Source organism: Xyrauchen texanus, chromosome 26 (assembly GCF_025860055.1).
Source record: "Xyrauchen texanus isolate HMW12.3.18 chromosome 26, RBS_HiC_50CHRs, whole genome shotgun sequence".
NCBI lineage: Eukaryota > Metazoa > Chordata > Actinopteri > Cypriniformes > Catostomidae > Xyrauchen > Xyrauchen texanus.
In genome coordinates, this window is record NC_068301.1 from 35,439,715 (window position 1) to 35,583,893 (window position 144,179).

At 38.7% G+C, this 144,179-nt stretch overlaps 3 protein-coding genes across 4 annotated transcripts; 2 read left to right on the plus strand and 1 right to left on the minus strand.

Moving 5' to 3' along the window:
- The first annotated feature begins 30,801 nt into the window (after nucleotides 1-30,801).
- On the plus strand, nucleotides 30,802-38,107 carry LOC127619966 (keratinocyte differentiation factor 1-like). 2 transcript variants are annotated; one of them, XM_052093010.1, is made up of 4 exons: nucleotides 30,802-31,032; nucleotides 31,960-33,004; nucleotides 34,724-34,792; nucleotides 37,131-38,107. In XM_052093010.1, the coding sequence occupies exons 2-4, from the start codon at nucleotides 32,143-32,145 to the stop codon at nucleotides 37,205-37,207; spliced, it is 1,008 nt and encodes a 335-aa protein (XP_051948970.1). In that variant the 5' UTR covers nucleotides 30,802-31,032; nucleotides 31,960-32,142; the 3' UTR covers nucleotides 37,208-38,107. The 2 variants fall into 2 exon arrangements, with proteins under 2 accessions (XP_051948970.1, XP_051948971.1); XM_052093011.1 differs by lacking the exon at nucleotides 30,802-31,032 and adding an exon at nucleotides 31,048-31,228.
- A 17,184-nt stretch (nucleotides 38,108-55,291) lies between these two features.
- Nucleotides 55,292-103,695, plus strand: LOC127619965 (nuclear migration protein nudC-like). The gene is made up of 9 exons (XM_052093009.1): nucleotides 55,292-55,469; nucleotides 55,964-56,041; nucleotides 57,797-58,009; nucleotides 58,872-58,952; nucleotides 59,061-59,174; nucleotides 65,911-66,105; nucleotides 66,188-66,271; nucleotides 66,431-66,549; nucleotides 103,359-103,695. The coding sequence occupies exons 1-9, from the start codon at nucleotides 55,395-55,397 to the stop codon at nucleotides 103,408-103,410; spliced, it is 1,011 nt and encodes a 336-aa protein (XP_051948969.1). The 5' UTR covers nucleotides 55,292-55,394; the 3' UTR covers nucleotides 103,411-103,695.
- A 28,565-nt stretch (nucleotides 103,696-132,260) lies between these two features.
- LOC127619959 (T-box transcription factor T-A) lies at nucleotides 132,261-134,567 on the minus strand. Its single transcript, XM_052093003.1, has 8 exons — nucleotides 134,383-134,567; nucleotides 133,794-134,058; nucleotides 133,528-133,662; nucleotides 133,380-133,441; nucleotides 133,228-133,289; nucleotides 132,976-133,149; nucleotides 132,624-132,747; nucleotides 132,261-132,525 (listed from the first exon to the last, which is right to left on the minus strand). The coding sequence occupies exons 1-8, from the start codon at nucleotides 134,565-134,567 to the stop codon at nucleotides 132,261-132,263; spliced, it is 1,272 nt and encodes a 423-aa protein (XP_051948963.1).
- Between the last annotated feature and the right edge of the window lie 9,612 nt (nucleotides 134,568-144,179).

A 144,179-nucleotide genomic window follows, 5' to 3' on the forward strand; every position in this document is an offset into this window, starting at 1 on the left:
GGGCTACATCATAAAGTTGAATATAATGATTCATTGAAAATCATTTGTGGTTCAGAGAAAGCTCTGTGTGAAGTTAATCCATTTAAACAATATTTGAAAAGGGGATTTTTTTTTTTAAGTTGACCTTCTAACTTAAAAGAATATTCCAGATTCAACACAAGTTAAGCTTTATGGACAGCATTTGTGGAATAGTGTTGATTAGCCCAAAAAATTATATTTCGAAAAAAGTACAAATTTGGGTTGCAGTCTTTTACAATCGAAGTAAATGGGGACAAGTTTCAAAAGTATAGCCACAAGACATAAACAATATGCGTGTAAACATGATTTAAGCATGATAAAATCACCTTTTCTGTGTAAAGTTATAGCCAATTTTACAACTTTGCCTTGATGATGTAACTCTGTAAACCCTATAACCCTAAAAAGTTGTTTTAAAGGAATAGCTCATCCAAAATTAAAATCCTCTCATGATTTACTCCATCTTTTAACCCATCCCAGATCTGTATGACTTTCCTTCTTAACCAGAACCGAAGTGAAGATTTTTATAAGCACATTTAAGCTCTTTTTGTTCATACAATGACTGGCTGTTTGACAGTCCAAAAGGCAGATTTATGCAGCATAAAAGTAATCCACATGACACCAGTCGATCAATAAATTCATAAGCAAACCGATAGGTTTGTGTAAAAAAATAAATCCACAATTAAAACTTTATTAACCTGTTGACACACCCCCTTTTTGAGCAAACCATGAAAATGACATAACTGAACTAAAATGGTTGTATTTACTGGACCCTTTGGAGTATGGACAACATTGTAGTATCTTTTGAAAGAAGACACTTTATTTCCCAAGAATAATCCCAGAATTAATATATGTTGTTATTTATTAAAGTTAGAGAAGCTGAAGTTTATAGTAATGGAAATATTTTGGGCTGAAAATGAAATACAATGTTCTCAAAGCCACAAGTCTAAAGAAGTTATGTTTCAAATTGGAAGATGATCTAACAAAGATTGAGGTTCCTGCAGCTTTTTTTCTCTGTAAAATCGCTGCCGGTGTAAAGAGTAAAATTAAGGCTCCGCCTTTCAAGACGAAAACAAAATCCGACTGCACTGCTCGGCTATTATGAATAAAACTACGCCGCATTTAAAAAAAATTACTTTGGAGACAGGCTCATTTTGTTTATGAGACTCTAATTATATATATATATATATATAATACATAATAATGAATAATGAATGCTGCTCCGATTGCATAGTTTGTTGAAGAACGACGAGGAAGGGTAATTCTTTCAGGCGAGATCTCATGTAAACAATGGAGACTATATCAACATTTCTCAGATTTATCACTTTTATGGACAAAAAGTGTTATTGGATGTTTTTCATTGAACGCTTGTCATGGACAATTGACCCAAGTGTGGCGATCGCGATTTCATAACAAAGGTATGAAGTCCTGTTTTGATATTGCAGGTTGTAATTTGTACTCCTGGCACAAATAACTAAATTGCTGTTTCTGGAGCATTGCTATCATGAAACAGAGATCGGATATCAATGCTGAACCCTTCGACCTTTGAAAAGATGTATAATTTGTTAACATTAATTACATTTATAGACGGTAAATTATATTGTAAATTTAAGCAGAGTGACATCACTCCCAAGTGCGGTGAAATTGCGTATGAACAGGTTAACTTAGAAAAAAACACTTCCTGCCAGCAGGCAACGCATCAGTGACGTAAGTGCAATGGCGCGTTCATGCGAGAAGTCGGAAGCGTGTGCTTTGTTTACAACAGAGGAATGAACGCCACGCTAGATTTAATTAATTTCAAACAGCAATACAGCGGTGAGAAGAAGCAATGATTTAAAGTTAAAAGCGGTTTAATTATCGATTTGCTTCAGAAGACATTCATTGATCAACTGGAGTCTTGTGCATTACTTTTATGCTGCCTAAATATGCCTTTTTAACCATCAAACAGCCAGCAGCCTGATGGCACCCATTCACTTTCATTGTATAGACAGAAATGTGCTTATAAAAATCTTCACTTCATTTCTGCTGAAGAAGGAAAGTCATACACATCTGGGATGGCTTAAAGGTGAGTAAATCCAGAGAGAATTATAATTTTTGGGTGTAATCTGTAACGATTTTTGCTTTTTATAAAGAAATGTAGGGACAACATATTTACATTTACATTTATGCATTTGGCAGACGCTTTTATCCAAAGCGACTTACAGAGCCCTTATTACAGGGGCTTATCACATGGACAATCCCCATGGAGCAACCTGGTGTGAAGTGCCTTGCTCAAGGACACAATGGTGGTGGCTGTGCAGCTTGAACCAGCATCCTTCTGATTACCAGATTACCAGTTATGTACAAGCTAAAATTATTTTTGTGGTAATCAGTATTATGCAATTATGGGTTGTTGAGCTCCAAAAATGACATTTATGCAACAAACTCTGTTGATTGAGCTTAACTTGTAAAAGTAAATATTGCTTTAACTCAAAAATCAGTACTCATGTCGTTCCAAACCTCTATGCATTTCTTTTTTCAGTGGAACACAAAAGTAAAAAAGTAAAATAGTAGTCCATACCATGTATACACTATATTCCAAGTCTTTGCATGAGGAACAGACTGAAATGTATTAGTTATTCACTGATAATCTTTCAATCTCCATCGTATCTCATAAATGTCATTCACACTTCTGCACATTCAACATGAACCTTTATGACACACATGAAAACCAATGGCGTTTGGCATAATTGATGTCATTTTTGGAGCTCCATATCTCCATTAACTTTCATTGTATGGAAGGATCAGCACCAACATTCTACCTATATTCTTTTGTGCTCCACATAATACAGAAACTCATAAAGGTTTGGAACGACATGAGGGTGAAATTAACTCTGAATAGTTGGTTTAAAAATAAGGGTAGTATTGATGGTCATCTTAAAAATAGAAGGTAAGGGATGTGTAACTGAAAGCTTTATAAAGCACCTCTCTTTTTCAACAGCTCCCTGTGCAGTAGAGCATGGTGGGCTTGTTCAAAACAAAGAACAAATGTACCCAATTAGTAGTGAATTTATAGTCGTCCGAAGGGCTCAGACCCACAAAAAAGATATTTACCTGGCATCATCTAGCCAGACACTGCTGTGCCAAAGAACAACACTGAAGATTAATGTAATCATCTTCCGGACTCATGGCCAGCCTGCCGGAATAATGAAATATCACACAGGTCTAAATGTCATCATATTTGCCTCAGACTTTCAAGCAAACTGGCTCTTTAACAAGAACAAAGACTGAACAAAGTTCATATGACCGCTGTGCTGTTCATGAGGACCACTTGTTTTACTTTAATAGTTTTATTCCGTCTTGATGGCCCTGTAGTGTGGTTTCGCTATTAAACAAAAAAACGCTCTAGGGAAGGAGAAATGAGAAATGCGGCTCTTTTGCAATTAGTCATTTATTTGCAGACTGACTTTTAATGTTTTTTGGTGTACAAACATCCTGGCTCCATTAAGGGCCTCTTAATGGATAATATATGGGCTCAAAAATTCAACTCAACTCTATGAGGGACTGAATATATTCAAGTCAAACCCACTACAGTTATCAACATGACAGCAACATGACAAATCACAGTGATTTAGTGACTGCTGAAATGTCTGGTGAGACATTTTTCTTTCTAAAGTTTTTGAGTTTTTGATTCTTGCACTCTTCTTGTCACATAATAAAGATGTATGCACCCTGTTTCATCACATTAAAATCCTTCATTAGTAAAGCAATAATTCTCATCTAGAACAAGTCTATTTACCCTTTATTAAAATTCTACTTAAAGACTTCAGCACTGCAGATTGTTAAAGCATCATAAGCTTTTCCCCACAAATGACAATAAAGCATATCTATCATACTGTGAACTCCTGAGCTCGACTTTTTATCAAGCTATACAAAAAAAAAAAAAGTCAACAATACTAGCCTAAAAATAATTGAGTTTCAATAAGGTCTGTATGTCATTGTAATGTGTGGTCATAACTCACTTTTATTCATAATGCATTCGGCCACTTTTCTTGTTGAACGAGATTGACGATATGAACGAACGAGATGCAGCTCCTCCTCCCGGTCAGCAGATCATCGTTCATGATTACCAGAGGTGGAAAGTAACGAATTACAATTACTCTCGTTACGGTACTTTAGACTTAGAGTACATTTTTCATATTTTTAAAGTTGATAAAAAATTTAGTATTGCAACAGCATCATGAGCACAGCATAAACTGCCGCCAGTGTCCTCTGTTCTCTAGCTTCTCCAAGACTTTCTGCCCTGTCACTAACAAGAACTGTAATACTGTGATGTTCTGCATATTTCATTTTAATGAAGCCACTGATAGGTGGTTAAGGTAGGCAGTGTTTTAACTGTGCCAAACAGTAATACAATGTAGTTTGACATATATGTGGGATATCTTGTTTACTTACAACCATATGTCTGAAACAAACTTTTTAAATACTTAGAAAGATACAATGCCAGTAGTGTCGGAAATGAATGGGGTGTTAAATTCCGTAACGTTCGCCCCTCTTGTTCAAATAAACTGTCATAGGGCATAACACTCTCGCTCACTGTGCTGTAATTCCCTGCCCTGTTCTGCTGTCTGAAATGGCCAAAAGTGTTCAAGGGATGGATTTTATATAAAGAAGAAATCACAAAATATAATGTAACCAAATGCTACAATTACTTAACAATAATATCTCAACGTGTTAAATAACCACAATGTTAATTAAGACTTTATTATTACAAATGTAATACAATAATATATATACAGAACAACCACTTTTTGTCACATTTATGGATTTTGTTCTTGTTTTCATGTCTTTTTGTCAAGTCAAGTCAAGTTTATGTTTAGTCTAGTTTTTGTCCAAGTATAGTCAAGTTCATGTTCATGGTTCATGTTTATAATTAGGGTTTTTGTATTCCACGTTTGTAAAATAAACTGCACTTGGGTTCATCTTCACACCGTCGTCTCTTCGTCTGCCTGTTGCCAACATCGTAACACTTTTAGTGTTTGAATTTTAGTGTTAAATGTTTATTTTTATTTTTGCCTTATTTTATTCAGTTGGCATGTAGAAGTTGATTCAAGTTTGCTTGATCTCATTCCATATCTGCATAATTGCTGTAATATAATAGAGGATACATTTCCTCCTCTATGATATTGCATATTATTAGTTTTGAACAGTAAGTTAACTTAATTGCCAAAATACTTGGACAAACATGAATGAGAATAAACCTGATATAGGAATGTGTTTCAGTCACAATACACATTATGTAGTTTAGAGATGATTTAGAGACATTTAAAATGTTCAAAAGGCTATTTCTATTTAAATAAATTTTGTATTCTTAATTTTATGTTTTTCCAAGAATCCTCTTGCAGCAATGCAGGTATTTGGTATTTAGAAGCTGCTAGTTTAGTACCTGTGAGAAGTCTGTTTTAGTGGCAGAGCTAGGGGGATGGGCAGGGGTGGCTGTGGCCACCATGGACCCTGTTTTGTGATTTCCACATGATAGCGCAACCATTTTCAATTGTTCTAATAATAAGAAATATTTCTTGAGTGCCAAATTAGCACTTTAGAATGCTTTTGTAAGGAATAGGTGACACAGTATATGTTTGCAATCACAGGTAAAGGACATTTTTATAAATATAACTTAAAACAATTATGTCAAACCATAATAATATTGGCAATTAATAGTATTAATTAGTTAGTATATTTTATTGAATTAATGCATCCTTGGTGAAAGGAAGCATAAGTTTCTTTCAAGAACTTGTATTCTAAATATACTATATATAATATCATTTTTAAAAAGAAACTTGTAACGTACTTATTTGAGTAGTTTTTCGGCAAACTATTTACTCTTAGTTGAGGCATAATATATTTCAGTACTACTATTTGTAATCAAGTGAATTATTTCTTCAGTAGCAGAACTTTTACTTAAGTAAAAAAAATCTGTACTCTTTCCACCACTGATGATGACTGATTCATTCATGTCGGTTGTGATTTAATTTACCAGTATATTCAGTTCGTTCTCGAATCACCTCTCATCTCGTTCAGACTCAAATGACCGACTAGTTCAGTGAAGGGGCATATTCTTTCAGTGGGTCAAAACAATGACATGCTCTTTCACAGAGTGCACTTGAATGCTATTGGCTCATTCTTAAATCAGCTCATTGGCTTCGAAAGGAGAGACATCAGTAAATAAATGGTAAATGGTCTGCACTTATATAGCGCCTTTTTTAACCTTAACGGTATTCAAAGCACTTTACACTGTGTCTCATTCACCCATTCACACACACACATTCACACACCAATGATGGCAGAGCTACATGCAATGTGCTAGCCTGCCATTGGGAGCAACTTCAGTGTCTTGCCCAAGGGCACTTCGGCATGTAGAGTCATGTGGGTCGGGAATCGAACCACCAACCCTGCGATTAGTGGCCGACCCGCTCTACCACCTGAGCCACAGCCGTCCCCATTTGAGTCAGTGTATGGAGGTGAACGAGAATGATTTGTCCATTTAAAAGATTCGTTCAAAAAGACAGATTTTTTCACGAACGAAACATCACTAAAAAGGTTTGCTGTAGGTTCACCACTACCGGTGATGACCTGCAAACTTCTGGCTAACCACTTGCTCAGTTACATGTAAAAATATTGAGTGCCAAATTTGCTGCAAATTTGTGGCAAGTTTGAGGACGTTTTTTTGTAGGGTTAAAACACTTGCAACCATCTAGAACATTTTAGCAACTGCATAGCAATGCGCTATAAAACACTCAGAACACTTTAACTGCATAGAAACTAGGGCTGGGCGATATATCGAATATTCACTATATAATCGTGATGATTTGGCTGACGATATAAAATTAAGCAATTTTGTGAATATCGCGATGATTTTAATGTGCTTTTTATTTGGCCATCAGTTGACTAATTTGATTATCCTTCTGGGCAGCCCAATAAAACAAAATAACACAAAAATGGCAATATGGTCATATGGGGTTATAAAATTGCAATGGGCTGTGATAAAAGACAGATAAATACGGTCAGTGTGCGCTTCAGAAGGGGTGACGGGCAGTTCTATGCATGCGTGGGACTCGTGCGGGTTTTTAGCGCTTTTGGAGCAGATCACATGCATTGTGAAAGAAATAAAGTACTGAATGTTCAAGCATTCATGCAATGCCAAACTTTAGTAATTGCTACAAATTATTATACAAATCTACAAAGGCGGCACAGTATAACAGAAAAGGAGCGGACAACAGCATTTCACCAGATGGGGTGCATTATAAACTAGTACACGCTGCACTTTTGGTGTCAAAATAAAAGCTCCAGGGGAATGAAATAGGAAAGAAATATAATGTTTTTAAATTAAACAAATCTAATCCTCAAAATAGTAATGATAATTCAGTATTATAATAATGAACTTGACTGGGTCCCACGGTAATAATTTAGTATCATGCAACATTCAACTGGATTTTCAAAAAATAATTGGAGTAGTTTTTCTTCACCTTGGTAATTTACAAATAAATTATAATTGTACCTAAAATATAAATCTAAACGTGTATATGTCACCTGTTATGCTCGACCCACCTCGAGCAAGATTCAAACTAACAATCCCCAGCATGGGAGTCAGACGCACTAGCAACACCCAGAAAACCTTAGCAACAGCATAGCAATGCATTAAAAACACCTAGAACACCTTAGCAACAGCATGGCAATGCACTAAAGACACCCAGAACACCTTAAAAACAGCATAGCAATCCACCAAAAAAAAAACAGAACACCTTAACAACAGCATAGCAATGCATTAAAAACACCCAGAACACCTTAGCAACTGCCCAGCAATGTGTTAAAAATACTCAACACCAGGGGGGCCTGGGTACCTCAGTGAGTAAAGACGCTGACTACCACCCCTGGAGTCGCAAGTTTGAATCCAGGGCATGCTGAGTGACTCCAGCCTCCTGGCTGGAGAGAGGGTAGAGTCACATGGGGTAAAATCGTTGTGGTCGCTATAATGTGATTCTCGCTCTCGGTGGGGCATGTGGTGAGTTGTGCATGGATGCTGTGGAGAATAGCGTGAAGCCTCCACATGCGCTATGTTTCTGCGGTAATGCGCTCAACAAGCCACATGATAAGATGTGTTGACGGTTGAGATTTGTCCTCCGCCACCCGGATTGAGGCGAGTCACTACGCAACCATGAGGACTTGGAACACATTGGGAATTGGGCATTCCAAACTGAGGAGAAAAGGGGAGAAAAATAAAATAAAATAAAAATAAAAATACTCAACACCTTAGCAAACACATAGCAGGACCTTATCAACTGCAGAGCAAGGTGCTAAAAAACACATACAACACCTTTGCAACCAGTTAGCAAAACCTTAGCGATTGCATAGCAATGTACTAAAATGCACTATATCCCCCTCCCCTGCCACCCCGGAATCTACCCCGTGCTTAGAACACATTTACAAACCTATAGCAACACTCTGGAAACCATCAATAACATCCTAACAACAGAGCAATGTGCTAAAAACACTTTGAACATATTGGCAACCAGATAGCAACATCCTAGCAATTGCATAGGAACATGCTAAAAACCATTCGGAACACCTTAACAAGCTATAGAAATCAAAGACAAGTTGAATAGAACTCTTTTTTTTATGCCTTTTGCTTCAAACAAGCATACAGACATGGATAAAATCATCAAGTTCTAGAACACTATAATCAGCTCACAGTATTTATTCAGGTATACATTATGTTTTTGGTTCTGTCCAGTATTCAACCAGTCCAATGACAATAGGCAGCTATAAAAGTCCTGTTCCCAGTGGACATGTCCCATTGTCCAACTGTTGGCTTGAGCTCGGGTAAACGATTGCATTTTAAAAGATTGAATAGAATAAGGGCAGGTACAGCTGGAATAGCCATTAATACATTTTTCTCCTCATTTATCACATTCAATTAGGGGTAAAAATAAACACATTCATTTACTCACCTGTATGAACCTACTTACACAAACACACACTCCCATCATACACAATGATGGATGTGTTGCTAAATGCTACATGCTAAATGAGCTTAACCTCATAAGGCATATCCATGAAGGCTATAATCATGTAAACTACACACATAAAGCTGAAGACATTATTTCAGCTTTTCACATTGTGTAATATGCAAAACCAAAAAACAGCGTGTTTAATAAAAGTCAATAAATCACTATTATTGCTTGCTAGCATAAAAAGGAACCATGCAGGATTTGAGAAACAGTATGAGTTTTCATAGTGAATCTCACATGTCCGGGTAATATTTCATCCCAAACATCAATATATATATAAGCCTATATACAGTATATATATATATATATATATATATATATATATATATATATATATATATATATATATATATATATATATATATATGGAATCTATTTTGTGGAAATTATGTGGCTTCTATAAGTTTGTAGTGCATGTCTATTAGTTTTGAAGCCATCTATAAACCTTTATTAGATTAATATTTACAGTCTGCAGAGACCAAAAATATTTAAAATGGAAATGTCCCTGCTTTTAATAACACTGGTATCCAAAGCAGCAAGTCATGGTTCATGGCATTTTATTTATTTATTTATTTTATTTTATTTCATGGAGGAGGCTCTGCGAGTTAGCAGCTCGCCTTTCACTGTTGGTGTAGAGGAAGAGTGCTTTAAATCTCCTCCCACAGTGGTCACCCCCCAGCCTTCCATGGCTCGTCCCCCCACGGCAGCCACAGCCAACGAGCCAACGAGCGACCGCCACGGCCAACGAGCACACGCCCGCCACGGCCAGCTTTGCCAGCCTCATCCGTCCAGCTCGTTCCAGCTTTGACAACTTTGACCATCCAGAGGAGGAAAAGAAGGGCTTCTGTTCCTCAGTTTCTGGTTCTCCCGTGGCTCCGCCCACTCTTCCTACCCCTAGAAGCTCCTCCACCGCGGCGCCACCCGCTTCCTCAGAGACTGCTCCTCCAGCGGCTCCATCCACCTTAATAGTGACTCCTCCTACAGTGGCTCCATCGCCTGACCCAGTCCCTGTCCGGTGGCCGCCTCCCAGGCCTCCTGACCCAGTCCCCACCTTGAGGTCATCCCCTTGGTCTCCTGCTCTGGTCTCCTGGCCGCCCGCCTGATCTGCATCTGGAATCCGCTCCTTAGAGCCCCCCGTCACATATTTCCTGTTGTCTTTTGTTTTTGTGCTTTTATGTTAATTCTTGTTTAGTTCCTGTTAGGTTTTTGTAGTTTCATTTTATGATTGGTTTTCCCCTGATTGTTTCCACAGGTGTTCCTTGTTCCCTTGTATATTTAAGCCCTTGTTTCCCCCGATTAGTTTGTCAGTTCTCACATTTGTCATGTTCTGTGCCTGGTTTCCTGCATTTTATTATATTCTGAGTTACCTTGTTTATCTTTGTTTAATTAAAGCTGCACTTGGATCCTCATTCTTTGCCTGCCTTGTCACAAAGCCTAATACTGTACACATTCTTATTTTTTTTTTATTTGAAGTAGCTAAAGCTTAATTTACTTTTTTTATTGATGTAGCTAAAGCCTATATTTTATTTGTTTGCCATAGCTAAAGCCTAATATACTTGTTTATTTTAAAAATGTGACCTTAACAGGTTTAATGAAATTCTCATTTGTATAATGCATTATGCTGAAAAACAGTGGTGGATTTTATACTGAAGTCAATAAATCACAATTAGACAAACAAAGGATCCATGATGGCTTTGAGAAACTCTCTACAACACAAAGTCTGACTTTTTCATGGCCTCTTACACAAAGACACATGTGGGTTCCAAATTAAAAACAAATGCATGAGAAACCCAATGACCCTCAGATCCAACAACTGGACAATGTTTCTGACATCCCAAACAACCAAAGATGCTTTGATCTGTGAATATATCCAAACTGCGTTCCCTTTATGCAGTACAGTCAGAAATTATATCATCCCTAAGGGTTTACCCCTGCCCTTTGCCCAGCTGTGGGTGCTGTTATGTGGGTTTGTTTCTTGTGCTGCCTCCCTGTCTGTTGGTGTATCTGACCATTAGGGCTTGGAACAACTTCTCGTTGCTTGGTTCTAGTTACGGTCTCTTTGATAATAATGGCATTGGTTGGGTTTTGACAAAGTTCATGGGTAAGAATGAATAATAGCTGATGATAAATGCTTTCATCACCATGTCAAGACATAAAATATGTATTTTTGTCTACATTATCATAGCATGGCATTTTTTGACAACTGTGTTTACCGTATGTAAGTGCTTTTATCAATACTTTGAGACAACCACAGTACAAAATACTGACCATTAGCACTGATCTCTACAGCTCTAACTCAAGTGAGTGACTCTGAGAAGGGAATTATGGATAAAGATGAATCAGTGAAGGCCTCATCTGAGCAGTGTGCACCAATGAATTACATTCCTGCAAATGTTATTTGTTGTTCGTTTTAACAGGCTCTGCTCACGTCGCACCAATTATCCGCTGAGGACTACTCAAAGCTGAAGTTGGCTGTCCTGCAACGGGTCGGCCGTACACCAGAACAACATCGCCAGCGGTTCTGCTCCCTCACCCTTAGCAAAGCCGGCTGCCCGTTCACGTTTTCCCAGCAACCGCAACGTGTAGGATGTCATCAATCTGATGGTGCTGGAGCAGTTGACTGTTTATCTGCTCCGAAGAACCACGGAATGGGTCCAGTGCCATCGCGTGGATGATTCTGTCCAGCTGGCCGAAGCCCAAATGGTGGTCTTATCCGGAAGCCGGTGAGCCAGATTCCACATCTCTCTCTCATTTTTTCCTCCCTCTCGCCCTGTACCAGCTCCCTGAAAACGGGGTTTTCCACCCAAACCGGTGCCCCGCCTCCTTGGGCTACACTACCTTCCGGTCCAACCTACCCTTCTCTGTCGCCACTCCAGGATGATGTCTCAACCACTACGAGTACAGTCGGGAAGCCTGGGTACTGGCTGGTCTGGTCTGTTGGTCTGTTGGAGTTGCTCTATCGAGTAGGGACGTACCGTGTACCAGTAAGAATTAAGGAGCTGTAAGGGGGTTAAGATGGGCAAGGAGGAGGCGAGAACCGGCTTGTCAATATAAATAATAATTGAATGAAAACTTAAACCAAAACACACTAACATAAACACACACACATGACGGACATGCCCATAATTCTCTCTCTCTCGAACCGTCCACACTCTCCAGCGGACGACAGCCGCTCCTCTCCGGGCGAACCGGAGTCAAACCTCCGACCCCCAGTGGATAGAACGCCCCTCCGCTTTTCTGGAGGCGAGTGGGGACTGGATTCCCTGACCGCCTGGAGCAGTAGGGCCGCTGCCAGGGGCGGAGGAGTGTCCCCACGTGCCGCCAGAAACCGGCGGACGTTCCCCACGTCCGGGCGGTCGGGCTACTCCGTCACCCGGCAGATGGCAGCGTCGCTCCCCTGGGTGGACAGCAGTGTCGAGGACTCTGCAACGGGTATCCCTCCTCCTTCCCGGTTTCGGCACCAATGTAAGGGGGTTAAGATGGGCAAGGAGGAGGCGAGAACTGGCTTGTCAATATAAGTAATAATTTTGGTTATTACTTATATTGACTTATATTACTTATATTGCTTTTGGTGCAAAACACAGGGTGATGGTGAGGTGTGTGCATGGTGATGATCATGAGTATCCGGTAGTGACAGCCATTATTCAATTCCAGGGGAAAAAGCATAGAGTGGAGGCCATGGTTAATTCCCGCCTCATCCATCCACTGATTTTGGGGACTAATTGGCCGGGTTTAAAAGATTATTAAAATCTATATGTGTGGATGGGTCCTGTAAACCAAAATCTACGTGAGTGATGTAAGTTGATAAGACCGCAGTGATAACAGCCTGCCCACGGCCCAAGATCAAAAAGGAGGTGACAGTTTATGGGCTGGCCGGCTATTACCAAAGGTTTGTGCCTAGTTTCTCTGATGTCACCAGCCCCTTGACTGATCTCACTGAAAAGGGGGCACCAGATCAGGTCCAGTGGATGGACGCATGCCAACAGGCTTTCACAAGAGTGAAATCTACACACAATGGTGGGCCGCATTTACATGCTCCTAACTTCTCTCTCCCCTTCATTTTGCAGACAGATGCAGGTGCTTTTACAGGAGATGGAGGGGGGGGTGGCCCGTAGTTGTAAGCTCTCTTTGAGGGAGACTGTGGCAGCGGGGGCGTGGTCAAGCGCCCGTCCGGGAGAGAAAAGTGGTAAGGGCGCTTACACCTGAGCTAAATTATATCTAACACCTGTGTCTAATTGCAGTAAGCATGAGGAGAGCGGCATAAATAGCAGCAGCCACAGAGTCTCGGGAGAGAGAGTGCCCACATCCAAACCAGCATCTAATGAGAAAGTCTGCTGTATATGTTAGAAAGTGTATTTATTAAAAAGGTCTTACCTTGAAATCAAGAAGTCATCCTTTGAGAAATCGTTACACTGGTGCCGAAACCCGAGAATATAAAAAAACATTTTGGGGAGAATTCGTCTAAATATGGAGAAGGGTCGCCCCGTAGAGTCCTACCAGCTGGCGGAGGTCCTCCAGTCCCACGCTACACTACATCAGAGCCACCAACAATCCCTGCTTGAGCTCCGGCAGGACCAGGATCGTCGATTCTTTGAGATCAGCCAGGAAGGCCGCTTCAGCCGCAGCCGCGACCCCGGACACTCGCGCCACACTGCCCCCGCCGCGTTACAGAAGATGGGGCCGGCAGATGATCCAGAGGCATTCCTCAATCTTTTTGAGCACACAGCGGAAATTTGGGGTTGGCCGCATGACCAGTGGGCAGCCCACCTAGTCCCTCTCTTATCCGGGGAAGCTCAACTCGCGGCTAAACAACTGCCAGCAACAAACCTCCTGGCCTATACGGACTTGAAGAAAGCCATCTTGCAAAGGGTTGGTCGGAGCCCAGAAGAAAACCGGCAGCTCTTCCGGGGTATGAAGTTGGAAAAGTCCGACCGCCCGTTTGCATTTGCCCAACGGCTCCGGGACGCCTGTCGGAGGTGGCTGTTTGCGGGGGGAGGGAATTGTCGACCAGGTGGTACTGGAGCAGTTTGTTCAACGCTTGCCCAGGAGAACGGAGGAGTGGGTCCAGTGCCACCGCCTGGCGTCGCTGGAGGCAGCTGTCCAGCTTGCGGAGGACCACATGGCGGCGATACCGAGGGCGGAAGAGCCCTCCCTCTCTCTCTCTCTCCCCTCCCCCTGTGTTTTCCCCTGTTCTCTCCCTTATGCCCTCTCGCTCTGCTGTCTCCCCAGGGCCCGTTCCTGCCCCGCGCAGGCGTGGAGTGTTCCAGAGACCAACTTCCCGGCTGTGGGAGAACACTCCTACCCCTTCCCCATCCTTCAGCCGCTCTCCTCCTCAGGTGGGGGCACCCGCCAACACAGGTACGGGCGTTGCGCCTGGGCCGGCCTGCTGGAGGTGCGGAGACCCTAAGGTGCGGGTCTCCGATGTCCCCGCAGGCTGCCCCCGATCGGGCTGGAGCGTACCGGGGGGTACTTACCAAGCATTGTTGGATACAGGCTGTAATCAGACCACCATCCACCAACGCTTGGTTCAACCCGGGGCTTTGGGCTCAGCTAAACTGGTGAGGGTGAGGTGTGTGCATGGGGATGTTCACAAGTATCCCATGGTGACTTTGGCGATCAAATTCCAGGGAGGAAAACATAGTGTGGAGGCAGCGGTTAGTTCCCGCCTCACCCATCCGCTAATCTTGTGTACTGATTGGCAGAATTTTAGAAATGTATTAGAGGGAATCTGCGCGGATGGGTCCTGCATGAAAATAAAGAGATGTGTGATGTGCGAGGCTTTTTCAGGGGAGGCGGAGCCGGGGCCATCCTCAGCTGCTCTGAATTGGAATGACGAGGGAAGGGGCGAGGTTGTCGCCCCTCCTCTCAGGGAATTCCCGGAGGGGGACTTCCCCTTGGAGCAGTCGCGGGATGAAACCCTTAAGCACACTTTTGACCAAGTGAGAGTAATCGATGGTCAACAACTCCGGCCAGGCATCGCCATTTCATATCCATATTTTGCGGTTATCAAAGATCGGTTATACAGAGTGACGCAGGACGCTCAAACAAAGGAGGAAGTGACACAATTGTTGATTTCACGGAGCCCCCGGGAAATGATCTTCCAGGCGGCTCACTATTATCCTATGGCCGGTCACCTAGGGGAAAGGAAGACACTTCTCCGTCTAATAGCCCGTTTCTATTGGCTGGGCACTGGCGGCGACGTCCGCAGGTGGTGTGCGGCGTGCCGCGAATGTCAGCTGGTAAACCCACCGGCCACCCCAAAAGCGCCATTGTGCCCCCTTCCATTGATTGAGGTCCCCTTCGAGAGAATTGGAATGGACCTCGTTGGGCCATTAGAACAGACATCATGCGGACATCACTTTGTGTTAGTCCTGGTGGATTACGCAACGCGATATCCGGAAGCAGTGCCTCTGAGCAACATCTCAGCACGTAGTGTTGCAGGTGCACTCTTCAAGATAATCTCCGAAAGAAATCCTCACCGACCAAGGCACTACTTTTATGTCACGAACACTTCGCGAACTTTACGAACTGTTGGGCATTAAGTCGATTCGCACTAGCATGTACCATCCACAGACAGATGGACTAGTGGAACGATTTAATAAAACGCTCAAAAATCTGATTCGTAAATTTGTGCACGAAGACGCTAGGAATTGGGATAAGTGGCTGGACCCCCTGTTGTTTGCAGTACGAGAGGTTCCGCAAGCCTCCACGGGGTTCTCCCCATTTGAGCTGCTGTATGGGTGACGCCCACGCGAGGTCCTTGATGTCATCCGTGAAGCTTGGGAGGAGGGGCCTTCGAATAGCAAAAACGAAATTCAGTACGTTCTTGATCTTCGAGCAAAACTCCACACACTGGGGCAATTAACACAGGAGAATTTGCTCCAGGCTCAAGAACGCCAACGCCGGCTGTATGACAGGGGTGCTCAGCTACGGGAATTTGCACCGGGAGATAAGGTGCTTGTATTACTCCCAACATCGAGCTCTAAATTGCTCGCCAAGTGGCAAGGACCCTTTGAGGTCACACGACGAGTAGGGGATCTCGATTATGAGGTTAAAAGTACCGATAGAGGGGGCGCACGTCAAATATATCACCTCAACCTCCTGAAATTGTGGAGAGAAGAGGCGGCCTCTGTGACGTTAGCAATGGTAGTTCCGGAGAGGGCAGATCTCGGACCGGAGGTAAACAAATCCCTCAATCCTAACACCCCGGTTGCTTGTGGAGACCACCTCTCACCGCACCAACTCACAGAGGTTTCCGAATTACAAAAGGAATTTGTAGATTTCTCCTCTACCAGGCCGTACGAACATCATACAACACCACATCGAGACCGAGCCGGGAGTGGTGGTACGTTGCCGCCCCTATCGCTTGCCCGAACATAAAAAGAAAATAATTTGGGAAGAATTGGATGTGATGCTTGAGATGGGAGTAATAGAAGAATCCCACAGCGATTGGTCCAGCCCGGTCGTTCTTGTTCCCAAGAGCGACAGGTTTGTGCGATTCTGTGTGGATTATAGAAAAGTCAACGCGGTGTCTAAATTTGACGCGTACCCAATGCCCCGTGTTGATGAACTGCTCAATCGGTTAGGTACTGCTCGGTTTTATTCGACCTTGGATCTAACGAAGGGTTATTGGCAGATTCCCTTGACACCAATATCCCGTGAAAAAACGGCCTTCACCACGCCGTTTGGATTACACCAATTCGTGGCGCTTCCTTTCGGTTTGTTCGGGGCCCCAGCCACGTTTCAGCACCTCATGGATAGGATCCTCAGACCACACACCGCTTACACCGCTACCTATCTAAACGATATCATCATTTATAGCAATGATTGGCAGTGGCACATTCAACATCTGAGGGCCGTCCTGAAATCGTTGCGGCGGGCGGGGCTCACGGCAAACCCTAAGAAGTGCGCTATTATGCGTGTGGAGGTACGGTATCTGGGGTTCCACTTGGGTCATGCCCAGGTGCGTCCCCAAATTGATAAGACCGCGGCGATTGCGACTTGCCCTAGACCCAAGACCAAAAAAGGGGGTGAGGCAGTTCCTGGGGCTGGCTGGCTATTATAGAAGGTTTGTGCCTAATTATTCAGATGTCACCAGCCAGCTGACTGACCTCGCTAAAAAGGGGGCTCCAGATCCGGTCCAATGATCGGAGCAGTGCCAACAGGCGGTTTATACAGATTAAAGCTGCACTTTGTGGGGGGCCGCTTCTGCATGCACCTGACTTCTCTCTCCCTTTTGTTTTGCAGACAGACGCTTCAGACAGAGGGCTGGGGGCCGTACTCTCGCAGTTGGTGGAGGGGGAGGAGCGCCCGGTGCTGTACATCAGCCGGAAGCTCTCCTTGAGGGAGACCAAGTACAGCACCCTAGAGAAGGAGTGTCTGGCCATCAAGTGGGCGGTCCTCATGCTCCGATACTACCTGCTGGGGCGGGCCTTCACCCTCTGCTCGGATCACGCCCCACTCCAGTTGCTTCCCCGCATGAAGGATATTAACACCCGGATCACCCATTGGTATCTGGCCCTCCAGCCTTTTAAGTTCAAGGTGGTCCACAGACCGGGGGTGCAGATGGCTGCCGCTGACTTTCTCTCCAGAAATGGGGGGGGAGTGGTAGGCAGGCCAGATGACGCCCCGGCCTGAGTTGGGCAGTGGGGGTATGTGGCAGCAGGGGCGTGGTCAATCACCCGTCCGGGAGAGAAAAGCGGTAAGGGCGCTTACACCTGAGCTAATTTATGTCTAACACCTGTGTCTAATTGCAGTAAGCATGAGGAGAGGGGCATAAATAGCAGCAGCCACAGAGCCTCGGGAGAGAGAGTGCCCACATCCAAACCAGCATCTAATGAGAAAATCTGCTGTATATGTTAGAAAGTGTATTTATTAAAAAGGTCTTACCTTGAAATCAAGAAGCTGTTCTACGTGTCATCCTTTGAGAAATCGTTACAGAGACTTAGTACAGCACGATCGAGAAAGAGTGTCTGGCCATCAAATGGGCCATCCTAGCCCTCCGCTATTACCAGCTGGAGAGGGCCTTCATCCTCTGCTCAGACCACACCCTGCTTCAGTAGCTCCACCACATGAAGGATACCAATGCATGATCTATCATTGGTACCTGGCACTTCAGCCATTCAAGGTGATCCACATGCCGGGGCTGCAGATGGTTGGGCTGATTTCCTCTCCAGGAATGGGGGGATGGGGTATGTGGAGATGTGAACCTGGTTGTTTGTCTGTCAGTGGCAAACACCTGTGTCTCATTTCAGTGATGGTGGAGATGGGCTTTAATAGGACGGCGGAACTCCAGACTGAGAGAGGTAGTCCACGTTGCACACACACCCAGAATGGAGCTAAATATTTTTTTCACATTTTTCATGTTTACGTTTTTGCATCTCTTGAGTTTATGTTAACTGTTATCATTGAAGCTGATGTGTGTACACTGAAGTTCTTGCTTAAAAGCAAAAACCCTGAGAATAACAAGAACACTTACATGGACTGTGATGCCAGCTCCTACTTTCTTCTTTCCTCCAACCCTCAGAACCTCTATAGTTTCCCTAAGCTTTACATTTCAACTGTGTATTTGCAAATAATTTTACTTTACCACAACTGGCTATTGGGATATTCAGCATGAAATAATTATAGGGCGGGACTTTATATTATTGATAGATGTCAGATTTTATGGCTTCAATAAAATTATGACTTGGAATATAGTGCTCAAGTCATATAGACTACTTTTATGGTGAACCTTTCCTTTAATTCATGCAGAATCAGCCCATGTAAGCGCCAACATGATCACACGGAAAATCGGCACGATGACTCCTAAAGTTCATTTTGTGCGAGCAGCCGCAGATTCTGGTCTCATGGTAACCAGAAAGTAATTTCATTCACATAAACAATGGTGAGCATGGTTCATTTTCACTCTAAAATTACATTTTTACAGGTTAGGTGTTAGGGGTAGAGTCAACTAAAAAATACTAAAAACTCACTTTGGAACAGGTATTAGGGAGGCCAGCAGAGGGTGCTAACCCTGTGGTCTTTGTGGGTCCTAATACCCCAGTATATTGACGGGATAATAATCCCATCCCTGATTTGGCTACCTCACTCTACTCTCCTCTAGTGTGGTGAACGTACTGGCATACTATGGCTGCCATCGCATCATCCAGGTGGATGCTACACACTGGTGGTGGTTGAGGAGATTCCAGCTATACTATATTCTACCTATACTAGCACTTTGAGTGCCTAGAAAAGCGCTATTTAAATGTAAGGAATTTTTATTATTATTATTATTACTTTTGGCGCCACCCTTTGGATATTCCCATGGAAAATGGAGCTCACATCTGACCCTACTTTCAACACTTCATCAACACTTCCAGCTTCAGCCACTGGGGGCAGTGGTTCGAATTTCAGTACTGTGTTACCATATTCAGAGTGAGATCAGTCTGTAAGTGCAGAGTGTCAATATAACAAATCTAGTTTCATTAAGCCTCATTTTACAATCTTGACTGCCAAAAAACCCAAGTTATTACCTGCTGAATTATTAGTTTCATTGTACAGCAAGAGTTAGTCAAAGTGAAAACAAGGATGAGAGAAATGTTGACCACTGTTATAAGATTTTTTTGACTGAAGAGTTTGGTGAGTGGAGGGCATGTCTTTCTTCAGCTAATCTGACCTTTTGTTTCCCTCTGAGCATTAAATCCATAATGACTCAAGTTATTGTTATTACGTACATTATTCACAAGACCAGATGCATGAGCAGGAGGGGTTCTAAATGTCAAGCCAAGAATGTCCGCGCATGATTGGCTGGGATGTGGAGAGCGTTCTAGAGGTCAAAGGGCAGATACCTCCAAAGGGAAGACGCCATCTGGCTCACTGCTGACTCACAGTCTCTCGTTTTGATCTAAGCGCTCCTTCCTGTCAGTGAGATGAAAAACAGGTTGATGTAGATCAATATGTAGCTGCATCACAGCAGTGCACCAACACACACGTCTATTTAAATTTATTTCCATACTGGATATCTTTTTCATTAGAATTAATGCACGTAATATGCCGTTTAGTTCCTAACACTAAGATTTTAATTCTCATTTCATGAGTGTCAAACACTTGTCCCAACAGGCATGACTTGATAAATCAAGAAATTATAAAAGCAATTTCTTCCATGTTTTTGTCCTTACAGTTTTCATCCACATTAAAATCCTATTGGTCCAAAACTCACCTCCCCATTATATTTAACACAAATATGTTCTTATTGGATGTGATTGTGTTGCATCACGCAGCATTTTTGCTTTCAGTGTCGACAGACATTTTATTTCATTGCAAACATAAGTAAAAATCCCATTCATTTTTTCTTGAAAACTTTGAAACCTTTAAAAACAGCACTACCATGAGCTCAGATGTTGTTAATCAATGGTATATGCTTCTCTTGAAGCAGTCTGGTGCTTTATTTCAACTTAATTTTTAAACATTTCACAATTAATTGCAGAATTCCTGGTGAAGGAATCACTACCCATAATCCTAAAAGGATTAGAAAATTGCTGAAAAAGAGCTCTGCAGTGACCGTATATTCTATACTAAATATCAATTCTATACTTCAAATTACCAACTTTAAATCAATAGTTTTAAATATTTCCATAGTTTTGAATTTGATTATGTTATTCACAATGCTTCATGGGAGTGTTAGTAATCAAAGATGTTAAATATAAAGTCTTGTCCTTGTACCTTTTGACTTTTTGTTAGATTTGTTTTTTATTTTTGCTTTAAATCAAAGTTTGTAAGGATGTGATTTACCTTATTTGGTTTGGTTCATGATTTAAAACTCCTTTATGAAAGATTTTATGAAAATGAATGGGAAAAATACTTTCGGAACCAAGTTGGCTGAAAAAGTGGGCTGACACTGTTGCGCTCTCTTTGCCCCTGTATTTTTTGTTTATTTATTTATTTTGTTTTTTCAGAAGATTTAGTCAGACTTTTGGTTTGAGGAATAAATAGTGGTACCAGTCTTACCCAATTGGAAGATCTCAAAATCAAACCACTGACTGTTAGAATATTCTTATTAAATTTGGAATATGGTCCTATTCCAATTATGAATTTATTACATTAAAACATTAACCCAATTACAATAGCCAGATTAAGCCTGGCAGCTGCCATATGCCTGTTTTATTTGGAATTTTGTGTCATGTAAAATGTAACAGAATATTAAAGGTGGACTCAGTTTTTCCTCATTAAAAAAGTTGAACTCCTAAAGACATGAATTTGTAATTTTGCAATATACGTAGGAAATCATGAGCACTCACATAAAAATGAAGACTCCAGTCATATAGTCAACTTATAAAAGCTGTTTTATTCTACATAGGGAGGATCCACACATTTGGGCTGCCATGTTAGAATCACATGACCAGCCGAATACTACTCGCTAAATCTCAGTAATCGTCCTGTTATTTGACACTTTCACTTATTGATTAAAATAATCATGACTGACTGTTAATACTACATTTCTATAATGGATTCTAAAACTGAAAACTCTTGATTTTAAATAATGCTGCATCCACACCACTAGGTGTCAGTGTAAGTCCAAGATGACACAAAGTCAAAAGTTAATGAGTGTACATTAAATGTATATATTTGCATGTTCAAGCTAAAGTAATTCTCGGTGCTACAAGCAACAAGATGTGTTTAAAAATGCAGTGTATGAAATGACAAGTAGTTGCAAAGCAACCTTTGGAAAATAATGTAACCAAAATTAGGACTTAGGAGACTGCAAGTATACATGGTTAATAAAGCTTCACCAGAACTGTCTCTGATTAGGTCCTCTCTCTTGTGTTTAGTAGTATTGGAATTTTAGCTGCCTTATTGGAAAGAATGGTGTTTGGTAATGTAATTATGTATCTTTGAATTTTTATCTTTCATTTCAAGAGTGTTTTGTTTGAGATGCAAATAATGTAGTATAAATGAATATAGTAGTGATCTTGCAGGAGGTAAGATTAATCGATGGGAAAATATAAAATGCTGCCCATGTTTTATAATGAGTTTGCTTGAGTGTCCATGATGAATAGATTCACACTTCACCTCACAATGGGACATTTTCTACTTTATGCTCCTTCTTCAGAATCAGCGGAGCAGATTCTGCTGACTGTGGACTTTGCCATGTGTGGCTGAATATTACTGATGTGTATTCTTAAACATTCCCTCAAAAATGCAGACAAAAACAAAGGATGCAGAATTCCACAAGGCTGATGAAGTGTGTTGCGTGTTTCTCTGATTAATGAAGCTCGTAGCGATTGAAAGAGCCTTCATTACTTTGTGTCATGCTGAGACAGTCTTCTAACTACAGTATATTTTTGTCACTATAATGATTTTGCTAATGCTAATAAAAAATACAAAATGTTTTGTTTCTCTGTTAGACTTTCTCTGTCTCTCTCTTTTTTATTCCATTTTTTGGATTACTTTTATGCTGATTTTATTAGCTTTTTGTATCTTAAATTTTTTAGTCACCATTCACTTGCATTGAACAGTGAATGTGGACCTACAGAGCTGAGATATTCTTCTAAAAATCTTAATTTGTGTTCAACAGAAGAAAGAAAGTCATACACATCAGGGATAAGTAAATGATGAGAGAATTTTCATTTTTGGGTGAACTATCCCTTTAAGGCCAGTCAATATACTTGGTGGCCATCTTGGTACATCCAAGCTCCTATCTTCTGCTTGAATGGGAAAAGACAGAAATCTCTACAACTATGTCAAGGTTAAATATTTCAAATCAGAAAATAGTATAATGCATTTTGCATTTTTTCTCAAATAATAAAACAAAACGGAATGTACCACAAATTAATAGCCACCAAGTTACCTTCATACACTTTAATGTTAACCTGACTCTAATGCAAAAGATCACATATCACTATCCATAATGACAATATATGGGATCCTGCTCATACTGTATATATGAAATTACTCAATTCCAACATTCTGACCTCACCCCTGGATGGAGGAACAAATGAAGGATAGGATGAAATTACATGCCAAGGAAAAGTAGGGTGGTGTGACAGATCTTCTCAGTTTTTGGAGTAGCTGGCATAAGGAGACTGACTGCTGACTGCTGGAGAATGACACTAATGATCCCTATCTATCAAGTGCACACTGGTGGGGATTCCAAATTGAGGAGAGTGTGTAAGCATGTGAGGATGAGGGAAGGCTACAGTATATATTCGACTGAATTAATGGCTTTCATACCTGCTTAAGGTATATGTCTCTGAGCTTGATGCTGTTAGAAGCCTCTTCTTAGAAGGCACTGTCTTAAAAATATATTTTAAAATGGAGCCTGACCCTTTCTGCACAAATATAGAGTCTGTTTCAAAACATAGCAAGCTGCTTCCTGCCTACATACGCAGATGTCTTCTATGGTTGCATCCTAACTGACATGAAACCTCATAAGTGAGTGATTTGGAATTTTAGGAGGTAGCATAATGCTAACTTTTGGAACAGCCTTTGCGATTGGAAATTGCATAAGAGTGACTTCATCTTATTTTGTTGATATTCAATATGAGATAAGGTTGTGCAATGAGATGTTGTGCAATACGTGGGTCTTAATAGCATTAAGAGAAAGGATACATTGAACTAAGAGACCATTTTTATGTTTATGTTTGGAATGGAACGCTGTCTTTATACTAACTGAATACTGTGCATGCAGTATACACTACACTGCCTACTATTTAAAAAAGTATGTAAAATAGAAAGCATTATGTTGCAACAAACGTTTCAAACAGTAGTATGGCACTTGACCTCATTACATGTGAGCGATTTGTAAATAAACATGGTTATTTTCAATGTTTTATGCAATTTAGTGTAAAAAATGTAAACATTAGCCATTCAAATCAAATAAGAGGTCGAGAAAGAGATGTTAAAATTAAAGAATGGTAGTAGTTCTGGTTCATTCATCAGACTGGAAATGGAAGGTCAAGTTGAGCATATTGCATCGTAGGATACCATGTCCAGTTCAGTATGCTCTGTTGTATGTTGAACATTTTGACAAATGTAGTATTGGGTCATCTAAGTACTCATAAAATGTGCATACAATGCACAGTATACTTACTATATGCTGGAGAAATAGTAGGAGTAGAATGGAAGTATGGTATTCCAAAACAATGATTGTTAACAGCTGCAGTTAACAGATTTTCTGCTCACTGATTGGCTAAAGGTAACAAGTGCAGTTTATAAGAGGTTCTTGTTGCAGTTTAAGTTGGAAATGATCAAGTGAGTGGAGTAACTGCATTTGCTGAATTAGTTTCTGGGGTCTTTGTGGGTGCATCATCTAAAATGTGTTCTGCACTTTGTTTTAGGTTTGTGTTATGGTGAATTTGAATTTACATTTTTGGTTGTATATGGTATGAAAGTCCAATATGGCTGTACCAAGTATTTTACTTGCCAAATTGTTTATTTTCAGAATTTTATTTGTCGTGTCTCCTGCTTATGTAGTCTGCATGTGGAATTATGAGGGTAAGTCTGAATCACTGCTGATCTTTAAGCAAAAATATTCTAAATAATTGCGGTTTGTGTACAACAGTAAATGCAACTTGACAGATACATTTTTTTTGGTCCATTTCCAACAGGGAACATGCCAACCACCAATGTACAAAGAGTTTCCACGCATGCTTTCCAAGAGATTGGTCCTGTGGCTAAACAAGTGAAGAACTGGAATTACCCTGATCACAGCTTTGTTCATGTACCCAACAGTCAAGGCACCCAAGGACATTATGATAGTTTTGGTAAAGAGAGACCGTTTGAGGGATCAAAAGTAAAATTGGATTCAAAAGGCTGTCAGACTTCTGCTGAAAGTGCTGACACTTATAAGCCCTCTGCATCTGTTCCAAACTTGTCAGGTTTTGGTCAACCCTCTCCCCTTTATGAGTCTCGCATTGGTATCTTCAACAATGCCCAGCCGGCTAGCAAACTGGCTTATACTTCATTTAGGAGTGGGTCTACCTTGATGAGAAACCCAGAAATACCTGTCTCTAATCCTTCAAAGTCCTTTAGAGATGAATCTAGGTACAAGGTGCCTAAATCATCCACTGCGGGATTTAATGAGATCTTTGTAGAACAAGCTCCTGAAAATGCATATAGGCATATAGAGTTTAAGTCTCAAGTTTCCAGAGACCCGCTTACTAGAGGTCCATCTTTTGTCTCAAGTCTCTTTTCACATCACCATGGTTCTTCCCAAGGTGCTGGGAATGTTCAGATAGCCAGTAGCACTAATAGCCCTTTTCGGAGGGATAAACTTCTGCATTCAAGTAACAATTTAAGAAAACCTCATGGTGGACTCCAATTCCAAGAGGCCAAGCCTTCAGTTGTCAATTCAGGGCCAATCTTTGCGGTACATGGTGGTGTACGTGCTCCAGGTCATGTGGACTACAGTAAGCATCTAAATTCCGTAAATAATCTTGGATTTTCACATCATGTTGACCCCTATGGGTCCCCTCAAGTAAGTCAGACCTCTAGAGATGCCCTGACTGCTGGCAGTCAACCTAGTATGTCAAGGTATAAACTTCACTACTCCATGAGGGGAAGTCGATACAGTTCCAACCATGAGCCAAAGAAACCTTCTGTTAATGACTGTAGAGACAATGATGGTAAATTGTCAATGGCCCCTGTAGGTGCTCAAGGTAGCAAGTTTCCCGCTCACAAAGAATCTTATGATTCTGTTCGACATCCCAGAAAATTCCAGCAAACCAACAGTGTTCATGTCCCATCCCAAAGTAGGTCTCCCATCTATTCTACTGGGAGTGGAAGCCAACCCAATCAAATTGTGGAGCCTCTGCACCCCTCTCGAAGTGGGGTTCAACATAATGTGGCAAAATCATCAATTGCCAGTTCCTCAGCAATCCTAATGATGCAAGCACCTACAAATGTTTATAGTAGAACAGGGTCTAATAAAGCCCATGTTCCCTCAAAACCCCACACTAGCTTTCCAGAGCGTAGGGCAAGTTTTGCCTCTGGTCAGATTACTCAATACCAGCCTGTTCTTGCCAGACAGAATTCAAGAACTGTCCAGGAATCCATTAGTACTTATCCCAGCTCTTCCCAGAGAGGTGAATGGATATTCTCTTCTGTGAAGGGAGCTCCATACAAACCAGGTGAATCAAGTTTCAGGGCCACTAAACCCTCCATTGCTGGCTCTAATGAGATCAATACAGTCCGTGTAAGGCTTCATAAACAGTCCACAGGCAGTTTTGGTAATATTCAGAACCAATGGGCTTCTGGTGAACATGTTGGTGCTTCCCGAAGCTACCAGGGTCAGAGGCCTGCTCAAAATGTACAGGCATCTGTTAGTACATCAGTTATTCAGCATCAAGGTTCCAAAGGAGCCCAAATCCAATCTGCTCGAACTAGAGGAAATGAAGATGCCATTAGGGTCGAAATAAGCACAATTCCAAATCAGTTCGGCAGCAGCAACAGGCAAGGTTTGCTCCAAAATGCATCCCCTTTAGATCCAATTGCATGTTCGAAACATCATCTCTCAGTGAGAAAATAACCATTGTTGTTTCTGCCATAGCCCTACAAAACCAGGCTCAGTTTCAGAGAGTAGATTCTTCTGGTCCTAGATGTGATACGACCCAAAATGGCCCCTTAGGTCTCCGTCAACATATCCCAGCCACATTCCAGGTAGTGAACCCCTCTTTCTTGAAGCAGTACCCAATGTCTGCAATGGAGAATACAATTGCTTTATTTGAGCCTATTCTCAGTCTACACTGAGAATCTCTTTTATTGCATTTATCAAGATATGCCCTACTGTTAAGCCCAGGTTGTGGAGTGTGACGGTACTTCCACCATTTAAAGAATCCCAGCAGTTTCCCCTCCAAACGGTGGGCAATCCTTGCTTCCCAAATGTAATTCAGCATGTTAATTGCTGTGTTTAGAATGGAACACAAGCATAATGTTTACTGCAAAGTGTATACAGCCAATATTAAACAATAGGAGCAAAATAGTGAAATGTTATTCAGAAACCAGCAAACCATTTTAAACAGTTGTATGCCACATCTTTTACATGATCTCATTACAGTGGCATCCACTAGGTATTTTGCATATTTAATCTAGTTTTGTGTGAAAATGTCATGGTAATGTTTGTAAATGAATCACCGGTGTTATTAATTCATTTGTCTTGCTGGAAATGGAGTTAAGTGTGTTGCATTGTGAAAAAGTATTCCACATGGTGTGCTCTGTAGCATATTGGCAAATTTTGTCAGAATATATTCTGCATGCTGCAGAAAAAGTAGTATGGTGGTATGAAATTCTGATAGCCTACAACTTAAAATAGTGTACCTACATGACTCTGCAAGAATTTAAAAGTAAACTATTAAAAGTGGTATGCCAGACATGATTAGGTTTGCATTGGGGAGGTGGTTCTAATTCAGCTCTGGTCTCTGTAAGGACTATGGGAGGCTCTGACTGATCCAGTGTGTTGCTGCTCAGTGAATGTTGAAACTGAGGACACAACCTGTCCTGGTGATTTTTGTTTCAAGATCCACCATCTCCTCTCTGAAAGACTGTACATTTACTACTAATAAAAACATTTCTTAAAGACCACGGTTATCGACTTTTTCTTGAATGATCAGCTCCTATTGTTTTAAAATTCCCTAAAGAAAATGTTCCTGCCAACTCTTATGACTGCATGTAGTCCGCAACAAACATGGTATGCTACTGTCACAGGACCTCATTAAGTGCATGTTTCAGGTAGTGACCAGTTAGCTTGTCAAGTTTTTTGGATGTCCAATTTTATGAGAACAATTTCAGCATTTCTCTATGACAGAATATATGAAATGTGATTCTGTATTTAAAATACAAAATGGAAGTAACCGTATTCCACTACAGATATCATTTAAATAGTTGGTAATCAGAATAGTTACATTTAATAAAAGTATTTTGCTTACTGAAGAGATTACTTTGCATTTTGTTGTCCTTTTTTATATTTAGTCCATTCAGTTGGAAAACATTGATCTGTATAATTGATTGTATCGGATGAATGTTTTAACAGCAGTGAAACACTTTTTTACATTCATGTGAGCAGTCCGAGGGAGATTTTAGACCGCTAAGAGTGAAATGTGGATATGACATCATTGAGGAAAACTATGTGATTGTGGGGAGTTTTGATGTGGAGCAGCAGAAAGAGTTAACCTTGTGAAAATCTAGCCAATTATGAACCTTTAGCTTTATGCTGAGCTAAAGTGCTATTTCTAGCCCTTTAATATGAACATGATTTTTTTTTTCCCTGTAAAAAACAAAAAATGGTTAAAACAAGATCCTGAAATATTTAGGATTTTTTCAGAAAAATTATTTTGAATTTAAGTGTATTTTGTCTTCTGTTACTGGCAAATGTTTAACTTTTTATGAACTTGTTTATAGTCAAAACAATTGAAAATTCTGCCAGTGCTGAAGTAATCCAAAGTATTCAGATTACATTAGTGATCTCAAGAAATCTAACGGAATACGTTAAAAATGACATTTTACAGCATGTTTTCTGTAATCTGTAGTGGAATAAATTTTAAAAGTAACTTCCAACCCTGTCTGCAACAAACATGGTATGCTACTGTAACAGGACCCCATTAAGTGCATGTTTCAGGTAGTGACCAGTTATCTTGTCATTTTTTTTTTTAATGTCCAGTTTTGTGAGAACAATTATGGCAGTCTGATAGAGTTGAAGAGATAATAAAAATAATTTATACATTGCATTATGGGATGCAGTATTCCATGCAGTGTGCTCTGTGTACTGCAGATTTTACCAAATGTAATTAGGAAATGTGCACATTCTGCATAGCTACTACTATCCTACTGTACACTATTAGCTGTTCTGACCATAACCAACGTGACTTTTGAAATACCACAGCACATACACTTTAGAATGAAAGCTTACTGCATACTGTGCAGTATACTGCTTACTATATATATATATATAGTGTTGTCAAATATAATGGTACTTTGGTACTAAAATTGTTATTGCAGTACCGTAATATGGAGTGTGTGCTCTGTTACTCTTTTTAAAGTGACATGCACAATCAAATTAAATGTCCTAGTGTAATTATTAAACCGAGAAATGATGCGTAATTTAAATGAATGTGTGAAGCAGACTGATCATACACTGGGCACTCCACAGACATTGAGAATAATTTGTGTTGTATGATGTGATCAGAGCACTAAAGCCCGTGGCACATGTGGACTATATATTCATACAGTTAAATCACAGCATTTGCACTTTAATGATCACAACATGCCATGTATCCACCTGTTTATCCATCAGAAGAAGTGAAGCTTCAATCAAAACCACACGTCAAAATAAAAGCTCACATCAACATTTTAAAACAGGTGCCTGAATAAAAGCCAGATGCCTGAAATGTAACAAATTGCGACAGAAATATACAACAACTGTATAGTTAAATGTAATATGCACAGTAGTAATATTATTGTTAATAATAATATATATTGATTTTGAAAAGTAATTGTTCTATATTTTTACTTGTTAAAAGTTTTTAAGAATTTATTTGATTAGACACAATTCTGATGATGAAATTAATGAAATTTTAAAACATGGAATTCTGGGGGGAAAAAGGATTTGGGAACAAAATCAAATAGATTTCAGTAGGGCCCCACTTAACAGTCTCAGTATGTAAGAAGGTTGTGAGGCCGAAACGTCAGTGTTCTCCTGTACTGTGAGATATGAATAAAATATAAGAAATTGAGAAAAAGGAGTGCGGATCATCTTGCTTTTGAGACTTTTACATATTTTTGTGGATCTACACACACTGCAATGATAGAGCACACTGATTCAATTTCTTTGATTGTAGAGTCCTACTTAAAAATTCTTAAGTAATGCATAATTAATTGAGAAACACTTGGTAACATGCATTTCTTTTAATTTATATTTACATTGAAATTTAACTATAAATAGGCTAAAGGAGTGTGTTCAATAGCACATTACCGTATTAACATATTTTTTGCTGTTGTATCAAAATTGGTATCGAGAACCGTGACATTTCACACAACTAAAAGTATGTTTCGCATTTTTTATATAAATTTGTGTCAAAATGTCTTAACTTTCGGTGGTCTGATCAAATAGTCGAAGTCAAAAGAGAACTTCAGTGTCAGTGTTGATATTCATAGTCATTCACCACACTGGAAAAGCAAGGTCAAATTGAGAGCATTGCATTGTGGGATATAGTATTCAGTGCAGTGTGCTCCGGCCCATTGTACAATCAGTTGTACAATGTGTGACTCAGTTTGTTTCTAGGAGGTAGCAGATGCCCCCGCCATAATCCTTACCATATGCAGCCTGCAAGAAAAAACAGAAGCATTTTTCCCCATTGCGCGTGCTCCGCTGCATAAATGCACATTTTGGCAAACGCACATAAAAATCACCTACTGCGTACAGTACACATACAGAAGTAGTATGCTATTCCGTAAATAGCCATGCTCAAGGAAAAAAGGGGGAGTGGAAGAGGAGGGGGATAGGCCTACATTTTGAAGAACTGAGGAACACTGGCGCCATCTGTTGGTTAAAACAACTCAAAGGCTGCGTGCACTGACCAAACATTATATTCAAACCTCCACAGATATTTTTCAGTCTGATTTATTATTCAATCAGATTTCCACCAAAAACTGTACCCTTGTTTTCAAAGGTATCTGGTTGAAGATCAATAAGGTAACTGATTAGAATTTGTAAATGACGTCATCGTCGTCCATGTCCTGAGGCTACCTGTTGAATCAGGTACATTTACCTGTGTTCATTGGAGTAGGCAGGCACGACGAGAATGAAGTGCAAACCGCCGTCGAGTTACTTTTCCTTGACATTTTGCTCTTTTTAATATAAAATTAAACCTACTAATCGACAGCTACCCAAGTATTTAATAAATAAAGGTGAAATGCAGGTCAAATAACCTTGGTGAGCGCACCGGACTTCCGGGAGAACCGTAAAAACCGTCAGACTGCGACATTTCCTCCATATGTTGTGAGTAAAGTCCAACAATAACAACTATTGTTCATTTTCATTGATCTTATACAGGAAAAGGTTTAGGTTTTGTTAAAGTGTTGTCTAGTGGTAAACTCGTTCAGTTTTCCCTAAAAGCCTCATTTGTGACTGGATTTGTAAAGGAAAATGGAAACCGCATCATGTTTTTGTTTTGTTTTTTGCTTTTTTTGAATGTGTAAGTAATTTTTTTTAAATGTTTTATGGATATTATAGTGCATACATGACATTTTACTCTGCATATATTTGCAGGCTTATCTAACAAGTCCAACACGAGTTTATGCTTATCGTTTTGTTGAAAAAGGTTAATAAATATTATAGATATTTGCATCTCTAAGAGCTTGTAATGCAAATGTTTGCTTAACAATCGAAAATCGACAGATGATAATTCAGTTTTTTAAAAGCAAAAGTTTTAAATTCGCTTGTACTTCTTTTTTCAAACTGTAAATGTATTAATAATAAAAAATATATTTGTTGTAAAGATTGCATGTATGCACAATATCTCTTAAAAAAATCTGCTGTTTTGCAATACCCTTTAATCAAAGTTATTATTATTATTTTTGGAGTTAAGGTATTTAAATACTGTTGTTTATATGACATCATACATATCAATACTGAATATAGAAGCAAATCTTCTTAAAATAGCTAGGTGTGTCAGTATCATCTGCTTTTACAAAAGCAGTAAAGGTTGTCAAGCTTAAGTTTTACTTTCACTTTTTTCACATCTTATTAACACAACAGCCATCAAAACAAACACAAGCTCTGAAACTGGTTGGTTTGCACCTCTTGGGGAAGTTTTGGCATTAGTAATGTGTAATGTGTCTGCAAAACAAAGTATTTTTGTTGATGAAATCTCCTTCCCAATCCAGTTTCTCCCTCCTCATTGTAATGTTTCTTTCTCTTTAACAGACCCTGAGGTTTCGACCCAGTGACCGGTAACCAAACGTAAAATCATCCACCAGAGGTCGGTTTGGGCAGAGGGTTGTCAAGTCATTACACAATACACATCGTTTGAAAGCGGCTTTACAGAGAATCATGCTGTAATGACTAATGATTTAAATGTCTTAAAGTACCCATTGATCAGTTGTCCCTATGGAGAGATCCCTGTCCTGGGCCAGTAGTCCCCTTGAGGAAGGGCCTTACCAAGAACGTTGTGTTGACCCAGAGGAGATTGAGATCCAGCATCTTGGAGGATGCCACAAAGTCAATCACAAAGATGCAAATGGAAACACTACGGGGCCAGAGACTGTAAAATTTCTTCCCGTCAAAGAAGAGCCAGTGTCGGGGACCTGTACGTGTGGACCTTGCACATCTGTGGCAGGATGCAGGAAGCTCTTTTGTAGCGTCTTGACTTGTGGATTGTACCGCGTATGCCAGCGTTTGCCCTGTCTGGTTTCGAGTGACAGTTCACCTGTCAACGTACAAGTGGAGGAGTCTTTTAGATCTCCAAATGATGAGAACGGATTCTATTCTGACATCCGTATTGGAGGTGTCAAGGTGGATACATCAGTCATTGAAGACGATGAAGAGCACCTCTCATTTTCCACCTCTAAAATCGCAATGGACAGTCCTACCTACTTAAGTGGCTTACCAGAAGACCACTTTATCGATGACGACCTGACTAAAGATGTGGATAAACTCATCACACGGAAGCTTATGGAGGTCTTCTCGGAGTTTGAGATCAACGAGTTGGCCAAATGCACCTCAGACTCCATGTTCCTCCGGCGTTCGCGAGAGATCAGTCAGCTGATCTCGGATATCGTACAGGAGCACAACATGGAGGAGCAGGAGGCCAAGGGCAGGCTGGTGCGCGAAATTATTCGCATCAGCACACGCAAGAGCAAGAAGAAGCCGCAGTTCAGGCCTCAGGAGCTGCAACGAGATAGTGGTAATGACACATGGAACAGCAAGAGGAATAGCCAGAAGAGCAGCTTCAATTCCATCAGCAATGGGAGTGAGTGAAAAAAAGCATTTCTCTTTGTTTTCATCACGGTCTAGTCGTTAACATTTTAGATGTCCACTCTGATTCCCTATGGGCCTCTTACGAATGTTAATGGCATCGTATAGCCAAACATTCAAATTCTTATCCTCATGTCCTTAAACCTGTTTAACTCCAAATTCCACTGGAATTTGACTGCAAGGTGTAACTGCAATCCAGCTAAAGAATATCCAGATACTAAGTATCTGGATATGAAATGCATGTAAATGCAAGGTGTCAACGAGGCCAAGGATATCAAGCTGCTATTTTACATATAATGAAAGTGAATAGAGATAGATACTGCTGAGTTCCAAAAAAGCCCAATAAAAGTATCATAAATATAGTCCATACACTATATGCCAAGTCTTTTGAAGCCACGCTGTAGCTTCTTGTGAGGAAATATTTTATTCCAGATATAGCAATGGAGAATAAAACAGCTAAGTCTTCCTTGGATGCCATGTTTTTTATTTACACAAGCGTTGCGAGGAAATTGCATTGCTGTGAAGAAAGCTGTTTACTGACCGAGCCGCATGTTTACAGGAGTTAAGAGTACTCCGCTTAAACAGTGCATGTAAATGGTGACGCCACTTTCTCGCAATAACCTACTTTCTGGTGTCCATGTAAATGTAGTCAGTGATACATATGCATTTTCAAGCATTCAATTTAGTGATTAGGTGTGTGATATGTAAGAACCAATGCCATTTATGCAAGCCCTTTTGACATTTAATCACGTGCAGGATATTAGTTTTAGATATCTGAAATTTAGTTTTCAGTAGTTAAAATGCTAATTCTTAAAATCAGCAATGGAATTACTACTAGAGAAAATGACCATTTTAGATATCAGTAATTACAATTGCACTTGAAAAATGAAGTCATTACTGACAGAAATAACCATTCTTGATATCCAAAATGGATATTATTGCTTTATTATTGAAATCTGTAACTGCATTTAGTAGAACTTCACAATGATCTGTCAATCACTTCTGTTCAAAACACAATTACATATATCTATAATTCATTTCTTGCTAGTTAAAATTCCAAATATGCATATCAGAAATGTACTAGTAAGAATTATTTTGAAATCAATAATTACATTGTTGCTAGTGCAAATGTCCATTTCTGATATCAAAAATGGATTTAACCAGTAATCCAATGCTAATGGTAACAACTAATGATAATAGTACTTTGATAGTGCTTCTTTTTTTGTCCAGTTTGTAGCTTGACAGCATCTAGACACAATATGCCTTTATTGTATGGCAGCATAAATGTTTATACAGGTTTGGTATGCCATGAGGGTGAGTAAATGGTGACTAAATTGTATTTTTAATTATTTATTTTTTAGTTTTTTTGCCATATATATATATATATATATATATATATATACTGGAATTACATAAGGATTCACCATATTGTTTGGCTATATTGCTTTAATTCAAGCCCATATAAGACAGTATCTTCAAAACTCTTAATATGCCTCAAATATGACTTTTTTTAAAGACTCTTTATGGAAGTTTCTGACCTTTCTGATTTGATCCACAGGTCTCATGCACATACTGAATAGAAGAGTTACCAATCAATCAGTAATAATCAATATGTCTGCTAGCATCGCAATTTAACCTCTAAATCACTGCACACCATGTGTGGCATAAAATAAGGGCTTAATTAGTAAATGAAACCACTTTATTCTCTTTTTAGAGCTGCAGATTTCAATGGAGAGGTCAGATGACATAGAAGCCAGGAAGTTACGCAACAACAGTAACCAGTGTAAGTTGCACATTTGGTTTTATGAACTGTTTACACAGATTTTTCTTAGTGCATAATCGTAGGCAAACAGAGGCTGCAAATTGTGACTGCAAGAAATGGATGACATGACAGGGTGTCTAACCCAGCTTTACTTTAGCACTACAAGTAAGTGGGTAAATCCCACCAAAACATGTCCAGGTCACATTTGACCCCAAAAAGCAAAAAAAAAAAAAAGTTATAGTATTTTAAAATAAAGCCTATTTTAGGGTGCCTGGGTAGCTCAGCAAGTAAAGTTGCTGACCACCACACCTGGAGTTGCAAGTTTGAATCCAGGGTGTGCTGAGTGACTCCAGTCAGGCTTCTTAAGCAAGCAATTGGCCCGGTTGCAAGAGAGGGTAGAGTCACGTTGGGTTAACCTCCTCATGGTCGCTATAATGTGGTTCGCTCGCGGTGGGGTGCATGGTGAGTTGTGCATGGATGCCACAGAGAATAATGTGAAGCCTCAACACGCGCAAGGTCTTTAATTGTCATGAAAATAATTTCACAATGCAATGGTCCTAAAAGAGGCTAATTTTTACTTTCTTTTGATTTTGAGGTGAAATGTTACCTGGACATGTTTTTGACAGGTTTTTTTTTTATTTATCCACAGTTGGTTTTGCATAAACTTAGCAAATACTTAGCAAAAGCTTACACTAACTTACCTAGCAGCTCAAGCTTATTGTGTAAAGTTAGCGTAGTAGGGATGTGGGCAGCTCTGTACTTATATTAAAGACTGTTGAGTGCCCATATCAGCTCTATATACTGCTGTAGAAGAATGAGTGTGGGTGTGTGGCAAGTTTAAGGGGTTTGTGATGTAACCAGCTCATTGTCATAAACAATGCTCTCTTGTGTGAGGACATCTGATCAGTTACACTCCTCTGAATTTGAATGTCTCTCTTTTCCTCATCAGTGCTGGTTTACCCCTCTCTGTTTGCTTGATGCCTTTTTAATGCTCTACAATGTTGGCAAGCAACAGTTGTATGTTTAGTCTGTAGCCTATGCCATTAAAACCTTTACGAGTATACCGCACACATGTATTGCTTAAGCTTTATATGCTTGCTTTAAAGAGGTTAGATCATAATTTTTTGAATACGTTTATTTTCCTGTGCTCACTTATAATGTAATTTTTTTGTGCCAAAGCAATCATAATTTAGCATTTCATGAGCATTTTCCACCTTCTCTTCTTAGGTATACTTTAGTTTTCCACAGGCTACTACATCTTGCACACAGTTCATTGACATCGGAACGGTCCACACATGCAGCCCGGCTTTTGTAACCTCCCGCACCTGTGCTTGTCTGTGTTGTGTCATCTGTGCATGTACCTGCAGTTGACTGTACTAAGGAGTATCACAAACCAGTCATAGGGTGCATGTGTTAAACATGTCCGCACAAGCGCACTGTCAATAAAGTATACTTTTGAAAGGCTAAAACCCTTGAAAGTGCACAACCTGTAACGGTATATGAAAAAAAAGCATACTTTGACCATTAAAATTACACAAGTAGACCTTCAGTGCTTGGCCCTTAATAAAGGAGATATTCAAGATGTCGCCTAATATTATATTGAATATTTGATATTTCGCCCAGCCCTAAATACATTGTGACAATCACAAGTTCACAAAACAATCCATGCTAAAATGTTCTTCACAAACTGATAAGATGATGATCAGGGGTTTTGATTAAATTTAACTTTAGTCTTTTGTTTTTAACGTCATAATTCGTCAGAAGGATGTGCAGAGCAGCAGGTGCTACACACAACCAGAAACAGCACAAAGATTGAAGGACTTTACCACATTGTACTCTTTAGTGGTTGTGAATTTGAATGATCCCAGTGACTTGAGTCTTTCATTCAACAAAATGATTAGTTTGGCGACCATTTCTGTAAATTACACCTTTAAGCCAGTAGGTGGCGATAAATGATCATCTTTTATGTATTTTGAATGAGTCATTGAACCATTGATCACCAAGCTGTTCACGACTGAGACAAGTCTAATAATTAAAATTTGTGTGTCTATGTGTGTTTAAGCATCATAAGCCTTTTTCTGACAAATGACAACTAAGCAACAAAAACAAATGTTTTTTAGCTCCAGAGACCATTCACCCTTTACACTTTCCCTGGCATTAATGTCATAGTCTACACTACAGGAAGTTTTGGACTTTTTTTGTCTTAGAGCTTTACTTGGTCTTAAAGTGTCATAAATATAAGCAACATTTAGAGTTGCTATAAATAATTAACATATTGAATAAACATGCAATTTAGAAATTGCATATTTATTCTGTTTTTCAATTTATTTTTACTAAATTTTTTTCTCTCTTCCTGCAGCATACTCTCCAAGTTTCCAGGAAACGGGTGTGCCAGTCACATCTGACATTCCTTTACTCAACAGTATACGAACGTGAGAGTGTCCCCATTAAACCAATCACAGTTGACATTTCCAAACCCTCTATGAAGAAGATGTCCTCTGTCTTGGTGTCAGTGGATCATTTTGAAGTAACCCTTAGTGGTTGAGATCCCATGGTCAGTCTTTGGGCTTTTTAAAATGCAACTCATGACTGGATTGTAGTTATCCCGTGCCATTTGTATTTCAACATTGCTTTCCATCAAGCAACTCAATTTGCTTGAGTTGCTGAGAATGAAGTTTGAAATGGTCTTTATAGCTAACAGATGGATACATACTGTAGAACCATGATAGTCATAATAGACCAGATTCTTTTCCTTTTAACTCTCTTTTCTCAGTTCTTTGATGAATAAATGCTAACATGATGACTGTATTCGGAAGATGTTAAAGCTCAAGTCAAATTCTGTGTAGTAGGAAGTTATGTTAGACTAAAATAAATACTTTGAGCCAGAATGAATGTTGATGCATGCTGAATGCATAAAGAATGTGAGGTGTTTAGAGAAGTGCCTGTCTCTATGCTTATTTAAATGTACATAAAAAGCTACATGAACTCTTCACTTGCCATATGCAGAGTCTAGAGGAGTGTGGCAGACAAGCCTCTTGTTCATTGGGAAAGGAGGAAGCAGAAACCGGGTTCACAATTAACAAGACTTTAATTATAACATAAACACTGAACTGGAACATAACAACAGATGGCAATGACACATACACAGATCCATGTGTGTCTATCTCTCTCACTGGCATCCCTGGCTCCTCTTATCTCTCTTCCGCTTATTGTGCACCCTCACGGCCCGGCCACGCAAATTGCTTATTTGTGTAATTTATTAATTAAATGTACACTTTAATGTAAATTTCACTTTTGCAAGACTAATTTGTTAGTAAAAGCTTTATGTAAAATCTTGAGGGTTGCTTCAACAATCTTTTTTTTTTTAAAGAAAAAAGAAATTACATTGGATATTTTGCTCAAGGAGGTAGTAAACACTGTAAGCTAACTATGTGTGAGATAGACATTGAAATATTTTGCATTTGCATCTTCAGTGAAGCAGAACTGTTAACATCATTTGAATCAGGTAAATGCACTCTGTTCAACATGAACTCTTTAAAAAGATTTAAGAATTTATCAAATGGACTTTACACTGTATTTTCATGGAATTTATACTGAACAAGGTCCCATTCAATTTTAAAAGGTTTGACTTAAATATTTGCATTAGTATTTGCTTGGTGAGAAAGGGAACAGAAGCTTGTCATTCCCCTTAGTCATCACACACTGAATACTTGAAACTGATCCTTTTGGATGGAAATCTGTCTTGGTCCTTATGGAGAAAAAATCAAAATCCATTGTAACTGGACTTTAAAGGATTCAGATCTCTTTTTTTGTTCAATTTAGTTGTACGATATCAGCTCACTTTTCATTCACACAGTTTTGTTTGGAACCTATTCAACTTAAATATTATCATTTGTAAACAAATAATAATATATTATAATAGTAATATATAGTAATACATCTCAATCGTGCGCCTTTAACTTTATTTTGACATTCTGAACTCTCCAGGAAGTCCTGTATGTGTGTGTTTGTAGGCTAGTTCACAGTAGTTTAATTCGCTTCTTATTCAAATTCTGGTAAAATTCACCTCCGGTGCCATTCTAAATGCATATTGAACCCAACTATTGAGCATCTACCTCTGAGATGTTGTTCGTGAGTAACACTCAAATATTGCACTCCGCGTGAAGGCTACAAATAGCCGTGAGTGTGTGTTTGTAAATGAGATCGCTGGAGCTGCACGTGCATTTTGATATATTTACTTATTAAACACAGCCTTTTGTGATTCACAGAGCTATCGCACGTCTTCAAGTGGCTTTGAATAAAATGCACGAGAACTACATTAATTGTGTTTTGATGGTTCTTTTATATAATTTTTTGAGCTTGACAGTAATGAACATGAATAACACACAGTATCAGATTTTGATCGGGCTCGTTGGACCGATACCCGATCCGTCTAAAAGCTTCTGTATCGGAGCTGATACCGATGCAGATATCGGATCAGTGCATCCCTAGTCCCTATTTTATTTCAAAATCAAAAGTAACAAATTAGAAATTAAATTTTGGACTTAGAAAATGAAGCCCAATTTTAGGGCCATTAAGATTTTTACATTGTGACATTTTCATGACAGTTCTGCAAATTTTTACCCCACAGTTCTCATTACTGCAAAGCAAAAAATATGGGCATTATGATATTCTCATTATTGCAATGTGAAAAAATTTATTTAAACTAAAAATAATTTTTACATCATAGTAATACTACCTTGGTACTGCCTTTCATTTTCACTGATTTAAAAATCATTGTACAACAACATATTTTTTTACTGTGAAATGGTAAAAGAAATCACTGTTAATGTAATGTGAATGAAATGAAAGGAAAACATATCTGGATGCATAATGGTAATGAGAAACATCATTGAAAAAATGGTAATAGTAAAAGGAAAATATCTGGATGTGTTATCGTAATGAGAGTCAACATTGAAAACTATGGGAATAGTAAAAGTAAAACATCTGGGTGCGTTATGGTAATGAGAATCATCACTGAAAAAAATGGAAAGTAAAAGTAAAACACCTATACTCATTACGGCAGATGAGAAAATAAAAAAAATGGTAAAAGTAAAACATCTGAATGCATTACGGTAATGCAGAAACATTGAAAACATTGGTTAGAGTAAAAAAAAACATCCGGACAAGTTATGGTAATGAGAAACATTGAAAACAATGGTAATAATATAAGTAAAACATCTGGAATGCGTGATGGTAATGAAAATCATAATTGAAAACTATGGGAATAGTAAAAGGAAAACATCTGTGTGTGTTATGGTAATGAGATTCATCACTGAAAAAAATTGAAATAGTAAAATATCTGGACGCATTACGTCAGATGAGAAACATTGAAAACAATGATGAATGTAAAAGTAAAACATCAGGAGGTGTTACAATAATGAGAAACATTGAAAACAATGATGAATGTAAAAGTAAAACATCAGGAGGTGTTACAATAATGAGAAACATTGAAAACAATGGTGACGGTAAAAGTAAAACATCTGGACACATTACGGTCATGAGGGTAATTTAAAACAATGGGATTAGTAAAACGTCTAGAGAATTTAATTGTAATGGAAATTGGGCTGTAAAATGTGCTTAAGTGTCCTAAAATTAAGTCAATGTCAAAACATTTTAATGATCCTAAACTTAGGCATCATTTTCTTTAAGCAAAATAGAATTTATTTTTATTATTATTATTATTATTATTATTATTATTATTATTGATTTGGGGTTAAATATAACCAGGAAACCTTTTTGACAGATTTTGTGAGGATCATCCTACAGCATTGCCCCATTTAGAATTCCATTGTAACTGTCAACACATTTTTTAAAGTGAGATATGAGCCTAAATGATTTTCTGTGGTAATCGACAGCATGCCACAGATGCTATTGCTAGAGCTTGACTTGTATTGAACATGGAATATTTTCTCTCTTTTACATTTCTTTTTAATAATAGTTTCCATCCCCCAAATTAAATTAGAAATGGTGAATGATAGACAACATAGAAGAAAAAAAAATGCATAGCTTTTCCGCTTTAAACAATATATGGAACACAAAATCTTTACTGCAAGAAGCCAAATCGTATTTAAACGTGAACTCAAACAAACCAAATGTGACAGTAAACATATCTATGTAGTTCTAAAGTCTTTACCTGAGTGGAGTGTGTTTATAAGGGCAGTAAATAATGTTAAGACATACTTATTAACAAGAACCTTATCTAAGAGTTTATCACAGCACACACACAGACAGCTGTGAGATATGCTGCTCTATTATTTGCATGGCATTATGATACAGAATACTGAACACTATATAAACTGCTCTGTATTAACCAAAACATTTATATTTTTCCCACAATCTGTCATGATTTGTGCACTAATAATTAGGGATCTGTAATCCATGTCCAGCCACTAACCAGGGCAATATTTAAAACACTTTCACTTCAATTCATGACTCTTAACCTATTTTCACTGCCCCATAAACTACAGCAACACAATCTTATGTAACCCTGCAGGCTTTGGGTAAGGGATCCGTCAGTATGTGGTTATAATTTAAACATGTTCTGTCTGAAACAAACACAAAGTCAATCATTTATGAAACAGTCTGTCAGAGACTCAACATCAAATACATCCAGATGCAGAGGTGTATAGTAACGAAGTACAAATACTTTGTTACTGTACATAAGTACGTTTTTTTAATATTTGTACTTTATTGAGTGTAAATATTTCTTTGGACTTTTACTTTCACTTTACTACATTTTGAATAGAAAATTGATACTTTTACTCCAATGCATTTCTCCAGACCTTTCCATTACTTTTGCGAATGAACACCTAAAAATAACAGCAGTACGTGCAAAAAATGCATGCAGATCGGCGATAGTGATGTGTGATTCGTTGATAGAATCATTTGAGTCGAATCTTTTAAATTTGATTCCTTTGAACTGAACAAAAAGATTCTAAAGCGGTCTGAATGATTCATTTTGTGAATCACAAATCTGAATCAAATTCACAAGTGAAGCCCGTGCCAGATTACGTGTTCTGTCGTCTGTCTTCTCTGGGGAAGACAAAAAACGGCTCGGGAGGAGCACAAGATGGCACCCTAAGCACATGGTCTAAGGAGAACCACTGAATCTAAATTGTTATTTTAAGTAAAGCGATCATGTAATTATTACAACTATAGATAAACAGTGTTGGCTATCAGTTGTTTAAACAACATCTGAGTTCCCAAATAGTGACTTCTGATTGAAAAAGGGATAGAAATCAGACAAAATCCAAGTCTAATACAACATTCACGTAAGAATGGTGTGAAAAGGTAAAAACATCCAGTATGTGGCAGTCCTGTGGGCGAAAATGCCTTGTTGATGCTAGAGGTCAGAGGAGAATGGGCCGACTGATTCAAGCTGATAGAAGAGCAACTTTGCCTGAAATAACCACTCATTACAACCGAGGTATGTAGCAAAGCATTTGTGAAGCCACAACACGCACAACCTTGAGGCGGATGGGCTACAACAGCAGAAGACCCCACCGGGTACCACTCATCTCCACTACAAATAGGAAAAAGAGGCTACAATTTGCAAGAGCTCACCAAAATTGGACAGTTGAAGACTGGAAAAATGTTGCCTGGTCTGATGAGTCTCGATTTCTGTTGAGACATTCTGATGATAGAGTCAGAATTTGGCGTAAACAGAATGAGAACATGGATCCATCATGCCTTGTTACCACTGTGCAGGCTGGTGGTGGTTGTGTAATGGTGTGGGGGATGTTTTCTTGGCACACTTTAGGCCCCTTAGTGCCAATTGGGCATCGTTTAAATGCCACGGCCTACCTGAGCATTGTTTCTGACCATGTCCATCCCTTTATGGCCACCATGTACCCATCCTCTGATGGCTACTTCCAGCAGGATAATGCACCATGTCACAAAGCTCGAATCATTTCAAATTGGTTTCTTGAACATGACAATGAGTTCACTGTACTAAAATAGCCCCCACAGTCACCAGATCTCAACCCAATAGAGCATCTTTGGGATGTGGTGGAACGGGAGCTTCATGCCCTGGATGTGCATCCCACAAATCTCCATCAACTGCAAGATGCTATCCTATCAATATGGGCCAACATTTCTAAAGAACGCTTTCAGCACCTTGTTGAATCAATGCCACGTAGAATTAAGGCAGTTCTGAAGGCAAAAGGGGGTCAAACACAGTATTAGTATGGTGTTCCTAATAATCCTTTAGGTGAGTGTATATATATATATGATGAAGACCTTACCCCCATACCTGTCAATATTTGGGTACCAAAATTCGGAAGACCTCCAAGCAGGGGGGCAGAGGCAGGCTAAATACAAATTGTGCCGTTGTGATTTAAAGTGCAGAGTAGCGTCATTTTTCCCACAGTGTCTGATATTAAAATCAGTGCGAAACACATTGCAAAAGGCGTGGGCATTGTCGATTTGGCTTGATTCAACTTCCCGCATCTACTACCTGCGCAAATATCAACAGCGCAAATGGGTTGTAGGTTGCCAGGTTGAGGTCACAAATGGGTTGATATGTGTATGATGTGTCGATTGTGTGAGTAAGATGCGTTTCATAGAAGATCTGGCAACTGGACAACCTTGGAATAAAATATTTATGTGATTATTCATATAACGAGGTTTGGGCCATACAAATTATGGGAGTTTCCCGGGAGAAATAACAAAATGGGAGTGGGCCGGGAGATGGGTGTGAAATAAGGGAGACTCCCGGGAAAAAAGGGAGTGTTGACAGGTATGCTTAAGCAATTCACCTGTGCCAAAGAAAGGTAAATTGGAGCAGTTACCTACTTCTGCTGCTGTAATGGAGACCTCTGACATACAGTCCTACAACTTTCGCAGCTCATTAACTCTAGATCTGATGCGTTGGAGAAACTGATCTCTGATAACACCCATTAATGTATGTCCACAAGGACATTAAGTAGAAATTTTCAGTTCTTAAGAAGCGCATCTCTAATGATGAGCATGCCTTGGCTCAGCTGAGTTTCTCATAGCAGAGTTAGAGTGTTATTCACGAAGATGTAATCTCCGTTTATTCTGCATACCGGAGGTCGATAAACAAGATGCGTGACAAGAAGCTATTTGCATATGTCAAGCTATCCTGCCTACAGAGAAGACCAAACTCCCCAGTCTCATTGACACAGTGCATCGTCTGTGTCAGAAGAGGGGAAAGGAGCTGTCCAATATCGATAAACCCAGAGGAATAATTATTCAGTTTATATCCAAGGTGATTTGCGACTCTGTGTGGAAATCGGCGAAAAAGTCAGAGTACCTGAGAAGTCATGGTGTCTTATAAGCCAACTTGGGATTTGTACACATATTTGACTTCAATTGAAGACCCTTTTGTCTTCAAAGTTTTTATTACATTTTTAGTAAAGACAGATTCCTTGACCATTAGAATTTCTGTTTTACTTTTCTAACAGCCTTCCGCTTGTTCTTGTAATTTCACTTATTTTTGTGGATCACTTTTCGCTTTCACTTTTGATCTGTCATTGTCTATAGTTACACTAAATGCCAGGGGGTTAAGACAACATGTCAAAGCTTTATTTTTATTTGTTAAACAACAAATTACTGATTTCTGCTTTTTTCAAGAATCTCATTCGATTCCTGATGATGTGCGTATTTGGAGGACACAATGGGGTAATGGCATCTAGTGTGCACATGGATCTGAGCACTCCGCCGGTGTTGTCTCTCTAAAGAACAGATTCACCGGGAGATTCTGCATACAGAACGTGACGGATCAGGACATTTTTTGTGCCAAATTCTCAAAGTTCATTGTACTATATTATTTATTGCGGATGTTTATGGATATAATTCTAAAAATGAAAAGGACAATTTATCGCAATGCCCGGTTCACTTTCTTATCATAATGGGTGATTTTAATACTGTTATGGATGGCTTTCTCGATTTTTTTACCATCAAGACCATCTTATATTCAAAATGCAAACCTTAAACATTTTATGGAGAAATGTAATTTAGTTGATATATGGAAGTCAAATTTCCTGATTCATTGCTGTATACTTGGAGCAACAAGTCTGGTAACAGACAATCTCCTATAGATTATTGGTTAGTATCTGCGAGTATACAATCCTCAGATGTCTCTGTTAATATGATTCCTTCACTGCTCAGTGGCCATAAGGCTGTTCTTATTTCCATTAACCTCAGCACTGCTCCACATGCTATGGGTATAAGTTCATATTGGAAACTTAATAGTTCACTACTGCAAAGTGACCATATTAAAACAAAGGTTAAAAATTGTATTTTATGTCATTGGTATAAAGCACTTTCAGAAAATAAATTCTGCAGTAATTGGGAGCTACTGAAATTTGAGGTAGCCAAGTACTTTCGAAAGCAGGGAAGCTTAATGGCAAGGGTAAGATTATTATTTCAAGATTAGCTGTCCTCTCCTCAAAATCATGTCCAAATGAAGACGAACAAGTTAATCACCCTACAATTGGAATTGGACAAATTAAATAAGAATAATGCAGAAGGAGCCTTCATTAGGTCACAGAAGCGATGGTTGGAAAAAGGGGAACAAAACACTTCTTTAAATCAAGGATTAATATCATTGATTACAAACCAAAAAAAAAAGAATTGCTGTTAGACAACTTGAGACCAATTTCTCTATTAAGTAATGATTATAAGATCTTTGCCTTAATCATTGCAAATAGAATCAAGTCAGTTATGGACCCCCTTATAGATGAGGTGCAATCTGGCTTCTTAAAGAAAATACATATTTCAAATAATAAAAGATTAGTCTTAGACTTGTTGGACTACTCATATTTAAGTTGATAGATTTATTATTTTCTTAGATTTCTATAAAGCATTCGATATTACATTTACATTTATGTATCCAAAGCAACTTACCCTTATTACAGGGACAATCCCCCGGAGCAACCTGTGTGAGCAATAAGTGCCTTGCTCAAGGACACAATAGTGGTGGCCGTGGGGATCGGACCAGTGTCCTTCTGATTACCAGATTACCAGTTATGTGCTTTAGACCACTACACCACCACCACCACTCCAGATGAAAGTAAGTCAAACACATTGGGCATGAGGGTGAGTTGCCAAGTGTTTATTGAACTGTTCCATAATTTATGCAATTTATATGTACTTTTGATACTTAAGTACATTTAATATCAGTTACTTTAATACTTATACTTAAGTCATTTACTCATGAGCTACTATAATTTTAACTTGAGTGAATTTCCATGAAGGTATCTTTACTTTTACTTAAGTATGACAAATGGATACTTTACACAACACTGTCCAGATGTGATAAAGCATAAAAATACTCTCATTTGGTTGGAGTTATTTCCTCATAACATTGAGTCTATTCACACAGAATACTGTCTCAACTGTATTAGTGTAACAGGACGCTCTTGTTTATGAAGTTCCCCGGGTGGGTGTTATTTGAGTGTTTGTCAAACGCTACATCCAGGATATCCCTGTTGATGTTCTGTGAATCCTCAGAAATATGATTCATCTTTTCCACATGGTGCTTTTGATACTTCAGTAAATTTAATATCAGTTACTTTAATACTTATACTTAAGTAATTTTCTCATGAGCTACTATGACTTTAACTTGAGTGACTTTCCATGAAGGTATCTTTACTTTTACTCATGTATGACAAATGGATACTTATACAACACTGTCCAGATGTGATAAAGCATAAAAACCATCGAAACTACCAAAGCTTGTCATACCTGACAGTGAAGGTTAATACTGAAGCAGAAGATGCATTCTGTTTCTGGGTGTTCCTTAAACTATTGGCACTTTTAATGCACTAAAAATAGACTTCATATGCTCTGGTATGTTTATTTTGTCTGCTAACTATGGCCAAAGGTGGACATACCCGCCTGCATCACAGAAAACAATTCTGACCTTTTCCACCACATCTCAAATTATGAATCATGTTTAACAGCATTTTGTAGTGAAAAAAAGAAAAAATAGGGCAGAATTTTTTGTTTTGGAAAAGCTAATTTCATAGCTTGCATTAAATGTATCCTATACACAATATTAATTCATAATAATTATTATTATTAGTGTTTGTTTTGTTGCATAATTTCACACAATTACAACTTCACTGGAAATTACACACAGTAAAGCCATTCTCTTCATTTTTGTGGTGGACATTATGCATTTAACTGTAATAATAATATATAAAATAGATATAATGTTTATACAATAAATAATTAAATGGTTTATATTTACAGTGGCAAGAAAAAGTATGTGAACCCTTTGGAACTAATGGTTTTCTGCATTAATTGGTCAACATTTTATCTCATCTTCATCTAGTCACAAGTATAGACAAACACAATGTGCTTAAGCTAAAAAAACAACAAAAAAAACAATGATAATCTTTCATGTCTTTATTGAACATATCCCATTAAACATTCAAAGCGCTGAGGAAAAGTAAGTGACCCCTTTGATTTAATTACTGCTCGATCCTCCTTTGGCTGCAATAACCTCAACCAAGTGTTTCCGGTAGATGCGGATTAGAACTGCTCAACGATCAGAAGGAAATTTGGATTCTTCTTCATTACAGAACTGTTTCACCTCAGCCATATTCTTAGGATGTATGTGTGAATCACTCTCTTGAGGTCATTCCACAGCATCTCTATTGGGTTAAGGTCTGGGCTCCGACTGGGCCAATCCAAAAGATGGATTTTCTTTATTTTAAGCCATTCTGTAGTGGATTAATGTTTAGGATAATTTTCCTGCTGCATCATCATCCAACTTGTACAGAGCTTCAGCTTGTGCACAGCTACCCTGACATTATCCTGTAGGATGTCTTGATAAAATTGGAAATTAATTTTTCCCCTCAGTGATGGCAAGCGGTCCAGGCCCCGAAGCAGCAAACCAGCTCCAAATCATGATGCTCCCTCCACTGAACTTCACTGTTGGGATGATGTTTTAATGTTGGTATGTGGTCCCCTTGGTAGTGTTGCGTGTTCTCCCCAAACACTTCAACCTTAGTTTCATCAGTCCACAAAAGTGTCATGTGGTCTTTGGCAAACTTCAGGCATGCAGCAATGTTAGAAAGCAGCGGCATCCTTCATGATGTCCTGCAATGGACACTAGCCGGTTTAATATTTTCCACATAGTAGACTCATGAACAGAGATGTTAACCAGTTCCAATTATTCCTTCAAGTCTTTAGCTGTCACTCTAAGGTTCTCTTTGACATTCACTGAGTATTCGGCAGTGTGCCCTTTAAGTCAGTGTTAAGTGCAATGAATACATAGTAAACACATATAGGTCATAAAGGACTGTCATTCAAGTGGCATTGATGCAAACTCTCTCTAAAAAAAAAAAGTTTTTTTAACTAAATGATTAAAAAGTCAGTTCACATGCTTAACTGAGGAATACCGGGAGTGTCAAGACCACTTTGAGTAAAACTTATGGTAAAAAATGACCCAAATGTGCATATTAGGGTTAATATTGAAAGTCTGGGTCTGTGACAAGGCTAAAACTATAAAAACTATTCATAAAGGGCATTTGAAAAGTATCAAAATTAGTTATAAAGGAGTTTTAAATATTTCCAAGTCAGTTTTAATGCTACTTCATAGCTACTTTAAGCTTTAATAAAAATAAACCCCTTGGACATAAAAGTACTAATAAAGAAGCACTTTTATGTGCAGATACTGAATGTATGTGCATAAATACTGTAGAAATCTGTAAATTAGTTTAAAGTGTCTATGTGCACTGTCAGACCGAAGTCATGATATCATGTGTCTTCTGTTAAAACAGATCTCTTTGACAACAGCAAACAAACACAACTGGTTTGACAAGATATTGTCATAGATGGGAAAATCGCCGCTAAACATTTTATGTGTGCAGTTAGTAGGGAGGTGCTGCTCTATATTATAATTCAGTTTTGGGAAAATATAGGCAATGAGGTGCCCTTAAAATAGCAGATCGTGTAGTTTTCCAGTCTTGGAAATAATCCTCATGGTGCAAAGTCATAATAATTAGATAAATAACCAAATAAATAATTTTTCCAAGAGTATGCAGACTGATCACACTGTGATTCGGCAACAGTAGGTGGAATGTTCTTCAACTGAAATCGGTCTGTGCTTACTGAAATTCGAATCACTGCCCCCAGTGGTCGAAGCTGGAAATGTTGTTAAATGCATGGACATGTGTGAGCTCAGTTTTCAGGTAAGATTTCCAAAGAGTGGCACTAAAAGTGAGTTGTTTTTTTAGTTGTAAATTATGTAATACTGTCAACAGGATTAAACTCTAAACCAAAACCCTAAACCTAACTATCAGTTGAGTTAAAACATCAAAGCCATGAACAATGTTTTTCTACCTGCTATTGGTGGTCAGAAGTAAATGATTATAATGATCTCATTCTAGAGTATTTTATTGGAAAAATATTTTGTAGATGCCCTTGAGTGCATGATAACATTTTCTGTTTACTTTCCAACAATACAAAATCAACATTAAATACCATTAGCCGTAGTAATGGTAACCCAGTGTCACAGTCTATAGTCTTTAGTAACCCAGTGTCACAGTCTATCTCCCTCATGTTTCCTAGGACTCTTAATTTTGAGTGTAATCCTGGACTACATTTCCCAGTATGCCCTGCCCTCATCTCTGCCACCTGTTCCTGATTGTTCTCACCTGTTTTCCATTTCCTCATTAGTTCTTGTTTGTATGTATACCCTTTAGTTTTTGCATCCCTTTGTCAGGTCTTGTTTGTTGTTGTTTTGAGTTCCCATTTGTTATTTGACTGTCATAATTTTTATTATAGCTTGCACATAGATCCTACGCCTCTGGTTTATCTCAGCAACCGTCCGTTACACCAGGGACCTCATTCCATCCCCTGTAACTCATCCATTTTTTGGAACTGTGCCCACACCTCTTTAGCATTCCTCAATCTCTTTCTTATAAACAGTGTAACATAAACACACACAAAAAGCCGGAATTGCACAATATGTATATATTTGTATAATGGTTTAAGTACCAAATGTGTATAGGGTCATTAGGAACCCTCGGTATGTAATAGTGTCAGGTTTTTTTTTTTTTTTTTTTTTGCACTTCCATAAATTATGTTTTTATGACTATTTCATATCTATATAAGTTGACTAACACGTGATATCTATTTCTTTGTTTATTAAAAGATAAATTAGTACTATATTCATACAAATAAATACTGAATCACATTGATTTTCTGTGTAACAAAGAACTATCAGCAATGGTGAATTATCAGTACTCTACATGCACATACACATACATATTTTACATGCTAATTCTCTCTCAAGGTGGCACTGATGTGTCGATGATTGACTTGATTTACATCTGACATTGCTATTTGATGAAGACACAACATGGAAGTAAACTATAGCAAGTTTAACACATGAACAGTAGGATATGACTATTGTCATTTGGGTGTACTACTGAGTTATTCATCTATATACACTCAGTGCCTGAGAAAATACATACTGTATGTGTATATTATGTGTTATGTGTTTAACAGCCAGTTGTGTCTGTGAAAGTAATGAATCTTGTTCTCGATTTTTCCTAATTTGTTGCATTATCTCTTTGATATATGGATATTAAACATCAAAATATATTTCATTCTATTATTTTCTAAATGTCTTAAAAATATAATATATATATTGTGATATTTTAAGAAAAAGTTGTGTCCCTCAACTTCATGTCTGTGGTGTTACAACAATGGAAATGGCCCCTTTAAGAAAAGAGGGAATTCTAGTTGGGCTACTTCCTGTGTGTAAAGATCATTGTTGGAGATGTGTAGGAGTGCATGCTGAGTTCATTCTTCCTTATTAAATGTAATGTATTTTACTAAAGTTCTGAGAACTACTAATAGCAGAGACTGTGTTGTTACAATCATAACTTGAAGATTTGATAGATTTTAATCTTTTTTTTTTTATGTAATCTTATTCATATTTTGTATTAATATGTAATAGGCCTACTTTATCATGATGGCAGCCTCCACTTTAGAAAAGTCCAGATTTGTGCAAATTTGTCTGTGGTGTTACTGTCTTTCATGGTAACACAGACTCCATAATAATTCCATAGAGAAAAACATGGGTATGCACAGTAAGTTGTCTGCAGAGTTACTTTCAATTCCAGCTCTTTCCTTCAGAGCAAATTGCACAGCTCTGTCATTTTTTCCTCATTAAAAAGTTTAATTCTTTAAGAAATTAATTGTAATTTTGTAATATATATATGAAACCATGATTACTCACATTAAAATGAAGACTCCAGTCATATAGTAAACTTATAAAAGCTGTTTTATTCTACATAGAAAGGGTCCACATATGGGGGCGGCCATGTTAGTATCACATGATCAGCAGAACACTACTCGCTAATCTCAGTTACCATCCTGTTATTTGATACTTTCACTCATTGATTAAAGTAATCATGACTGACTGTGAATAATACATCTCTACAATGACATCTGAAACTGAAAACTCTTGATTTTAAATTATGCTGAATCCAAGCCACTAGGTGTCAGTGTAAGTCCAAGATGACACAAAGACAAACGTTGCTGAGTGCACCTTTAATCGTATTATTTGATCTGATTTTATAGTGATTTTAACATTTTAGAACAGACACTATAAAGTTACTATAGTTCATTTGTCATGTTTGTTTTCCCCATTTATGTCAAAATAAACAGACATAACATGTCTCCCTTGACGGAAATATTAAAAGCTGAAACATTCCACAATGTTTTTTTAAAAAGGAAATTTCAATAAAGCAACCGCATAAGCAGTTGTGTCACCAATGTTTGAAATTATTTAAAAACTGAAATGTCTTTAAGCTTCCTTTTAACTGGATAAAGCATTATATACTATGTTAAATTACATAGCAATGAAGTATATCATAAAATATACAAGCATCATTTTTCAGTTAGCCACTCCATTTGAAGAATTTCATGATAATCTGCTAATGTCTGCTAGTTAACTTTGTCAACTATTGGGAGTAGCATATTGCCTCAAAGACAACAAACGTTTTGTGACTAAAGTCACAAAACTCTAACTTTGATTTAATGGCGTCTTTAATTAAGTGCCTTATATTATAAAACAACAGGAACCATGTTAAGATCTGATACAGATATGGGAGTGAACCAAAGTTTCTGGACTTAACCTAGGTTTTCACAATCATGGTCAATTCTCTTGCCATTGTGCCACTAAAACTGCTGCTTAAACTAAAAAATATATATTTTTAAACACATAGTTAGCATAGCTCTTGGCAAATCGAAGAAGATCTGTGATACGAACATGAAGTGTGTTTTTTTTTCATCGACATGTTGTGGAAGAGAACAACCAATAGGGGGAGACAGATTATAGTGGACATATACTGTATGACAAAAGTCTACAAATACAAGAAAAATGATTTTTAGTTTTGTATGATAAGAGGCCAAACAAGACCTAGAAATTTAATTTTACTTTTATTATAAAATTCTTTAAAAAAACATCATTATTTTTTATTTTTTTTAATAAAAAGTCTTAACAGAAAAAACAAACAAATGCTTACTAAAGAATATTCAAACACAAGTGTGACTCCCTTTACTCTTACAGTGTGGTAATAATGGGGTAAAATGGTTTGAAGATTTACATTTCTGCTTTCTACTGGTTGTAAATAAATATTCAATTCCAAAACATTATACTGAACCTTTCATGATCACTTAAGATTTCCAATATTTCCAATAAAATATATTTGTATGGATTTATTTATTAAATGCATTTACATGTATAATAAAAAATACAAATAATAGAAGGGAAAGAACTTTTCATCATATTAATAATTTTTCTGTCTCCATTTATGTTACCCCTTCTCTGATGGTTTTGAAGGGGCTGACTGCACACCACTGTTTATAGCACAAATGGTGTGGGACGAGTTACATGCTAAATTTGAATATTTAGGGTTTGTTCAGATACCAAAAAGTATTACCAGATATCGTTTGAGGTGGATGGAAAAAGAATCCCAGTGCTGGCAGAGCAGCCTATAAGAAGTTTAGACAGAGAATACACTGCAGACCTTTCAAACAAACAAATGACATAGTTGGTCCTGGAGCGGCTGAAAGAGGTCCTGGAAAGACAGGTCACTGCAATCTCCCTGGCAAATTCAAGGTCTGGTGTTATCAATTTACACTTTACCATCACCTAATGTGGCCGCTAAAAATGTGTGAGATCACTTCAGTGGCAGTGGCAAAGATGGATAGCAAGGCCAACGGTTACATCAGCAAGTGGCTGGGCTTGAGGCATTGTCTTTCAGATGTAGTAGTGTTTGAAAGAAATGCCTTAAAGCTGCCACTAAAATACATTACCCTAAGCTACAAGCAGGAAAAGATTAATCTGGTCTTAGAGCTACAGAAATCAACAGACCAATTGGTAAATGCTGGTCAAGCCCAAGTCCGATCAGGCAGCACTTGGAAGGCGGAGGAGCCTGTAAGTCAGGTGGTTTCACGGCTGAAGCATCAAGAGATAGTTTAGAAGAACCCAGTCAGGAAGATCAGGCCTTGGATGGGAGCTGGCTCACAAACTGTGGTCAGCTGCCTCCATAAAGCAGAGGAAACTGATGGTAGTTATCTGGGGTGTAATGATTCATCCATCTGCATCAATACATCGATCTAATCACCAACGATACGATGCCATCATTTCAACGTGTAAACATAGATGTCTAATTTTTTAAGAGGCATTTTTATTTTGGCATTCTCATGCCAGCCACATCCGTACGCATTTCCGTCAGCGGATGCATCAACCTTATGATATTCATCTAGTTTTATAAGTGCTAAATATGGTTCTCACGTCAGACACATACAGTATGTGTGCACAGTGATTGAAGCCTGAAGATGGACTCTGCTCTATCCGTGCACGTGCATCAGCAGGACTGCAAGATACAGGATTGCAGGATAGCACGGATGCGATTAAATTGGGCTTCCCTTGATATTGAGGTGCATTTGAATTCCACATGAACATTTTCTATTTTTTCATTATTTGTATAGCGCTTTTCACAACACACATTATTTCAAAGTAGCTTTACAGAAAGTATGCTTTAACAGAAAAAGAAGCTGTAATATAGTAATGTCTTAAGAGTCATAATAATTTCATAATAATAAACATGTTTGTAATGGTGCCTTAAATAATTAAATGAATAAATAAGTAAATAATATTTTATTTAGACCCCCAGTGAGCAAGCTAAAGGCGACTGTGGCAAGGAACACAAAACTCTATGAAATGTTGGTTAATGGAGAAAAATAACCTTGTGGGAAACCAGGCTCTCTGTGGGGGTCAGTTCCCCACTGGCTAAAAAGCATGAATATAATGCCAATATTAGTTTTTTATGTGTAGAACAAGTCATGGTTTAAAATGAGTAAACTAAGTAAGTGTTAGGGGCTAGTGTTTAAACAAAAAGATTTTGTATGAACTGTAAAATTATTTATTGAAGTAGTTTACGACAAACGCATTGACCTTTGTTATTTGGCTGATGAAGGCTTAAGTTGGTAATTAATTTATTATCTATGTATTTAATTTTAAGAGTGTAGTTCATCCCTTGACCAAGGTGATGCTTTATAGACCATCAGCTTGACAAAGACGTGGAGTTTAACCAGTGGCGGGCCGTGCATTTTAAGTCTAGGACTTCAGTGTGATTCATGCCATTAAGAAAACACAGTTTCACAATGAATAAGACACCTTATGCTTTTGGGCATTATACATTATGTTGCATCTCACTAGTAATACCAATCACCACTTTTGTGAAAGGAACATCTCCTGAACAGACATTCAAAAATCATGATTTTTCATATGAATCTACCAAGGAGATCTATAATACCTGGAAAAATCGATCAAATAATATTTGCGATTTAAATGTTTCTTGCAATAAATTTTGTTTCGTCAGGGTACACGGTTATGCTGCGTTTCATTCAAGTTGGATGTGGGATATTCCTATTTGATATCTCCGTCCATGAATGCATTCCATTCCCCGATATTCGGAAGATGATGTTTAAGGAAACAAACAGTGGAGCTGTAATGGACCTGGATGGTGTCTGTAGGTTGTGGACCTGACCATGGAGCTGTGGCAGGTGTGTACCATAACTTAAATGAATAATTATATAATGAATAATTATTATGATTGTGGTTGTGGTTTTTGTTAATAATAAACATAATATTTAAAATTCAAATCAAATTATTAAGGCTTTTTGTAGGTTATTTTATTTTATATTATATAATTATTATACAGTTTATTACATGTAACCATACATTTTATACTGTATATAGATTTCTAACATCATATATAATTTATAAGACGGGGAAAAAAAAAATAATAATAATTATCATGTCAATGTCAATGGTCTCTAGAAAGTTCTGCGCTCCTCTGTCCCCCCATCTGTACACGGTAAGAACCGCCTCTTGAATCAGTCAGCTGATTGGGTCGCACATTTGTCATTCAAATCCTTCTGATCTGATTGGTCGTAAGGATGAAGTGGGCTGCTCCTGTATCTAGGAAATGGTCAGGGCAACTCACCGGTGATAGTTTGACGTTAAGCATCACATTTCATTTCAAGTTTCCTATCTTAGTTTGGTCGATAATAACTAGTGAATATGGGTGATGATGAGGAGAAATTTGATGGGATGTTGCTCGCAATGGCGCAGCAGCATGAAGGTGGAGTGCAGGAGGTAAACATGACTGCACATGCTAGCAGTCGTGCTAACTCACGCATGTTAGCTCAGTTCAGTGGAAAACAGCCTTTATATTTACACTTATTACAGGATGATTTGGTCTTTATTCGTATTTGGTTTGATAGGATAATCCATCAATATATTATTATTATTATTTTACTGTTATTATGTTATACGCGAAATATGCAAGTTCTAGAATGTTCCAATATGAGAGAGAGAGAGAGACTTCAAACCTACCAGACCTGTCATGCTCAATAATGCTTACTAGGTAGAAAGCTTAGTAGGATTTGACTCACAGCCCATGTTTATTTATGAGGACTATGTGTATTTGTTAATTTGCTATAAGTCTGTTCATTAAGAGTTTATAAAATTGGCCATCCAGACCAATTAACCTGAATTGTGTTGTGCACAATAACAGTGCAACTTCTGTGATCTGTTGTGATTATGTCACTGTTGGCATCCTCTCACGCTGGTCTCATTTCTTTATTCAGTTGGTGAACACATTCTTCAGTTTTCTCCGCAGAAAAACGGATTTCTTCACAGGAGGAGAGCCAGGAGCTCCAGAAAAGGTGCAGTGAGTACAGGTTATGCATAAAGCTGCCAGATGTACTTGTATGCAGGAAGGTTATTTTAAAATGTATTCCGTTACAAATAATGATTACTCAGTGAAAATGTAATCAGTAACTTAATCCAGTTACCTCAAAAATAATGTAATCAGATTACTTCACGTTACATTTTGATTGCCTCAAGATCGCATATGTGAATAAAGTCAAGAGAAACGCAATATCCCCACGAAGACTGTTAATCATGCTTTCTGAATGCAAACAAATCGCGTTTGAGTATTGCAGCTATTATTATATATAAGGGAAAAAACATGAAAAGCAGGGACAGTGCCTCCTTATTAGAAAAACAACTCAGCATTTTTAACCAAATCAGGTGAGTCCTCATTCTCATTAAGCAAATAGATGCACTGAATTATGTCTTGGTTAACATTAAACACAATCTGACAGGATATACCATACCTCTGATTCAAAAACACTACCAAGTTAAATTCTGCCATGTATTGCAGTTATCAATAGACTGATCATTAACTTCCGACTGCAATAGATAGATCTCAGGAGATCAACTTCATCATCATTATTATTATTATTAATGCCTCCAGTGTCTGTCCTCTGCTTGCTCACGATCCACAGTCCAACATCACCAGCTAACGTTTATGGGTGATTCTAAGTTTATGTTTAAGGAGGATTTGAATGACTAATAATAAATAAATAAATACAATCTTGTTTTAAAGAATAGATAGAAATAGATGTAAACATTTTTAGTGTCCTGATTTACTTAATCCTACTTTCTATGAGTTTTAAAATGTTACATTTGTCAGGGGGTCTGGGTAGCTCAGAAAGTAAAGATGCTGATTACCACCCCCACCCAGATTGAGGCGAGTCAGTACACCACTACGAGGACATGATGCGCATTGTGAATTGGGCATACCAAATTGGGCTCCATCACCCATACTTTTGAACTGTTCTAAACAACACATTTATAGTAAGTATCAAAATCAGATAAATTGTCCATTGCAATTTTCTCCTAAGAAATTAGTAACATTTCCAGTCCATTTGATATTTATGTGTACAATCTGGATTTTTTTCAACAAAGAAAGAAAAAATTGTCCCAATTACAGTTGTCATTACAACATAAACGCATTTCTGAGAACAATTTTAGAATTTCGACTGAAGTTAAGATGGATATTTAAAGTCACACTAAAGTTTCGACTGTAGGCATCCCGTATACCGGAATACTGGCGGTTCGCCAGGGGGAGTTGTCATTTCTCTGCTTCTAATCCTGCTCCCGACCAAAAACAATCGACAGACTTTCTGATGGCGAAATAAGGGAACACTTCTGACAAATTTTAGCTATCCTAGATAACGTGATTTTCATGTGGGTCTTACCTTTAAATGCTTCTTTAAATTATATGTTGGGTCCTTGGAAAATCACTTTAATCACCTTAAAAGTGTAATTAAAATAATCCTTGTGACCTCTGCGCTATGTTCCACATTTTCAGAAGCTGTACAATAACTTTGCAGGCTGAACTATTTGACTTATTCTGTTGGCCAATAACTGAGTTTTTTACTTGCCCTGACACATTTTTCAATGGCCACAAAGATGATAACATATCATATTGTTTATGAAATGCTAAATGTTTTTAGCAACCATAGCAACAATAAAGGCGATATTCACTGAAAGTATTTGGAACCATGGAGGCAGATATTCAATTTTGTACAGAAACTTCATAAAAATGACTCTTTTTTTGCTGTTTTCTTCAGCTGGTTAAAGAAGCGCTCGCTCATCACAATCAGCTCGCCCTCAAAGTCCACAAGGAGAAACAGTTCAGACAGGAGAAGGAGAAGAAAGAGAAGGCAGAGAGAGCTGCCAAACTAAAGAAGGAGGAGAATAAAAGGAAACCGGAAGCAGAGGAGCCCAGAATCAAAGAACTCACAGATGAAGAGGCTGAGAGACTGCAATCACAGTTAAATCAAGTGAGACCATAATTAAAGTGACCAATTAGTGACCGTTCAAAATAACAAAGAGCAAATTACAAAAGAAGTTGTAGTACTTTTCCATTTTTAAGGAATTTAGATCACTGCATTTATAATATATATATATATATACACACACAGTACTGTGCAAATGTTTTAGGCACTTGTGAAGAATGTTGCATAGTGAGGATGTCTTCAAAAATAATGACTTAAATAGTTTTCATTTATCACTTAATGTCATACAAAGTCATGTAAACATAAAAAAGATAAATCAATATTTGGTGTAAACACTTGAATTGCCTTTAAAACAGCACCAATTCTCCTACTTACACCTGGACACAGTTTTTCTTGGTTGTTGGCAGATTGGATGTTCAAGCTTCTTGGAGAATTCACCACAGTTCTTCTATTTAGTCTGTCTCAATTGCTTCTGTTTCTCCATGTAATCTCAGACTGACATGATGTTCAGTGGGGGTCTCTGTGGGGAACATGACATCTGTTGCAGGGCTCCCTGTTCTTCTATTCTAATCTTTTCTATTTGCAAAAGTAATGTCTGTGAGTCTAACATTTATATTTCATATTGACACACTAAAGCTGAAGATATAAATAACCATCTTAAGACAAAGGTTTTTGTGAAGCGTCTTATGTGCCTAAAACTTTTGCACAATACTGTGTATATATGTATGTGTATGTGTATATATAACTATTGTGATTTATACCGTTACATTGATAAATTGCACATTTCCCTACCCTTTGTTTTACCTTCTTTATAATCAAATATGTACATATTAAACCACAGTTGGTTGTCTAATCTGTAGAAAAACAGCATAGATATATAATAACATGTATTCTTTTTCTCTAACAGACAAAACAAGTGGGAAAGAAGGATTCAGAAGTAGCTGAGAAAAAAGATGTAGAAGCTTCTGAGAAAGCAGATAAAAAGGGGGTAAGTGAGTTTTTTTCAGTATTAAATGTACTAGTTTGACTGAAATGATTGTGTGTATCTGAGCGGCTCTAGATAACTAATGGTTGCTCGCTGATGTGTTCATCCCAGTCTGACTCAGAGGGAGAGGAGGATGAAAAGGACAAAGACAAAATTAAGCCCAATACTGGAAACGGCGCAGACCTGGAAAAATACAGGTGGACCCAGACCCTGTCTGAAATAGATGTGAGTGTTGTTTTCACTCCCTGAATGAGTCATTCAGATTGCACATAGGATTGTGTATCCATTATCAATAATTGTACATGGACAAAAGGTGAAGGAGTTCTCTTTTAAATTATTATTCTCTTTTAAAAAAAAGTGTATATAACATAATTAATAAATATCACACTTTAAAAACACAACAAGAACACAACAAAGCAATGCATCCCTATATACCCCTTCTCACAGAGCCTGAAATTTGAGCAGATAATATTATTTTTAGGGATTGCACTGAAAATGTTTGGCCGAAAATTGCTAAATGGCTGGTTTCAGTTTTCGGCTGAAAGAGAAGAAAAAAAAGGCTGAAAATTTGGCTGAAAATTTGAAAAGAAACTGTTACTTTAAAATCCGGTTATTATTGGTTATTAGCGCTTTAGTAAAGAGCGTTTTCCAGTGCTCTGAAAATGTATGTTAGCCGCAACTGTCAAGCTCCAATATGACATTAAAAGAAGAAAAAAGGCACCATTAAAATAGTCCAAATGACTCGTACATTACATTTAAAGACTCTTAACCTCCTGACACTCCTGCGTGACCTCTGTGTGCATTTCCCCTTTCATTTTTTTTTGATTTGTAACTAGTAGTACCTAATAAACTAAAACATATTCTAGAGCAAATAGTTTTCCTAAATGTGAAATTTTACATAATACCAAGCTATAGAAAATTTAAAAGCATAAAAAAAGAAAAATAATTAAAATAGTTTATGTCCAGGAGTGTTGGTTATGTGGTTCTCAACCTTGTTCCTGGAGCCCCCCCATAACTACTTTTTTGACACAACCAATTCAGGTATTGGAGTTTCCACTAAAGAGCTGATGAGTAGAATCAGATGTTTAATTAGGGAGAAATCCTAAATGTGTTGTGCTGGGGGGGGCCTCCAGGAACAGGGTTGAGAACCAGTTTTATAGACATTACAGCTGATTTTCTAGAATGATTAAAACATAATTCTGACCATAAATAATGACCAGCATAATCAAATCACTGTCAGTCATGTTAAAATACAATTTTGAATTGTAAAATCCTGAATCTATGTACTGATTATCATTGTCCCGTGTCTACCAAACATGTTGAGAGGTCCAAACCTCATCTGCAGCCTGAAACTGAACTTTTGGTCAGATTTTAGGATTGCTCCCTATTTAATGAATGACTTAACCTCCAGTGTGCTGTCTGTCTACACTGTTCTCAGAATAGTTTGAAATGCGCCTTATTTTCATCCTAAATCCATATAAAGCCTCTGAAAGCAACATTTTTCAGAAAATGCACAGTACATAAACCCTTTTTCAGGACACTGTATTTAAAAGCTAATTTAGTAAAAATCCAAATAACTTTACAGATCTTTATTTTAAAGGGTTTAAACAATGTTTTCCATTCTTGTTCAATGAACCACAAACAATTACTGAACATCCACCTGTGGAACGGTCGTTAAGACAGATTAAAGTCACAGTTATAAAAACTTAGGACACTAAAGAGACCTTTCTACTGACTCTGAAAAACACCAAAAGCAAGATGCCCAGAGTCCCTGCTCATCTGTATGAACGTGCCTTAGGCATGCTGCATTGAGGCATGAGGACTGCAGATGTGGCCAGGGCAATAAATTACAATGTCCATACTGTGAGACGCCTAAGACAGCACTACAGGGCACAAACCCACAAATATTTACACATGTTAAGTGTGCTGAAAATAAAAGCAGTTGAAAGTGAGAGGATGTTTCTTTTTTGCTGAGTTTATATAGGAATGCATTTACTAATGTTAATGAATAGCACCTTATTGTACAGTGTTGACAAACAAATGTATAACAAATATTAGATTAAAATAATGCGGAATGACCCACAGATTTGTTACTGTAAAAAGTTATTCAAAATAACAAACATGTTTTTGGAACATCTGTCAGAAAACCACTCCACATTTTTGATCAGCGCGCCGAAGCGCAAAAAATGTATGAAATATTTAAAGCAGCATATCAAACGTAACTAGAGATGCTGCTCTTTATAGCCAAACAGGTTTGAGTGAAAAAATACAAAGATATGTCTTACCAGAGGCACTTTTGTTGAAGCTGCACCCATTGAAGCAGTTTGCGGAAATTGACGCTATGGTGTTTGGTCACGTGACTCCATGCATCAGAAACGTAATCCTTAAATGACTCCTTTACAGAAAATTATGTTGTTACAGAAAATGATGCTGGAATGTCTTAAAGTCCTTATTGAGCAGTTTATAAGTTAGCAATTTACTGTGGCAAGGAACACAAAACTCCATTAAATGTTAACGTAGAAAAAAAAACCCTGGGAGAAACCAGGCTCAGCTGAGGGAGCCAGTTCCCCTCTGGCTAAACAGCATGAATAAAATGCCAATATTAGTTTTAATACAAGTCAATTGAGTAAACTGAGTAGATGTTGATGGCCAATGATTAAAACTAAAGGATATTGATTGAACTATATGATTAATGATTAAGTGTCTAGAAGTCTCCCCCAAATTGACTGTGGAAGTGCATGTAGATGCAGTGTCCTTTTTATTTGGCTGATTGAAGCTTTAGTTGGCAAGATACAAGATACATAAAAATCAATAGTAGTCATCGTTTAGTGACACATAGCCATGGGAGTGGGACATCGTGCTGGACCGGAGCTAGATTTGGCAGGCTCTGGATTAGAACGGGAAAATAATAGAATAATATTAGGATTGATGCCATTCACTTTAATGTAGAGTTAAAGAATGTGAGAAGTGTTTCTGGGTCCGGCAGACCTGACTAATGCAGCATAACAATGGGTTGGTGGGTAAATTAGTTGTATGCCTGGCTGAAGAGATGAGTATTTAGTCTATATTTAAACTAATAGAATGTGTCTGAGTCCCAAACAATATTAGGAAAGCCACTCCATAGTTAATGAGCCAAAAATGAAAGGATCTACCTCCTTTTGTAGATTTTGATATTATAGGTACTAGTGTTGTCACGGTTTCAGTAGTCGGTACCAATACCAGTGAAATTTCACGGTACTTGATGCCATTTTCAGTACCAAAGCAAAACACAAAAAAAGGTTACTAAACAACACTCTTTTATTAACAAAGTCTACAATACATTAGCAGCAGAACTAAGAACAGAAATATGCCATTGAGCAACACTTTAATTTAAATATATTATTTTTTAATTATAACAAAACTGAACAATGTATGCTTAAAGTATTTTTGAACACTTATATAAGATTTGCTTCAACTTTTGCAACTTTTAATTTAAGTTTTTACCAAGTACTAAAAAAAAAAACAAAAACAAAAAAAAAAATAGAATTAATAAAAAAACATTTACAAACTAATGTGCAAAGTGCTCTCTTATTAATAAAGCTGCATATTGCCAATTTTCTTCATGATAAGAAATGCATAGTGACATACACTCACCTAAAGGATTATTAGGAACACCATACTAATACTGTGTTTGACCCCCTTTCGCCTTCAGAACTGCCTTAATTCTACATGGCATTGATTAAACAAGGTGCTGAAAGCATTCTTTAGAAATGTTGGCTCATATTGATAGGATAGCATCTTGCAGTTGATGGAGATTTGTGGGATGCACATCCAGGGCACGAAGCTCCCGTTCCACCACATCCCAAAAATGCTCTATTGGGTTGAGATCTGGTGACTGTGGGGGCCATTTTAGTACAGTGAACTCATTGTCATGTTCAAGAAACCAATTTGAAATGATTCAAGCTTTGTGACATGGTGCATTATCCTGCTGGAAGTAGCCATCAGAGGATGGGTACATGGTGGCCATAAAGGGATGGACATGGTCAGAAACAATGCTCAGGTAGGCCGTGGCATTTAAACGATGCCCAATTGGCACTAAGGGGCCTAAAGTGTGCCAAGAAAACATCCCCACACCATTACACCACCACCACCAGCCTGCACAGTGGTAACAAGGCATGATGGATCCATGTTCTCATTCTGTTTACGCCAAATTCTGACTCTATCATCTGAATGTCTCAACAGAAATCGAGACTCATCAGACCAGGCAACATTTTTCCAGTCTTCAACTGTCCAATTTTGGTGAGCTCTTGCAAATTGTAGCCTCTTTTTCCTATTTGTAGTGGAGATGAGTGGTACCCGGTGGGGTCTTCTGCTGTTGTAGCCCATCCGCCTCAAGGTTGTGCGTGTTGTGGCTTCACAAATGCTTTGCTGCATACCTCGGTTGTAACGAGTGGTTATATCAGCTTGAATCAGTCGGCCCATTCTCCTCTGACCTCTAGCATCAACAAGGCATTTTCGCCCACAGGACTGCCGCATACTGGATGTTTTTCCCTTTTCACACCATTCTTTGTAAACCCTAGAAATGGTTGTGCGTGAAAATCCCAGTAACTGAGCAGATTGTGAAATACTCAGACCGGCCCGTCTGGCACCAACAACCATGCCACGCTCAAAATTGCTTAAATCACCTTTTTTTCCCATTCTGACATTCAGTTTGGAGTTCAGGAGATTGTCTTGACCAGGACCACACCCCTAAATGCATTGAAGCAACTGCCATGTGATTGGTTGATTAGATAATTGCATTAATGAGAAATTGAACAGGTGTTCCTAATAATCCTTTAGGTGAGTGTATATATATAGATATTATGATTAAGTCGCGAGCAACCGCATTCTAATCTAAGAGAAATGCCAGTTTCTGAGTTTATAGTTATTAACATGACCTGCTTCTGTTTTATTTGAACTTTTAATAAAGCAATTTTACTGCATTTAAGATGTTACGCAGGGATGTTTCCTTTAAAGAGCTCCGCCTCCGCTTATTCCACAACGGTACATGCTTCTGAATGTACTTTTTTTTTAATCATTCCCTAATGCTCTTAGATCTACATAAAATAAACTGTGAAATTTTAGAGTGCATCTGGACTGATATGTGTAATTCTAACTCCATCAGGCGTTAATTTATGCTCTCACGCGATATCGTTACAGTTTAATGTGATTTCATGTTACGTTAAATTAGATCAAACGACTATTCATCAACGAACATTTTTCTCATCAATTTTGTATTTTCGACGATGTCGATAATGTCGACTAAACGTTTCAGCCCTAATGCAAATGATAATATGCTTTTAAACTCACCTGCTTTATTTGCTTGAATAAATCTGGGTGTCTGTCCTTATTAAGTTTGATGTGTTCCCTCCTATCGTCAGAAAATTGCGAAAGCAGCGTTTACAAATAGGTTTTTGCTGATCTGTGATGTTTCCCATTTCATCAGCCTCAAATTACCTGGCTTTTTCCACTTTTCATTTCGACACGATTCAGTTGAGGCTCCGCAGCAGCTTTGCTTGTCGTCATCTTTTGCTTGTTGTGAGCGTTCGAAAGTTCCCGCCTCTGCATGGGTACCGGGTAGACCCGGTACCTTCAGAAATTCTGGTATCGTAAATAATTATTTGTTTGAGTACCGACTTCCGGGGTACCGGTATTTTTGAGAACACTAATAGGTACTATCAATGGGAGGGGTTTTGCCATTGTAGTGAACATGATGGATTATAGTGCGATAGCAAGTCGCTTAAGTACTAGCAGCTAGACCATTCAATGTTTTGTAAGTAATTCGCAGAATTTTTTAACTGGTAAACAATGTAATGATGATAAAATTGGGCTGATATGATCATATGTATTGGTTCTAGTCACACTCTAGCTGCATTTTGAACCAATTAAAGTTAATTTATTGAACCTGCAGGACATCCACCTAGTAGTGCATTACAGTAATCTACAAGAAACAGAGCATGTGTCATAACTTTGCAATATTTCTTAGATGGAAGAATGCTGTTCTACAAACATTGGAAATGTAATTTTTAAAGGAAAGATTGCTATCAAACATAACAGACAAGTTCTTTACTGTTGAAGATAATGTAACGGTACATCCGTTGAGAGACATATGACCTGTGAAAACATTATGTTGTAGTACTCAAGACCGGACTCTGTCTTGAGACCATATTTTTGAGTCTTGGCCCTTCTAAAAATAAACCATGAGCGCTTCTACTTATCTGAAAAATATTTCTCTCTCTGACAATATCTATGAATATGATGTGTGTCCTGTATTTTTGTCGGTGGTGTAGAATCAGAACTAGTAATGTCAGATTCACAAATTCACTCTAACATGGAATATTGGAAAATTTTACCAGGTCTAAAAATATATAAAGCTGTTTAATAACAGTTTAATAACTGCCAGCTTGAAATTTCTGGGTACATGTTCTAAATATAGTGAGGAGAAATATACTGAAATTATAGGAAACACCTCTTTCAGAAGCTCAGTGGGTATAGTGTCTAGCATATGTTGTTGCGTTTGATGCTTTAATAGGTTTTGTTCATTTTACTGACCTATAACAGTGAAGGACTTGCTCGTAGGAAATACTATGAGACACTGTCTTCTATAGAGTTGTGGTAGATGGTTGCATAATTCTCAATTTTATAAGTAAAGAAATGGATAAAGTCATTACTGCTGTGCTGCGAGGTAATATCTGATTCAGTTAAAGGTTTGTTCCTTGTCAATTTAGCCATGGTACTGAATAAACATCTTGGATTGTTGCTATTTTCTATGAGTTTACTAAATAATGCAGACGTGGCATCTTTTAGAGCCTGTCTATAGTAAGAGACACTATCCTTCCATGCACTGCGAAATACCTCAATTTTGTATTCTTCCACTTGCGTTCCTAGAAGAGGAACCTGATTCACAACATATCTAATTGTGTCCCATTATTTCCTCTCACAGCTCATTGTGCCTATCGATGTGAACTTCCGTCTGAAGGGGAAGGACGTGGTGGTGGATGTACAGCGCCGTTCACTGAAGGTCGGATTGAAGGGTCACCCACCTGTCATCGACGGACAGCTGTTCAATGAAGTGAAGGTGGAGGAGTGCTCGTGGCTCATAGAGGATGGGAAATTGATCACAATCCATTTAGAGAAGGTAAGGCTGAAAATACATATAGATGTATTTGTTTGAGTTTGGGATTTACACTGATGAATAATGATACACACATTTATTCCAGATAAACAAAATGGAGTGGTGGAACAGGTTAGTAACCACAGACCCTGAAATCAACACCAAGAAAATCTGCCCAGAGAACTCGAAGGTGAGCAACAAATATCACAGCTAGGATTGGGCACTCTTATTTTAGAGTTGATTTTAAGAAACCTTTTCAAGCTTATCATTCTTTATCTAATAGCATCTTATTTATATAAGACAAAAATGATTAATCACATCCTTTCCTTTCCTTGTCATGATTTTAAAGTTGTCAGATTTGGATGGAGAGACACGCAGTATGGTGGAGAAGATGATGTATGATCAGAGGCAGAAGTCCATGGGTCTACCCACATCTGAAGAGCAGAAGAAACAGGATATCCTGAAGAAGTAAGAATAATAAATAACCCCACTCACCTTACTGTTACAGTCTTCCTATATGCCTTAGTAAATAGCTTAAAAGAGCAGTCAGTTTTGATTATTGATTGAGATGAACATAGATTAATATAAATCCAGGACTGTGTTACATCAAGAAATTCTATTTATAGAGCCAATTTAAATGATTTTATTTGAAGAAGAGTAGAGCCGTTTATTTCAAGAAAACCTTGAGAATGTCTTCACAGGGCTTATTTGTCATATTATATAATGAATTAATGACTCTGGAGTTCTAAAATGGAAAATAAAAACCCCACCATAAACCACTGTAATAGTAATCGAACTGATGTACTATATTCCAGAAGATTTCTGAAGACATTCAATCACTTTGTTTGATGAATAGAACAAAATTAAGTCATTATTCACTCTCAAATCAAATCATTAATAAACTCTGAGAATAAAATATGTCGGCCCAACTGTTCAAGCATATCATTTTATTTAATTTGTTCACTAGAAAAGATGGCTATTAAATGTTTTGAACCATAACAGGCCTGTATACATCGTAATTTAAACGTTTAAATTACTCATGTGGAGTTTATTGATGTAACAATTACATTAGATCCTGTACAGTATGTATTTAATTAAACACAATATGATTGTAACATTTAATTAAAACATTTAACATGGAATTCAGAAATATTTATACAGAAAAGGCATAAGTTGTATCTATAAGACTATAAGCAATTCTTTTTGTCAATAATTAGATTCCTCCGTAAGGAGGGAATCTATTGTATTTGTCGGTTTTATTATTAGATTCCTCCGTAGGAGGGAATCTATTGTAATTGATGGTTTTATTATTATTATTATTATTATTATTAGATTCCTCCGTAGGAGGGAATCTATTGTAATTGATGGTTTTATTATTATTATTATTATTATTATTATTAGATTCCTCCGTAAGGAGGAATCTATTGTATTTGTCGGTTTTATTATTATTATGTATTATTATTATTATTATTATTATTATTAGATTCCTCCGTAGGAGGGAATCTATTGTAATTGATGGTTTTATTATTATTATTATTATTATTATTATTATTATTAGATTCCTCCGTAAGGAGGAATCTATTGTATTTGTCGGTTTATTATTATTATTATTATTATTATTATTATTATTATTATTAGATTCCTCCGTAGGAGGGAATCTATTGTAATTGATGGTTTTATTATTAGATTCCTCCGTAGGAGGAATCTATTGTAATTGATGGTTTTATTATTATTATTAGATTCCTCCGTAAGGAGGAATCTATTGTATTTGATCGGTTTTATTATTATTATTATTATTATTATTATTATTATTAGATTCCTCCGTAGGAGGGAATCTATTGTAATTGATGGTTTTATTATTATTATTATTATTATTATTATTATTATTATTATTATTATTCTTCTTCTCCTTGAGCCCCAATAGCTCAAAAAGTCACTGGTCAAAAATTTTCTAAATTGGCACATTGATACTCCATGCCAACGGGTACCCCCAAACCAAGAATGGCCCACATTCAGCCCATAGGTGGCGCTACAGGCCACGCCCAAAAAACAAAATTCAAAGTGATACAATTTCCACGCCATTTGTCCAAATCTTCTGAAATTTGGTGTACATGCCTCATTCCTCATGGGGAACAAAAAGCCTCAAGAACCCATAACTTCCGCCATGATGGATTTTCCCGTACGTTGAAAATTTGCGAAAACCTACAAAACTCTTCTTCTCCTGAACCGTAGCTCCAATTGACTTGAAATTTGGTACACATGTGTAGAATGGACATCCTTGAAAGCGTTACTTAGGAAAAATGAATACGATACAAAATGGCTGAAAGGGCGTGTTTATGTAAATGTCCAAATTTTAACAATATATACGTGTCAATAAATCAAATGTAATTTTGACTGATGGTTTTTCAAACCTAACATGCTTAAAGATGACATCACTCTGAAGTACTGTGCAAAGAATGGCCATGCCAAAATTCCCATTTTCTGGTCAAAAATGTTCTAATTTGGTAAATTAATAGTACAGGCCAACAGGAATCCACAAACCAAGAATGACCGACATACGCCACTAGGGGGCACTACAGGACAAGCCAAAATTCCCATTTTCTGGTCAAAAATGTTCTAATTCGGTACAAGAATAGTACAGGCCAACAGGAATCCACAAACCAAGAATGACCGACATTAAGCCACTAGGGAGCACTACAGGACAAGCCAAAATTCCCATTTTCTGGTCAAAAATTTTCTAATTTGGTACTTTGATACTACAGGCCAACAGGAACCCACATACCAAGTGTGGCCCACATTAAGCCCTTAGAGGGCTACAGGCTACTCCAAAATTTAGTTTTCTGGTCAAAAAGCGTTCTAATTTGGTACATTGATACTGCAGGTCAACAGGAACCCACAAACCAAGAATGGCCAACATTCAGCCCCTAGGGAGCAATACAGGCCATGCCGAAATTCCCAGTTTCTGGTCAAAAATGTTCTAATTTGGTACATTAATAGTACAGGCCAAAAGGAATCCACAAACCAAGAATGACCGACATTCACCACTAGGTGGCGCTAGAGGCCAAGCCGAAATTCCCATTTTCTGGTCAAAAAGTTATAATTTGGTACATTGATACTACAGGCCAACAGGAACCCACAAACCAAGTATGGCCCACATTAAGCCATTAGGGAGCTACAGGCCACTCCCAAAATTTCGTTTTCTGGTCAAAAATTTTCTAATATGGTACATTGATACTACTGGCCAACAGGAACCCACAAACAAAGAATGGCCAACATTCAGCCCTAGGGAGCACTAGAGGCCACTTCGAAATTCCCATTTTATGGTCAAAAATGTTCTAATTTGGTACATTGATACTACAGGTCAACAGGAACCCTCAAACCAAGAATGGCCAACATTCACCCCTAGGGGCGCTACAGGTAATTCCCAAAAGTCCCATTTTCTGGTCAAATATTTTCTAATTATGTACATTGATACTACAGGCCAACAGGAACCCACAAACCAAGAATGACCCACATTTGCCCATAGGTAGTGCTACAGGCCACGCCCCAAAAAATATTTTCAAAGTGATACCATTTCCACGCCATTTAACCAATTCTTTTGAATCTTGGTGTACATGCCTCATTTCTCATTGGGAACAAAAAAGCCTCAAGGATCCATAAGGTATGTATGGATTTTCCTGTACACTGAAAATGTTTCGTTTAGGATTCAGACAGAAATACATGTTTTTTGGATTCATCCATTGAGAGGGTTTAACCCCAACCATCTACTGATCAATTTGAAATGATTTGCCATTTTGAGGAGGAATCCTGCATTGCTGCTTTGCAGCTATTATTATTATTATTATTATTATTATTATTATTATTATTATTATTATTATTATTATTATTCTTCTTCTCCTTGAGCCCCAATAGCTCAAAAAGTCACTGGTCAAAAATTTTCTAAATTGGCACATTGATACTCCATGCCAACGGGTACCCCCAAACCAAGAATGGCCCACATTCGCCCATAGGTGGCGCTACAGGCCACGCCCAAAAAACAAAATTCAAAGTGATACAATTTCCACGCCATTTGTCCAAATCTTCTGAAATTTGGTGTACATGCCTCATTCCTCATGGGGAACAAAAAGCCTCAAGAACCCATAACTTCCGCCATGATGGATTTTCCCGTACGTTGAAAATTTGCGAAAACCTACAAAACTCTTCTTCTCCTGAACCGTAGCTCCAATTGACTTGAAATTTGGTACACATGTGTAGAATGGACATCCTTGAAAGCGTTACTTAGGAAAAATGAATACGATACAAAATGGCTGAAAGGAGCGTGTTTATGTAAATGTCCAAATTTTAACAATATATACGTGTCAATAAATCAAATGTAATTTTGACTGATGGTTTTCAAACCTAACATGCTTAAAGATGACATCACTCTGAAGTACTGTGCAAAGAATGGCCATGCCAAAATTCCCATTTTCTGGTCAAAAATGTTCTAATTTGGTAAATTAATAGTACAGGCCAACAGGAATCCACAAACCAAGAATGACCGACATACGCCACTAGGGGCACTACAGGACAAGCCAAAATTCCCATTTTCTGGTCAAAAATGTTCTAATTCGGTACAAGAATAGTACAGGCCAACAGGAATCCACAAACCAAGAATGACCGACATTAAGCCACTAGGGAGCACTACAGGACAAGCCAAAATTCCCATTTTCTGGTCAAAAATTTTCTAATTTGGTACTTTGATACTACAGGCCAACAGGAACCCACATACCAAGTGTGGCCCACATTAAGCCCTTAGGGAGCTACAGGCTACTCCAAAATTTAGTTTTCTGGTCAAAAGCGTTCTAATTTGGTACATTGATACTGCAGGTCAACAGGAACCCTCAAACCAAGAATGGCCAACATTAAGCCCTAGGGAGCACTACAGGCCATGCCGAAATTCCCATTTTCTGGTCAAAAATGTTCTAATTTGGTACATTAATAGTACAGGCCAAAAGGAATCCACAAACCAAGAATGACCGACATTCACCACTAGGTGGCTAGAGGCCAAGCCGAAATTCCCATTTTCTGGTCAAAAAGTTATAATTTGGTACATTGATACTACAGGCCAACAGGAACCCACAAACCAAGTATGGCCCACATTAAGCCATTAGGGAGCTACAGGCCACTCCCAAAATTTCGTTTTCTGGTCAAAAATTTTCTAATATGGTACATTGATACTACTGGCCAACAGGAACCCACAAACAAAGAATGGCCAACATTAAGCCCTAGGGAGCACTAGAGGCCACTTGAAATTCCCATTTTATGGTCAAAAATGTTCTAATTTGGTACATTGATACTACAGGTCAACAGGAACCCTCAAACCAAGAATGGCCAACATTCACCCCTAGGGAGCTACAGGTAATTCCCAAAAGTCCCATTTTCTGGTCAAATATTTTCTAATTATGTACATTGATACTACAGGCCAACAGGAACCCACAAACCAAGAATGACCCACATTTGCCCATAGGAGGCTACAGGCCACGCCCCAAAAAATATTTTCAAAGTGATACCATTTCCACGCCATTTAACCAATTCTTTTGAATCTTGGTGTACATGCCTCATTTCTCATTGGGAACAAAAACGCCTCAAGGATCCATAAGGTATGATGGATTTTCCTGTAGACTGAAAATGTTTAGTTTAGGATTCAGACAGAAATACATGTTTTTGGATTCATCCATTGAGAGGGTTTAACCCCAACCCTCTACTGATCAATTTGAAATGATTTGCCATTTTGAGGAGGAATCCGCATTGCTGCTTGCAGCTATATTTATTATTATTATTATTATTCTTCTTCTCCTTGAGCCCCAATAGCTCAAAAGTCACTGGTCAAAAATTTTCTAAATTGGCACATTGATACTCCATGCCAACGGGTACCCCCAAACCAAGAATGGTCAACATTCGCCCATAGGTGGCGCTACAGGCCACGCCCAAAAAACAAAAATTCAAAGTGATATAATTTCCACCCCATTTGTCCAAATCTTCTGAAACTTTGTAAACATGCCTCATTTCTCATGGGGAACAAAAAAGCCTCAAGGACCCATACTTCTGCCATTATGGATTTTCCTGTACAGTGAAAATTTTGGAAAACCTACAAAACTCTTCTTCTCCTGAACCTCAGCTCCAATTGACTTGGAATTTGGCACACGTGTGTAGTATGTATGTCTTTCCAAACGTTACTTAGCAAAAATGAATACAATACAAAATGGCTGAAATGGGCGTGTTTATGTAAATGTACACACAAAAGATGATCAAAAATTTTTAAAATCCCATTGATTTACAATGGCTGAGCAAAAGTGCTCCCTCTACTGGACAAATATGGTCCACATGTAAAATCCCATTCACTTACATTGGCTGAGCAAAGAGGCTCCCTCTACTGGAGTAACTCTGTCTACCACATGCAGCTCTTCTGTAGCAATCTCTCTAATGAAGCATTTCGGTCTCCTAGTGGGTGGAGCTCCAGACTTAGACTACAGAAGACATTTTGCGTCTGCATGGAGGTATGTCAAATCAATTGTGTGTCTTAATGCTTTCCAGTTTGAACATTCAAGCGATTTTACACTATTCAACTCAACAAAGGCAAAACAACTCAAATAAATGTTTTCGAGCAGTTTGTGTGACACAGCGGCGAGCAGCGTCGGCGTCTAGCGTTCGCACGCCGATGAGAGTTAAGCTTTCCCTTCTTGCGTTTCAACGGACAATTTCATACACCAAAATACATGATATATTGGGGTGTCTGCTATATCTCAAGTGAACAAACAGTTGATAAAGAAATCGGGTATCAATATATTGAATTATGAATTATTGAAGGGGTCTAGTGATGCAGCTGTGATGTCCTGTTAGATTTTTCTCTATCGAGACAGCGTTAGCGTATCAAAACTTCCGAGTATGATGTTGTTTAATTGTCTCTGACAACCACGCAATCCTCGGCGAGATCATTTTGCTCGCATCTTCCACGAAGGTTTGTTGGTTGTGTACAATGGTTGCCTGCTTGAACATTCAAGCGATTTTACACTATTCAACTCAACAAAGGCAAAACAACTCAAATAAATGTTTTCGAGCAGTTTGTGTGACACAGCGGCGAGCAGCGTCGCGACTAGCGCTTCGCTGCGCCGATGAGAGTTAGCTTTCACAGCTTCATGCGTTTGAGCGGACAATTTCATACACCAAAATACATGATATATTGGGGTGTCTGTTATGTATCAAGTGAACAAACAGTTGATAAAGAAATTGGGTATCAATATATTTAATTATGAATTATTGTGAACAACACGGATGCCGCTGTGGTGTCCTGTTAAGATTTTTCTCTCGAAACAGCGTTAACAGCTTAAACAAAATACTGCGTTATTTTTGCACATACAGATACATTTAATACATCAGTCACAAACTATGAAAGTTGTACTTTTATTTGTTGTAAAATAAAGAAAATAAACCGTGTGCTCTTTGTCTAAGCGAATATCTTTCTGAAACACGTCACAAAAACTTACACAAACATGAAACATATGTCTAAAGAAAGTAGGGATGGGCTGATCAATCCTAGCGTATCAAAACTTCCGAGAATGATGTTGTTTAATTGTCTCTGACAACCGCATAAACCGCAGGCGAGATCATTTTGCTCGCATCATCATGAAGGTTTGTCGGTTGTATACAATGTTTGCCTGTTTGAACATTCAAGCGATTTTACACTATTCAACTCAACAAATGTCAAAACAACTCAAATACATGTTTGCGAGCTGTTTGTGTGACACAGCGAGCAGCGTCGCGTCTAACTCACGCACTCCGATGTCTTTCGCTGCTGCTTGCGTCTGAGCGGACAATTTCATACAACAGAGTGTCAAAATACATGATATATTGAGGAGTCTGTTATGTCTCAAGTGAACAAACAGTTGAGAAAGAAATCTGGAATAATTATATTTTATTCTGGCATTATTCAGATGACGTCCTGCTATATTTTTCTCTCGAAACAGCGGAAACAACTTAAACAAAATACTGCGTCATTTTTGCCCATACAGAAACATGCAAGACATCATTACGAACTATGAAATGTTTACTTTTATTTGTGTACACTTACAATAACAACAAAACCTTGTGCTTTTGTAAAATAAATAAACAGGGTGCTCAGTCTCTGTCTTAGCGATTATTTTTCTGAAACCGTCACAAAATTCAAGTGAACAAAATCAACCATTCCACGCAGTCTGTATTTTATCATCTCACAATGAATACAAATGCAACAAGCATGGCACAAAACGAAAATAATGATACTTCTCAGTTCTCAAAAGATTAAACTGAACTGTGCCTTAAGTATCGTATCATGCGATAAAAGCCTCTTAAAGAGACAGTAACAATTTAGCCTTACGTCCTGAACATAGACATTCCCAAGTAATTGAGAAGTACAAATGGTATTATTTTAAGTTTTTTATTTCTCTCTTACCTTGTAAAATGCCACGTTTTTGAATGGCATGTAAACACAATCACTCCATTTTTTCACTGGATCTGTTGCTATTTTAATGATTTAAAAATCAAAGCACTGACCATTTAAAGTGTGAGCTTGTAGGCTACATTTTGAAATAGTTATAAACAGTCACAGCTATACAGTGTTATTATGTGCCTAGATAGTCTTTCAAATAAAATTGCTTGTGATATGCTTATGTAAATCACACAAAAAAAACAGAAAAAAATCTTAAGAGAGAAGTGAAAGTGAAAGTAGAGATTTTCAAAGTGATTTTTCATTCAAAGTGATACAATTTCCACGCCATTTGTCTAAATCTTCTGAAACTTGGTGTACATGCCTCATTCCTCATGGGGAACAAAAAGCCTTAAGGACCCATAACTTTCACCATGATGGATTTTCCCGTGCGTTGAAAATTTGCGAAAACCTAAAAATACTCTTCTTCTCCTGAACCGTAGCTCAATTGACTTGAAATTTGGTACACATTTGTAGAATGGACATCCTTGAAAACATTACTTAGGAAAAATGAATGTGATACAAAATGTCTGAAAGGGACGTGTTTATGTAAATGTCCAAATTTTAACAATATATACCTGTCAATAAATCAAATGTAATTTTGACTGATGGTTTTCAAACCTAACATGCTTCAAGATGACATCACTCTGAAGTACTGCATAAAGAATGGCCGACATTAAGCCCCTAGGAGCGCTACAGGCCATGTCGAAATTCCCATTTTCTGGTCTAAAATGTTCTAATTTGGTACAATGGTACTACAGGCCAACAGGAACCCACAAACCAAGAATGGCCGACATTAAGCCACTAGGGAGCTAAAGGCCACGCCAAAATTCCGTTTTCTGGTCAAATTTTTTTTAATTTGGTACATTGATACTACAGGCAGACAGGAACCCACAAACCAAGAATGGACAACATTCACCCTAGGAGCGCTACAGGCCATGCCAAAATTCCCATTTTCTGGTCAAAAATGTTCTAATTTGGTACACTGATACTACATGCCAACAGGAACCCACAAACCACGAATGGCCAACATTAGCCATTAGAGAGCTACAGGTAATTCCAAAAATCCCATTTTCTGGTCAAACATTTTCTAATTTGGTGTATTGATTCTACAGGCCGACAGGAACCCACAAACCAAGAAAGGCCCACATTTGCCCCTAGGGGTGCTACAGAGCCACTCCAAAATTCCCATTTTCTGGTCAAATATTTTCTAATTTTGTACATTTATACTACAGGCCAACAGGAACCCACAAACCAAGAATGACCAACATTTGCCCATAGGTGGCGCTACAGGCCACGCCCCAAAATTTTTTTTCAAAATGATATAATATCCACCCCATTTGTCCAATTCTTCTGAAACTTGGTGTACATGCCGCATTTCTCATTGGGAACAAAAAAGCCTCAAGGATCCATAAGGTCGGTATGGATTTTCCTGTACATTGAAAATGTTTTGTTTAGGAATCAGGCGAAGACATGTTTTTTGAATTCCTTAATTGGGAGGGTTTATCCCCAACCATCTACTGATCAATTTTAAATGATTTGCCATTTTGAGGAGGAATCCGCATTGCTGCTTGCAGCTATATTTATATATTATTATTATTATTATTATTACTTCTTCTCCTTGAGCCCCAATAGCTCAAAAGTCACTGGTCAAAAATTTTCTAAATTGGCACATTGATACTCCATGCCAGCGGGTACCCCCAAACCAAGAATGGCCCACATTCGCCCATAGGTGGCGCTACAGGCCACGCCCAAAAAACAAAATTCAAAGTGATACAATTTCCACGCCATTTGTCCAAATCTTCTGAAATTTGGTGTACATGCCTCATTCCTCATGGGGAACAAAAAGCCTCAAGAACCCATAACTTCCGCCATGATGGATTTTCCCGTGCGTTGAAAATTTGCGAAAACCTACAAAACTCTTCTTCTCCTGAACCGTAGCTCCAATTGACTTGAAATTTGGTACACATGTGTAGAATGGACATCCTTGAAAGCGTTACTTAGGAAAAATGAATACGATACAAAATGGCTGAAAGGACGTGTTTATGTAAATGTCCAAATTTTAACAATATATACGTGTCAATAAATCAAATGTAATTTTGACTGATGGTTTTCAAACCTAACATGCTTAAAGATGACATCACTCTGAAGTACTCGTAAAGAATGGCCAACATTAAGCCCTAGAGTAGCTACAGGCCATGCCGAAATTCCCATTTTCTGGTCTAAAATGTTCTAATTTGGTACAATGGTACTACAGGCCAACAGGAACCCACAAACCAAGAATGGCCGACATTAAGCCACTAGGAGCAGCTAAAGGCCACGCCAAAATTCCCGTTTTCTGGTCAAAAATGTTCTAATTTGGTACATTGATACTACAGGCCAACAGGAACCCACAAACCAAGAATGGCCAACATTCACCCCTAGGGAGCTACAGGCCATGCCAAAATTCCCATTTTCTGGTCTAAAATGTTCTAATTTGGTACAATGGTACTACAGGCCAACAGGAACCCACAAACCAAGAATGGCCAACATTAAGCCATTAGGGAGCTACAGGTAATTCCCAAAGTCCCATTTTCTGGTCAAACATTTTCTAATTTGGTACATTGATTCTACAGGCCAACAGGAACCCACAAACCAAGAATGGCCCACATTCAGCCCCTAGGGAGCTACAGGCCACTCCAAAATTCCCATTTTCTGGTCAAATATTTTCTAATTTTGTACATTGATACTACAGGCCAACAGGAACCCACAAACCAAGAATGGCCCACATTTGCCCATAGGTGGTGCTACAGGCCACGCCCCAAAAAATATTTTCAAAGTGATACCATTTCCACGCCATTTGTCCAATTCTTCTGAAACTTGGTGTACATGCCTCATTTCTCATTGGGAACAAAAAAGCCTCAAGGATCCATAAGGTCATGTATGGATTTTCCTGTACACTGAAAATGTTTAGTTTAGGATTCAGACAGAAGTACATGTTTTTGGATTCATCAATTGAGAGGGTTTAACCCCAACCATCTACTGATCAATTTTAAATGATTTGCCATTTTGAGGAGGAATCCGCATTGCTGCTTGCAGCTATATTTATTATTATTATTATTATTATTATTCTTCTCCTTGAGCCCCAATAGCTCAAAAAGTCACTGGTCAAAAATTTTCTAAATTGGCACATTGATACTCCATGCCAGCGGTACCCCCAAACCAAGAATGGCCCACATTCGCCCATAGGTGGCGCTACAGGCCACGCCCAAAAAACAAAATTCAAAGTGATACAATTTCACGCCATTTGTCCAAATCTTCTGAAATTTGGTGTACATGCCTCATTCCTCATGGGGAACAAAAAGCCTCAAGAACCCATAACTTCCGCCATGATGGATTTTCCCGTACGTTGAAAATTTGCGAAAACCTACAAAACTCTTCTTCTCCTGAACCGTAGCTCAATTGACTTGAAATTTGGTACACATGTGTAGAATGGACATCCTTGAAAGCGTTACTTAGGAAAAATGAATCACGATACAAAATGGCTGAAAGGGCGTGTTTATGTAAATGTCCAAATTTTAACAATATATACGTGTCAATAAATCAAATGTAATTTTGACTGATGGTTTTCAAACCTAACATGCTTAAAGATGACATCACTCTGAAGTACTGTGCAAAGAATGGCCATGCCAAAATTCCCATTTTCTGGTCAAAAATGTTCTAATTTGGTAAATTAATAGTACAGGCCAACAGGAATCCACAAACCAAGAATGACCGACATACGCCACTAGGGGGCACTACAGGACAAGCCAAAATTCCCATTTTCTGGTCAAAAATGTTCTAATTCGGTACAAGAATAGTACAGGCCAACAGGAATCCACAAACCAAGAATGACCGACATTAAGCCACTAGGGGCACTACAGGACAAGCCAAAATTCCCATTTTCTGGTCAAAAATTTTCTAATTTGGTACTTTGATACTACAGGCCAACAGGAACCCACATACCAAGTGTGGCCCACATTAAGCCCTTAGGGAGCTACAGGCTACTCCAAAATTTCGTTTTCTGGTCAAAAGCGTTCTAATTTGGTACATTGATACTGCAGGTCAACAGGAACCCTCAAACCAAGAATGGCCAACATTAAGCCCTAGGGAGCACTACAGGCCATGCCGAAATTCCCATTTTCTGGTCAAAAATGTTCTAATTTGGTACATTAATAGTACAGGCCAAAAGGAATCCACAAACCAAGAATGACCGACATTCACCACTAGGTGGCGCTAGAGGCCAAGCCGAAATTCCCATTTTCTGGTCAAAAAGTTATAATTTGGTACATTGATACTACAGGCCAACAGGAACCCACAAACCAAGTATGGCCCACATTAGCCATTAGAGAGCTACAGGCCACTCCCAAAATTTCGTTTTCTGGTCAAAAATTTTCTAATATGGTACATTGATACTACTGGCCAACAGGAACCCACAAACAAAGAATGGCCAACATTAAGCCCCTAGGGGAGCACTAGAGCCACCTTGAAATTCCCATTTTATGGTCAAAAATGTTCTAATTTGGTACATTGATACTACAGGTCAACAGGAACCCTCAAACCAAGAATGGCCAACATTCACCCCTAGGGAGCTACAGGTAATTCCCAAAAGTCCCATTTTCTGGTCAAATATTTTCTAATTATGTACATTGATACTACAGGCCAACAGGAACCCACAAACCAAGAATGACCCACATTTGCCCATAGGAGGCGCTACAGGCCACGCCCCAAAAAATATTTTCAAAGTGATACCATTTCCACGCCATTTAACCAATTCTTTTGAATCTTGGTGTACATGCCTCATTTCTCATTGGGAACAAAAACGCCTCAAGGATCCATAAGGTATGATGGATTTTCCTGTAGACTGAAAATGTTTAGTTTAGGATTCAGACAGAAATACATGTTTTTGGATTCATCCATTGAGAGGGTTTAACCCCAACCCTCTACTGATCAATTTGAAATGATTTGCCATTTTGAGGAGGAATCCGCATTGCTGCTTGCAGCTATATTTATTATTATTATTATTATTATTATTCTTCTCCTTGAGCCCCAATAGCTCAAAAAGTCACTGGTCAAAAATTTTCTAAATTGGCACATTGATACTCCATGCCAACGGGTACCCCCAAACCAAGAATGGCCCACATTCGCCCATAGGTGGCGCTACAGGCCACGCCCAAAAAACAAAATTCAAAGTGATACAATTTCACGCCATTTGTCCAAATCTTCTGAAATTTGGTGTACATGCCTCATTCCTCATGGGGAACAAAAAGCCTCAAGAACCCATAACTTCCGCCATGATGGATTTTCCCGTACGTTGAAAATTTGCGAAAACCTACAAAACTCTTCTTCTCCTGAACCGTAGCTCCAATTGACTTGAAATTTGGTACACATGTGTAGAATGGACATCCTTGAAAGCGTTACTTAGGAAAAATGAATACGATACAAAATGGCTGAAAGGGCGTGTTTATGTAAATGTCCAAATTTTAACAATATATACGTGTCAATAAATCAAATGTAATTTTGACTGATGGTTTTCAAACCTAACATGCTTAAAGATGACATCACTCTGAAGTACTGTGCAAAGAATGGCCATGCCAAAATTCCCATTTTCTGGTCAAAAATGTTCTAATTTGGTAAATTAATAGTACAGGCCAACAGGAATCCACAAACCAAGAATGACCGACATACGCCACTAGGGGGCACTACAGGACAAGCCAAAATTCCCATTTTCTGGTCAAAAATGTTCTAATTCGGTACAAGAATAGTACAGGCCAACAGGAATCCACAAACCAAGAATGACCGACATTAAGCCACTAGGGAGCACTACAGGACAAGCCAAAATTCCCATTTTCTGGTCAAAAATTTTCTAATTTGGTACTTTGATACTACAGGCCAACAGGAACCCACATACCAAGTGTGGCCCACATTAAGCCCTTAGGGAGCTACAGGCTACTCCAAAATTTCGTTTTCTGGTCAAAAACGTTCTAATTTGGTACATTGATACTGCAGGTCAACAGGAACCCTCAAACCAAGAATGGCCAACATTAAGCCCTAGGGAGCACTACAGGCCATGCCGAAATTCCCATTTTCTGGTCAAAAATGTTCTAATTTGGTACATTAATAGTACAGGCCAAAAGGAATCCACAAACCAAGAATGACCGACATTCACCACTAGGTGAGCTAGAGGCCAAGCCGAAATTCCCATTTTCTGGTCAAAAAAGTTATAATTTGGTACATTGATACTACAGGCCAACAGGAACCCACAAACCAAGTATGGCCCACATTAAGCCATTAGGGAGCTACAGGCCACTCCCAAAATTTCGTTTTCTGGTCAAAAATTTTCTAATATGGTACATTGATACTACTGGCCAACAGGAACCCACAAACAAAGAATGGCCAACATTAAGCCCCTAGGGGCACTAGAGGCCACTTGAAATTCCCATTTTATGGTCAAAAATGTTCTAATTTGGTACATTGATACTACAGGTCAACAGGAACCCTCAAACCAAGAATGGCCAACATTCACCCCTAGGGAGCTACAGGTAATTCCCAAAGTCCCATTTTCTGGTCAAATATTTTCTAATTATGTACATTGATACTACAGGCCAACAGGAACCCACAAACCAAGAATGACCCACATTTGCCCATAGGAGGTGCTACAGGCCACGCCCCAAAAAATATTTTCAAAGTGATACCATTTCCATGCCATTTAACCAATTCTTTTGAATCTTGGTGTACATGCCTCATTTCTCATTGGGAACAAAAACGCCTCAAGGATCCATAAGGTATGATGGATTTTCCTGTAGACTGAAAATGTTTACGTTTAGGATTCAGACAGAAATACATGTTTTTTGGATTCATCCATTGAGAGGTTTAACCCCAACCCTCTACTGATCAATTTGAAATGATTTGCCATTTTGAGGAGGAATCCGCATTGCTGCTTGCAGCTATATTTATTATTATTATTATTATTATTCTTCTCCTTGAGCCCCAATAGCTCAAAAAGTCACTGGTCAAAAGTTTTCTAAATTGGCACATTGATACTCCATGCCAGCGGTACCCCCAAACCAAGAATGGTCAACATTCAGCCCATAGGTGGCGCTACAGGCCACGCCCAAAAAACAAAATTCAAAGTGATACAATTTCCACGCCATTTGTCCAAATCTTCTGAAATTTGGTGTACATGCCTCATTCCTCATGGGGAACAAAAAGCCTCAAGAACCCATAACTTCCGCCATGATGGATTTTCCGTACGTTGAAAATTTGCGAAAACCTACAAAACTCTTCTTCTCCTGAACCGTAGCTCAATTGACTTGAAATTTGGTACACATGTGTAGAATTGACAGTCTTTGAAAGCGTTACTTAGGAAAAATGAATCACGATACAAAATGGCTGAAAGGAGTGTTTATGTAAATGTCCAAATTTTAACAATATATACGTGTCAATAAATCAAATGTAATTTTGACTGATGGTTTTCAAACCTAACATGCTTCAAGATGACATCACTCTGAAGTACTGCATAAAGAATGGCCAACATTAAGCCCCTAGGGAGCTACAGGCCATGCCGAAATTCCCATTTTCTGGTCTAAAATGTTCTAATTTGGTACAATGGTACTACAGGCCAACAGGAACCCACAAACCAAGAATGGCCGACATTAGCCACTAGGGAGCTAAAGGCCACGCCAAAATTCCCGTTTTCTGGTCAAAAATGTTCTAATTTGGTACATTGATACTACAGGCCAACAGGAACCCACAAACCAAGAATGGCCAACATTCACCCCTAGGGGGCTACAGGCCATGCCGAAATTCCCATTTTCTGGTCTAAAATGTTCTAATTTGGTACAATGGTACTACAGGCCAACAGGAACCCACAAACCAAGAATGGCCAACATTAGCCATTAGAGAGCTACAGGTAATTCCCAAAAGTCCCATTTTCTGGTCAAACATTTTCTAATTTGGTACATTGATTCTACAGGCCAACAGGAACCCACAAACCAAGAATGGCCCACATTAAGCCCTAGGGAGCGCTACAGGCCACTCCAAAATTCCCATTTTCTGGTCAAATATTTTCTAATTTTGTACATTGATACTACAGGCCAACAGGAACCCACAAACCAAGAATGGCCCACATTTGACCATAGGTGGTGCTACAGGCCACGCCCCAAAAAATATTTTCAAAGTGATACCATTTCCACGCCATTTGTCCAATTCTTCTGAAACTTGGTGTACATGCCTCATTTCTCATTGGGAACAAAAAAGCCTCAAGGATCCATAAGGTCGGTATGGATTTTCCTGTACATTGAAAATGTTTAGTTTAGGATTCAGACAAAGACATGTTTTTGAATTCCTTAATTGGGAGGGTTTATCCCCAACCATCTACTGATCAATTTTAAATGATTTGCCATTTTGAGGAGGAATCCGCATTGCTGCTTTGCAGCTATATTTATTATTATTATTATTATTATTATTATTATTCTTCTCCTTGAGCCCCAATAGCTCAAAAAGTCACTGGTCAAAAATTTTCTAAATTGGCACATTGATACTCCATGCCAACGGGTACCCCCAAACCAAGAATGGTCAACATTCGCCCATAGGTGGCGCTACAGGCCACGCCCAAAAACAAAAATTCAAAGTGATATAATTTCCACCCCATTTGTCCAAATCTTCTGAAACTTTGTAAACATGCCTCATTTCTCATGGGGAACAAAAAAGCCTCAAGGACCCATACTTCTGCCATTATGGATTTTCCTGTACAGTGAAAATTTTGGAAAACCTACAAAACTCTTCTTCTCCTGAACCTCAGCTCCAATTGACTTGGAATTTGGCACACGTGTGTAGTATGTATGTCTTTCCAAGCGTTACTTAGCAAAAATGAATACAATACAAAATGGCTGAAATGGGCGTGTTTATGTAAATGTACACACAAAAGATGATCAAAAATTTTTAAAATCCCATTGATTTACAATGGCTGAGCAAAAGTGCTCCCTCTACTGGACAAATATGGTCCACATGTAAAATCCCATTCACTTACATTGGCTGAGCAAAGAGGCTCCCTCTACTGGAGTAACTCTGTCTACCACATGCAGCTCTTCTGTAGCAATCTCTCTAATGAAGCATTTCGGTCTCCTAGTGGGTGGAGCTCCAGACTTAGACTACAGAAGACATTTTGCGTCTGCATGGAGGTATGTCAAATCAATTGTGTGTCTTAATGCTTTCCAGTTTGAACATTCAAGCGATTTTACACTATTCAACTCAACAAAGGCAAAACAACTCAAATAAATGTTTTCGAGCAGTTTGTGTGACACAGCGAGCGAGCAGCGTCGCGTCTAGCGTTCGTACGCCGATGAGAGTTAAGCTTTCCCTTCTTGCGTTTCAGCGGACAATTTCATACACCAAAATACATGATATATTGGGGTGTCTGCTATATCTCAAGTGAACAAACAGTTGATAAAGAAATCGGGTATCAATATATTGAATTATGAATTATTGAAGGGGTCTAGTGATGCCGCTGTGATGTCCTGTTAGATTTTTCTCTATCGAGACAGCGTTAGCGTATCAAAACTTCCGAGTATGATGTTGTTTAATTGTCTCTGACAACACGCCAATCCTCGGCGAGATCATTTTTGCTCGCATCTTCCACGAAGGTTTGTTGGTTGTGTACAATGGTTGCCTGCTTGAACATTCAAGCGATTTTACACTATTCAACTCAACAAAGGCAAAACAACTCAAATAAATGTTTTCGAGCAGTTTGTGTGACACAGCGGCGAGCAGCGTCGCGACTAGCGCTTCGCACGCCGATGAGAGTTACGCTTTCACAGCTTCATGCGTTTGAGCGGACAATTTCATACACCAAAATACATGATATATTGGGGTGTCTGTTATGTATCAAGTGAACAAACAGTTGATAAAGAAATTGGGTATCAATATATTTAATTATGAATTATTGTGAACAACACGGATGCCGCTGTGGTGTCCTGTTAAGATTTTTCTCTCGAAACAGCGTTAACAGCTTAAACAAAATACTGCGTTATTTTTGCACATACAGATACATTTAATACATCGTCACAAACTATGAAAGTTGTACTTTTATTTGTTGTAAAATAAAGAAAATAAACCGTGTGCTCTTTGTCTAAGCGAATATCTTTCTGAAACACGTCACAAAAACTTACACAAACATGAAACATATGTCTAAAGAAAGTAGGGATGGGCTGATCAATCCTAGCGTATCAAAACTTCCGAGAATGATGTTGTTTAATTGTCTCTGACAACACGCAAACCCATGGCGAGATCATTTTTGCTCGCATCATCATGAAGGTTTGTCGGTTGTATACAATGTTTGCCTGTTTGAACATTCAAGCGATTTTACACTATTCAACTCAACAAATGTCAAAACAACTCAAATACATGTTTGCGAGCTGTTTGTGTGACACAGCGAGCAGCGTCGCGTCTAACTCACGCACTCCGATGTCTTTCAGCTGCTGCTTAGCGTCTGAGCGGACAATTTCATACAACAGAGTGTCAAAATACATGATATATTGAGGAGTCTGTTATGTCTCAAGTGAACAAACAGTTGAGAAAGAAATCTGGAATAATTATATTTTATTCTGGCATTATTCCAGATGGCGTCCTGCTATATTTTTCTCTCGAAACAGCGGAAACAACTTAAACAAAATACTGCGTCATTTTTGCCCATACAGAAACATGCAAGACATCATTACGAACTATGAAATGTGTACTTTTATTTGTGTACACTTACAATAACAACAAAACCTTGTGCTTTTGTAAAATAAATAAACAGGGTGCTCAGTCTCTGTCTTAGCGATTATTTTTCTGAAACACGTCACAAAATTCAAGTGAACAAAATCAACCATTCACGCAGTCTGTATTTTATCATCTCACAATGAATACAAATGCAACAAGCATGGCACAAAACGAAAATAATGATACTTCTCAGTTCTCAAAAGATTAAACTGAACTGTGCCTTAAGTATCGTATCATGCGATAAAAGCCTCTTAAAGAGACAGTAACAATTTAGCCTTAGGTCCTGAACATAGACATTCCCAAGTAATTGAGAAGTACAAATGGTATTATTTTAAGTTTTTTTATTTCTCTCTTACCTTGTAAAATGCCACGTTTTTGAATGGCATGTAAACACAATCACTCCATTTTTTCACTGGATCTGTTGCTATTTTAATGATTTAAAAATCAAAGCACTGACCATTTAAAGTGTGAGCTTGTAGGCTACATTTTGAAATAGTTATAAACAGTCACAGCTATACAGTGTTATTATGTGCCTAGATAGTCTTTCAAATAAAATTGCTTGTGATATGCTTATGTAAATCACACAAAAAAACAGAAAAAAAATCTTAGAGAGAAGTGAAAGTGAAAGTAGAGATTTTCAAAGTGATTTTTCATTCAAAGTGATACAATTTCCACGCCATTTGTCTAAATCTTCTGAAACTTGGTGTACATGCCTCATTCCTCATGGGGAACAAAAAAGCCTTAAGGACCCATAACTTTCACCATGATGGATTTTCCCGTACGTTGAAAATTTGCGAAAACCTAAAAATACTCTTCTTCTCCTGAACCGTAGCTCCAATTGACTTGAAATTTGGTACACATTTGTAGAATGGACATCCTTGAAAACATTACTTAGGAAAAATGAATGTGATACAAAATGTCTGAAAGAGCGTGTTTATGTAAATGTCCAAATTTTAACAATATATACCTGTCAATAAATCAAATGTAATTTTGACTGATGGTTTTCAAACCTAACATGCTTCAAGATGACATCACTCTGAAGTACTCGCAAAGAATGGCCGACATTAAGCCCCTAGAGGCGCTACAGGCCATGTCGAAATTCCCATTTTCTGGTCTAAAATGTTCTAATTTGGTACAATGGTACTACAGGCCAACAGGAACCCACAAACCAAGAATGGCCGACATTAGCCACTAGGGAGCGCTAAAGGCCACGCCAAAATTCCGTTTTCTGGTCAAATTTTTTTTAATTTGGTACATTGATACTACAGGCAGACAGGAACCCACAAACCAAGAATGGACAACATTCACCCCTAGGGAGCTACAGGCCATGCCAAAATTCCCATTTTCTGGTCAAAAATGTTCTAATTTGGTACACTGATACTACATGCCAACAGGAACCCACAAACCACGAATGGCCAACATTAAGCCATTAGAGGCGCTACAGGTAATTCCAAAAATCCCATTTTCTGGTCAAACATTTTCTAATTTGGTGTATTGATTCTACAGGCCGACAGGAACCCACAAACCAAGAAAGGCCCACATTAAGCCCCTAGAGGCGCTACAGAGCCACTCCAAAATTCCCATTTTCTGGTCAAATATTTTCTAATTTTGTACATTTATACTACAGGCCAACAGGAACCCACAAACCAAGAATGACCAACATTTGCCCATAGGTGGCGCTACAGGCCACGCCCCAAATTTTTTTTCAAAATGATATAATATCCACCCCATTTGTCCAATTCTTCTGAAACTTGGTGTACATGCCGCATTTCTCATTGGGAACAAAAAAGCCTCAAGGATCCATAAGGTCGGTATGGATTTTCCTGTACATTGAAAATGTTTTGTTTAGGAATCAGGCGAAGACATGTTTTTTGAATTCCTTAATTGGGAGGGTTTATCCCCAACCATCTACTGATCAATTTTAAATGATTTGCCATTTTGAGGAGGAATCCGCATTGCTGCTTGCAGCTATATTTATTATTTATTATTATTATTATTATTATTCTTCTTCTCCTTGAGCCCCAATAGCTCAAAAAGTCACTGGTCAAAAATTTTCTAAATTGGCACATTGATACTCCATGCCAACGGGTACCCCCAAACCAAGAATGGTCAACATTCGCCCATAGGTGGCACTACAGGCCACGCCCAAAAACAAAAATTCAAAGTGATATAATTTCCACCCCATTTGTCCAAATCTTCTGAAACTTTGTAAACATGCCTCATTTCTCATGGGGAACAAAAAAGCCTCAAGGACCCATACTTCTGCCATTATGGATTTTCCTGTACAGTGAAAATTTTGGAAAACCTACAAAACTCTTCTTCTCCTGAACCTCAGCTCCAATTGACTTGGAATTTGGCACACGTGTGTAGTATGTATGTCTTTCCAAGCGTTACTTAGCAAAAATGAATACAATACAAAATGGCTGAAATGGGCGTGTTTATGTAAATGTACACACAAAAGATGATCAAAAATTTTTAAAATCCCATTGATTTACAATGGCTGAGCAAAAGTGCTCCCTCTACTGGACAAATATGGTCCACATGTAAAATCCCATTCACTTACATTGGCTGAGCAAAGAGGCTCCCTCTACTGGAGTAACTCTGTCTACCACATGCAGCTCTTCTGTAGCAATCTCTCTAATGAAGCATTTCGGTCTCCTAGTGGGTGGAGCTCAGACTTAGACTACAGAAGACATTTTGCGTCTGCATGGAGGTATGTCAAATCAATTGTGTGTCTTAATGCTTTCCAGTTTGAACATTCAAGCGATTTTACACTATTCAACTCAACAAAGGCAAAACAACTCAAATAAATGTTTTCGAGCAGTTTGTGTGACACAGCGAGCGAGCAGCGTCGGCGTCTAGCGTTCGCACGCCGATGAGAGTTACGCTTTCCCTTCTTGCGTTTCAACGGACAATTTCATACACCAAAATACATGATATATTGGGGTGTCTGCTATATCTCAAGTGAACAAACAGTTGATAAAGAAATCGGGTATCAATATATTGAATTATGAATTATTGAAGGGGTCTAGTGATGCCGCTGTGATGTCCTGTTAGATTTTTCTCTATCGAGACAGCGTTAGCGTATCAAAACTTCCGAGTATGATGTTGTTTAATTGTCTCTGACAACACGCAATCCTCGGCGAGATCATTTTGCTCGCATCTTCACGAAGGTTTGTTGGTTGTGTACAATGGTTGCCTGCTTGAACATTCAAGCGATTTTACACTATTCAACTCAACAAAGGCAAAACAACTCAAATAAATGTTTTCGAGCAGTTTGTGTGACACAGCGGCGAGCAGCGTCGCGACTAGCGCTTCGCCGCGCCGATGAGAGTTAAGCTTTCACAGCTTCATGCGTTTGAGCGGACAATTTCATACACCAAAATACATGATATATTGGGGTGTCTGTTATGTATCAAGTGAACAAACAGTTGATAAAGAAATTGGGTATCAATATATTTAATTATGAATTATTGTGAACAACACGGATGCCGCTGTGGTGTCCTGTTAAGATTTTTCTCTCGAAACAGCGTTAACAGCTTAAACAAAATACTGCGTTATTTTTGCACATACAGATACATTTAATACATCGTCACAAACTATGAAAGTTGTACTTTTATTTGTTGTAAAATAAAGAAAATAAACCGTGTGCTCTTTGTCTAAGCGAATATCTTTCTGAAACACGTCACAAAAACTTACACAAACATGAAACATATGTCTAAAGAAAGTAGGGATGGGCTGATCAATCCTAACGTATCAAAACTTCCGAGAATGATGTTGTTTAATTGTCTCTGACAACACGCAAACCGCAGGCGAGATCATTTTTGCTCGCATCATCATGAAGGTTTGTCGGTTGTATACAATGTTTGCCTGTTTGAACATTCAAGCGATTTTACACTATTCAACTCAACAAATGTCAAAACAACTCAAATACATGTTTGCGAGCTGTTTGTGTGACACAGCGAGCAGCGTCGGCGTCTAACTCACGCACTCCGATGTCTTTCGCTGCTGCTTGCGTCTGAGCGGACAATTTCATACAACAGAGTGTCAAAATACATGATATATTGAGGAGTCTGTTATGTCTCAAGTGAACAAACAGTTGAGAAAGAAATCTGGAATAATTATATTTTATTCTGGCATTATTCCAGATGACGTCCTGCTATATTTTTCTCTCGAAACAGCGGAAACAACTTAAACAAAATACTGCGTCATTTTTGCCCATACAGAAACATGCAAGACATCATTACGAACTATGAAATGTGTACTTTTATTTGTGTACACTTACAATAACAACAAAACCTTGTGCTTTTGTAAAATAAATAAACAGGGTGCTCAGTCTCTGTCTTCGCGATTATTTTTCTGAAACACGTCACAAAATTCAAGTGAACAAAATCAACCATTCACGCAGTCTGTATTTTATCATCTCACAATGAATACAAATGCAACAAGCATGGCACAAAACGAAAATAATGATACTTCTCAGTTCTCAAAAGATTAAACTGAACTGTGCCTTAAGTATCGTATCATGCGATAAAAGCCTCTTAAAGAGACAGTAACAATTTAGCCTTAGTCCTGAACATAGACATTCCCAAGTAATTGAGAAGTACAAATGGTATTATTTTAAGTTTTTTTATTTCTCTCTTACCTTGTAAAATGCCACGTTTTTGAATGGCATGTAAACACAATCACTCCATTTTTTCACTGGATCTGTTGCTATTTTAATGATTTAAAAATCAAAGCACTGACCATTTAAAGTGTGAGCTTGTAGGCTACATTTTGAAATAGTTATAAACAGTCACAGCTATACAGTGTTATTATGTGCCTAGATAGTCTTTCAAATAAAATTGCTTGTGATATGCTTATGTAAATCACACAAAAAAACAGAAAAAAATCTTAAGAGAGAAGTGAAAGTGAAAGTAGAGATTTTCAAAGTGATTTTTCATTCAAAGTGATACAATTTCCACGCCATTTGTCTAAATCTTCTGAAACTTGGTGTACATGCCTCATTCCTCATGGGGAACAAAAAAGCCTTAAGGACCCATAACTTTCACCATGATGGATTTTCCCGTACGTTGAAAATTTGCGAAAACCTAAAAATACTCTTCTTCTCCTGAACCGTAGCTCCAATTGACTTGAAATTTGGTACACATTTGTAGAATGGACATCCTTGAAAACATTACTTAGGAAAAATGAATGTGATACAAAATGTCTGAAAGGAGCGTGTTTATGTAAATGTCCAAATTTTAACAATATATACCTGTCAATAAATCAAATGTAATTTTGACTGATGGTTTTCAAACCTAACATGCTTCAAGATGACATCACTCTGAAGTACTGCGTAAAGAATGGCCGACATTAAGCCCCTAGGAGCGCTACAGGCCATGTCGAAATTCCCATTTTCTGGTCTAAAATGTTCTAATTTGGTACAATGGTACTACAGGCCAACAGGAACCCACAAACCAAGAATGGCCGACATTAAGCCACTAGGGAGCTAAAGGCCACGCCAAAATTCCGTTTTCTGGTCAAATTTTTTTTAATTTGGTACATTGATACTACAGGCAGACAGGAACCCACAAACCAAGAATGGACAACATTCACCCCTAGAGGCGCTACAGGCCATGCCAAAATTCCCATTTTCTGGTCAAAAATGTTCTAATTTGGTACACTGATACTACATGCCAACAGGAACCCACAAACCACGAATGGCCAACATTAAGCCATTAGAAGGCTACAGGTAATTCCAAAAAATCCCATTTTCTGGTCAAACATTTTCTAATTTGGTGTATTGATTCTACAGGCCGACAGGAACCCACAAACCAAGAAAGGCCCACATTAAGCCCCTAGAGGAGCTACAGGCCACTCCAAAATTCCCATTTTCTGGTCAAATATTTTCTAATTTTGTACATTTATACTACAGGCCAACAGGAACCCACAAACCAAGAATGACCAACATTTGCCCATAGGTGGCGCTACAGGCCACGCCCCAAATTTTTTTCAAAATGATATAATATCCACCCCATTTGTCCAATTCTTCTGAAACTTGGTGTACATGCCGCATTTCTCATTGGGAACAAAAAAGCCTCAAGGATCCATAAGGTCCGGTATGGATTTTCCTGTACATTGAAAATGTTTTGTTTAGGAATCAGACGAAGACATGTTTTTTGAATTCCTTAATTGGGAGGGTTTATCCCCAACCATCTACTGATCAATTTTAAATGATTTGCCATTTTGAGGAGGAATCCGCATTGCTGCTTGCAGCTATATTTATTATTATTATTATTCTTCTTCTCCTTGAGCCCCAATAGCTCAAAAAGTCACTGGTCAAAAATTTTCTAAATTGGCACATTGATACTCCATGCCAACGGGTACCCCCAAACCAAGAATGGCCCACATTCGCCCATAGGTGGCGCTACAGGCCACGCCCAAAAAACAAAATTCAAAGTGATACAATTTCCACGCCATTTGTCCAAATCTTCTGAAATTTGGTGTACATGCCTCATTCCTCATGGGGAACAAAAAGCCTCAAGAACCCATAACTTCCGCCATGATGGATTTTCCCGTACGTTGAAAATTTGCGAAAACCTACAAAACTCTTCTTCTCCTGAACCGTAGCTCCAATTGACTTGAAATTTGGTACACATGTGTAGAATGGACATCCTTGAAAGCGTTACTTAGGAAAAATGAATACGATACAAAATGGCTGAAAGGGGCGTGTTTATGTAAATGTCCAAATTTTAACAATATATACGTGTCAATAAATCAAATGTAATTTTGACTGATGGTTTTTCAAACCTAACATGCTTAAAGATGACATCACTCTGAAGTACTGTGCAAAGAATGGCCATGCCAAAATTCCCATTTTCTGGTCAAAAATGTTCTAATTTGGTAAATTAATAGTACAGGCCAACAGGAATCCACAAACCAAGAATGACCGACATACGCCACTAGGGGGCACTACAGGACAAGCCAAAATTCCCATTTTCTGGTCAAAAATGTTCTAATTCGGTACAAGAATAGTACAGGCCAACAGGAATCCACAAACCAAGAATGACCGACATTCAGCCACTAGGGGCACTACAGGACAAGCCAAAATTCCCATTTTCTGGTCAAAAATTTTCTAATTTGGTACTTTGATACTACAGGCCAACAGGAACCCACATACCAAGTGTGGCCCACATTAAGCCCTTAGGGAGCTACAGGCTACTCCAAAATTTCGTTTTCTGGTCAAAAGCGTTCTAATTTGGTACATTGATACTGCAGGTCAACAGGAACCCTCAAACCAAGAATGGCCAACATTCAGCCCCTAGGGAGCACTACAGGCCATGCCGAAATTCCCATTTTCTGGTCAAAAATGTTCTAATTTGGTACATTAATAGTACAGGCCAAAAGGAATCCACAAACCAAGAATGACCGACATTCACCACTAGGTGGCGCTAGAGGCCAAGCCGAAATTCCCATTTTCTGGTCAAAAAGTTATAATTTGGTACATTGATACTACAGGCCAACAGGAACCCACAAACCAAGTATGGCCCACATTAAGCCATTAGGGAGCTACAGGCCACTCCCAAAATTTCGTTTTCTGGTCAAAAATTTTCTAATATGGTACATTGATACTACTGGCCAACAGGAACCCACAAACAAAGAATGGCCAACATTCAGCCCCTAGGGAGCACTAGAGGCCACTCCGAAATTCCCATTTTATGGTCAAAAATGTTCTAATTTGGTACATTGATACTACAGGTCAACAGGAACCCTCAAACCAAGAATGGCCAACATTCACCCCTAGGAGCGCTACAGGTAATTCCCAAAAGTCCCATTTTCTGGTCAAATATTTTCTAATTATGTACATTGATACTACAGGCCAACAGGAACCCACAAACCAAGAATGACCCACATTTGCCCATAGGAGGCGCTACAGGCCACGCCCCAAAAAATATTTTCAAAGTGATACCATTTCCACGCCATTTAACCAATTCTTTTGAATCTTGGTGTACATGCCTCATTTCTCATTGGGAACAAAAACGCCTCAAGGATCCATAAGGTATGATGGATTTTCCTGTAGACTGAAAATGTTTCGTTTAGGATTCAGACAGAAATACATGTTTTTTGGATTCATCCATTGAGAGGGTTTAACCCCAACCCTCTACTGATCAATTTGAAATGATTTGCCATTTTGAGGAGGAATCCGCATTGCTGCTTGCAGCTATATTTATTATTATTATTATTATTATTATTATTATTATTCTTCTCCTTGAGCCCCAATAGCTCAAAAAGTCACTGGTCAAAAATTTTCTAAATTGGCACATTGATACTCCATGCCAACGGGTACCCCCAAACCAAGAATGGTCAACATTCGCCCATAGGTGGCGCTACAGGCCACGCCCAAAAACAAAAATTCAAAGTGATATAATTTCCACCCCATTTGTCCAAATCTTCTGAAACTTTGTAAACATGCCTCATTTCTCATGGGGAACAAAAAGCCTCAAGGACCCATACTTCTGCCATTATGGATTTTCCTGTACAGTGAAAATTTTGGAAAACCTACAAAACTCTTCTTCTCCTGAACCTCAGCTCCAATTGACTTGGAATTTGGCACACGTGTGTAGTATGTATGTCTTTCCAAACGTTACTTAGCAAAAATGAATACAATACAAAATGGCTGAAATGGACGTGTTTATGTAAATGTACACACAAAAGATGATCAAAAATTTTAAAATCCCATTGATTTACAATGGCTGAGCAATAGTGCTCCCTCTACTGGACAAATATGGTCCACATGTAAAATCCCATTCACTTACATTGGCTGAGCAAAGAGGCTCCCTCTACTGGAGTAACTCTGTCTACCACATGCAGCTCTTCTGTAGCAATCTCTCTAATGAAGCATTTCGGTCTCCTAGTGGGTGGAGCTCCAGACTTAGACTACAGAAGACATTTTGCGTCTGCATGGAGGTATGTTAAATCAATTGTGTGTCTTAATGCTTTCCAGTTTGAACATTCAAGCGATTTTACACTATTCAACTCAACAAAGGCAAAACAACTCAAATAAATGTTTTCGAGCAGTTTGTGTGACACAGCGAGCGAGCAGCGTCGCGTCCTAACGTTCGCACGCCGATGAGAGTTCGCTTTCCCTTCTTGCGTTTCAACGGACAATTTCATACACCAAAATACATGATATATTGGGGTGTCTGCTATATCTCAAGTGAACAAACAGTTGATAAAGAAATCGGGTATCAATATATTGAATTATGAATTATTGAAGGGGTCTAGTGATGCCGCTGTGATGTCCTGTTAGATTTTTCTCTATCGAGACAGCGTTAGCGTCTCAAAACTTCCGAGTATGATGTTGTTTAATTGTCTCTGACAACACGCAATCCTCGAGGCGAGATCATTTTTGCTCGCATCTTCACGAAGGTTTGTTGGTTGTGTACAATGGTTGCCTGCTTGAACATTCAAGCGATTTTACACTATTCAACTCAACAAAGGCAAAACAACTCAAATAAATGTTTTCGAGCAGTTTGTGTGACACAGCGAAGCGAGCCGCGTCGCGACTAACGCTCGCACGCCGATGAGAGTTCGCTTTCACAGCTTCATGCGTTTGAACGGACAATTTCATACACCAAAATACATGATATATTGGGGTGTCTGTTATGTATCAAGTGAACAAACAGTTGATAAAGAAATTGGGTATCAATATATTTAATTATGAATTATTGTGAACAACACGGATGCCGCTGTGGTGTCCTGTTAAGATTTTTCTCTCGAAACAGCGTTAACAGCTTAAACAAAATACTGCGTTATTTTTGCACATACAGATACATTTAATACATCGTCACAAACTATGAAAGTTGTACTTTTATTTGTTGTAAAATAAAGAAAATAAACCGTGTGCTCTTTGTCTAAGCGAATATCTTTCTGAAACACGTCACAAAAACTTACACAAACATGAAACATATGTCTAAAGAAAGTAGGGATGGGCTGATCAATCCTAACGTATCAAAACTTCCGAGAATGATGTTGTTTAATTGTCTCTGACAACACGCAAACCGCGAGGCGAGATCATTTTTGCTCGCATCATCATGAAGGTTTGTCGGTTGTATACAATGTTTGCCTGTTTGAACATTCAAGCGATTTTACACTATTCAACTCAACAAATGTCAAAACAACTCAAATACATGTTTGCGAGCTGTTTGTGTGACACAGCGAGCCGCGTCGCGTCTAACTCACGCACTCCGATGTCTTTCGCTGCTGCTTGCGTCTGAACGGACAATTTCATACAACAGAGTGTCAAAATACATGATATATTGAGGAGTCTGTTATGTCTCAAGTGAACAAACAGTTGAGAAAGAAATCTGGAATAATTATATTTTATTCTGGCATTATTCCGGATGTCGTCCTGCTATATTTTTCTCTCGAAACAGCGGAAACAACTTAAACAAAATACTGCGTCATTTTTGCCCATACAGAAACATGCAAGACATCATTACGAACTATGAAATGTTTACTTTTATTTGTGTACACTTACAATAACAACAAAACCTTGTGCTTTTGTAAAATAAATAAACAGGGTGCTCAGTCTCTGTCTTCGCGATTATTTTTCTGAAACACGTCACAAAATTCAAGTGAACAAAATCAACCATTCACGCAGTCTGTATTTTATCATCTCACAATGAATACAAATGCAACAAGCATGGCACAAAACGAAAATAATGATACTTCTCAGTTCTCAAAAGATTAAACTGAACTGTGCCTTAAGTATCGTATCATGCGATAAAAGCCTCTTAAAGAGACAGTAACAATTTAGCCTTCGTCCTGAACATAGACATTCCCAAGTAATTGAGAAGTACAAATGGTATTATTTTAAGTTTTTTTATTTCTCTCTTACCTTGTAAAATGCCACGTTTTTGAATGGCATGTAAACACAATCACTCCATTTTTTTCACTGGATCTGTTGCTATTTTAATGATTTAAAAATCAAAGCACTGACCATTTAAAGTGTGAGCTTGTAGGCTACATTTTGAAATAGTTATAAACAGTCACAGCTATACAGTGTTATTATGTGCCTAGATAGTCTTTCAAATAAAATTGCTTGTGATATGCTTATGTAAATCACACAAAAAAAACAGAAAAAAAATCTTAAGAGAGAAGTGAAAGTGAAAGTAGAGATTTTCAAAGTGATTTTTCATTCAAAGTGATACAATTTCCACGCCATTTGTCTAAATCTTCTGAAACTTGGTGTACATGCCTCATTCCTCATGGGGAACAAAAAAGCCTTAAGGACCCATAACTTTCACCATGATGGATTTTCCCGTACGTTGAAAATTTGCGAAAACCTAAAAATACTCTTCTTCTCCTGAACCGTAGCTCCAATTGACTTGAAATTTGGTACACATTTGTAGAATGGACATCCTTGAAAACATTACTTAGGAAAAATGAATGTGATACAAAATGTCTGAAAGGGCGTGTTTATGTAAATGTCCAAATTTTAACAATATATACCTGTCAATAAATCAAATGTAATTTTGACTGATGGTTTTTCAAACCTAACATGCTTCAAGATGACATCACTCTGAAGTACTGCGCAAAGAATGGCCGACATTCAGCCCCTAGGGGCGCTACAGGCCATGTCGAAATTCCCATTTTCTGGTCTAAAATGTTCTAATTTGGTACAATGGTACTACAGGCCAACAGGAACCCACAAACCAAGAATGGCCGACATTCAGCCACTAGGAGGCCTAAAGGCCACGCCAAAATTCCCGTTTTCTGGTCAAATTTTTTTTAATTTGGTACATTGATACTACAGGCAGACAGGAACCCACAAACCAAGAATGGACAACATTCACCCCTAGGGGCGCTACAGGTAATTCCAAAAATCCCATTTTCTGGTCAAACATTTTCTAATTTGGTGTATTGATTCTACAGGCCGACAGGAACCAACAAACCAAGAAAGGCCCACATTTGCCCCTAGGGGTGCTACAGGCCACTCCAAAATTCCCATTTTCTGGTCAAATATTTTCTAATTTTGTACATTTATACTACAGGCCAACAGGAACCCACAAACCAAGAATGACCAACATTTGCCCATAGGTGGCGCTACAGGCCACGCCCAAAAATTTATTTTTCAAAATGATATAATATCCACCCCATTTGTCCAATTCTTCTGAAACTTGGTGTACATGCCGCATTTCTCATTGGGAACAAAAAAGCCTCAAGGATCCATAAGGTCCGGTATGGATTTTCCTGTACATTGAAAATGTTTTGTTTAGGAATCAGACGAAGACATGTTTTTTTGAATTCCTTAATTGGGAGGGTTTATCCCCAACCATCTACTGATCAATTTTAAATGATTTGCCATTTTGAGGAGGAATCCGCATTGCTGCTTGCAGCTATATTTTTCTGTGTAATTTCCTAAAAAATCTGAGTTTTTTTACTTTATTGCCTAAGTATCAAGTTAGTATCGATATCAAGGTACCAGGGCTGGTATCGTACCAAAGCCAAAATGTTGGTATCGGAGCAACCCTAGCGCTTACATTTTCAAATGTAGTCCCTGGTGTATTTCAGCCTTTAAAGTTACATTTTCCAAAATTTCACTTTGAATCAAATTAAAATCACGATATGTCCTAGTGTCATTATAAAACCACAAAATGTAATTGAATAAATGTAGAATCTCAGTGTGCCTGCATGCTTAAAAATGAATGAGTAAAGCTGGCCACTCCTACACTAAAAACACTGCATCATTGTGTGTGTGTGTGTGTGTGTGTGTGTGTGTGTGTGTGTGTGTGTGTGTGTGTGAGAGAGAGTGTGTGAGTGAGTGAGTGAGCGACGACGACAGAGGCCAGAGCGCTCTGAAGCGCGCAACAGAGCTCCTTCAGAACCTGTAATAATTTAACTTTACAACAGCATTCTAAGTCCGAAACCTTACGGTATTCACTATGCTCGCTGCAAATAAACAGAAAATAAACACCAGACTAGTATCACCGTCGTGGATGGCAGTGAATCTCCACAAATACAAGTACTCTGGCCATTCTGGTGCAAGACCTGAAGCCTCGAGACAGTGTGCCACAGGCAACCCCAGCCAAACTGCTACTTCCACAGTGCAGCTTGAAGATAGAAACATAGATTTTGAAGTGATAAAAGCAGACATCCTCTCCTCTCTGAGGTCAGATATATATATATAATCTGTAATAAAGCAAGAGCTGAAGAGTGCACTAGCTAAACATTTTGACACAATAATTAGTTAGCTACAGGCAGTGAGGGACCAAATTTGCGAGCAATGCTACTGCTACACGCTCCGAAATCGAGCAAATAAAAGAGAATATTAAGGACGTTGAGGGGGGGCTCTCAGCATGGTCATACGAAGTGGTTACTCTTCAGGCCACAGTAACTAAATTTAAAAACCAAGTGTAAGATTTGAAGGAAAAATGTGAAGATATGGAAGGACAGATGAGGAGAGGGAATATTCGTATTGTGGATGTCCCTAAACAACCAGGAACAAATTCACCCACAGCAGTACCCAAACTGCTGAGAGAGATGCTGCAAATGGGTAGGGATGTGAAAATCAATTGCTCACACCACAGCCTTGCACAGAGGAAGCCGGGAGACAAACCCTGTGTCATCATTGCAAATCTACACTACTATGGAGATAGCATGGAGATTTGAATTTAAGCTAGAGATCGAGTCCCGCTTGGCCACAATGGAAACAGACTTCATCGATGTCAGAAAAACACTCCGGTGCCAGCAAGGTGGTCGGCACGGCCTGCTCTTCCCTGCCAGATTCGTGAGTTCCGGATCACATCCGAGGCAATGGACTATGTGAAGAATAAAATTCCCAGAGACACAGACTGACACCTGACAAGCATATGCCTAATCTTTGAGGAAAGGGACGTTGCTCAAAGTATTTGAGCCCCTCAGATTTCTTCACTCCTCTCATCTCAGAATAATTAAATTTATGCCTTAACTAAACATTATAATCATAGACTTCAGCATGGTGCTGGATAATACAATACAGTGTTGAGTATAAAACAAGGGTGGAGGAGAGTGTGGGCATGTGTACATGTGCAAATGATTCTGTGTCATAATTTTACACATGGTAGGAGAAGACTGCATAACTCCATAGAAATGTATGTTTTTTTTATTTTTTTTATTGCGTTCAATAAGCAGATACGACCTATCTTGCCTTGCATTTCCCTCTCCTCTCAGCCTTAATTATCATACCCACAGGGTAAAATCCAAGTGCTTTGCATGTAGTGACTGTGAGCTCAGTCAAGAAGGAACTGCTATTATTCACGATGCTGTTGTAGCCATATACTCACTTCTTGTTTTGATGGTTCTGTAGGAGCGTGTGTGGAGGTATATTCGATAACCTTTTATCCATATCTTGATCTTAAGCACAGGCAATCAGTGGCACTGATTGTAGCTTAGTAGATATTTATTGGGATATACAGGACTGTTCTCTTTAGTTCTGTCTATGCAGGTCCCATTGTTCCCATGGGACCTCTCAGTGTTAAGGAAAGTGGTGAGAAAAGGTTTTTTCTTGTGAACACAAACTTGCTAATACACCCGTGGCCAAAAGTATTGGCAGTGACATACATTTTCTGCTTTAGTTGTTGTAGTGTTTATTCACATTGTTTCTAGATTATTGAGCAGGGTGATCAGATGCATTTTAAATAATTGCAGAAGTCTTTATTGGCCAAAAAAATTTACTTTTATCACAAAAACCCAAATTTCACTGTTTTTTTGGCCCTGGCACAAAATGACCAGCTAACATAATTTCACTAATCATATCAGCAGCACCTGGGAAAGTGTGAACGAGTACTAGTTAGGTGAAATCACTCTATCATTCTGATTGTATTATAGGAGAAGACTGTTTGCTATAAAAGGAGGGAAGAAGTGCTTCCAATCATTGTGTTCTTGTTCACAATGGTTACCTCTAAAGAAAGACGTGCAGCCATCATCGATTTGCTTCAAAATGGCCTCACACGCAAGGAAATTGCTGCAAATGAATAATTCACCTGAAAGAACCATTTACCGAATCATCAAGAACTTCAAGGAGAGAGGTTCATCTGCAGTGAACAAGGCTTCAGGACATCCCAGAATGTCCAGCAAGCACCAAAACTATCTCCTCCTGAGTCGGCGGCTACGGAATCGTGTCACCACCAGTGCAGAGCTTGCTCAATACTGGCAGCAGGTCGGTGTGAGGCGAAGACTTTTGGACAATGGCCTGGTGTCAAGAAGGGCTGCAAAGAAGCCACTTCTCTCCAAGAAAAACATCAAGGACAAACTAAAATTCTGCAGGAAGTACAAGAATTGGACAGTAGAAGACTGGTGATTTTCTCTGAACAAATAACAAAGATATTTTCTCTGGTGAATCCCCCTTCCGACTGTTTGAGACATCTGGGAAATTGTGTAGTGAGGAGAACAAAAGGTGAATGCTACCATGTGTCATGCCAACAGTGAAGCATCCTGAGACCATCCATGTGTGGGGTTGCTTTTCATCCAACAGCGTGGGCTCTCTCACAATTCTGCCCAAAAACACTGCCATGAATAATTGTATCAAAACGTCCTGCAAGAGCAACTTCTCCCAAAGATCCAGGAGCAATTTGGTGATGATCCGTGCATTTTCCAGCATGATGGAGCACCATGTTACAAGGCAAGAGTGGTAATGAAGTGGCTTGGGGATTGTTACATTTACATTTTGGATCCGTGGCCAGGTAACTCCCCGGATCTTAATCCCATAGAGAACCTGTGGTCAGTCCTAAAAAGTCGAGTAGACAAGCAGAAGCCCACAAATTGTGATCAATTCCGAGCACTAATAAGTCAAGAATGGATCGCCATCAGTCAGGATTTGGCCCAGAAGCTGATATTCAGCATGCCAGAGCGAATTGCAGAGGTTATGAAGAACAAGGGTCAACACTGTAAATATTGACTCTTTGCATAAATTGAATGTTTTTGATCAATAAAAGCCTTTAAAACTCATGAAACACTTATCATTGTTTTTCAGTATACCATAGAAACATGTGAAAAAATAATCTACAAATACTGAATCAGCAAACTTTGCAAAACTCAAATTTTATGTCACTGCCAATACTTGCCACGACTGTATGTTAGCTTTAAGAATTGAAACATTTACAGTTGAAGTCAGAAGTTTACCTACATGTTGGCCAAGTACATTTAAACTCACAATTTTCACAATTCCTGACATTTAATCATAGAAAACATTCCCTGTCTTAGGTCAGTTAGAATTACTACTTTATATTAAGAATAGTAGAGAGAATGATCTATTTCAGCTTTCATTTCTTTCATCACATTCCCAGTGAGTCAGAAGTTTACATACACTTTGTTAGTATTTGGTTGAATTGCCTTTAAATTGTTTAACTTGGGTGAAACGTTTTGGGAAGCCTTCCGCAAGCTTCTCAAAATAAGTTGCTGGAATTTTGGCCCGTTCCTCCAGACTGAGCTGGTGTAACTGAGGTTTGTAGGCCTCCTTGCTCGCACACGCTTTTTCAATTCTTCCCACTGAAAAAATTGAGGTCAGGGCTTTGTTATGGCCACTCTAATACCTTGACTTTGTTGACTTCAGCCATTTTGCCATAAATTTGGTGGTATGCTTGGGATCATTGTCCATTGGGAAGACCCATTTGTGACCAAGCTTTAACTTCCTGGCTGATGTCTGGATGTTCCTTCCTCATGATGCCATCTATTTTGTAAAGTGCACAAGTGCTTCCTGCAGCAAAGCACCCCACCCTTCTCTTATTTATTTTTTAAACTATTAATATTATCATTACTATTTATTTGTGATATATGTGTGTGTATATATATATGCACACACACACTTTTCTCTTCTTCTTTTGTGTCACCAAATGTACTTTGATATTTTCATTTATTGTATAATGCATTTGATGTACCTAATGTTGGGTACATAAAATGTCCTGAAAAATTGTGCCTTGAAAAGTGTTGGAACCCTGATGTTGCCAGGGTCAGGTCAGGCTTTTTAAAAGCAGTCATAAAGTAATTTGATCAGTCTCTTCCTGTCTGTGAGAGTTCCTGGACTGACACTCATGTCCTGTTGACACATCCATGATCAAAAAATTACATCAGTGGTGTAATATGTATAAAGGCAAAGCCAGTGATGTTTTTATTGTGCATTTTGTGCATGGACATGATACCACAAATTGTGTGGCTTATTGAGGACATGTGCTTTTACTTTTTTAGGTCATTAGAAATTCAAATTTTAAAGTCAGCAGATTTTTTAATTGACATTGTTTCCTTAGTCCACAAGAGGGCGCTCTTTAGTACTTTAGTAGACAGTCCTATGTTATCATGGTGTTGCACTGGTGCCACGGTACTACTCCAGACTCAAGCTTCACAAAAACAGCGATACCACAGTGTTTTTCATTCATTACAGTTGTATGTACGGTAGTAATATTCCCAGATAATACTGGTATTCAGCTGAACTTGATGGTGAAGCGGCTTATTCTAGCCCAGGCAGGGGCTGTTTAAACAGACAGCACACAACAGAATGGAACAGAACGTGAGGAACTTTTCCTGATTTTTTTTTTTTAAAAGCCCATTGCTTAATCTGAGAAATGCTGATAAGAGAGCAAGATGGAACTGCCAAAGACCTCCACCTAAGGGGCTGTTCAAACAAAATGCATTTGAAACCATTAAGTAAACCATTTGTTTTTCTATATAAACATTAGCTGACAAACGTCTATGATCATTTTAGCTCGTTTTGTTTGTTTATATGCCATGTAAAAAAATAAAAAAATAATTTAAAAGCATCTTGAGTCACCTGTGTGTGTATACATTTTTATCTTAAATGTCACAAATTCGAGTTTCTAATTTTAAATTGATGTTATTTTGGGACCACATACCCTCATTTAAATTATATTTGGCTCAGTCTACATTAAATCTGTTCAGTCCTACAAGTTTAAGTTCATAGTGTTAATGTGAATGTCTGACTGATGATGATTATTGTTGCATGTGTTTGATGTGATTGCAGGTTCATGGCTCAGCATCCTGAGATGGATTTCTCTAAAGCCAAGTTCAGCTGAGAGCTGTATGATCACTTATACTGTAAAAATCACTGTACATGAGATCCAGAACTCCCTTTACTCTCCTGTATTTCTTGTCTCTTCCATCCCGCCCATTTGATCAGTTTTGTTTTTGATGACTTTAAGACCTTCAATTTCACTGTTGTGATGTTGAAAGTGTTGCAATGCTTCATACCCCGTGCCTTGCTTTTTCTGTTGTTTTTGTCTTTTTTTTTTTTTATATAAATCCTTTCAAACCCTTAATATGTGCAAATGTTCATTTCAATCCTGAAAATCAGCATTGAGCTTCTAACCGTTGATTCAGTTTGAATGGTTCTGCTCCGTTAGACTAACGGTTGTGAATAATACAATTTGTTTTAAATAATTAATAGGGATATTGATTTAACCTGTTTATTCAGTGTGATTATTAAAAAACAAAAAAAAAACATGTTAAATTAATGCAATCTATCATTTCCCTGGATAATTATAAGGAATATTGCCATTGAAGAAATTACATCTTTAAGTATCTCCTGTTTTCAGCAGGGGCAGTAAGCAAAACGTACTTTATAGGGGCTTTATAGGTAACGCACAGCTGTACACCACAGTCAATAGGCTTGAAACTATGTTCAAACGGTGGGACTGGTGCATTTCACAAATTAGATGGCATCATGAGGAAAGAAAATTATGTGGATATATTGAAGCAACATCTCAAGACATCAGCCAGGAAGTTAAAGCTTGGTCGCAAAGGGGTCTTCCAAATGGACAATGACACCAAGCATATCTCCAAAGTTGTGGCAAAATAGCTTAATGACAACAAAGTCAAGATATGTAAACAGATGGAAAATAATTCATTATCATCAGTAAACACCGTAGGGTCACCAAAGAGTTGTATAGTAACTTAGTGGACAATTCCCTCATTTTAATTCAATTTCAATGGTAGGCCTTGCCTGGCCAACCACATGTAATTTTCTCAATCAGGGTAACATCAAATTTGTATATATATTTTAGTTAAAATCATAAAAATATTACAAACAATAACAATGTACCCAACAGTTGATTGTCAATTAATATCTCCTTGAAAATATGCTATTGTAGTTCAAATATAGAAAATAATGAAAGGACACTTGCCATTATGTGTTCAAATTGTCCATTGGAGTAAATGTACATAACGTGATGCTAGTCACATGGTTTTGGGATACGTCATTTTTTTTTGTTGCAGGGTGTTGGTTTATTAACAGTTGACAGAACGTTTATGGAACATACTTTCTTTATTAAAATGTCAAACTCAATCTAAAAATACAATTTTTCTTAAAGTGTTTAAAATTTAAAAATAAAAACTCACTTCAAAAACAGAAAATGCTAAAATTGTCAATTAAGAAACATCATGGCAATTTCAAGCTAAATGAAACATGGGGTGCACAAAATATTTGTGTTATATTATAACCTGATTGTCCTTAATGGATAAAATGGGATATTTCCACTGATCTATATACAGGTGAAACTCGAAAAATTAGAATATCGTGCAAAAGTTCATTAATTTCAGTAATTCAACTTAAAAGGTGAAACTAATATATTATATAGACTCATTACAAGCAAAGTAAGATATTTCAAGCCTTTATTTGATATAATTTTGATGATTATGGCTTACAGCTTATGAAAACCCCAAATTCAGAATCTCAGAAAATTAGAATATTGTGAAAAGGTTCAGTATTGTAGGCTCAAAGTGTCACACTCTAATCAGTTAAACACCTGCAAAGGGTTCCTGAGCCTTTAAATGGTCTCTCAGTCTGGTTCAGTTGAATTCACAATCATGGGGAAGACTGCTGACCTGACAGTTGTGCAGAAAACCATCATTGACACCCTCCACAAGGAGGGAAAGCCTCAAAAGGTAATTGCAAAAGAAGTTGGATGTTCTCAAAGTGCTGTATCAAAGCACATTATTAGAAAGTTAAATGGAAGGGAAAAGTGTGGAAGAAAAAGATGCACAAGCAGCAGGGATGACCATAGCCTGGAGAGGATTGTCAGGAAAAGGCCATTCAAATGTGTGGGGGAGCTTCACAAGGATTGGACTGAGGCTGGAGTTACTGCATCAAGAGCCACCACACACAGACGGGTCCTGGACATGGGCTTCAAATGTCAAACGTCTTACCTGGGCTAAAGAAAAAAAGAACTGGTCTGTTGCTCAGTGGTCCAAAGTCCTCTTTTCTGATGAGAGCAAATTTTGCATCTCATTTGGAAACCAAGGTCCCAGAGTCTGGAGGAAGAATGGAGAGGCACACAATCCAAGATGCTTGAAGTCCAGTGTGAAGTTTCCACAGTCTGTGTTGGTTTGGGGAGCCATGTCATCGGCTGGTGTTGGTCCACTGTGCTTTATTAAGTCCAGAGTCAACGCAGCCGTCTACCGGGACATTTTAGAGCACTTCATGCTTCCTTCAGCAGACAAGCTTTATGGAGATGCTGACTTCATTTTCCAGCAGGACTTGGCACCTGCCCACACTGCCAAAAGTACCAAAACCTGGTTCAATGACCATGGTATTACTGTGCTTGATTGGCCAGCAAACTCGCCTGACCTGAACCCCATAGAGAATCTATGGGGCATTGCCAAGAGAAAGATGAGAGACATGAGACCAAACAATGCAGAAGAGCTGAAGGCCGCTATTGAAGCATCTTGGTCTTCCATAACACCTCAGCAGTGCCACAGGCTGATAGCATCCATGCCACGCCGCATTGAGGCAGTAATTAATGCAAAAGGGGCCCAAACCAAGTACTGAGTACATATGCATGATTATACTTTTCAGAGGGCCGACATTTCTGTATTTAAAATCTTTTTTTTGATTGATTTCATGTAATATTCTAATTTTCTGAGATTCTGAATTTGGGGTTTTCATAAGCTGTAAGCCATAATCATCAAAATTATATCAAATAAAGGCTTGAAATATCTTACTTTGCTTGTAATGAGTCTATATAATATATTAGTTTCACCTTTTAAGTTGAATTACTGAAATTAATGAACTTTTGCACGATATTCTAATTTTTCGAGTTTCACCTGTATATATATAAGATCAGTGGATATTTCTGAAAATCAATGTTTAAATAATAAATAAATAAATATTTTTTCTCAACGGACAGTAAATGTACCCTAAATTATAGAGTGAGCCTTATACATAAAAATATATAGCTATTTTTATATTTCAGGAAGGCTGTCCCTCGCAAGGGGATCATCATTTTGGGGGGTCGTTTTTTAGCATCAAAACGTTTGAAAAACCCTGATCTAATTTTCCTGAGCTAATGCTCATGCAACACCAGGGGGCAGTGTTGACAATCGAATGTTCCTCACACAGTGCTGCTCAAGCGGACTGTTGTTGAGAGAGCCGCTAAGATGTTATTCCTCAGTCGGCCATCAGATGGCAGCACTAAACGCTTCTGAAGTTCTCAAGTCATCATTCAGAAAATTGAACAGGGTAACCGTAGGCCTGCGTAGTTTTAACATACCTTAGTTACTACAGTTATTGTTGCTACTATAAAATCACAATTAATTAGTATGGGGGAGGCCTGGGTAGCTCAGCGAGTATTGACGCTGACTACCACCCCTGGAGTCGTGAGTTTGAATCCAGGGTGTGCTGAGTGACTCCGGCCAGGACTGTTAGGGAGGGTAGAGTCACATGGGGTAACCTCCTTGTGGTCGCGATTAGTGGTTCTCGCGGAGAATAGCATCAGTCTCCACAGTGTCTTGCACAATGAGTCACGTCATAAAATGCGCGGGTCGATGGTCTCAGAAGCTGAGGCAACCCTGATTGAGGTGAGTAACTGCGCCACCACAAGGACCTACTAAGTAGTGGGAATGGGCATTCAAAATTGGGATTTTTTTTTTTTAAATAAAATAAAAATTTTAATGGGATCTCCATAAAACATGTAGATTTCTTTATTTGATGACAGTGGTGGCAAATACTACCAAGTTACCAGTTTTATTGTTGTAGGAACAATGACTGTAGTCAATGATGTTCACTAAAGTTATAATGGGCCCTATAATTTGTACATGTAAAAACAATAATAGTAATTTCGGAAATAACCTATTATTTTTGGTTAATTAAAAAAAATAATAATAAACCAAAGGAAATCAGTGTAGATTTGTCACTGAAATGTACGTCTAAAAGTGTAGATGTAGTACACTTTAGAATGTTAGAAAATACAAAGAAAATAGTAGTTGAAAAGTAATGATGTTCAGCTTGATACTTAAATTTTATTTAAAAGGGGCTTGGGGTCTCTCAGACTGAATATAAGTGTTAAACGTAGTTTCAAAATTAAAAACAACAATGATAAATTAATTATAAGATGCTAAAAGACTTGACAAAAATGTCAAGTCGTTCCAAACGAGTTTCTTTCTTATGTGGAACTCATAGTTTATTCTAATGTTATATTTTAATATTTATTCTTAATACCCCGCATAAGACAGAAAAGTCATCCAGGTTTGTAACAGTAGTTCTTCCTCACCCAGTCTTGGTTGTATGTTTTGTATCACTGCTAATGGTTGAGAGCCGAGTGTGCAGTTTGTTAACAACTCTCATGGACATTGTGTGAGTGTCTATAGCTTTACTCATCATGACAGTGAGACTGTCAGTTAGCATCTGCACTCGTGCCTGTGTGGCATTAGCTTGTGCGAACTAGCAAGTGTTTGTTGTATGTGAAATGGCACATATGCTTCCTAAAACTTAATAGTAACTTTGCTTCTTGTAGGCAATTTCACAACGCAGTTGCCAAAATTGCAAGACAAACATTTGGGACAATTTTTATAAAAACCACAAAATTTTGATAGTTGGTACAGGGACTGCAAACAATGATTTAGTTAACTACTCAGTTTGTCCCTTACAAATAGAGTTAAAGGACCCCCGGGGTAAAAGGCACTTTTGATTGTATTTTCTCTCACTCTAAATCAACAAAACTACCCATGCACTTCCCTAAACACCTGTTTGTCACTAAACACTGCAATGTCTAAAGTTTGATTTAGAGGTAGCTTGATCTAACATTTAATAACTTTTAAAATGTTGCAAATTTATTTAGCTAATGAGAATCATTGAAATGGTCATGTATATTTTGGGACAAAATACTGTCATTTTCAGTTTTGTTCAAAAGTTTTTATAACTTTTAGGTGAAAAGATACTGTTTGGGGTAAAAATCCCCCATAAACACAGTTTTGAGAATAGTTTTTTTATGAAGCATGTTCATAATTGGGCTCATATTGACTGATCCAATCAAAATGGAGGTTCGTTTGTTTATAGAATACTTGGGATGTTATGAAATGCCAAATGTGTTTGAAATTAACAGGATTAACAGTGCACGCTTTTCTTAAGTGGTTATTTTGAGTATTAACCTAATTTGATTCTCAAAAGTATTTGCATAAGTTGACACACTTTGCTGTAGAACTAGTGTCCCTATATTTACAAGATATCACTACAAGTGTGTGGTCAAAGTCCCCCTTACCACCCCTATTTTAAATTAATTTTAATCAAAACAACCTTCTGATATTTTTTATTTTCACACAAATGATGTCACTCCATCAAAAAAAAAAATATATATATATATATATATATATATATATATTGTTATGTTCCTTTTCTCAGCTTGTTCAGGATGCACCAATCACAGTTGATTGTACGATAAAAAAATAAAAAACATTTTCTGGACATTACGCGGGCGGATTTCCATTGGTATTTTACGACCTGTCCTTGAAATTAATATATTTGAACAAACATACTTTTCATCTACAAATGTTTTCATGTCTAGGTCAGAAATGTTCTGATGCAGCCCAATGGAGGATTTCTGCTTTTTTAAACAAATTTAAAATTTTAAATGTGAATGGTTGTGACTGAGGGGCAGGACTTTAAGATGCCAGTATTACTCCCAATAAATGTATTTGTGATCAAAAAAGTCTTAAAATGTAAGCCTAAAGCCTACTTTGTTAAGGAGGCCTACTTTTTCAGAAAACATTGCAAGAACAGTAAAATTATTATAAATAATCAATCGATATGAGAAAAGATTATGTGGGAGTGAGGGGAGTTTGAAGGCAGAAAGTGGGGAAAGCATCAATGCTCCATTCTCCCCACAATTTATTTATCTTGAGATGTCATTTTGCACATTTAAATTGTTAATTGAACCTACCCTTTGTTTAGCTTTCCATTTGTTTAATGCTGGATAATACATTTTACAGAATGACACTTCATGTTCCTTGGCTATCATTTTCTCGAGGTAAATCTTCTTGAAAAAGATAACCTTTGATTAGTCCCATTAATCTTAGATTTATCCAGGATTATTAATCCAAGTATATTGCATATCACATTTTATCCCCTAACCGTGAAGCCCTAGTGTTAAGTCTTTATTTGTTTGTTTTTCAGAAATTTTTTAAAATAAAAAGACTATTTAATATTGTGTGTCAGAGAAATAAGATGAAATTAATTGAATACATTAGACTTGTTATTTGAGGGAATAAAGTTATTTTGCCCATATCACCAGACTGACTTTCTCACATTTTCTTAATACCAAAATTTTTTTATATTATCCTTACTAAATGTCCATACCAACTTTCAAACCAAACCTACGCCCTGTTGGGCTGTGAAATTAATGTGGATAGCATAGCTCCGATCATTCAATGTGGATAGCATAGCTCCGATCATTCAATGTGGATAGCATAGCTCCGATCATTCAATGTGGATAGCATAGCTCCGATCATTCAATGTGGATAGCATAGCTCCGATCATTCAATGTGGATAGCATAGCTCCGATCATTCGATGTTGGAAGAATTTGATTCTGTATGAATTTGATTTAATATGAAAATGTATGTCTTTTTAGTGCAGATTTTGATATTTTGGGAAAGCTGAGCACAGTTTGAGACACTGTGCGCACGTTTACATGCACATTGGATCTTAAATCCAATATACTTAATAATCTGACAACGTGTACGGTAGGATTTTCAACTGTCCCATTTTAGATGGGAAATCGCATATTTGAATTAAGGGTGAAATTTTGATGAGATGTACATGAGGGAGACCCTCAGAATGCTCTAGCACCCTTTATTTACATGGCAAAAGCCAGCAAACCTAGTGTTAGGTCATTTAAACACTTCAAACAATGTTCCTTTATTAGGGTTTGATCATAAATGGTTTAACATGTAGAGTTTTGCTTTTTACCCTGATTTTGTGTTGCAAAAAACACCTTTACGGGTGTTCGGCTTATCCAATGTTTGCAAGTGTGTGCCCATTCCTGTTTACCTTTTAATGTCAAAAGCAGAGAATAAAAAAGTGATTTAAAATCGAATGTAAACACAGTTAAAATGTTAGCCTCTCAATCCGGAAAAGCCTGTCGCTACGTAACGTCTAGGTTACGTATGTAACCTCCGTTCCCCGATTGAGTCAAGTCAAGTCAATTTTATTTGTATAGCGCCTTTCACAACACACATCGTTTCAAAGCAGCTTTACAGAATATCAGCATTAACAGATGATAAAACTGTAATGTCTATGAAGTCGATTAATCATCATTGTGTAATTTCGATAAAATACGATTTTTAATAGTGTTTAAAAATAATTAAATGATAATTGTATTAATAACCCCAGTGAGCAAGCTGTAGGCTGACTGTGGCAAGGAACACAAAACTCCATAAGATGTAGATTAATGGAGAAAAATAACCTTGGGAGAAACCAGACTCACTGTGGGGGCCAGTTCCCCTCTGGCTAACATTATGAATGTAATGTAAATATTAATTATGTATAGTTAAAATCATGGTTTAAAATTATTAAACTAAGTGTTAAGGGTCAGTGATTAAACATCGATTGAGTTTGAACTGTAAGATTAATGACCAAAGTCTTTGAAGTCCATCTTGATTAATTGCAGAAGTTCACATAGATGCAATTGTCCTTGTTAATTGGCTGATGAAGGCTTTTGTTGGCAATAGTTAGTCTAAGCATTCCATTTCAAGATCGTAGTCCATCTATAGACCGAGGTGATGCAGGTTGGAGTTGGCATCATTTCATCCTCTGAAGTCCGTCATAATAGATTGAAGTGATGTTTGGCTGGCACCGGCTGCATTTAGTCATCATCATTCTGCGACATGTAGCAGTGGAGTCTAACATGAAGCAGGAATGGTGCTGGATCCAGCCGGTTCTGGTGACCTCAGGATAGGAGACCCGAGGTTGAGACAGGGAAACAAATAAAAAGATGTAAGCGTAGAAGCCATTTAATTTATTGCAGAGTAAGAGATCATGCTCAATGTTTCTGGTTTCTGGTTCCGGCAGACCCAACTAAAGCAGCCTAATTGTGGGTTGGAGGATAAATTAGGTGTATGCCTGGCTAAATAGATGAGTCTTTAGTCTAGACTTAAACTGAGAGAGTGTGTCTGCATCTCGAACAGTGTTTGGGAGACTATTCCATAGTTTAGGAGCCAAATATGAAAAGGATCTTCCTCCTTTAGTGGATTTTGATATTCTAGGAACTATTAATAGGCCAGAATTTTGCGATCTTAATGAACGTGTTGGAATATAGCGTGGTAGAAGATCACTTAAGTACTCGCGGAGCTAGACCATTCAAAGCTTTGTACGTAGTTAACAGAATTTTAAAATCAATACGGAATTTAACAGGTAGCCAATGTAACGATGATAAAATGGGGCTAATATGATCATATTTCTTGGTTCTCGTCAGCACTCTGGCTGCTGCATTTTGAACCAATTGAAGTTTATTTATTGATCTTGCTGGACATCCTCCCAGTAATGCATTACAATAATCTAGTCTTGAGGTCATGAACGCATGAATTAGTTTTTCGGCATCAGCAACCGAGAGCATATGCCTTAATTTAGCAATATTTCTTAGGTGGAAGAATGCTGTTCTACAAACATTTGTAATTTGATTTTCAAAGGACAGATTGGTATCAAATATAACACCTAAGTTCTTCGCTGTTGAAGATGATGTAACAGTACATCCATCTAGAGACAAATTATATTTTAGTGGCTTATTTTTAGAGTTTTTTGGTCCAATAATTAGAACCTCTGTTTTGTCAGAATTGAGTAGAAGGAAATTTCTGGCCATCCAATCTTTTATTTCATTAATACACTCTGCTAATTTTGAGAATTGTGAAATCTCATCAGGTTTTGAAGAAATATAAAGTTGTGTATCGTCAGCATAGCAGTGGAAACTTATTCCACGATTCCTGATAATATCTCCCAGGGGAAGCATATACATGGAGAAAAGCAGAGGCCCTAAAACTGATCCCTGTGGCACTCCATATTTTACTTTTGTTTGGTTTGACAATTCCTCATTTACATAGACAATGTGGTAGCGGTCTGCTAAATATGACCTAAACCATGCTAATGCCACTCCACAAATTCCAACATAATTCTCTAGCCTATTCAAGAGAATGTCGTGATCTATCGTGTCAAATGCAGCACTAAGATCTAAAAGCACTAGAAGAGAAATGCAGCCGCGATCAGATGATAAGAGCAAGTCATTTGTAACTCTGATAAGTGGAGTCTCTGTACTGTGATGAGGCCTAAATCCTGATTGAAATTCTTCATATATTCTATTTCTCTGTAGAAATGAACATATTTGGGAGGATACTACCTTTTCTAGTATTTTTGACATAAACGGGAGATTTGAAATCGGTCTATAATTAGCAAGTTCTCCAGGATTAAGTTGTGGCTTCTTAATTAGCGGTTTGATAATTGAGGGAACGAGACGTTGTGTCAGGGGGGGAAGCTACAGCACGACGACCGAGGCAGCTGGAACTGCCTAAGGGAGACACGGGAGTCCGCTCGTGAGGGGACAGTACCGCGGAATTACACACAGGGGGAGTCCGAACAGGAGGCCTTAACCTGTGGAGCACCTATTCCAGTACAGGGTAGATTGAGTACCCGTAGTGGCTTGGGTCGGCGAGTTCCTCCGCTGAACTGCAGACCCAAACGGGCTAGGGAGGAATCAACCAGGGATCCGAAAGATGGGTGTAAAACAGTTAAAGGATGGGCAAGGAGGAGGCGAGAACCAGCTTGTCAACATAAATAATAATTTAATAAGAAACTTAAAACACAACATAAACAAACACACATGCGGACATGCCCGTAATTCTCTCTCTCTCTCGAACAATCGTCACCGGCCGCCTTTATCCCTCGCGCGCCTCATCAGGCCGATTGGGGACTGGTAGCTGATATTCCGACCCGCCCGCCCCCTCCGCTCCACATTCCTCCCGCCGTTATCTCAGGCCGGGGTGCCACCGGCATGACTTACACCCCCCCATCCCTGGGGCGGGGTGGATCTCGCGTGGTCATCCCCGCCTTCCTTGCCCTGGGAGGAGACAGAAGGGGACAAACAACAACAAAATAGGCGAGGGAAAAGGCCAACATGGTGCGAAAGGGAGAGAGAGAGAGGAGAGAGAGAAAAAGCTCACTCACCGGTTCTCTGATGTACCGTCGCGTGGTCCTCGAACACTCCTCCACACTCAGGTGGACGACAGCCGCTCCAACCCCGGGCGAACCGGAGTGAAACCTTCGACCCCCAGCGGGTAGAACGTGCCTCCGCTTTTCTGGGGGCAAATGGGGACACTCCTCCGCCCCTGGCAGCGGCTCTACCACTCTGGGCGGTCGGAGAGTTTCTTCCCTCCTCCCCTCGCGGACGGTGGTCTTCCCTCGACCCCTCCGCGTCTCTGGGGAAGGCAGGGCACTCCTCCGCCCCTGGCAGCGGCTCCCTCGCTCCAGGCGGTCGGGGTATCCAGTCCCCACTTGCCCCGCGGACGACGGCCATACCCCGCATCTGGGCGGTCGGGCTACTCCGTCACCCGGCAGATGGCAGCGGCGCTCCCCTGGGTGGACGGCAGTGTCGAGGACTCTGCGACGGGCATCCCTCCTCCTTCCCGGGTTTCGGCACCAATGTAAAACAGTTAAAGGATGGGCAAGGAGGAGGCGAGAACCGGCTTGTCAACATAAATAATAATTTAATAAGAAACTTAAAACACAACATAAACAAACACACATGCGGACATGCCCGTAATTCTCTCTCGAGAGAGAAACAATCGTCACCGGCCACCTTGACCCGGCCCCGCCCCCCTCCGCTCCACAATGGGGTTTCCTGGGAACAAAGGCGCACTATTTTACCTCGGCTGAGGGAAAGGGCGCTAGGCGCAAGCGATACACCCGGCCAGATCATCAGCGTGTTACCGAGTTCTACGGGCTCGCACCTGAGAGAACACGGGACGATACTGACTCAATTCGGAGATTGTAGAATCTCGCGAAAGTGTTAGGTGATGCCCACCCTGCTACTCTGCAGATGTCTGCTAGGGAGGTGCCCCTGGCCAGTGCCGATGAGGTCGCAACACTCCTGGTTGAGTGAGCTCGGACCCGCAAGGGGGGGGGGCACGGCCTGGCGCTCGCTCCTCGTCCTCCCTGACCTTGCACAGCACCTGTGCAAGAAGGCTCACTGGGGGAAATGCGTATTTGCGCAGCCTCGCGGGCCAGCTGTGTGCCAAAGCGTCTGCCCCGAGGGGAGCCTCTGTCCGGGCATACCAGAGCAGGCAGTGTGAGGTTTCTTGGGAGGCAAACAGGTCTACCTGGGCCTTGCCGAACCGTTCCCAGATCAGCTGGTCCGACTGGGGGTGGAGCCTCCACTCCCCACTGGGCAAGCGTTGTTGTGACAGCGCGTCCGCTATCACATTGAGGTTGCTGGGGATGTGAGTGGCACGCAGCGACTTTAATCGCTGCTGGCTCCAAAGGAGGAGATGACGGGCGAGTTGTGACATGTGGTGGGGGCGTACTCCGCCTTGGCGATTTATGTAGGCCACCACTGCGGTGCTGTCTGACCTGACTAGGGCATGTTTGTCTCGAATTAACGGGAGAAACTTCCTCAGGGCAAAGAAAACTCCAAAATTTTAAGCAACATCCTCCAAACTTGGAACAGACCTTCAGACAGTTTTGACTCGGACCACTATGACTTTTCGAACTGATCAGTATTATGGTTTTGCACTGCAGACAATCAAATCCAGTGGCGTTGCGAGGGGGGGGGGGCTTAAACCCCTGATGTATTGTCAAGAGCCACTGATCTGTTTGAAGATTCAAATACGTTTCACTTCACAAATAAAATTGTATTTACTTTTATTTTCATCGCCCGTACCAGCAGTCTGTCTGTCCATGATGAAAAGCAGTCATGCTGGCTGTGGTAGATTATGTTCAGCACTTAATTAAAGCCTGGTTTATACTCGATGCGTCCACAATAGCACAAGGGAGCGTGCAGCAAAAATAACGTCATTGCGGAGTGGGCAGTCGTGCGCATTGAGTGCTCTAGACCTTATTTCACGTGGTGGTGCAAATTTTTTGTAACTGTGTGCTTGACTCCACATCCTAAAATGAACAACTTCGAGACGACTCTGGCCGAACAGGTACTTCTGTACAGGCATCTCTATGATCCAGCCATGCAGGACTTTAGATATAGCCAGATGGCACCGAATTCCTGGATAGAAATTGCAGCCACGGTGGGGAAAAGAAGAATTTGGAAAAATCTAAGAGACAAGTTTGTCAAAACCAAGACAAAATCCATGGAAGAAGCGGTGACCCAGGCGGATACAAAAACATTTTGCCGAATTTGGATTGCTGTGCTAGTTTGTAAAGCACCGGGAAACAGAATCGAATATGGTAGTTGAAGTGAGCAAAAAAACATTTTTATTTAAAAACATTTCAGTTAGCCAGAATATAGTCTGTCATTCCTGGTGGGTCGCTGTATGGAACATAGAGTAGATATTTAGTACTGATTACTACTGTTGTATTACTGTTGTGTGTATGTATGTATATATATATATATATATATATATATATATATATATATATATATATATATAGTACTGCAGAATTATCCAGCTATTTCTGTAGCCCCCCCAGCAGCTGTTGTTGGGTGTAGTGGGTGTAGCTCTGGCTGCTCTGTGGTTGAGCTGGCCCAGGGTGAACAGTTGGGACAGAGAGCTCGAGCTTGCTCAGCTGACAGCTATGTCTCACCCAGGTATGAGAATTTCTTCATTAACAAAGGCACACAGACATCAGAGGGTGAAGTGGGTTTGTGTGGGGGTGAAAGGCAAGAGAGATGATGGGCAAACACAGAACCACGACGGGCTGTTCCAGACTGGATGACTTGTTTTTGGCAGCGGGGTCCCATAACTCACCCACAAGCCTATGCACTCAGACTCACCATTATGACTGCAGTCATGCACTCTTTACTGAGTGTACTTATAGTGGGAAATAGAAGATACATTAGTTTTGTTAATGGAAATCGAGGCAAATCCATTCTTCCATTTGGATGTATTGCATTGGCCATTAGTTCTGGAGGTTCAGTTCAAATAGTTGATTGGGGATTTAGATTTTTTGATTGGTAACTTCCATTTGTTCATCTTGGTGAATGTTAAATTATAAATATGCTATTAGTTCATTGTCAGTTCATGTTAGTTCTTAATGATGTTATCACTTTATTTGAATATAAAATGTTTATTAGTATATTATGTAGAAATGAAGATTAGCCAAGAATTAAAAATTCTGTGAATGCATTGTTCATTCTTAGTTCATGTTAACTATTGTGTAATGTTTATGTGAACAACAACGTGTGGCCAAGAAAATGCATTAAGCGGCTTTCCTTTATCAGTGTAAGGTCATCAATGGCAAAAGTATAAACCGGTTAGATTTTTGCCCATTACCCTGATTTTGTATTGCATGTGAACATCTTAACCGCCGATCTTACCGGCTTATTCAATTGCCGTCTCTTCATGGTTTACCTTCAAAAGGAGAGAATAACTCCTTTATTTAAAATGCCATGTAAACGCGGGTTTCAGACTTTGTCCGATTTTTTAATAAGCTGGTTTTTAGGATATTAGGGTATTGTTGTGCATGTAAACTGGCTCAATTGACATTTTAGGGGTGGCCGAATTACAACTTCAAATCAAGCACCGTTATAGAAATGTATCTTCTACGGTGTGTGAAAAAAAAAATCCCACTGGAGACCAGAAATTGAAAACAGGCAAATCGTGCAACATTTCTGCATTCAAGAAAAAGGTGGATAGTGGCTCATAGGAACAGCTGCTAAAGGGGCATCTATGCATGTATATCTATGGTCTACACTGGACGCATAGACACAAATGTACCAAACCGTTTATTTGTGTTGTTGGCAGTAGCAGCGGCAAAAACCCCCCGCAAAATAGAACGGGACACCCATTTACTGTCGCCGCAACAGACACTTCCATTGTAGACAGTATCATTGATTATAATGGGGTTCTGTTGCTTTTGATGCGGTGCGCTGTTTGCGCCTGGTGTAGACAGTGTGTAGCTATACTTTTTAAACAATGTGTATTTTTAGCATTTGTGCACATTTCCCAATGCACTTCCATTGTAAGGGCCTTATTGCACTAGGTTCTTTTTTTTTTTAATTCCAGAGTATAAAATGTTTTCTGTGGTAATCAGAATTATGCCATAAATGCTTTCGATTGAAGTAAACTTGTATTGAACTTGAAATATTCTTTTAAGATAGAAAGTATTTGAACACTTTCTGGTTGTCAATGGTCAGTGGAACATGTTCATAGTTAGTGAGTGATTTTAAGGAGAATTGAGTGTCCCATGTCCCTAATTGCTATCATTAAAGGTGCATTCAATACTTTTTTCTTAATTAAAAAAGTTTAACTCCTAAAGACATGAATTGTGATTTTGAAACATATGTAGGAAATCATGAGCAGTCACATTAAAATGAAGACTCCAGTCATATCATTAATCTTATAAAAGCTGTTTAATTCTACATGGAGAGGGTCCGCACATGGGGGCTGCCATTTTAGAATCACATGACCAGCCGAATACTACTCGCTTAATCTCTGTAACCGTCCTGTTATTTGACACTTTCACTCATTGATTAAAATAATCATGGCTGACTGTGAATACTACATTTCTACAATGGCATCTGAAACTGAAAACTATGGATTTTAAATGATGCCGCATCCACACCATAGTTCGAATTACAGGGGGTACTGGGGGGTACTATACCCCCCAATGAAGACCCAGTACCCCCCAAAGGGACAGAAATATCAGTTTTGGGGGGGTCAGATAATTTTTCTGATATTGTGAAAAAATATATTTATGGTTACAATACAAGTCAACTCCTATTTTCACTGTAGCAACATTTTAATGTAAAGCGATTTCAGACACCCCTATTGTGGACCGTACCATTTTTAACCACTGTGGTGGCTAGACGTAATGGAGATAGAGAACGGTTTGCTGCTGACATGCATGGATAATTGTAAGTTGCTAGCTGACGTCTAGCTTGTTGATTTTACAACCTTCATTTATTAACGTGTTTTGTTCTTTCATAGCTCATGTCACGTCTTCATACATTGAATTACCGGCTACTTACCTGTAGGGATGGGACGATTACCGGTTTCACTATAAACCACTATAAAATGTACTGACGGTTAGTATTATCGTTTCAAATTTAATTATCATTAAAACCGTGTTTGATTATCGCAATTTTGGGTGCCAGGGAGGAAGGCAAAAGAGGCAAAACCCCGACCTCTGTGGTCAGTATTTTAAAACAAGCCTGATTTGCTGCATATATTACAACAGTGTTTGTTGGACTACATAGCCATTTACTATTTCAGTTTTCAGTGCACTTCAAGCATAATACATATACAATACAATATACACCTTTTACACATACTCATACATAACATACTTATGTCAGATTTGGACAGGTCTAGAAATATAGTGCTATATAATGTAAATACAATGTCTGGAAGTAGTGTATCTGTGTTTGTGCATGTGTGTATATGTGACTCATTTGTAGGATACTGTAGTGTTGATGATACCCATCTTGTTCTGACATTAACAGGTCATCGGATTCTTGTGTGTTACCGCTATGTAGTTCTTCTGTGGTAGTATGGTTTTTCATAGTATGCTCCTTAATCACATTAAAGATGGCTCAGGTTTCACATATCTTCAAGTAATTGTGTTGATTTGACACTGACTACCATAGACTATAATGGAAAATTGGTTTCTGTTTACACAGTATATGAGAGGGTTGAGTCTTACCTCCAGGTCTTATGAAATCTAAAAATAAACCAAATCAATATTTCATGAAATAGGCAATAGGCTTCTTGTAAAGGTATTACTTTTACTAGTAATTAGAATGGTATTTCAGTACACTTAACTTCTAACTTTTGGGAGTTGATCAAAACAGTTCTCTTTTGGATATATAATAACAATGAGATATTCTGTAGCCTACTGATTATCAGTTTGTCGCATGTTTAGACCTTGTATGTGTGTTGCACAACACATGTTGCACTTGGCGATCACGGTGGGGATTGATATGGTAGTGGACGATGATGGTCATAGAAGAAGTGAAGGAGCAGTACCCCCCAATTATGGTGGGGTAATTCGCACTCTGATCCACACCACTAGGTGTCAGACAACATATTAATACAATTACTGAGTGCTCCTTTAACTAGTGCTATAGTATCATAAAAATAGGTTCTCTTCATTGAAAGTAAGGGATTAGGTCAAGATTAGGTTACATTAATCATCTTTTGTTTTAAATGACTAATTTGGCATTGTGTGAGGAACAGAGTGAAAACTGTTTATGAACTTATAATCAGCTGCTTTAGCTTTACTGAACCAAAAAATATCGTTCTACTGATGTAATGTTAGAAATCTGATTTAAGCTAATTTGTTTTTGCAACATGTCATGGGATCAAAAAGACTCAACAACATACATAGAATGAGCCACATACATACTGAGTACATCAACAGTCTCAGATAATAACTAGCCCCAAGGTATGATAAACACATAATCCTCAATATCCTCAGTAACTTGCAATGTTAGCAGTGTTAACAAACTCCATATGGGTATAGTGGGCAGCAATGGTAAATAACAAATAGCACACTTCAGAACACAATTATTTCACTTGTCCTCACAGCGAGGGGTCTTCTAAGCCTTTGTTTCCTCACCTGTGTGCCAAGCACACTTTGTAGAGCGTATTTAGAAGACACACTTGCCTGGAAACAAGGAAAAGCACAATGATGCTATTCCTTAACGAAGATCAACACAAGGGGGCTGCCGTGTGTGTGTGTGTTGAGGACCGAACCCCTCTGGCTGTGTGTACAGACCCTCTGCATAGACAAAGAGCTCAGTCAGTGACCAAAACTCTAGTCTAGCCCCATTCCCAGGAAACAGTGCCATTTGTGTCTGATTTATGTATTTTGGCATATCGTTTTCAACAGTTACTGCTGATGTTTCAAGAAATCATATTTTCTCACCTAAGGGATGTTACCACCATGTAAGGCCCCCCCCCCAAAAAAATCAGATTAGTAAAGAAATATGGGTTCCCCGTCTGTCGCTCACCTCGACGTTGTGTTGAGTAAAGCAACACTAAGTCCCCTAGTGTCGCTTCACTCGACACAACGTCTCTTTCCCTCCATCGGGGAACAGAGGTTACAACAGTAACCTAGACGTTTTTAATGGTAAATTTAAACTATTACTCCCAATCCTAAATATGTGCTTACATCATTGCAAATAAGTATTTATTGTTACTAACACCATCACTGGGAGTTTGAAATGGTTGTACTTATAATATAAATGGATAACTGTAATTTTTTAAGGATTGAATAATACAGTGTTGAAAAAGCTCATCTTTCCAATCCATATTATTTACAGTCACAATATTTGTGCCAAGAAAAAAAAATGAGTAAGAAAACATCCTACAACAGAGCTCGATGAGGCCAATGTAAGTGTAACCATTATTAAAAACTGATAAAGACTGTAAGAATACCTCAAATAAAAAAGTAAAGGTCAAATCATTACATTTTAAAGAGGGTAATTACAATGCAATGGTGATAAATGGGGACATGAAAAAAAAATATACGGAAAACAAACATTTGTTTTAATTTTGATTTGGTTTCTTTCTTTTGCATTGCACACAAAGCAGAATTACATCTATCCAATAGTTCAACATATTCATAATCTATTACTATGTAAAGGTTGGTTCTAGCACATACATTTGCTAACGTGTGCATAGACACTGAAACATACCATTTTACGTATTGATAGCATCTAAAACATAATACATTTTATATGCAAACATCTTTTAATTCAAACTTGTGTGAATTATATTGAATTCGGGGAACTAATCCATGAAAGATATCCCTGAAATACGTGTCCTGAGATATCTCACCTGTGTCTGTGATGGCACTAGACTGTAAACTGTAAATAATTTTTTTTTTTATGTGCTTTCTGTCTGTCAATCATTTTGCACATTCTCAAAGTGTACTAGTGAAAGCGGATTATTCAGGTTAATGTCATATTCAGATTTATAACAGTTGATATTTTGCTACTGTTGTGTTTGACAACCGTGAGAAGATGCACTACCGCTACTGTTTGGTGACGGTCTCAACAGTAGAACGGTATCTTTGGAGGGTGGGGATTTAGAAAGATGGTGTGTGTCTCTGGGGTTGTATTTGTGCCACAATTCTGCTCATGCACGATTATATTTTTAGTGTTCAAGATGATATTTTGTGTGCATAAAAAAATATTTTGCATGCATGCAAACTCAATTTTGTAAAGCAATGTATCATTTTGCAAAAGCCGTCATTCTGTGAGAGTTTAGACCTCCACATATTGAAGACAGAGGGGTATTTAGAAAGGCTAACTTTCATAGGTATCTCTTTACTCTGGGTGTCTGAACACACACACACACACACACACACACAGAGGGTCCACCTCGGCTGCCCTACCAGCTGGCTGTCACATTGCTGCTTCATAATTGTTTGTCCATGGCCCTGTGACCCTCCAGGCTTCATTTGCGCCCTAGTGTTGAGTGCTCAATCACCAGCCCATACCGCCAATATCCAGTCCTGTCAAAGACTTGTGACATCATCAACTGTCAGTCACGCCACAGCTCATGCACTGAAGTTTTATGGCATGTTCATTTAAAGGTACAGTGCTGGCAGAGGAGCATAATATAAACATGCACAAATAAGGTGGTATATTAAAGGTGCTATAAGCTATTTTTTATGAAATGTTATGCAGAAAATGTTCCTTCACCCTGAAATATATCTCTAGAAAAAGAGTCCTGAGATATCTCACCGGTCTCTGTGACTCGACTGTGTAAACAGCAAACACGGACATGTTCTTTGATCACTTCGTGCCATGAAAGCAAAGGGTTGCCATCTTGAAAGCCTATGCATAAAGACAGGTCTCACAGTCCATACCATAGCCTTCACTGATCACATGTCACTCTACAAATCTACTCTTAATACTGCTGGTTCTTCATATTTCTCTTCCATCATCAATAGCTCTAAGCATAGACCTAGAACATTTTTTATCTAGTATATGTTAACTCATTCTACCTTAACCCTCTTCTCTCTGTGGTTCTACTGTCCTCTGTGAATCCTTTCTGACATTTCAGATAAAGTAGATTATATCTACCAGGTTTTCTCCTCAAATGAATCCACAGATCCCCCTCTGGGAAACGTAGTTCATCCTTTGCCCCCTTTTCTGCACCTTCCATAGCAGAATTGTTTAGATAATTGAACTCTACTTCATCTAAGCTAGATCCTGACCACACACACCTTTTAAAAAACTCCCAGTCTGCTATCATCATATCCATTACTCACCTAATAGTCCCTTGCCTCTGGTATTATACCTGTAAATTTAAAGATTGCTGCAGTCACTCCTGTGCTCAAGAAACCATGTCTTAAGTCCTCAATTTTAAGTAATTACAGGCCTATTTCTAATATTCCGTTCTTGTCAAAAGTTCTTGAAAAAGGTAGTTGCTTCACACACTTAATCAATAGCAGTCTCCATTAATCTTTTTAATGTGGTGTGGCAGCGGGGGCGTGGTGAAGCACCCGTCCGGGAGAGAAAAGCTGTAAGGGCGTTTACACCTGAGCTAAATTATGTCAAAATTGAAAATTTGTCCAAGTATGGAGAAAGGTCGCCCCGTAGAGTCCTCCCAGCTGGCGGAGGTCCTCCAGTCCCTCACTACGCTTCATCAGAGTCACCAACAAATCCCTGCTTGAGCTCCGGCAGGACCAGGACCGACGATTCTTCGAGATCATGCGGGCTCAAGCAGAGGACCGGCACGCCATCCGGAGCCTCCTCAGCCAGGAGGCCGCTTCAGCCGCAGCCGCGACCCCGGACCCTTGCGCCACGACTGCCAGCAACAAACCTCCTGGCCTATGCGGATTTAAAGAAAGCCATCTTGCAACGGGTTGATTGGAGCCCGGAAGAAAATCGCCAGCTCTTCCGGGGTATGAAGCTGGAAAAGTCCGACCGCCCGTTCGCATTTGCCCAACGGCTCCGGGACGCCTGTCGGAGGTGGCTGCTTGTGGGGGACCGCAACGTCAAGGGCCTTGTCGACCAAGTGGTACTGGAGCAATTTCTCCTACGCTTACCCCGGAGAACGGCGAAGTGGGTCCAGTGCCACCACCCGTAGTCGATGGAGGCAGCCGTCCAACTCGCGGAGGACCACATGGCGCCGATACCGAGAGCGGATGAGCTCTCTCTCTCTCTCTCTCTCTCTCCTCCCCCTGTGTTTTCCCCTGTTCTCTCCCCCTCCCCTGTGCCCTCTCGCTCTGCTCTCCCCAGGGCCCGTTCCTGCCCCGCGCAGGCGAGGAGTATCCCAGAGACAAGCTTCCTGGCCATGGGAGAACGCATCTACCCATTCCCCTTCCTTCAGTTCTCAGGTGGGGGTGCCCGCCAACATGGGTATGGGTGTGACGCCTGGGCCGGCCTGTTGGAGGTGCGGGGATCCGGACCACTTCTGGGATCAGTGTCCGCTGATGGAGGTGGGGGCGGTGTGCGGGTCCCCGATGTTCCGCAGGCTGCCCCCGATCGGGCTGGAGCGTACCGGATTCCGGTAAGGATCAAGGGGGGTACTTACCAAGCATTGTTGGATACGGGCTGCAGTCAGACCACCATCCACCAACGCTTGGTTCAACCCGGGGTTGGGGTTCAGCTAAATTGGTGAGGGTGAGGTGTGTGCACGGGGATGTTCACAGGTATCCCATGGTGACTTTGGCAATCAAATTCCAGGGGGCGAAAACATAGTGTGGAGGCAGCTGTTAGTCCCCGCCTCACCCATCCGCTAATCTTGGGTACTGATTGGCCGAATTTTAGGAACATATTAGAGGGGATTTGCGCGGATGGGTTCTGCATGAGAAGGAAGAGATGTGCGGTGTGCGATGCTTTTGCAGGGGAGGCAGAGCCGGGGACCTCCTCGGCTGCTCTGAATCGGAATGACGAGGGAAGGGGCGAGGCTATCGCCCATCCTCTCAGGGAATTCCCAGAGGGAGACTTCACTTTAGAGCAGTCGCGGGATGAAACCCTTAAGCACGCTTTTGTCCAGGCGAGAGCAATCGATGGTCAACAACTCCGGCCGGATATCCCCGTATTTTGCTATGATAAAAGATTGATTATACAGAGTGACGCAGGACGCTCAAACTAAGGAGGAAGTTACACAGTTGTTGATCCCACGGAACCGCCGGGAAATGATTTTCCAGGCGGCTCACTATAATCCTATGGCCGGTCACCTAGGGGAAAGGAAGACACTTCTCCGTCTAATAGCCTCATTGGCCGGGCATTGGTGGCGACGGACGCAAGTGGTGTGCGGCATGCCACGAATGTCAGCTGGTAAACCCACCGGCCACCCCAAAAGTGCCATTGCACCCCCTGCCATTGATCGAGGTCCCTTCGAAAGAATTGGGATGGACTTCGTCGGGCCATTAGAACGGACAGCACGTGGACATCGCTTTGTGTTAGTCCTAGTAGATTACGCAACGCGATATCCGGAAGCAGTGCCTCTGAGCAACATCTCCGCACGTAGTGTTGCAGGTGCACTCTTCAAGATAATCTCCCGGGTGGGGATTCCGAAAGAAATCCTCACCGACCAAGGCACGACTTTTATGTCATGGACACTTCGCGAACTTTACGAACTGCTGGGCATTAAGTCGATCCGCACTAGTGTGTACCATCCACAGACAGATGGCCTAGTGGAGCGATTTAATAAAACGCTCAAAAATATGATTTGTAAATTCATGCACGAAGACGCTAGGAATTGGGATAAGTGGCTGGACCCCCTGTTGTTTGCAGTACGAGAGGTCCTGCAAGCCTCCACGGGGTTCTCCCCATTTGAGCTGCTGTATGGGCGACGCCCCCGCAGCGTTCTAGACGTCATCCGCGAAGCTTGGGAGGAGGGTCCTTCAAATAGCAAAAATGAAATTCAGTACGTTCTCGATCTTAGAGCAAAACTCCACACTCTAACACAGGAGAATTTGCTCCAGGCTCAGGAACGCCAACGCCGGCTGTATGACAGGGGTACTCAGCTAAGGGAATTTGCACCGGGAGATAAAGTACTTGTATTACTCCCAACATCGAGCTCTAAATTACTCGCCAAGTGGCAAGGACCCTTTGAGGTCACACGACGAGTAGGAGATCTCGATTATGAGGTTAAACGTACCGACAGAGGGGGCGCACGTCAAATTTATCACCTCAACCTCCTAAAATTGTGGAGGGAAGAAGCGGCCTCTGTGACGTTGGCTATGGTAAACAAAAACCCCAATCTTAACACCCCGGTTACTTGTGGAGATCACCTCTCACCGCGCCAACTTGCAGGTTTCAGAATTACAAAAAGAATTAGCAAATGTGTTTTCCCCTCTACCGGGCTGTACAGATCTCATACAGCACCACATGAAGACCGAGTCGGGGGTGGTGGTTCGTAGCCCCTATCGTTTACCGGAACATAAAAAAAAATAGTTCGGGAGGAATTGGATGCAATGCTTGAATTGGGAGTAATAGAAGAATCCCACAGTGATTGGTCCAGCCCGGTTGTTCTTGTTCCCAAGAGCGACGGGTCTGTACGATTCTGTGTGGATTATAGAAAAGTCAACGCAGTGTCTAAATTTGATGCGTATCCAATGCCCCGTGTTGATGAACTGCTTGATCGGTTGGGCACCACTCATTTTTATTCGACCTTGGATTTAACGAAGGGTTATTGGCAGATCCCCTTGACACCAATGTCCCATGAGAAAACAGCCGTCTCTACGCCGTTTGGATTACACCAATTCGTGACACTTCCTTTCAGTTTGTTTGGGGCACCGGCCACGTTTCAGCGTCTCATGGATCGGATCCTCAGACCTCACACCGCTTACGCCGCTGCTTATTTAGATGATATCATCACTGGCAGCGGCACATGCAACATCTGAGGGCCATCCTGAGATCGCTGCTGCGGGCGGGGCTCACAGCAAATCCTAAGAAGTGCGCGATTGGGCGTGTGCAGGTACGGTATCTGGGGTTCCACTTGGGTCATGGCCGGGTGCGTCCCCAAATTGACAAAACCGCGGCGATTGCGACTTGCCCTAGACCCGAGACCAAAAAGGGGGTGAGGCAGTTCCTGGGGCTGGCTGGCTATTATAGGAGGTTTGTGCCTAATTATTTGGATGTCACCAGCCCGCTGACTGATCTCACTAAAAAGGGGGCTCCAGATCCGGTCCAATTGTCAGAGCAGTGCCAACAGGCGTTTATACAGATTAAAGCCGCACTTTGTGGGGGGCCGCTTCTCCATGCACCTGACTTCTCTCTCCCTTTTGTATTGCAGACGGACACTTCAGACAGAGGGCTGGGGGCCGTACTCTCGCAGGTGGTGGAGGGGGAGGAGTGCCCGGTGCCGTACATCAGCTGGAAGCTCTCCTTGAGGGAGACCAAGTACAGCAACGTAGAGAAGGATTGTCTGGCCATCAAGTGGGCGGTCCTCACACTCCGATACTACCTGCTGGGGCGGGCCTTCACCCTCTGTTCGGATCCCGCCCCACTCCAGTGGTTTCACCGCATGAAGGATACTAACGTTGGTATCTAGCCTTTTAAGTTCAAGGTGGTCCACAGACCGGGGGTGCAGATGGCTGCCGCTGACTTTCTCTCCAGAAATGGTGGGGGAGTGGTAGGCAGGCTGGATGACGCCCCGGCCTGAGTCAGGCGGTGGGGGTATGTGGCAGCAGGGGCGGTGGTCAAGCGCCCGTCCGGGAGTGGTAAGGGCGCTTACACCTGAGCTAAATTATGTCTAACACCTGTGTCTAATTTCAGTAAACATGGGGAGAGCGGCATAAAAAGCAGCAGCCACAGAGCCTCGAGGGAGAGAGTGCCTATACCAAACGCAACTACAAACTAAGAAAAGTCTGCTGTATACCTGTATATATATAAAATGTGTAAATTAAAAGGGCATTACCTTGAAGCCAAAAGCTGTTCACGTGTCATCCTTGGGGCGAACCCTTACATGTGGCTTTCGCCTTCACCATAGTACAGAAACAGCTCTTCTCAGGGTTGTTAACAACCTTCTCATGCCATCTGATACAGGTGTCCTCAGCATTCTATTCTTTCTTGACCGAAGAACAGCTTTATATACACTGTCATAACCCACTGATCTCCCGTTTATCTGCTATTGGTATTGCAGGCACTACACCTAAACTTACTTTACACTTAAACTTACTTTACTTACTGACATCTTAACTCAGTAGCAGGAACCAATTCGTTTGTATCAATAATCACATGTCACAGACTGCCCTCATCTCTTGAGGCGTGCTGCAGGGCTCAGTTCTTGGTCCTCTACTTTTCCTTATTAATATGGTCCCCCTTGTCAACATAATGTGACGACATGGTCATGGTTATGCTGATGATACACAAATATACATTAGTTCTCAGTCCTGGTTAGGTTTTCCACCTCCTTACATTAATTCTAGCATCCATGACCTAAAAGTGAATGGCTTCAAACTTCCAAAAATTAAACACTAACAAAACCATTGATGGTCTTCTGGTTAGGCCATCACATACTGTACGGAACCTTGGTGTGTTATTTAAAATCTTTCTATGTTTTGATTCACATATAAACACCCTCCTTAAGGTCTCACTCTTACACCTCTGCAATATAATCGCTTAGACCCTCACTCAGCTTTAAAGATTCTGAAATGGTTATTAACACCTTCATTTCCCTTCTTGTATGAGACTCCTGATAATTCCCTGGTTGGCCACTAGAGGGAGCAATGAACTTTTGAACTCACTCCACTATGATCTATGTTTGATTAATGATCTAGTTCACCTGTGCCTAATTTTGTCATCTGTAGCAGTCTGTAGTCGCCTACAGCTTGCTCACTGGGGTTATTAATACAATTATCATTTAATTATTTTTAAACACTATTAAAAATCGTATTTTATCTAAATTACACAATGATGATTAATCGACTTTATAGACATTACAGTTTTATCGTCTGTTAATGCTGATATTCTGTAAAGCTGCTTTGAAACGATGTGTGTTGTGAAAGGCGCTATACAAATAAAATTGAATTGAATTGAATCTGTATTTAAACCCAGTATTTGCCTCCTCTTGAAATAAGTCAGCCTCTGTGCTATATGCCTGTATGTTCTTATACTTTTTGAGATTTTTTGACTTCAGGAATTTTGGAATTTTTCCCTTATTTTGGTGCCTCTCCGTGTGGATTATTTAGATTATTGGTCTCTGAGTCATGCTGGTCTTCCCTCTAAAACACTCCAATGCCTATAACTTGTCCAAAACTCTGCAGCTCGAACCTTAACAACAACAGGAAGTCAGCCCATATCAATCCCATTCTACATCAACGGCACTAGCTACCTGTTTGCTATCTACAGTTTAAAATCATTGTTACGGTTTTCAAAATTCGGCACCACTCTATTTGTCAGAATTGATTTACCCTTACACTTGTGCACTCTCTTAGGTCCTCCAGTGCTAGCTTACTAGCGGCACCAAAATTCAGATTGTCATCAGTGGGTGGCAGGTCTTTCAGGGTCACTGTCCCTAAAATCTGGAACACTCTCCCCCAACATCTCCATGATATTTCCTTAATTCAACGGTTTAAAACTAAATTGAAATCCCATTTATTTGCACTCTGTAATTCATAAGTTCTTTTATGCGTGTAATTACTTTCTCCTGTGTCTGTTATCCAGGACTGCCGCCCTGTACATTTTTCCCTGTTATGTTGTATTTTTTTGTAGGCTCTGTAGCACTCCTGTTTTCACCAACAGTCACCATACTTGGTACATATATAGTACTCACCAAGCCGGACAACTTTCATAATCATAGTCATTAGCTCTGCCCAACAGGAAGTCAGTCATTTTGGATTTTCTGAAAATCACAAGCTCTGAACTTTTGAATACTCCTCCTAGGGGATTCATGTGACTGGCACCAAATTTGTGCAACATCATGCCAAGATATTGCAGATGCAAAATTCATATTTTGAACTGTGTCGCCATGGCGAAGCAATACATTTATGGCTAAAAATGTGAAACAGGAAGTTCCTTATATCTTCTCTGTGCATTGTATGATTTTTATGAAAATTCAGCGGAATGTTTGGTAATGGGGGCTGATCACATTTATGTGGCTAATATGGGTCACGGTTATAGCGCCACCAACTGGCAGCAGGAAGCATGGCACTTTTAACAGACTTTGAAATAGCCCTCTTATGTTTACATGAATTGCTTCAAAATTCTTTAGAATAATGTCAAGACACTGCTGATGTAAATTTGTAAAGGTATATTTGATATCTTTAAGATGCTGTCAGGCTATGCATTAATTGTTATTATTCTTTTCTTCCTATATTACAAATGTAATTAATCTGTAACAAGCATTCAACATTTAAATGAACCAAAAGGAGCACATGTGAGAATTTTGTGTGAGTATGTGTGTGTCTTTCCATTTAGAAAACCTTCTGCTTTGTCATTCTGATTTTAATTTTCACACTGCTGTTATACAGTTAGATTTACGATTTAATTCCTCTCCTTTTTGTGAGTGTCTTAGACGGTTATATGTGTTGACCTGGTGTCACACAGATCTGCAGATTCTAACAATGCTCTGTGAGAAATCGTGAAGGTCATCATATGATCTGAACCATATTACAGCATTCACTAAACCCACATTTCACTTAACACACCTGCTGCTGTAAAATCATCAGCACACTCTTCAAACGTCTGGAGGCTTTTATGATTTAATAGGGATTTTAACTTCTTTGTGGTAAAGATCAGGGAATATAATACTAATTTATATGACATATTTTAGAATAAATTTTTTTTTTAAAAGCAAATGTAATAAATGTGTTCAATATTGAATATTGAATTGGTAAAAAACAATAACAATTTAACAGTTATTTAATCATTTCATTAGACCATTTTTTTGTTTTGTTTTTGTAAGCTGAGGTAGATTTCAAATTATATATTTATATTATTTATAATAAGAACTATTAACTTTTTCTTAATTTAATTAAAGGTATAATTCACCAAAAAATGAAAATGCTCTCATCATATTCTGACCCTTACGCCATCCCATATGTGAATGACTTTCTTTATTCTGCGGAACACAAATGTAGATTTTTAGAAGAATATTTCAGCTCTGCAGGTCCATACAATGCAAGTGAATGGTGAACAAAACTTTGAAGCTTCAAATAGCACATTAAGGCAGCATAAAAGTAATCCATATTACTCCAGTGGTTTAATCGGTCATCTGAAGCGATCCAGTTGGTTTTGGGTGAAAAACAGACCAAAATAAAACTCCTTTTTCACCGTACATCTTATAATTTCATTCTTTAGGCACGATCATAACACTCGATTACACTTCCTAGTGCTTGACCATGGCAGAGCATTAGGAAGTGTAATCAAGCTCCACTGGAGTCTTATGGATTACTTTTATGCTACCATTACATTCTTTTTGGAACATCAAAGTTTTGATCACCATTTACTTGCAATGAATGGACCTACAGAGCTGAAATATTCTTCTAAAAATCTTTGTTTGTGTTATGCAGAAAAAAGAAAGTCATTCACATCTGGGATGCATGAGGAAATAAAGGAAGTAAATTATGAGAGAATTTTCATTTTAGTTGAACTTATCCTTTAATACTGTTTACACATCCTTAAAAGGGTGAATTGATATTCACAAAACCACTTCAAGAGTGCATTATTGTTTGCTTTTTGCCATGTTAAGATTTGTACATATCATTTGAACAAATTTGCAAATATAACCATAATGATTTTAATAGCAAAAGCACATGAAAGATAAAGACTAATGACAATGTTTTGACAGAAAAACTGAATTTAATTTATAATTAAAATGACATAAATAAAACTCACAATGAGTCCAACAAATACAAATAGATAAGCCTATGTACAAATGATTTTTCTAGAGGACGGATTGCATATATAACTAGAGTCACCAGCAAACTCTCACCATAATAAATGAAAACTGTTTCAATGTTTCAGTATAGTGAGTCCATCTGTATTTCTATAGAAAGCACATAAGACTCTGCAACTGTTACCATTAAATACTGTAATATGACAATGAAAATGGACGTTAAATTCTATTTATTTACACACATATACATTTTAGTCAGTCAACAGCATGATTTGGTCTTATAAATCTTTTAGATAACATTAAAAATAAACACCATCATTGGCTTTTTTGTGGCTGATGGCAAAATCTTGAAGATTTGCATGATGTAATTAGCAAATATAGGAACACTATAACTAAGTGATTATATAAGTGATTGTCTCTCACTAGATTTTGATTGTCTACATGCCAAAACATCATAAACAGATATGAATACCAGAGGAAATCTAGCCATTTCCCATTGCATAGGTATTTTGATTGTCTTAAAGTCAATCTCTTCCATTTCCTGTGGAAATAGGCATCAAAATGACCATACTACGCTCTAACCAGCCATTGCAGAATCTTCACTTTAGATCAAGTCTCTTCAGCCACTTGAATCTCAGGGTCTCAGTTTGAAGACAGGAGGGACTGAACAATAGTGGAAGGTTGTTCATCTGGATCTCAGTAGCTTTGTGCAACAGGCGCCCAGGAAGCTGTAAGTCTGGCAATGGAGCTCTCAAACTGGGCATCTCCAACTCCAACCTCACTTAAGCTTGGATCGTACATAGAGGAGGGAGAGGACACGGGCAGAGCGGAAGTCAGCCCAGAGTAGGACACTGAGGAACCACGCAGGAACTGAGACGTCAAACCACCTGTGATGGACCCTGATGATGAACCAGAAGGGGCGAGAGTCGTACCGGCCACAGACCACAAACTTGGATACTGGCTGTGGAGACAACGGAAATCCAGGGTTAGTCAATTAATCAAAGAGTCGCCCTTGTATTTATCCAAAAGCTGATCTTTCTGTGTGTAAAAAGTACAAACCTGGTGTTAGAGGTAGTGTTGGTGGTGTGGGCCAGGGTACCCATCCCACTAGAGTTGGGTATCTGCAAAGCTGACCAGCTATCATGAGAAGCAAGACTTCCTGAAGAGTTGTCCATGTAGTTATCTGAAAGCAAAGACATACTATGAATATCCAAAGCAATTCCAACAATTTATCTAGGGTTAAATGGAAAGGGGTAATGATATATTGGAAAGCCCCAAAAGAGGACTGCATTCTGGATCCAATAATCCACCATAAATTTGAATGATACTGCTTTTTATGCTATAACACACTAGTAAACTGTCTATATGAGGGTTTTCAGCTATAAACCAAAGATATTGTATTTGCTCTTACTGGTTGCAGTGCTGCGGTGTGGGTAATGGCTGGGATACGGAGCAGCTCTGTGATTCCTAAGGCTGGAGTAGCGCTCGCAGTAGGAGCCAGAGGAGTGCATAGGGGCCCCACTGAACTGAGGAGGGCTGCTGCTGGGGCCCATGGGGCCATTACTGGGTAAAAACCAGCCACCAACTGTTGAAGGTAGAAATAAAACTGTTAAATAAGCTTTAGGATAATGTTTGAGTCAATAAACATTATTGGTTCACTTACGTTGGGAGTATCCGGACTGCTGATTGTCAGTGCTGTGGTCTGGGATATCCTTGTGGTCACTTCTGTTAATTTGACAACACAAAATTGTTACGTTTAGTTAATGAGTTTTCAGAGCATGAGAGATCATGTAAAGTAACTGTATATTTCCGTACCTCTCTTTGGCATCCAGGAAAGCTTTGGCAAAGGGGTTGTGCTTGATCTTCAGAGCTGTGATCTGAGACAGTAAAATGGATTATAAGGCAAATCTAATAATAGAAACATGTTCCAGGAGTGCAGTTTTGCAATTCGACAAACCCTCACCTCTTCATTCTGATATGCCGTGACTGCAATAAACTGTGTCTCAGGAAAAGATTGACTGCTGATCATTTTCTGAATTCCTCCGACTTTTACGAGGTGAATCCTGGGCTCATATTTGTGCAAAGAGTTCAGCATAATCTGAAAAAAAATTAAAAAGCTATGCATTTATATATTCACTAAATACATTTTTACATTGATGTCAAATTAATGTACAATATGAAATGGTCATTTTAACAGGCAGTTAACAAAGTTCTCAAAATTGCATTTACCTGTCCTCCCCCATTGAGTTTATTGGACAGTTTGACTTTGCTGAAGGAGACGGGCGCTTTCATCCAGTGCGCGCCGAAGTTGGGTGAGTCGGGATGAATGTAGACGCAGCTCGGGCTCTGAGGTTCGGGTTTCCCGCCCGGCACCCATTCGCCGTTCACATATTTCCAACGGTTATTATCAGCGGCCACAAAGTCCAGCAAAACTGAGTACATGGCGTTCGGGTCCAGTCCCGTGACACTTGCTCGGAGCACGGGAAACATTCGTCTAAAACGAAAGACAAAGCTTTGTCAAAACAATTGTGTAATATTTACAGCGAAAGGATTTGTTTAGAATAAACAAACTTTCGAAACTGGTTGCCAGGAGACTGAAAGAACGCTTCCATTAAACCTAGCGAAACTAGCGTCGCTATGTCGGGCTAGGTCTAGCACAATTACATTGACTTTTTTCATGGATTCTAACTTTAGATTATGCATAATAATTTGTATTATGTTATAAATGTCACTTCTAACCATGAAAAATATATTCTTCTTAAAAAAAAAAAGAAATAGGTAGCAGCGAACACAAAAATGTGTTAAAATCTCAACGTACCTTCCCGTTTTGGTGACAATCATTTCATTGGTGAGCTCTTTAAATTTGGTCCACAATTCCGCATCGTCCAGGGAAACTTTTATATCCCGTTCGGACGCGTCGCCTTTCTCGCTGCCCTTCTGAAATTCGCTCTCAACTGCGCTCAGGAGATGATCCAGGCGCTGGTCGGGACTGGAGGAAGTCATATTTCCAATCAAATAAACCTTGAGTTAAGTCCAACGTTACGATGCTTTGACAGCGTGTCACGAATTGCTCTTTCAACGCGTTCGGAGCGTTTTTAAAGGCCCGATACGGATCACACGCTGTTACGGGGCGTGGCCCGAGAGCGGTAGACCAGGCCCATCGCGCTCTAATAGCGCCCGATAATTTGTCGCCACAAAACGGAGAATATTTTTGACATACATAGCTGCCCATTAAAAAGTGTTAACTGCTAAAATAACATACAAGATTTTGGTAAAGAAAGTAAATAAAATAAATAAAAATTAAAAAAGAACAAAACTCTAAACACAACTTTAAATATCATAACGATAGGCCTAATAATATATATATATATATATAATTTTTATTTTTTTAATGTATATATATATATATATATATATATATATATATATATATATACATTTATTTTTTTCATTTATTATTAAAAAGTTTTAAATGAATTTATTTAAATATATATATATATATATATATATATATATATATATATATATATATATATATATATATATATATATATATATATAAAACAATTTTTTAATGTTTGTGTAAAACATTTTTTTTAATGTTTGTGTAAAAATTATTCTTATATATATACAAATATATATATATATATATATATATATATATTTGTATTATATAAGAATAATTTTTACACAAACATTAAAAAAAAAAAAAAATACAGCTTTAATGCAAGCATCGGTGCTTACACCTGAACAGATTCGTGGAACGGCAGTAACCTAAAACTGTTTTTGTTTTTTTCAATTTGCTAACTCGCCTTTAAAACAAAAGAAGGAAGAGAGACGCTGTCTGCTCCCCCGGTGCCTTTGAACTCAGCTGTATATTTGCGAATAATGCTAATCTTTTGTTGGCCCAGATACACATGTGAGAAAGCTTGTGTTTGCTCGGGACAGGCCATTAGAATACGACCATTGACGCGTCCTGTGTGCCAGTGCTCGACTGAAGTGTGGATGGCCCAGAGGTGATATGTGAATTTCCTTAATCCAGCATGACTCCAGCAAGACTCCTAAACAATGTCTGATATCAATGCCAATAAATGTAGTAGGCCTATATATTTTATACTGGGGTAGTTGACATGACAGTCAAGCCTCTTTTCTCATAATTATAATTACAGTTATAATACATTATAAGTCTTCCCCTATTCATAGTTATACTTTAGAGTAAAATGCATTATAACACAAGCAACATCCAATTTTAACTCTGAAGATGTTAATAAAGTTAATCTTATAAGAGATGTATAGTGTAAACAGTTAAAGGCTTTATGATGATCATATTATAGGTGGTCTTTACCTGCTTTAAGTGAAGTTTAAAAAGCATATCTTCTTATAAACAGCCATATCATAAACTTGTAACACACAATTAATTACAAGTCATAAAGTGATATGTGAATTGTATTGTATATTGTGTATTCTATATATAATTATCGTGTTGTGTAAGTATGTGTACATTTGATATGTAAATTGTGTTGTGTAAGTATGTTGTTTACTGTAATTGGTATATGTCTCGTCACTGTCATGACTGCTATGTTGCTCGGAACTGCACACAAGAATTTCACCGACTGTTGCACTTGTGTACATGGTAGTGTGACAATAAAGTGATTTGATTTGATTTGATTTGAAGTCAAACTTAAATAATGGAAGTTATTTATAAAATAAGTCTCAAGATTCACAAACATTAAAGTTTATTGAGTAAAGTCTTGTACAGAATTATTATTTTTATTTAATTGTTTTATTTACTTTAGTTAAGAAGTTTGGCTGCATGTGCAATCAACATTTATATGAGTTTATTATTTATTTCAACCTTGTAGATTTACAAGTGTTTTGTGTAATATCTAAAATGTACATTGAATGTGTGTTATTGTGTATTTTGTGCAACTTCCAACATGTCTTATAACTTCAAAATATCTCATAAATATCTCATTGCTTTTGTCACTTTACTTAAAGCAAACATATTATACAGTATATATTACAAATATATATATAATACATTATAACTTCTGCAGATAAAATTGGATGTTGCTTACAGTATGTTATAATGCATTACTGTAAGTATAACTGAATAGGTAAGAATTATAATGTACTATAAATTATTTTATTAAAATGATCTTTGAGAATTTATAACATACCATAAGGTCATTATGAGACATTACGAATGCATTATAATGCCTTTATAATACATTATAAATATGGGCTTCATAGAAAGTGTTACCAAAACATTTTTCTAGTTTAATTAAAAATATCATGTATGCAGTTAGTATGACCTCATATTAATTGAGAGGCTATGTCATCTTTATACTTTTCTAAATTCATTTGTGACACCCAGGTCTATTTAAACAAACCAGTGTAACCAATATGGTGATCTTTAAAAAGGATGAAAGTGGTTTTCAAATTTGATGGGAAATGAGTCTCTTTCTGGTGCACTTGGAGTTGAGAAGGTCTCTATGTAGTCTGCACTGCTCAAGGGCCATAAATGTGAAGGGCCCTCACACCTTTCCACTGCCTAGATTCAGCTGATTTACAGAGAGCCACAAACAACCTGTCATCAACTCACATCAAGCTCTCTCTCCTATCCTGAGCTTCTGTTTCACACACACACACACACACACACACACACACACACACACACACACACACACACACACGCATACACACACACACACGAGGAAATGTCCAGCTCATTTAACTCAATATTTGGTAATCATAACTAACAAGACTGGAATTACGTACCACACTAAAATATTACCCAATGTATTAAATATGCACAAACATGAATTCTTACATATTATATAAACTGTAATAATGCATGTATTCGGGTTGATTTATTCATATTAAATAAATTGTTTTAATTTGAAGAAATATATTGATTCAAATAAACTTGAATATTTGATTGAGATATGACTACCCTGACACTATTCATTACTGATAGCAGTTTTCAACCTTTCTGTTGTTTTGCAGGTTGTTGTGAGCGATTCTTTGTGTTTATCTGGCCGCCCGTGCGTGGATCGGGGTTTGTGTGAGAGCGGTTCTGTTTGGTGATGTAGGGGTTAAGAGATGCTTCTTCTCTCTGGCACAAGCACACTCTCACCTGGGTGAGAAATATTACAGAGGGCTGGTGCTCCACAAAAGGACAGTTATAAGAGAGGATGCATATTTTCCACATTTGTCCTCTCCGGCCGAAATCGGTAAACAGGGCAGTCGGATGAGTCAGACCTTGGAAAATGAAAGACACACATGCACACAAACACTCACTAATATAAAGGCATTTTCATCAAAATATTTGAATGAATGAGCTTTTAAAATCTTTTATGTCTGACCCAGCATCAGTATTTAATTGTTTTCTTAAATGAAACAAACTACATCATCACTAATATTTATGTTGATTGATCATCATTAATTATTCAGAATACTCTCAAAACAATAGCTCTTATACTGAACTTGATTCAATCGTGGACAGTCATCCATGTGTTTGAATTGAGTTTTCTTAACTTACAATTCCTATGGAATCTCAACACAAACACTTTGTGTAGAAGGAACCTAATTAAATTGAGTAAACCCAACAAAATTAGACGTTTCGATGTAACTCAAAGAAATCTCTTTTATTTCTTTATGTACTAACTTGTGAAAGTGAATGTTAGCATGATAGGAGATGTGGTGGCATAGTGGTCTAAAGCACTAAACTGTTAAGCAGAAGGTTGTCGTTTCGATCCCCACAGCCACAACCATTGTGTCCTTGAGCAAGGCACTTAACTCCAGGTTGCTCCGGGGGGGATTGTCCCTGTAATAAGTGCACTGTAAGTCGATTTGGATAAAAGCATCTGACAAATGCATAAATGTAAATGTAAATCTATGCTGGTTGGAAGCACTACAGAGTGTAGTTTAGTATATGCTACATGGTTAATACAGTATTTGCTCAGCGAAGCGAGCAATCAGTTTCATGTGTGACATCTACATTTGCTCAAGCTCCACTCTTCATCATAATGGAAACCCCCAAAACACCAACCTAACAGAAACTCTTCTAAATCACAACACAAAAAAATCTTAAACACTAACAAGTATCCTCCTTTATATTCATCTCGCACAAAAACACATAAAAACATTTACTCTCGTGCAAAGCATGCTGCATTATCACCCCAAAAAGTATTCATGTAGTCCTAACTAAAATGGATTAAGTACACATTTATTTTACTCATTTAAATGGACAGAATGTAATGAAATCTATTTGTGACTAAATGTTCTAGAACTGTGTTGATTTAGTTCATTTTCGGTTTCCTTTCTTGGCCTTTAGGAACATTCAGATCCATTTAAAACCATTTTTTAAATGGGTCAAAATGACCCGCAAGACCTGCTTTTTTTGAGTGAACAATGAAGTAAAGTGTTTTAGCCTGAATGTTAGGTTAGTTACTTGTTTCAATTGCATTATCATTGTTAAAAATGTATGACTTTTAAATACTTCCTTGAAATATTTACCAAACTTGATTTTCACTGAGCTGATTTTTCACAACATGCCAGTGATTATTTCCACCTTATTCATTTTAGATTTCAAAGTACTTTGTTGGCTTTATGGATAATATTAGCAAAGCATTAAGACACTCAAACAAACCAGTAACTGAAAAGAACAAGGCACAAGAATTCATAAAAATAAATAAAGTATTTCAAACGGGTCTGTTTGCTTATATAAGTGTATTACTTGCAAGTTTGAAACTGCTGGATTTGGTTTCTATTGCACTGTTGGCATTGTATTTGAATGTCTCTTTATAACTGTAGTTTATAACAGAAGAGAGGTGTTGCCTTGGGCCAGACTGAAACTGAAGGACGCCAGTGGATGTCAATAATGTAGAAGTACACTAGATTGAGTGAGTTCACTCTCCCCCCGCTATCAGCAGATGTGGATTGAGTCTTCAGAAGCGTCTGTCACTGCTGCGTTTCCACTTCAAGTTCAGGAAATCTAAACTTTCCTCTCCTAATCACCCTGCCCTTTGAAAAGGATAAAAAGACTGGAGGGACAGTAATTGTTCCCCCTCCCTCCCCCCTCGCTCTCTCTCTCTCTGCCCTCCTCCCCACAATAGACATCAAACCTTTTGGATGCTAATGAGATGGAGAAGATGGCTTTGCTTCTGATGAACTTTATCCTGTCGGGACAGAGAGTGAGGTGAGAGCTGAGGAAACAGATGATGCATAGCAGCATGTGACAATTGAAATGAAAATTACTTTATATATTTCAGGAGGCAGCCAAATAGAATTTGAATTTGCCGGTTTAGAATTAGACTAAAAATTCAGGTTTGCTGGCCAGAGTTGCTCAAAAGTCACAATTAACATGCCATTTCAAGTTATTGATTATATAATAATAAAATATGTTACCATAAGTTGCCAATATATAATACAAAAACTTCATTCAGCACATCAAAATTACAAGGAATCTAGCGCTGACATTTAATTGGTTAAAATAGTTGTTGTTGTTGTTATTATTAATAACATCATTGTTTCTGGTTGCTGTTAATAATAATAATCTATACTCATATTCATGTGCATATTCCTTTATTAAGACATTGTTTCAGTTATTCATAATATGTCATTAGTATAATAAAGCAGCTTTAACAATCACTGAATAGTTTCTTAGATAAAGTGTTTTCTCTTTGTCTAATATTAAAGTGTGTTTGTCTCTCATCTCACTTCAGTGTTATGATTGGTTTAAGCACACAGGTCAGGCCGAGAGGGTGACAACACTCTGATTTACAGCTTTCCAAGGTCAGGTTGCCCAGCAACCAAGACACAGTGATAACAACTCATTAGACCTTTTTACCCCTTTAAAATGATGTTTGTTGTTAAATAGCTTTCTAAAGTGTTTTGCATACATAACCCACATTACCTCTAATGGTCTATATTCGGTCAGTACATGATCAGCAAGGCTGAGCTTGTTAGTTCTTTAATTAAGAATATGATTATAATTAATATAGACTGTGATCTGTTTCCCAAACGTCTATAATGGGAATAAGATATGCCATAATATAAATTCTCCCACCCTCTAACAGTTTCAACACCTTTCCCTAAATGTATCCAAAACATGAAACCATGTTATAATCGGGTTTTACTGTAAGTTTATGTATAAAGAAGTATTCTTCAGCAGAAGTTTCATGTTTTAGCCTCTTGTTTTCATGCTTGTTTCTCTTCAGATTTGCTTTGATGCTACTTTAATGCAAGTGTATACAAAGTCATTATGTGTATACAGTGCATATAGAAACAATTAATATGCATGCGGAGTGATTGTGGAGATGTAAACTGATGCTTAGTTTCCTCTTTGCCTCTTGGAACAATGTTGTCTGAATTAAGCATCTTGTAGCTACAGGCTAAAAACACACAAATCTTACATCATAGCTGTGATGGGGGTTATCAGTTAGTATTTGAATAGTATAGTTCACTATCAATCCTTTTCACTTATTGAAAAAAAAAAGAAAATATATATATATAACGGTGTTGAACACATAATATCAACAGTCTGCGTAGTTTATTTAATTAGCGGATATTCAATTATCATTTTATGTGTAACATAGTTAATCAAAAGAAGTAATGTAGATGCAGACACAAAATTGCATCATACATAAAAACAGAGAGTCATGAAAAACATTGCATGGCACTAATGTCAACATAATTAGAGAGACATGACATGCCCTGACTTACTTCACTATCAACTCATGAACATACTCTCAAAGGCAGCCAGTAATGTTTGAGGGCACAGTTACAGATACAGTAGCTCTTCCTGCTATAGTTTATGGAAGTCTTGACGTGTCTGCTGTGTAGTCTGGAGTTCCTTATAGGAGCTGGGGGTCAGCGAACCATAAACCAGGGCAAACAAAGGGGGTAGGGCCCATAGCAGGCCTCCTTTTACTGCATTCCCACGCCAGCAACAGTGGCTCACTGGGAAGTGTTACCTGCACGATGCTGGATATCCCCCTATAGCCCCCTATCCACATCATCCACAGCCCCCACACAGCAGCAGCAGCAGGTCCTCTCATGCAGCCCACAGCCCTACTCAAGTGACCCAGGTGTACAAACAGTAAACTCTGTGCCCAGATCAAAGCCACTCATTAAAGCACAATAGATACAGCCCTCTAATCCCAGATCCTTTACCAAAGCCGTGGGCCGCAGTGTTCCGCCTCCTTATGGACACCTGAGTCATCGCCCCCTACAGGTCAATTTGGTTTTTTAAATGTCTAGTGAGGTTAATAAGACAGTTGTGTTGGAATTCAGACTCTGGTGGTTTTTCATGAAACTTCAACTATAAAAATAATGGAGTAAGAACATAACATAGATCCACAGGGCTGTTTCACTTGCTTTCAGTGTTGTTACTGACCAACATTTCTGCCAAAATGCCATAGTCACTACAACAGTATTAACTTAGAGTTAGCCACCACTGTCAATTAAAAAAAATAAAAATAAAATAGTTTTTAATGGTCACAGTCAATTAAACAAAAAATATATTTTTTGAAAGATTACTATCAATTAAACAAAACCAAAAAAATGTTTTTTTAAAGTTCATTGTCAATTAAACCAAACCAAACAAAGCAAAACAAAAAACATATTTTCGGTTGACCCTTGTCAATTAAAAAAAAAAAAAACAGATTTTTGAAAAGTCAATGTCAATTAAACAAAACAAAACAAAACCTAATTTTTGAAAAGTCAATATAAATTAAACAAAACAAAACCTGATTGTTGAAAAGTCAATGTCAATTAAACAAAACAAAACAAAACCTGATTGTTGAAACGTCAATGTCAATTAAACAAAACAAAACCTGATTTTTGAAAAGTCAATGTCAATTAAACAAAACAAAACCTGATTTTTGAAAAGTCAATGTCAATTAAACAAAACAAAACAAAACCTGATTGTTGAAAAGTCAATGTCAATTAAACAAAACAAAACCTGATTTTTGAAAAGTCAATGTCAATTAAACAAAACAAAATAAAACAAAACAAAACCTGATTTTTGAAAAGTCAATGTCAATTAAACAAAACAAAACAAAACCTGATTGTTGAAAAGTCAATGTCAATTAAACAAAACAAAATAAAACAAAACAAAACCTGATTTTTGAAAAGCCACTGTCAATTAAACAAAACAAAACAATAAAAACTTGATTTTTGAAAAGTCAATGTCAATTAAACAAAACAAAACAAAACCTGATTTTTGAAAAGTCAATGTCAATTAAACAAAACAAATCAGAAACACATTTTTGAAAGATCATGGTCAATTAAACTAAACAAATCTTTGAAAGGTCACAGTCAACTGAACAAAAAAAATGCAAAAGTCATTGTCTATTAAACAAAACAAAAAACTAATTTCAGAAAGGTCACTGTGTCAATGAAACAAAACAAAATAAAGAAAAACAAAAAAACAATTTTTGATAGGTCACTGTCAAGTAAAAGAAACAAAACAAAAACTAGCTTTTGAAAAGTCACTGTCAATTTAACAAAACAAAACAGAAACAAATTTTTGAAAGGTCGTGTTCAATTAAACAAAACAACAAAGCAAAAAAAAAAAACATTTTGAAAGGTTTTTTAAAGATCACTATCAATTGAACAAAACTGTTAGTGTGTATTAATGTTCTCTTCTTTTTCCTAACATCATGCGCTGTAACAATGTTTTGTCACGTAACTTAAAACTGTGGTAACATACTGGTTTTATTCAAGTCAAAATATTATTAATAGTAATATGACTGAATCAACCTGATAAGCTAACATTACCAACCGCTGACAGTCACAATGAAAGTCAATAACACAGACAAACAGAATAACGTGATGTGGAATCTGACGTGAATCTCTAACATGTCATGCTGGAAAACAGAATCAAAATCTCATTGTGCTGTCAGTTGTGATTGTGAACAAAATTTCTCTCCAGTGTATTCACACTCAAGTGTCTAATAGGAAAACATTCTGTTTCAACAGCGTGAGCGAGCGGATGGGTATATTTGATAATAGATGGAGTGTCAGCAGAAGTCAGATGACTGGATGTGCTCAAGAGCTTTATTGCATGTTTGTTGAGAATGCAAAATGAGTTGAATCATTAATTCAGTTACATCAAATAACAAGCACGATTTTAACGAATCATTCTGATGCTCTCTCTGAATTTGAGCATAATGCATCTGGACATTTCACATTAAAGTTTATTATTTTTTCATCAGATTCTTATTACTGTAATACATTCAGCTGTTATTATATTTGTATCAAATTCTTTTATAAAATGAAAGAGAATATTATTTATTTCATTATGAACAACATTCTCACAATTCAATTCTTACAAATAGGCCTCATCTTCTTCACCCAAAATATTGTTGGGTAAAATTTTGGAAGGCCTGGACATTGTCTTGACCGGATTGGTGAGATTCACCCTTTTACAGTATAAGTTTACAACCAGAAAATATTTGTTGAATGTAATTGTGTTTATAAAGTAAAAAATGGAACTGCACTTCTCAAAATGCCAGCTTATTAAATGACCAACTTTACCAGCCTTTTTGACCTGTGTTTATGCCATTGCTAGAGAATCTAAAGCAAATAGATTTGTCATTTGTTAGA

Excerpts from the sequence above, each read along its gene's own strand:
- LOC127619966 (XM_052093010.1), top strand. The coding sequence starts at position 32,143 with ATGGAGAGATCCCTGTCCTGGGCCAGTAGTCCCCTTGAGGAAGGGCCT. Across the intron at positions 33,005-34,723 it reads CAATTCCATCAGCAATGGGA|AGCTGCAGATTTCAATGGAG; the intron begins GTGAGTGAAAAA and ends TTCTCTTTTTAG. Across the intron at positions 34,793-37,130 it reads ACGCAACAACAGTAACCAGT|CATACTCTCCAAGTTTCCAG; the intron begins GTAAGTTGCACA and ends CTCTTCCTGCAG.
- LOC127619959 (XM_052093003.1), bottom strand. The coding sequence starts at position 134,567 with ATGACTTCCTCCAGTCCCGACCAGCGCCTGGATCATCTCCTGAGCGCA. Across the intron at positions 133,290-133,379 it reads TTCCTGGATGCCAAAGAGAG|AAGTGACCACAAGGATATCC; the intron begins GTACGGAAATAT and ends TCAAATTAACAG. Across the intron at positions 132,748-132,975 it reads ACACCGCAGCACTGCAACCA|ATAACTACATGGACAACTCT; the intron begins GTAAGAGCAAAT and ends CTTTGCTTTCAG.
- LOC127619965 (XM_052093009.1), top strand. The coding sequence starts at position 55,395 with ATGGGTGATGATGAGGAGAAATTTGATGGGATGTTGCTCGCAATGGCG. Across the intron at positions 56,042-57,796 it reads AGCCAGGAGCTCCAGAAAAG|CTGGTTAAAGAAGCGCTCGC; the intron begins GTGCAGTGAGTA and ends TGTTTTCTTCAG. Across the intron at positions 66,272-66,430 it reads TCTGCCCAGAGAACTCGAAG|TTGTCAGATTTGGATGGAGA; the intron begins GTGAGCAACAAA and ends ATGATTTTAAAG.